The sequence below is a fragment of the Athene noctua genome, chromosome 20 (genome assembly GCF_965140245.1).
Source record: "Athene noctua chromosome 20, bAthNoc1.hap1.1, whole genome shotgun sequence".
NCBI classification, from domain to species: Eukaryota; Metazoa; Chordata; class Aves; order Strigiformes; family Strigidae; genus Athene; species Athene noctua.
In genome coordinates, this window is record NC_134056.1 from 11,702,071 (window position 1) to 11,842,494 (window position 140,424).

Consider the following 140,424-nt stretch of genomic DNA (forward strand, 5'->3'; position numbering starts at 1 on the left):
CACAGAATAATTCAAAGACATGGTAACTTTAAATTGAGCTGACGCACGTTGTTAACCAGTGAGGGACAAAGCGATAAGAAACTCCCCAATGGTCATTACAGTAAATGTGCATTCATGTGGTTTGAAGTATATAAATATGTCACCTGCCCGTGTGTGTGGTGTGCCAGGTTTGTGGAATTACCAGCTAGCACCCATCTCTGTGTGGCTATGGGTTAAACAAGTACCTCAGCTCTGTGTTTTTCAGCTCACCGCACACCGGGTAAAAGAGCCCAGATTTTGGGACAACACTGTGGGGGCATAGAGCAGGGCTGGGGATGCTGGGAGGGACTGGAGCAGGGCTTTGGGGTGCTGTAGGGCCACACAGCTGGGTTTTGGTGTGCTGCAGGGTGGCCTGGAGCCAGGTTTTGGGGTGATGGGGAAGCTGGAGCAAGGCCTAAGGGTGGTGTGAGGGGTCTGGAGCAGGGCTCTGGGGTGCTAGGGGGCTCAGAGCATGGCTCTGGGGTGTTGGGGTCTCAGAGCATGGCTTTGGGGTGCTGGGGGGCCTAGTGCATGGCTTTGGGGTGCTGGGGGGGCTCAGAGCATGGCTCTGGGGTGCTGCAGGGCCTGCCAGGCCAAGGGAGGCTGGAGCCACACTGCAGACCTGGCAGCACACACGCAGGACACGCTATTTTCTCCATCTCATCAGAGCATGGGAGACGCATGGATCAGGCTTACTAGTCTTTAGAAAGAGCAGTCAAACAATAAAGCATTTTTCCCAGAAAAGGGGCTTATTCCAACAGATACTTTCTCATGGTCTTCTATAGCTCCTACACAACCTCACGTCCTCATCCCACTGCAGTGCAACACTGACCCAGTGTCTCCCCTTTCTCCCCAGCCCAGTGCCTCTCACTGGGAGCGAGGGTGAGCTGAAGGCTCTTTCTCACCAGGGATACAACCACCAGCACCTGACCTCACCTCTCTGGTAACCGGCCCTCTGCTGGTTCTCCAGTTCTCTGTGCTCCCCTCGCTCCTCTACACAACGGCTGGGTTGCAGCAGCCTTCATTCTCCCTTCACTGTCAGCTGCTCCGTGAGCAATTTCATAGCGAGTTCGTTGCTGCCTTCGCTGCACACTCAGATACATACCTAGGCAGTCACAACCTGCTGATTTTATTAATGATAGAAATAAGAGACTCCATTTCTGTAAAAAATCTGGCTTTTATTTAGATATTGTTCCCTTCCAGAATATGAACCCCAGATATGTACTAGAAGAGGAAAAAAAAAAAAAAAAACAACAAAAGGAAGAAGAGCTAGAAGGAAGGCCTTCTTTGTTATTGGAGATCTTGGGAAGACATTGTCAACTCATTTTTTCCATTTGTTGCTCACTGCCTGCCAGTAGAAACCAGACAGCTGAAAATTTTTTGCTGATCAAGTCCTTTCCAGGAGCTGGGCTTCTGTGTGTGAAAATCCATTGTGCCATAAAGGCAGGGTAGCTCTTGTGGGTAGCTCTGCATCAATTTTTTGGTGAAAAGGACATACTGTTCCTCATAAGTGCTATTTTAAAACTGCACGTCAGCAAATCTCGTGGGTTTTACTTAAATGTACCTAAAACTTTCCTCATTTCCTTCACCAGACGTCAGTTAAGTTCAAATACTAGGTTTACTAGTCTTCAAAAAGATCAGTCAAACAATAAAGCATTTTTCCCACAAAGGAGCTTATTCTAATAGTTGCTTTCTCAGAGAAGAGAAAGGAAAGGCATCAAAACTACAATTCAAGTATAAAAGGACAAACCTATATGACTACTAGGAATACAGCTTGTTTCAACCCATCCTTCTTGAAGAAGCCATTTAAAAAAACTCAGGCTGGCCCTCCCAGGCAGGAGCATCGTGCCCTCGCTGCCCTCCTGGAGCCTGTCACACTGGGAGGAGATCACATCTTTGAACGACAGTCGAGGGCTAAGGAGAGATCTCTGATGTAATGAGTCCATTCCAATTGGGAAAAGAAAAAAAACAAACTTAACAAGATCCACCACTCTATTCCACCACATGTAAACTTGCTGCAGTCGCCAACCTGTCTGCAGGAACTGCAGCTCTGCCGAGGGAAGGGCGAGAACCACAGACCCACTGGCGCCCACTGCTGAGCTGCAACAAACATACCACTCGGTACAGTCGCCTTTTTTCATTCTATACACACTTTAGTCGTTCATTTTGCTTCAGTTTGTTAATAAAATTCCTCTTGATCTCCCAGGGTTTAAAGACACAAACCAAGCACTTCTGGTATTTACATCATGAGCGGTGCAAAGTTTTTTGATTTAGGCTGATCTGGGTGAGAGTCAGTTGAGTGGAACACTGATCCCTGTACCGTTATACTGTATTGCTGCATAATCATGTATATAATAATGTAAGGTTGAAAGACACAGTATCACTGTCACAGTTACAGCAGGAAGAAAAGGCACAGCCAGAATGCAAGAAAATGAAAAAAACTAAGTCACTTGAATAAAAAGCTTAAATATTCAGCTTCCAAGCCTCCTGATATCACATAGATTCTAAACCCCAAAGGGTTAATGACCTATTGATTCACCCCGATTTGATTTCACAAGATTATTCAACAGTCTCTCAAGTTCTCCTGGCCAGCTTCTGTTTCTTTTCCCTCTATTTCAGAGTCAACCCCGCACAGAAAGCCTGGTCCCACCGCTGTCTGTTCAGAACCCGGGGAGGGTGCCAAGCCCCCTGTGCGCGGGGAGGAGCGGTCCCTCCCCGAGAAAAGCTTTAGCAGAAGTCCTTTATGTACAAGTTAAAGCCGAAAAGGGACAGGCTGCAGAGGAGCAGGACAAAGCTCTACTGGAAACAAGAGGGCACACAGCAAGGTTGATTTACAGCGTTTATATCCCTCTGAGCAAAACACAGCCCCTGCACGTCTCATCAGCAAGCTCAGTTGTCCACTTCTTCCTCATCATTTTGCTCTTCTTCCTCCATCCTTTCGTCATCATCATCATTTTCTTCCTCTCTACTCTTATCTTGCTCCTCTGAGTCTGCCTTCTTGTCTTTATCTTTTCTTGCTTCTTTCTTTCCTTTCTGTTCACGCCTGTAAACTATAAAAAAAAAAAGAGCACAATGAAAACTTGAAAGCCAGTGTTTCCACGCCATGGACAGTACAGTAGCTGAAGTCCAACGCCCACATGCTCTCCAGGCTTACAAGGGGAGCAGTGAACTCACAGCAGCAACTCACCCTATTATTTGAGCTGTGCTGACCAGCTCCATAGGAAATCAGGTTAAGATTCAGCAGAAAAATGCTGAAAAGGACGCAGGAGTTCACATTTACAGGCAGCACCTAAGACTTTCCTTAGATAAACATAATAGGGGAGTGATAGCAGATGAGACTTTCTCAATCCTCATCAGTTGTGAAATAATGTTATCCCAGTCCTGTTAAGGTGCACATTATTTATTCCCCAGGCAAACTGCAGTGTAGGATGCTGGGCAAAGAGAAGAGAAACAAGACAGGCAAGTAAGTGTTGCTTGTCCAGTGTTTGAGAAAAGCAGGACTTGGTGCTACTTAGACTCCATTGACACGAACTGAGGATGATACCTTCCAGTGATTCTTTCAAAGGAGCTACAAATCGCTGAAACTCCATCTCCTCCATGGCAGAGAGAACATCGCCAGCATTCAGCGTTTTCCTCTTCCCCTTCATGGCAAAGTTATTTGCGCTAGTCAAAAACAAGAAGGAAAATAGAGTCAATTGGTAACTGTCATCAATTTAGTCTTGTTTATTAAAGTCACAAGCAACTTAAAAAAGAAAAAGCTGTCTCCTAAACATTTGGGGGTTTTTTTAATCACTTACTAATAGTAGTTTAAGATACCTTGTTTACACTGGCTGTTTGTGCTTTCATCTAGCTGCACTGCTTTCCCACAACATTCATTTTCTGCTTGCATGGACCTTTTCTACAACCAGGGGGAAGAAGACAGTCTGAACGTTGGCTGTAAGATGACAATTCCATAAAGCCATGTCACTACTTAACACCAAAGAAGTGACTGCCTGCACGGCATATTCTGGGCCACCCCAAAGATGAGACTGTGTCCTCTGTGACCAGCTACAAGGCTGGCTAGCTTGGCTCAAGCTCGCCCATACGCAGTGATATGGTGAGTAGCCTGGGAAGTGAGCAAAGTGCTCTTGCCTTTGCTGGGAAAAGCCGTACTCCAAGGCTAATGGCAGTCTGGGACACCTCTGGGTGCAGAGCCAAACTGCCTTCCCCACGGGTTGTTAAGGGCAGTCCAAACCCAACTAAAGATTGCTTTATTTATATAAACAGACAATACTGAAACAAATATTCCAGGACAGCCAGCAGAGAGGTGCTGGTTTTCAGATGCAACAATCTCTTACCATGATGTTGCATAAAGCACAAACACACTTGCCGCTCGAGATATTGCACTCCGAGCTTCTTTGGAAATGTTTACTCCATCAGGAAGCTGAAAAATAGATTCAACATTTATCAGCAGCTGCTGTAAATGACTTAAACTTGCAAAACTCACATGTCAGTTCTGTTAAGGCATTCAGAGTTCACCCCTCGCTGATCTCGGATGCTATCACAGAAACGTTGATGTCAGCTGAAAGCCAACCCGAATTTGACTGAGCTCTCAAACGCAAGAAGCTGCACAGAAGTAAAGTAACTTCTGGGTCAGTGGTGGGTCCGGCCACTATCTCCGGGGCAGTTCATCTAACTACCCAGCTCCTGACACAGACCCATCATGTCCAGATCCATTCAGCAATGACTTGTGGCTCAAGACCAAGAGTACCATTAAATTAATGACTGGAAATTATTCTAGATTTTTGTACAGACAAGGAAACACTTCTGCTCATTGTTCGTGGACCCGGTTCAGTTAGCCCCACCGCGAGAGCTCCCCGCCTTTGAACTTTACTTTTAAGCACTACTTGGACCATTACTGCGGGGTTTTGCAGTCTTGGACCGTCGCCCCTGGCGCCTGAGGGCCACAGCGGGAGCACAGGAGGCCTCGGGGACGCAGCACGGGCACCCGGCCCCGCCGGGGGAGGCTCCTCCCGGGGCCCGGGCACGTTCTGAGCAGCGAAACCGCGGAACAAACGAAGGCTCAGCGGGGGCTCTCCGGGGAGAGCTGGCCCGCCCGCAGCCGCCCCCCCGCCCGCAGGGGCCGCGGGCCCGGCACCCGGCACCCACCGCCTCCTTGATGATGCGGGTGATGACGGCGTTGGGCAGGTTCAGATCCTCCGGTCTCTCCGCCATCCTGGGCCTCCTGCAAGGCAAACGAAGCGTCACCGGGCGCGGCCAGCGACGGAGGACCGGGAGGACCGGGGGGTCCGGGGAGCGCGGGGGAGCCCGGCCCGGCCGTACCTCGCCCTCAGCGGCCGCGCCGCAGCCCGCGCTCCGCCGCCCGCCCAGCTCCGGCCCGTCCCGGCGTGCACCGCGGCCTTCCCGCCCCGCCCCGCCCCGCGTCGCCTGGAGACGGGAGCGCGCGGGGGTGGGGCGGGAAGGGGAGCCGGGGGGGGGAATGGGAGGAATGGGGGCCTGGGGGGTGTGGGGGGGCGGGTGCAGGCAGGGGTATAAAGGGGAGACTGGGGAGTCAGCAGGAGCCTGAGGGACTGTAGGGGCTGAGAGCAGGAGCTAGGGCAGAGGCTGAGAGCCTGGGGGGCCAAGGGAGCCGTGGGGGCAGGGGCTTTGCCCCCTCCTAATGTTTTCTGGCCTTTCCCTGCAGTGTTGTGTGAGGGCTCGCGGCGTCTGTGCCCCTTCAGCCAGGTCATTGCTGCTCTACAGCACTGCACCTGGCCTAAACTTCCATTAATTTCGTGAGACTTTATCCCTATTGATAACCTGACAAGGTAATAAAGTAAGCTCAGAGTGCGAGAAGGGAGGAGATTAATCTGATGGCACTTTGTTGGGGTGATAATTGAAATTGAGAATAGTGTTTGTCAGTGCAGCTTTTTTGCACAGAAAGTGTGTATTTTCCAGTAGCAAGGGCAGTATCATTGTAATGGGGATAGTTTTCAGACATTTGTGAGACAAGCTTATCGGTAGAGGTCATTGTATCAGACATCACAGCATGCCGAGGATCAGCATTTTGAGTACACAAAGGTCAGACCTGAAGAAAGGCTTGTGTGTGAGAGAGCTTCATGACTTTTCCAGTTATAGTGATTGGATTAATAAAAACCGTCATTATGTGTACAAATCATGTCTCTCGAGTCTCATTTCTAGCTCGTGTTAATGTATTCTGTTGTTAACTCTGTGGTGGCCCCGTGGCTCCCGGAGGTGAGATGCTGCAGCGCGTCTGGCGTTACTTTGTCCCGAGGGCAGTGACTGACTGTGGCCGTTCCCGACGGCGCTAACGTCGGCTGGGTGCTGTCAGAGCCCTCTGAGGCCGCAGCAGCTTGTTTTGTTTTCTGTTTTGCCAGAGGGTGAGGTTGGTTTGTACATGACTTGAGAACAAAGCGAGGCAGTGTTGGGTTACTGTCTGGTGAGGGGGGGAGGATGGAGCAGAAATGGGGATGATGCTGGCCCCCAGCCGGGGTATGGCCCAAAGCTCCCCTGCTCCCCAGCAAAGACTGGGACCCTGCTATCAAGTTGTGTGCACCTTCCTGATACAGCAGGCTCTCTTCTTTCTTTGATGCTTTGGTCACTGGTGTGTGCATATATTTGTTTTTAATTACCATATCTGGAGGGTTGAAATACATCTATTAAAGTATTTTGTGTTTTCATGAGCTACAGAAGAAAAATACTGTTTTCATGAGGTACAGAAGGACAATATTGTCTCATGCTTTTTGCTTTTCCACTCAGACTGGTTTATCCAAGCCGCTGCTCATGTGTCACTGTATTTATTTATTTATACATGTGCCACAAACAGCAACTTTTTTTGTATCAGTGTGAAATGTGACTCGCCATAGTAAGCTCGACTACTTCAAGTCACGTTTAACAAGTTTCATGTTTTACACATGACAGCTAAATGAGACTAGAAAGCTGTTTTAAGATGAAAGCTCTGGAGCTACAGGATATAAGACCAGGTTATCAGCCTAGGATGACCTAGTATGTACCCATACCTGAGGACAACCTGATTCCTCCGTGATTTTGTTCTGTTAACTTTATTTCACACTATATACATCCTCAGTGTTTTGGGTTTTCTTTCTGCCAAGTTAATTTGCTCAGATTTTCTGTTTTGCAGAGTGTTTGAATAGATGATACCATCTTCCTGCTGCAGTGGTTGCAAAGATGATGACTGTAGATAGGAGCCAGTGGGGTGGAACTACTTGCGGTATGGTTACTTGTCAACATCCACAGTGCTGGGATACACTAAACAGAACTGAGGGACATCATTGTCTCTGTTTAGGAAAGTCTGATTCAATTTTTAGAGCCTTTTTTTCAGAAAGGGAAGGGAAAGTTATGGTTAAATTTTGATTTTCACTAAATAAGGGAAAAGAGCGTTCTTAGTCTTAAGATAACTAACTTGGAGTGCTAGTGAAGTTAAGGCAGGTTTTAGTTTTCACATGAAGTAGCTAGTCAAGTTGAACACTTCACAGATTTTTAAAGCTGGAAGTGATCAATAGGTTGCCCAGTCTGACCTGTATAATGGGTGACTTCACCACAATTCACAATTCAGTAGCTTGTTCAAATAAAGCCTCTCTCCTGTAAGTAACTCAGCTTGCATGGCTGACATCAAGAAGAGAGAATGTGTTACTTTTCTTGGCCGAGAAGTATTTCCTATGGCAGGAAATGGCTTGTTGAATTTTAGTGCTCAATTTCCAACATGATTTTTTCCTCATGTATATACATGCATATAACCTCACTCACTAATGATTTTATTCCACCTGTGGACCTCAGCAACTTTCTCTAGTTAAGACCTTGTAAGTGAGGTTTGTATATCAGCTGCCTGGAGCTCACTTTATATACTCACTGATCACTTCTTGCTAGTGTGTGCCTGTAGGTGTGATCTCCTGTTTAACCAAATGATTCATCAATATTAGACAAATCTTGCACTCCTATTCTTAAAGGGTTTTCTTGCTGTCAGCAAGAGCTGGATAACTATGGAGTGATGATTAAGAAGAAAGAAGGGTTATACTTCCCTTACTAGAATGTCTCAGGATACACAGCAGTCTGCCCACGTACACTCCTCTTCTGTAGCTGGATAAAGCCCTTTAATGGTGATTGTGAGCAGCAAAGTGGCCATTGTGTTTGTGGTGAGATGCATTTTTGGCAGTTAGGCCCTGGGAATGTGGTCTGCATATTGGAAAAATTGGCTATAAGGTAAAATCTTGTGGTTTGCTTAGCTAGAAATTCTGGTTATTGTTAAATGGAGGCATTGTGGCACTGCACTCTATAGTTTGTAGTTATCAGATCCTCAGTGTTCATCTTGCATTTGCTTTACTTTTGTTAGATGAAATTCCAACATTGAAAATAGTAAATATCCCCCCCAGCCATACTTCGGGGAGGTAAATTAGATGTTCTGAGTGTCACAGGACTCCTTCCATCTCTGCCACACCCTTTCTTCTCCGTTCTCTTAATCAAGAATGCTCAGAAGAAGCTACTGGCGTCAGGAGAATTACACTGAAGGCCTATCTGTGAGTTTTAAGCCTGCAGTGACAGTGGGCACTGCGATGATAGCCTGCTTATTTTTTTCAGAATTTCACAGAAATGTTACATTTATGGTCCAGCTGCAGTAGACACAGAGCTTGCAAAGTAGTGTTTGTACTGCTCAGAACACACTGTTTGTACAGACGAGTTTCAATCTTGATTAACTTGACTTCTGTGAAAATAATACTTCAGTATCATCATGACCAAATGAATAATAATAATAATTTTTAAAAGTACAGATTATTCCTGTATAGAGCAGTCATCATGGAACACCTATATTGTTTCCATCATTTTTGCAGCTGTATTATTATAGGTGTGATATTATACAAGTCCTGTAATAAATAGGCTCTTACTGCAATAGATTCACCTCTTCCTCTTCTACAAATGGGGAAATAAGCATGCCAGAAGGTAGTCCACATGCAAGCTGATGATCTGATCTGCAAGACCTTCACTCTGGGCACTGAAAACAACCCTGTTGGGTTTGCTGGGAGTGCTCAGGTTGCAAAATTAAACATAGGTATAAGGTTCTGCGAGGTCTCAAGCCTGAGAATCATTAAGTGTGTAGGGGAGTCAGAGGGGACAGCAGAGTGCTCAAGGCCAGAGTCAAGTGCATGGCCTGTTGGGTGTCAGTGTTTGTAATAAAACAGCAAGAGGCTGAATGTTCACAAAGCTGAAGGCAGGGGCACAGCTACCCAACTTAAACTGGAGTGGCTTCAGTGGTGTGGGATGTTGTTATGGGATTTGCATTTACTCGTTTTAATTTGTCTAGGAGACTGTCCATGGCTGCTCTGCTGGTTTTTTTTTTCTTTTTGTTATAGAAGAAGAATGAATTTTAAACACGTGACACTACCCTTTTTAAAAGGAAGTTATTACTTTGTTCTAAATTTTCAAGTGCATCTGTCCTCAAACATAGCTGTAATGTCTGGAATCATTCCAGCTTTCCCTAAAGACAAAACAACAGGGAGCCCAGTTCCCAGGGGAGTGTGCTGCCATGCAGGTGTCACTCACACACTTCTACTTCAGGTCTTCTCAGTTTAGATCATCTCTGACTAAGGCCTCCAAATACAGCAGTTTCATCCTCAGAATATCTTTCGGGATCCTGTTTTACCATAAACTAATTCAGCAGTTTTGACTATCAAAAACTTGCCAGCCTTATATTCTACTGATTGAGTGGACTTTCCGATCTGACCTAAGAAAGATATTCAGACAAATTACGTGTACCAGTTAAGAAGCTATTTTCAGCTGCATGGACCAACTATTAAATTAATGCTAACTTTGTTAATTCATTTTGGGAAGTGCTTTGAAAAGGAAACCTGTAGGGTAACCTCTGGTTTGCCTTTCATACTGTTAATTTGAATGTGTTTCACCATGAATCTTGCTTCTGTTTGTATTGCAGTTCAGAAAGATCTGTTTTTCCAGGCCTGAACTCTGCAGCAGGGTCAGACTTTATCTCACCTGGACAGATGAACCTCATGCTCTTGAATAACATTGCGAAAGTGAGTGCTTTCAGTTTGGAGGGAGAGGAATTCTTTTGACTACAGATAATATAATCATTGTGAAACAATAACCAGGCTATGCTCTGCTAGTCTGAGTGCTGCACTTCGGCCACAACAACCCCCAGCAGCGCTACAGGCCTGGGGAGGAGTGGCTGGAGAGCTGCCAGTCAGAGAGGGACCTGGGGGGGTTGATCGACAGCTGGATGAACGTGAGCCAGCAGTGTGCCCAGGTGGCCACGAAGGCCAATGGCATCCTGGCTTGTGTCAGCCATTGCGTGGCCAGCAGGGACAGGGAAGGGATCTGAGCCCTGTGCTCGGCACTGGGGAGGCCGCCCCTCGATGAGTGGGTTCAGTTTTGGGCCCCTCACCCCAAAAAGGCCATTGAATGACTCGAGCGTGGCCAGAGAAGGGCAACGGAGCTGGGGCAGGGTCTGGAGCACAGGTCTGCTGGGGAGCGGCTGGGGGAACTGGGGGGGTTCAGTCTGGAGAAGAGGAGGCTGAGAGGAGACCTCCTGGCCCTCTACAGCTCCCTGCCAGGAGGGTGCAGAGAGGGGGGATGAGTCTCTTGAGCCAAGGAACCAGCACCAGGACAAGAGGGAATGGCCTCAAGCTGCCCAGGGCAGGGTCAGGCTGGCTCTGAGGAAGGATTTCTGTGCAGAAGGGGCTGTTGGGCATTGGAATGGACTGCCCAGGGCAGGGGGGGAGTCCCCGGGATCCCTGGAGGGGTTGAAGAGTCGGGCTGAGCCAGCGCTGAGGGATCTGGGGGAGTTGGGAACGGTCAGGGTGAGGGTCATGGTTGGGCTGGAGGAGCTTCAAGGGCTTTTCCAACCTAGATGATTCTGTGATTCTGTAATCAATTCAGAATTGAAATTAATTCACAGAGGTGGCTTAAAGTGGCCACATTAAGGCTGAACTAATGGTGTGCCACCACCTAAGTGGGATGTAACTCCTTTGGCAGCAAAATGTACACTAAAGTCAAGTTGACCCTATTGTAGTGGGAAGTCCTTGAATTGAAAATTGTTAGGGGCTGGGCAACTATTTTGGGAAAATGTCTCATGTGCCTGCACTATTGTGTTCAACCCTAGGCATCACCTTATGACTGCTGTCAGAATACTGAACTACACAGACCTTTGTCTGACCCGGTAGGTCTGCTTTTATTTTCTTAAATATTCTTGAATTCTGTTAGGAAAAGGCTCTTCACTTGAAAGGGTCGTCAGTCACATAGTTATGGCGAGAGAAAGGCAGCATCTACCCTTTTCAACTAAATTAGCTTAATCTGAACACAATTGTGTAGGAGAACCTTAGTAAATTTTATTTTATTTTGTGCAGTCTAGAAGTGGGGCTTCACCAGATGACCAAGGAGATCTCTGCCAACAAAAGGGCATTTCTGGCATTTGATCTCTGTCTCCCTGCATCGTATGCCCTGGCCAAATCCGTTTGCTATAGCAATGCTAGAAGTAGTTAATTTTCTGTGAAATTTATGAGCTGAGCTGGCTCACTGAGAGGTTGAATAGTGCCAGACCCTGGGGGAATCCCTGCAAAGCAGCACCCAGGTGCATGGTGACAGCTAGTGGGTAGAGCAGCTCAACGATTTCATGTCGTTTCAGACAGCACACAATTCAGCTCAGGTGACAGGCAGTAACTTTTAAAGCTGTTTTAACTTAATTACTTTGATCCATGTGACCATATTAAGGCCAAAAGCATATTTCCCAAGAGGTCTTTTGCTATGCTGAAACCTGTCTCTTTTATGAGAAGTGTCACTAAAATTTTTGAAGACCCAGCCTGATTATTATATTATTTTTATTGCATTAAGATAAATCAGCAACGGATTAATACTTAGCATTTGTCAAAATACAGTAATCCACAGCAGCACTGCTGGCTCAGAAAAGCATACCTCTTCCAGTAATTGTACCCTATCTGTATGCCAGCTTTGAGTGTTTCATTTTCCTGAGATAGCTGCTTTTAGGCAGGGTTACTGTTCAGATAGTGGAAATCTGGTTGTTCAGCTGGTCCCAAATAAACATCAAAAATATCAAAAGCCTGAACCAAAGCAGTGTCAGAGTGAGTAACGCATAGAGAGGTTAACAGCTGCTCCAAGAGCAGGGTGCTGGGTCCCAGCTCTACACAGGGCAGCCGGGGCTGAGGGCAGAGACTCAGCATCACAGACCCAGGAACCAGGTAGCCCCAGTGTTTAAGTGGCAGCAGCTGCTCCAGTGACCTGTGGGACTAGATAATCCTTGTCCAGGATTGCCGTAACCCACCGCTTGCTGGTGAAGTTTTTGCTGCATTTCCACTGTATTTATTTTTTTTGCATATGTTCCTGTTCGATCTAGGCTGCCTTCTTGATCAGATGTTATGGGCCCTAGGGCTGCTGCAGAAGAACTGGATGTTCAGATCAGACATCCTCTAAGAGACATGGAATGTCTCATGGTGCTACTCTTCAGAGTGCATGGGGAAAAATGGTGCTGTGAGTTTATGTAGTGCCGTAATTAGCTGTGTTTTTATTTGGGTGGGACAGGGATGTGTTAAACACCTTGCCTGTAAAAGTCCCACTGCCTTTAAGAAATGCAAAGCCAAGGACAAAGCCTTGACATGGTAAGACTGTGAGGTGTTTGTGTAATGCTCCTAAATTAGGTGTGTGCCCAGCCTACTGTTATGCTACAGGCTAGAAATAGCAAAAAGAAAAAACGAAAAAAAATAATAATAAAAAAAGTTTATTGTGACCCATTGGTGCAATGGGGTCTGTATTTCCTCTCAGCATCTGAGAGAGAATCAGACTGTGCCGTGTTTCTGAGGATAACCCATAGTTGCTCTGATGCCAGTATCCTCTACAGCTGCTGGTTCCTCACTGTAAAGGGTGACAGTGGGAGGCTCTGCCAGCCCCTGTAGGAGACATTTTGTACAGGACATTTCTGGAGTGACCAGGAAGCATTGCTGTGCTTCAAAGGGATCTCTTCCAAATTAGCCAAGGATGTTTCTCTTGCCAGCCAAAGGGCAGGCAAGGGACGCAGCCAGGTAGTTTCTGCAGCCTCAGAGTGTTCAAGACAGGTGAAAATCTTCAAGAACATAAAGCAGATCTTCTTGCTCTCCCACCTGTTTCTCTGCCATGTACTGTCTCGTGGGGAGGGGCTGATTTATGGAGTAGCTCTAATACAAACCACAGCCTAGTTGTAGCTGCCTTAGTCTGAACAGTGTCAGCTAGTTTAGCCTTAGCAGCAGAAAGGGGTGAGAGACAAGATGTTCAGAGTTGTTTCTGAGTTCAGCAAGCTTGGCCCTGCTCAAAGATGGGCACAGGAATGAGTAGCTGTGCATGGAGGCTGTTCTGTGCTCTGCATTCCTTGTGAGTAGCCGAGGAGGTTTGCAACAGCTCCTGCTCATGTGGAATTTGTTGCAGATCCTTTGTCTGCTCTAGAAGTACTTGCTATGCTTTCAGCCACAGGCATCCTGAGTTCTTATAGCAATGCCTCACCAGTGCAGAGCCCAAGAATTTCTGTGGGTTAGTCCCTTTGCATGTTCAAATTGTTAATCTTTTGGGGAAGGGCCAGAGAGAGAGATTTAGAAAAGGGATCAGCCAAAGAAGTTTGTTACCCAAAGCTATGGGTCAAAAATGCCAAACATGTCAAGTCCTATGAACATTCCTGTAAAACTCTGGACATTGCAGAGACTGGTCCCTCAGCAGAGCAGCAGTGCTGAGCCCAGTGCTGTGTTGGGATCCCGTGCTGGCTGACAGCTTTGTGCAGTGGGCAGGAGCAGCTCACAAGGCATTTGCTAACTTTGGGCCAATGCTAGATTAACCCCCAGTGCAGCATTCGCTCCCTGCTGGGAGGTGCAATTTTGCAGGAGTGTGGAGTCCACGTGCATCTGCTCTGAAAGTCTGCCTGTGGTGTGAGCTGAGGGAGCTGCCCTTTGGCAAAGGCAGCAGCAAGGACCGTGCTGGGGCACAGTGTGGGCTCTGCTGTGGGCGCTGCTGTGGGCTCTGCTGTGGGCGCTGCTGTGGGTGTTGCTGTGGGCGCTGCTGTGGGCGCTGCTGTGGGCGCTGCTGTGGGCGCTGCGGCTGGCTCGCAGAGTTGGGCTCCAAGAGGATGTGCAGACTGGGATGTGAGCCGAGAAGGTGCAGAGTTTCTAAGATAACCTTGCAGCTGGGGAAGCCTTTCTTGGGTCCCAGATTGGAAAAGGATTTAGTGATCATCCAGCATACATCTCTCTTGGGTTCCTCACTGGCATTTTTCAGGGGATGATTCAGCTGGGCTTGCTGCAGAGGTGCTGTTGGGGACAGGAGCTCCCCAGCTGTGCCCTGTACTTGCTGTAGCCCCTGGGGGAGAGGGGGCTGCAGCAATCCTACCACTGGGAAAGTGCTGAGGTCTGTGTGTCCACCCTGTATGGCAGACTTTGCTAGTCCCAGAAATCTGCCCTCAGGATTGCCCAGAAATAATCCAAACTCTTTCTGTTCCATTCTCTTTCCATCTGGGAAGTCAGGTAACTTTTCCCAGTCTCATTTAGCTTCTTCAGTTTCAAAGCCAGCTTCAACCCTTTGGGTTTTCTCTGTGTGTATGTTACCCTTTTGCCTGGAATAACTCTCTAAGCACGTGTTTGGATTTGAATATCCAGCCAAAGGCAGATCCTGGTGCTGGCAAACTGAAATTTGTGATGGAGAACTGTGTTAAATTTTAAAAGAAAGTCATTAACTCCCAAGCCAACCAGCTGAATGTGCAGTTTGCTGGAGACTCTAATAGAAAAGCAGGTTAAGGTCAGTCTCCTGGGGTTTGAATGTGAAGAGGAAAGTTCGAAGGAGTCAGTGCCTCGGTGCTGGGAGCCAGTAGAGGAAGGGGCCGTTGCATGCGCCACTGCCACCATCTCTTCCCGGCGTGCAGTTTAGTTTGTAACTTCCTAGTCCTGGAGGTCTGCACACTTGGGACATTTATTACTGTTTATTCCCCCGTCCTTTTCAGTGGTGCCAAGGTCAAAGGCTCCTGGCAGCTAAATTACAGCTTCAGTGCAGGACGTTGCTGGAGAGAGTGAGGGTCTGGCGTGGGAGTGATGGAGCAACTGGGAGAGCCAGGACTCACGCGTCAGTGCTCAGGTGATTTCTTTGCTTACTTTGCAGTGCTGCTCTGTCTCCTGGTGAAGGATGGATTATGACTCTGCAGGTGCCTGGTTATCACCACTGAACCAGATGCTGGCTCTTGGGGGAGATGAGGGACTGTTATCTCCCACATGCCCTCTGTGGGGTGTTGGAGATGCCCAGCTTCTTGCAGGATCGTGTTTGATCTTGGAGCTCTCTGCTAGTGCCTTGCGCTGCAGGATGGAGCAGACTTGAATCTGCTGGGTTTGAGAGTTAGCAGTGATTTTTGCAGACAGTGAGCCTCAAGTCCTCTGGGAGGATGGTGTGGGGGACTCCCATGGCCATAGACTCCTGAAGTCCCACAGAGACTCTTCTTTACCTTTACTATTATTTTTTATTTATTTTGAAAAACCCTATCTCATGGGATTCTTTTACCAAAACTTGTGAGACTGCCTACTTTAGATCTTTTACTGTTTGTTATTGCCTTTTGTTACTGTCCTGTTCATCTTTCCTTTTGCGTCTTAAAAGCATTTTGCAATAATGACATGGAGAGGGGAGGTTTTGTGTGAGCCTGGGGAGCTCCTAGCAGACAGGGTGGCATGTAAAAAACCTCTCACCACTTGCTGCATATGCTGGGGAGAGCTGCAGGCTTGCAAGTGCTGGAGAGCAGCAACACAAGCTGTAGTCTCAATGCTGTTGTGAGGATCTGCAGTGGAGGAGACGAGAGCACGGCAAGGCTGTGCTGGTACACACTGCTTGTTTGGGGTACCTGGGACTGATGGGTGGATCATTTGCTTGGTGTGGCATGTCCTGTGGGTTGAGATGTGCTGTGCTGGTCACTGGGAGCTGGGTATGTGCACTGAAACATGCAATCCCAGACTATTTTTTTCCAGGGGCAAGTAAATTTGCCAGGATAAAGTTTTAATTTTGATGGGTGGCAGATGAGATCACTGAGACTGTCAGCAAATGGATTCAACTGAACAAATAAGAGGAAGAGTTTCTGATAAGCCTGAAGGGAGGAACATTCTGAAGTGCCTTAGAAATTACCCTGTATCCCTGAGCAGTGCCCATCCCACTTGTGTGTTGGTTCCTCGTTGTCCAGGACAGTGCTTTGACACCATTTACGTGTGTCTGTGGTGCTCAGGCATCAACAGAGCTTCTGGAGGATGTGGCAAGGGATACGTGGGTGTTGGGAACAGTATCAGGGTTCTTCAACCCTCCTGTCCAGGAATTGACAACAGCACTGACTGTGACCCCAGGCAGTTGGGGGCCTCTCTCCTGGGACCCTCATCTGCGATCTTGCTGTTAGACACAGCTATAAGAGAGGGGTTTTGAGCCTTTGTGAGGCTTCTCTGCAGACCCCAGGGCTGGGATAATGAGGGGTCCCCAGACCCTCCCTGTGGGGAGGAAGGGAGGGCTCTTGTAATATTCTATAATACTGTGACTCAATTCCTCTCCCAGGCTCAGTGCCAGTGCTGCCTGCAGGGACAGGGGATGAAGGTGAGGATGGGATGAAGGTGTTCATCCCCTTCCCAGCTCTCTGTCCAGAGCTATCTTGCATGCCAGCAGATGTGGTACAGGGTGTGACACCTCCAGTTTCAGGTTGTTACAGTTTGGGTGAGCTCGGATGTTGGTGAGCTCTGCTGAAGCTGAAATCCAGACCTGCTCCGCTGGCTGTACCCGTGCCTATGAGAGAGCACAGAGCAGGCCATGAGGACGTGTTTGTAAATGCCAGGGTGAAAATATCTCCTTGGGCAGCCGGGACAGGGAACTGCAGGATGTTGTGGCATAGGCTGCGTGCTTGGCCAGGTTGTCTCTTCACTGGAGAGCCTGCATGTGGTGTGTGGGTGTACTCCTGGCTGCTGGCAAAGGACCCGCTTCCTCTCTGGGACACTCCATGTTCCCCTCCTGGTGTTTGTGGGTTTTGCTGACTGCATTAGTTCCTACCTCACACAAAGCCAGGTACTTGTTATGGGCAGACATTCTTTTATCACAGAGCCCCAAGAGCTGGAGCAGCCTTTTCCCTCCTGTGTCCCCCATGTTCCACCAGAATTGCTTGAGCTTGCGGCTTCGAGACCCAGTTGAAGAGGCCAGAGCCAACAGCACTGGCTTCCCCAGCTGCCTGTGGGTTACTGGATCCTGAAGGATTCAGGTGCTCTGAAGGCTCCTGGGAGCTCTGGGGCCACCAGGCAGCCAAGAGTTTAGTTGGTGGCTCAGGCTTGCAGGGTTTGGACCACTGTCACCAGGATGCATCTTCTGCTTGCCTCCCACACCTCTGACATTGTCAGCCTTGCTGGGAAACTGGGATCCATCTTTCCCCTGTACTCAAATCCAGCAGTACTGTGAGACAAGACAGATGTGCTGGAGCTGCAGCTGAGCTGTGTGCCAGGGGTGACTCCCTCTGAACACGGGTCTGTGTTCTGCTGTGACACTGCATCTAGTGTGTTGCCATCACTCCTCTCCTTTCTGTGCACAGGCAGGGCTGCCCCGGGGGGTGATGGTGTGGGACAGATGTGCCAGGCTGCCAGCATGTGCCACGTTTGTACAGGGCTGGCCAGGGGAAGCTCAGTGCAAGAGACCTGGCAGTGGGGTATTCTCAGGAAGGCTGGGGCAAGGTGGAGACATACCCCTGTGGCAGGTAAAACCAAGGGTACTGCAGAGCCTGTGATGTCTCCTGTGTCCCAGCTCCCCACCCTGTCATGTCCTGTTCTCATCTCCTCCTTTTTCCGGCAGGGACAGGGCAGAGTCCCCAGCTGCTGGATCTGGAGTGTCTGCCAGTGCTGGTGAAGGGGCGATGCGGGGCTGTACGATCCTCCCTGCGGAAGCAGAGGGGACCATTGGGGAGCAGAAGGAAGATCAGCCATACACAAGTGAAGGGGAAAGGTAAGTGATGGGCATGTGAGAGGGGCTGTGGGCCAGCCAGGGGCTCGGCCCTGGTCAGGCCCATGTGGAAGGGTGACCATGGCGAGGAGTGGCAGGGGTGTGTGTCCAGCACCCTGGACTCTACAGGAGATCTTGTCCTTTTCCATCACAGGGAGGTCACTATATTCAGTATTACTTCAGCTGGATGCAGGCTGGGAAATGGAGGTCTGTGCAGAGCCTGTGCTGGGCTGCACCCTTGTCTCTCCCGACCTTCACTTGTCAGGGCTGAGCTCCCCCATTGCCCACCTCTGCCTGGGCCCAGGCCAGCAGGGACATGTCAGTCAGCCACTTTCACCCTGCGGGGCTGACCCAGGTTCACCACAGGCCCCCAGGTTGTTTTGGATCCTGTAGCCTCACAGCAGTGCCACAAGGAACAGAACTCATTGAGTGGGGCATTCCCTGCAGCATGGGGTGGTGTGGGAGCAGGTCCACTCTGCTGGAGATCAGTCCCCCATGGCGCCCTGTGCCATGGGGAGCAGGGCTGCACAGATTTGTGGATGGGAAGCAGAGAGTTCTGGGACAGCCCAGCATTTGGGGAGTTTTTTTTTTTTTCAAAGACACCGTCTCCATCATTCCTCCACAGTCTGCAGAAATGGTGCTCGGCTCTGGGTGTCTCCTGGTAAACTGGCACAACGTCTGGAGCTGGTGGGTGCATCACCAGCTCCCAGGTGATGGAAGGTGCTGTTCTGGGGTCTTGCAGAGTGACTCCATGAGCCTGGGGGGCTGCACGCCTCTTTCCTTGTTACATGAGAGCCAAGCATGTAACCCCTGCCCTGCCATCCCTCCCTTTCTTAGCTCACCTCCACAGACCAATTCTCCTGCACCCTTTCCTTGCCTGCAATAATTTCCCCTCAGTGCTCTGAATGCTGCTGTCCCTTGTTGCTCCGGTGGGACAGTTCCCTGAGCAGCTGAGTACGTGCCAGCAAACCCGATGGCACTCACGGTCACGGGGATTCACTCACAGTCACGGGAATTACTTACAGCCTGGTGCACTGTGGAGAAGAGGAAATGTTGCAAGGTTTTCCCTTTTTCCCAGAAGCTCATTCCTGGTGCATCAGCCGTGGGACTGGTGCGGGTCTTGGGCCCGCAGGTGAGGGCAGAGGGCTGCCTGCATCCCTGCACGTGGCTGTGGCGTAGCGCTCAGGCCTGTTTACTCAGGCAGGTGCAGTCCCTGTTCAAATCTGCGGGGCCAATGGGAGCTGAGCCGTTCAAACATGCAACGGTTGGACGCGTGTCCCATGGAAACCCGGCTGCACGGCTGTCTGTCACTCCCTGCTTAAACGGCTGCTTGGCTCTCCCGGACTAGGCAGGGAGGGCTCCAATTACTGCCTAATTAGAGGTGTCCTGCCATGGAGCCCGGCAGTGTCCACAGAGTCTTGCTCTGCACCCACCAGGCTGCCCCCCTGAGAGCTTCTTTCTGCCTCACCACATTCGGTAAGCGTTGAGCCTGCAGCTCCGGGGAGCAGGGGGTGAACGCCGTGCCCAGGGGATGTGGCCGTGGTGGCCACCGGCAGCTGCAGAGGGTCATAGCCAAAGCCCGGTGCGGTAGGAATGGGCTAGAGAGCTGCTTCCCGAAGGCATTAACACTGAGCGGCAGCCTGCCTGCTTCTGCCTCACTGAGCCAGAATAATATGTGGCTTCATTGAGCTGGAGGGCTGGGGAGCACCCTGAAGCCAAGCTGTGGCCGCTGTGGTGTGCTGCAGCAGTCAGCTGGATGCCCAATACCCAGGTCCTTTTGCCCCCTGGATGGGCACAAGCTGGGATGCTGCGTAGGGCTGGCTGGAGCTGTGGCCCCCATTACAGCAGAGCCCCAATTTCCTCCTTTGCTCCTTGTGGGTCTTTCTGTGGCTGCCTCAGTTTTGCCACATGGACCTGAAGAAGCCCATGGGCAGTGGTGGCTCGGATCTGTGAGCTGGAGCCAGCCCAGCGATGGCTATGAACCCTGTCCACCTGCCCTGCGAGCAGGGGAATTTGGCAGCAAATGTCATGGCCATCGCTTGTGGTGTGTGATGGCTTGTCTTATGCAGAGGGAAGCTGGGTGCCTCTCCTGGTTGCCACTTTTTAAGCAGCAGTTTTCTTTCAAAGCTTCTGCTCATTCTAGTGATCAGGGCAGGCAGTCATGCAGTGTGCTGTTAAAGAGGCTGCAGGGAAGCAGAGAGCGTTACATGAGTGGAGAAGGACATCCCTTTCCTGGGCAGTCAGGGATGCTGCTCCTTCCCCCCTTAGATTTGTAACCATCAAACTGCTGAGGACAGTCTGGAACTGTCTGAAAACCTCCTGGGTTTTGTCTGTAGGACTTATGCATGCCAAATAATGTGAGTTTTGCGGTGCCTCTTGGCTCTGTAACCAAGCCTGGGCCAAGCATCATCTCTGAAGCCACAGTTCCCTTCATGGGCTGGCGAGATGTGACGCTGTGGGCTCTGAGCAGGAGAGCAGTGGCAGGACGGGGTCAGCACTACCCTTTCCATGTGGGTGACGAAGGAGAGGGTCTTCAGAAGGGCTGGTGCCAGGGCCCGAGGTTGCAGATGGTGATCTCGGGGTGCTCTGCCTTGTGCATGAGGACCTTCTGCCCAGGCAGTTATCTGACACTGCTTTCTGCTGTAGGAAACCCACTGGTGTGTGCACTGATGGCTCTTGGCTGTGCCAGCCAGGGCAAAACCTGCATTTTTCCTATAATAAAACAGAAAAGCATTTAAAGAGCAGAAACCCAAATTTTCCATTTGTCAGAGATCATCAGTAAGAAACAGATTTTCCTGCCTGCTAGGTCTGCTCCCAAAGGACAACATTCACATATCCCCTCCCTTAGCCTGGCAAACTTCTCTCATGGGTGGGAACCTGTTTGATTACCATCTTGTGCTTGTTCATGCCCTGCTCATCTTGTGCCAGCTTTGTTCATCAGCTTGAACTGCCTCTCCTGGCCCTGTGGGGTCCAGATGGATGGGGCCTGGGCACCCTCCCTGCAGCAGCCCTGCGAGCCTGGCTGAGCCCTGCTCTTTGTGATGGGGTGTGCATCCAGGAGCTGCATGTGGGTCCTGTTGTGAGATGAGCTGTCTGCTTTTTTCTCTCTCTCTGGCCTTTCTCTACACCTATTTCCATTCATATTAACATTTATTGAACATATGTGACCTGGACAAGCTGTGTCGGGGCCTCTCTGCTGAAGCTGTTTCCCTTAGTTCATGCTAGGGATGTATCAAAAAAGATAAACCCAAGGGATAATGTTTCTCTGACCCTTTGCTCTTGGAGTGAGGTGGAAATGCAGCCCAAGAACTTGTCTTGACAGGGGTTGTGTTTCTGCCTACCCAGGTCTGGAGAAGGTTACTGCTCCGTGCACCTGAGAAAATGCTCATGCTGCCGCTGAGCCGGTCTGTCCAAGTGCAGATGGTGGTACAGCAAATCCCTTCTACCAGCTCAGGCTGGATCGGCTCTTTCCAACAGCAGCTTCCCTCTCTGATCGTGGCCCTGTACAAGCGCTGGAATTGCTACAGAGCCAACGAATGCTTCCCCGGCATGAGCAGGCTGGGACCCCTGTGGGGTCAGACAGGCTGGCTGGGTGTGCTGGGGTCTGCGACTTGTCCCTTCATGTGCTTTGGAGACGCTTGGGATGCATTAAGAGAGAAATGACATCTGTTCCTCATGGGAAAGAAAGGACCTTTCCCACTGACACTCCCAAACACTTTCTACTAGGGGCCAATTTATAGTACTTCTGAGAAAGGCAAAACTGCCCCTCTTCTCCCTGCTCTCCTCTCTCTGGTGCAGCCTGTGACACAGGGGCCATGGGCACTGTCCCTGCACCAGGAGCAGCACTAATTCACATTATGCAGGAGGCTGCGGTCCTGTCTGACCCCATCCCTCATTGTGCAGAAGCCTTGGCCCCATGTGCTGCCTTGGGAGCTGAGCAGCCCCAGCCGTCCCCAGGCCAGGGCTGGGCGTAGAGCTTCCTCCCCCCGCTGAATTACCCAGCACAAAAGCTTCCTTTCTCCTCCCCAGGGCCCATTCATTCCTGGGCTGACTCCTCGTCATGCTTGGTTAGACAGGCGCAGTTTGCTTTCGTGTTGTAACAGTTGTGACATACTGACAGTGGAACAGCAAGTGGGTTCCCACAGGCTCAGAGATCTGGAGATAGCAGAAGGGTTAAAGCCTTGGTGCAAAAGGCTGGGGTGGCATGATGAAACTGGGGGACAATATTCTCGCTGTTGTAAATCACTATTACCTTTAATAGAGCTGTCCTGATTTACCCCACCTGGCTTTTGTCTTTACTTTCTCACCTTGCTCTCACTTGCACAGGTATAAGTGCACGTAAAGCCATGTGTTTCCACATGTGCACAGATTTGTGCTCTCAAACATGCAGATGCACACACAGACACCTGTGAGCTGGAGAGGGATTCGAAAAGTTTCTGTTTTCGAATGAATATTGAGTCCTTTTGACTTGCTTCAGGTTAAAAAATCCTGTAATATATCCCCACCCCAGCAAGCCTAAGCCCTTGGGTGTGTCTTTTGCAAAATGAAATGTTGGGTTTTAGTTTGAAAGATGTTCAGAAGTTTGTAAATCATATTTACTGTTAATTTTGGTTGTTGTGTTTTGTAAGCTGGAAAACAAGTGAAAATGGTATATTTTGCTTTGGACTAAATGAAACATTAGGCTAATGATGCTTTCAGTCTTTTGATTCTTGAGGAGGATTGAGAAATATTTAGTTCTGGGTTGGTCCAGAATGATTACACAGATTTCAGACCCTGCTTCACCCTTAAAATCTGCACATCCTATCCAGGCTGGCAGGCAGCAGCTCCCAGGGAACCTCTTGGGGTGTTCCGTGGGGCAGACACCTTTGCCTGAGTGGGGCCAGCGAGCCAGGGGCTGGCAGCCTGCTCCCCCTGACCCTGACAAATGCTGTCGGCAGAGTCTTTGTGCCAGTCTGAGTACTGTGGATAGATTTTTTTAGAGTCACTAACTCATGGGAAAGCGAGTGCGTAACTAAGTAAGCTGGCAGAGCCGAGCTGCTGCCCCGGACCCGTGTCCTTGCTCAGCAGAGGTCTACACGTGTGGCTCTCCCAGGCGCTGGCCTCCTGCATGCAGTCTATGACCAGTTGGGTTTTCAGTGCCAGGAATCAGTTGCTGGCAGACAGGTCCAGGCAGTGCTGAACATCACATCCAGAGAAGACCTGGGAGCTCAGGGATCTGGCACAGGCATTTTGAAAAGCAGTGGGAACTGCAGGTTGGATTTGTAGCTGTGAAGGAGATGAGTTTTATTCTTGTCTCTGTTTCAGAGCGGGCTCCGAGCAGTGTATTCTGCAGTTGTGGATGCTGTGTTTGCAGGTGGTGACTTTGACTGCCACCAGCCAAAGACATGTTTGGGATGCTCCTTCCTTCATTCTTTCTTTAGAAATAATCCTCCCATCTTGTTCTTGCACCTCTGCAGAGGGGTTTCTGGATTTAGAGGCCTGCCTGAGCGCCCCCGGCCTTTGTACTCAGGTTTCAGCTGATCCTGCCCCAAGTAGACGAACTCCTCATGAGCACAGAGGTTGGACCTGCCCACATAGTCCACACTGAGAGCAGTTCTCCAGGAGGATATTCCGGCTGAGCTGAGTTACTCTGGTCTGCTCCCTGTGGAGCCCTGGTCTGACACTTCCCTGGCTTCATCCCTCCCACCTCTCCTCTCTCTCACCTTAGGTAACTTAAAAGGCACTGATGGATAGAAGCATTGCTTGCTGGGCTGCTGTCTTGTACTGGGGGGTGCTGCAGCACCCATGAGGGACTGCCAGGTCCCACAGTGAGCTCTTGCTGTGCTGTGCTGTGCCAATCTACATGGGGAGAATTCTCCTGAAGGGCTGCCTGTGGAGCGGGTTAGGTCCTGGGTCCTCCTGTAACTAGTCAGATCAATTTCCTGATTCAAGTAAAATCCCATAATTTGCTTCAGGCACCAAATCTTGGCACTTTGAGCTCTCTTTCTCTTTTATGTTATTCTCTGCCCCACTGAAGGGAGAAGTGGATGCCCCTGTGCTCTCATTAAGATTTGCTCTTTTGGCCTCTTGATGACTGTTGGAGCCATCCTGCCTTTGATCTCCTGACTCTGCTCCTTGCTCTGATCATGATGATGATGGACAGCAGGTCCCCTGCAAGGCTTGGCAGGCCTGGCAGCCAAGAGCCAGGCACCCCAGGCAGACAGGCCCTGCTTCCTGGCTTGGTGGGTGACCCCTAGGTCAACTCACATACCTACATATTCCCTGTATGACGAGGGGTAAGGTGTTTCATGGGATGATGTAATTAACATAATTATATTAGTCTTTGTTAGTGTATTGAGAGGTGTTAACTTTAATATGCATTTCATGGATAATGAAGCAAAGGTCATTCACCGGACAGATGCCCCTTGAAATTTGGCCAGGTGCACCAGAGCAGAGCCGTCTCCACAGGGCTCCATCCTCCAGCTGAATCTTGTGGTGTTGGGGCAGTCTTATCAGCTTCAACATCCACACTATCCACCCCATGACTATAGTTTCATCTTGCAAGTGTTTGAGGCATTCCTTAACTTGGAGGGCCTCAGCTTTTATCTCTCTCTCAGGCTGTTTTTCTCAGTCTGTGTTTCTCGCAGGCCTGGTTTTTCAGCTCACAGGGAGCAAGGGGGATCTCCATCCAAACCTGATCCAAAGTAACATTACTTTCATGTAGCTCCTCAAGGCTCTCCCTTATCACCACCTCCTCAATCAAAAGCTCTGGGTGCTGTTGTGCAGGGAGCCAGGCATTTCCCCAGCAGTGCTGTGTCACTGGGAACCAGGGGTCCTGCTTGGTCCAAGCCCCCCTGGGCTCTGTGGCAGAGGGATTGCAGGATGGTGGAGCATTGCTCTTCCCTGGGGCTTGGCTGCTCCTGGCCTCGTTGGCCACCTGACAATTGTTCAGTGTCAAAACACATGACTGAAACCATTCTTGTTTAATCCTAGATTAAAGCAAGTATTGACCCCTGGTTTTAGGAGATTACCTGTCTGCTCACCAGCCCATACTGTCTGGGACTCCCAGGAAGTGCAGGAGCCTGCAATGTGGGTGCTCTTGCCGTGCTTCGGTTCCTGGGGGCTGGGTTTGTGCTGGGAGCAGTGCTGCATTAGTCCTTGTTGCTGCGTCTTCTCTGCTTGATAGTGCTGGTGATAACAAACTGTTGCTGGATGTGACAGTCAGTGAAGACATTTTTAAGGCTTTCTTGTTTCCCCCAAAACCACCCCAGACACATGAGACATGCAGTGGGGGAAGCAAGCAGGAGATGTGCGTGGTGCAAGGTCCTGCAGCAGCGGGTGGATGAAAGCAGGGTAGTGCCATGGCCCAGGGTCCCCTGGTGGGACCAGTCTTGGCTGACCCTGTGCCGGCATGTTCCTGCCTCCAAAGGCCCCAGTTGTCCTTGGCATTCGTCCAGGCTGCCTGCTGCTTGGCCTGCTGTCACCTTCTGCAGGGGTGACAGCCCTTTGCCCACACAGAAGCTCAGGGGAGAGGCAAAGGGGAAGTTGAATCTGGGCTGGGGGCAGGATTTGAGCATGCTGCATCCCTCTTAAACAAGGGCTAATTCATCCCACAGTAACTGGTGCTTCAGCTTTCCCTCTGCCCTGGGCTCCTGCCTCCTGTCATCAGAGTTTGCTGTGTTCTAAGAAAACAGTACTCAGGTTTTCCTGGAATGTTTTTGCATCTGAAGCTGTAAGACATGGGGCATGTGTGCATGGGCAGCCAACAGGAGGAGCTGGAAGCCATTGTGCAGTAGGAACACTGTGAAATAATTGCCATCATGGAAACATGGTGGGATGACTTGCACAACCGGAGTGCTGCAATGGATAGCTATAAACTCTTCATAAGGGATAGGCAAGGAAGGAGAGGTGGTGGGTAGCCCTGTATGTTAGGGAGTGTTTTGATTTTCTAGAGCTTAATGATGGTGACGGTAAGGTTGAATGTTTATGGGTAGGAATCGGGGGAAGGCCAACAAGGCAGATAATGTGGTGGGAGTCTGTTACAGACCACCCAGCCAGGATGAAGAGGCAAACGAAATATTCTATAAGCAGCTGGGAGAAATCTCAAAATTGCTAGCCCTTGTTTTCATGGGGGACTTCAACTTACCAGATGCCTCGTGGAAATAAAATACAACAGAGAAGAAACAGTCTAGGAGGTTGCTGTAGTGTCTGAAAGAGACCTTCCTGACAGAGCTGGTGAGGGAGCCAACTCGGGAAGGTGTCCTGCTGGACCTATTGTTTGCGAACAGAGAAGGACTTGTGGGTGATGTGATGGTTGGAGGCCGACTTGGGCATAGCAATCATGAAATGATAGAATTTTTGATTCTTGGAGAAGTAAGGATGGAGGTCAGTAGAACTGCTACCTTGAACTTCCAGAGGTAGACTTTGGCCTGTTTAGGAGCCTGGTTGACAGAGTCCCTTGAGAGGGAGTCCTGGAGGGCAGAGAAGTCCAGGAAGGCTGGACATTCTTCGTGAAGACAATCCTAAAGGCACAGGAGCAGGCTGTTCCCATGTGCCAAAAGATGAGCCAGTGAGGAAGAAGTTTGGCTGAACAGAGAGCTTCGACTAGAACTCAGGAAAAGAACAGTTTATGACCTTTGGAATAAGGTCATCTGCTCAGGAGGACTACAGGGATGTTGTGAGGTTATGCAGGGAGAAAATTAGAAGGGCCAAAGCCCAGGTAGAACTTAATCTGGCTACTGCCATAAAATACAATTAAAAAGTATTTCTATAAATATATTCAGAACAAAAGGAAGGCTAAGGAGAATGTCCATCCTTTATTGGATGTGGGGGAAACATAGTGACAGAGAATGAGGAAAAGGCTGAGGTGCTTAATACCTTATTTGCATCAGTCTTTAATAGTAGGACCACTTCTTCCCTGGGTACCCAGCTCCCTGAGATGGAAGACAGGTATGGAGAGCAAGATGAAGCACCCATCATCCCAGGGGAAATGGTTAGTGACCTGCCACACCACCTAGACACGCCAAAGTCTATGGGGCTGGATGGGATCCACCCAACCAAGGGTACTGAGGGAGCTGGCAGAAGTGCTCACTAAGCTGCTTTCCATCATTTATCAACAGTTCTGGCTAACTGGGGAGGACCCAGGTGACTGGGGGTTAGTAAATGTGATGCCCATCTACAAGAAGGGCAGGAGGGAGGATCCAGGGAACTACAGGCCTGTCAGTCTGACTTCAGTGCTGGGGAAGGTTATGGAGCAGATCATCTTGAGTGCCATCATGTGGCACGGACAGGGCAACCCGGTGGTCAGGCCCAGTTTATGGGTTTATGAAAGGCAGGTCCTGCTTGACTAACGTGATCTCCTTCTGTGACAAGGTATGAGGTTCAACAAGGCTAAGTATTGGGTCCTGCACTTGCGTCACACCAAGCCCATAAGACACTACAGGCTTGGGGCAGAGTGCCTGGAAAGCTGCCTGGCAGAAAAGGACCTGGGGGTGTTGGTCGACAGCCAGCTGAACATGAGCCAGCAGTGTGCCCAGGTGGCCAAGAAGGCCAATGGCATCCTGGCTTGTAGCAGCAATAGTGTGGGGAAGTGATCGTGCCCCTGTACCCCGCACAGGTGAGGCCACACCTCAATTACTGTGCTCAGGTCTGGGCCCTTCATTCCAAGGAAGACATTGAGGTGCCAGAGCATATCCAAAGAAGAGCAACAAAGCTGGTGAAGGGTTTGGAGAACAAGCCTTAGCCTGGAGAAAAGGAGGCTCACGGAAGACCTTATTGCTCTCTATAACTGCCTGAAAGGAGGTTGTGGCAAGGTGGGGGTCAATCTCTTCTCCCAAGTAGGAAGGACAAGAGGAAATGGCTTCAAGTTGCACCAGGGGAGGTTTAGATTGGATATTAGGAAAAATTTTTTCACTGTAAGGGTTGTCAAGCATTGGAACAGGCTGCCCAGGAAAGTGATTGAGTCACTATCCCTGGAGGTATTTAAAGACGTGTAGATGTGGCACTTAGGGATGTGGCTTAGCGGTTGCCTTGGCAGTGTGGGGTTTACAGTTGTACTTGATGATCTTAAAGGTCTTTTCAAACCTAAACGATTCTGTGATTCTGTGACTTTCTTGGCAGCAGAAGATGTTTCCTTCCACCTCTTTCCCCTTGGCTCCCTGAGCAATGCCCCCATGCCCAGGGGTGGGGAAGCAGCATGGGTCTGGCCCTTGCAAGCCTCAGAGCTGTGGGGTCCCCGGGCTGCTGAGTGCTGTCGGCAGTGAGTGAGTCCTGCATCCTTCACTCTCTTCTCTTCTCTCCTCTCCTCCAGGCCAGCTGAAGCTGTCCATCGAGGTGCGGGGCCAGATCCTAGTGCTGCACAGTGAGTATCATCTTGGGGCGTATGGTGAGGTGGCCCTTGATGGGGACAGCACTTCTAAGCCTTTTCTTCAAACTCTTTGGAGCTTTGTGGCAGCCATTGGGAACAACTCAGTGGTAGAGTGGTATGATTCAGGGCTCTTAGATTTAGAGGCCAAACTGAAATTTCTGGGTGACCATGGTGTGTTTTGTGTCCACTTGTATACATTTTTTTCTTTAACTCCATGTGAAGAGAAAAAAGGCAAATATAATTTGAAAAAGAAAACTTGAAGTTCTTTGTCTGCTCCAAAATGTCTTTTACATTGGCCAAAACTGTTTGCCAGATTTGCCAGGTTTTCCAAATAGTTCCATTACCTCTGAATGCTGCATTTTTTTAACACCAGCACCATTTCTTCAGCAAAAGTATTTCACCTGGCCCAGGCTGGGGTTGCTGCCTCTTAAGCCATGGCATGTCCCACTGGGAACACAAGATGCTTTTCTTTGGGCACTCAGGCTTGGCCACCACTGCATGGTCTGGGAAACTCTCCATGGCAGCCATGAGGCAGGTCCCAGGGAATTGTGGCACTTCAGCTTTAATGGTGTTCATTAGAAAGGCCAATGAGAGTGTGAAAACTAGCTATTTTCTTTAGAAAAACCTGTCTGAAGACACTTCGGGTGGTCCCTTAGGATTGCTCCTGCAGTGAAGGATGTGTGTGTCCTGGATTCCTGGCACAGAGCTTTCTACCAGAGGCTCATCAGGGCTTCATGATAAGTAAATGGTTAACGAAAAAGTTTGAAATGGTCAGAGCAAGAATTCCCTCCCTGTGAACACATCAGGCTCCTTGCTGCCCTTGGTTTGTGCTCTGTAGGGTGAAAGAAAAACAGGGCCCTGGAACTCGCAGTGCTCTCGGGGGTGGCTACCCTTTGTGGGGAAAGCACCCCCATCCCAGAGACCTGCACAGCAGGGCAGGAGGGATATGAAAGACTCTCTGTGCAACATCCCACCTCACAGCCCAGTCCCATCCTGCCTGGTTATAATGAAATATGTATCATTATATATCTATATATCTATATCATCTGGGGGCAGAGGATGGCCTGGGCCTGGTGAGGCTGTGGGCACCAGCCAAGCCCCACACAGCCCCGTCCTTCTTTGCTCAGCAGCCATGACAGCTTGCTCCCTTTTCCAGCTGCAGGCAAACTTTTTAAAGAAACAACAGCAATAAAATGTGGAGTTTTACTTTTCTTTTTCTTCCTCCAAGCTGTATGTGGTTCTGAGGGTCCGGCACAAGCTTTACCCCAAATCTGTCCAAAGAGCAGCCCCAGCGTGAGCTGGGTGCGAGTCACTGTTTCGTTCTGATGCTGTCTTCAAAGGAGGGTCTGGAAAGAGGGAAATGGTCTGACAAAGTGACAAAGGAAACTCAAGGTCTGGAACTCGACATCCTGCTGCACATACTGAGTGGTCATGGTGCTTGGTGTGGGCAGGAGGAGGCTGGGTGACGTGGGATGATCTGTTTTACTTTTTCATTCTCCACCCCAACATCTTTAAACCCAAAGCAGGTCTGGCTGGAGGAGAAAGCTCTTGGTGCAGCCTGTTCTGGAGGAACCTCACAGACTGCTTTGTGAAGCACTAAAGGGTCTTGCAGAACCCCTTTCCCCTTGTGCACTGGGGTGTCTGTTGGGCAGACCATGTTTATTAGGAGCACATATCTGTCTGATAAAGGCAAAGTCACTGTTGCCTTGCTGGGCTTGTTAGGAGGGAGCTTATCCTCATTCAGGCAGCCCGTCCTGAGTTATCCAGACTCTGCTGCACATCTATTGCCTCCAGGCACATGGCTGGGGAGCGCAGGGTTCCCAGCTGTTGGCAGCAGTGCAGTGCTGAGTCCCTGCTGGTGGGGCTGCCATCGGGATGTGGCCGTTGATATTTAACTTGATGGTGCGTTTGGCTTCGGGGCAGGGAGCCCAGAGTTGTGTGAAGTCAGGCAAATGAAATGCAATTTGCCATCCGGATGCTGAACTGCATCTGCCACCAACCTCACCCACAGACGCTTGTATTTATAGCAAACATGATAAACTCCATCACCTGTTTGTGGGTGCCCGGTGAGAGCAGTCTGCTGGGGAGGTGTGCACAGGATCTTGTTGGGGCAGGAGGAGGGTTTGGCCCCACAAGGAGAGAGCAACCCATGGAGCAGAGTGCTGCAGTGTAGCAGGATGCCTTCCTCGCTGGAGCATCACCGTTTTGTTTCCTTTCCAGTCATGGAAGCAAAAGGTCTGATGGGAAAGGAGTACCGGACTTGTGACTCCTACGTGAAGGTGGGTTCTCCTGGGGCTTTGCTTGGGGAGCTTCATGCTTTCTTGGGATTTTGTGGTTGGGTCCTCCAAGCATCCTCTGGGTTGCCTGTCCCTTCCACATCCACAGCACATTCCCTGCCATCCACAGCATGCAGGGAGGTGGCTGGTCTCTCGCCCAGTGCTGGAGGGCTCACGGACCCCTCTGCATGGAGCTAGAAAAGCAGAGAACAGGACCCCGCTAAGGTCCATGTCAGCCATTCATTGCAGGAGCATCCCACTGGGTGCCCAAGGACTGATGGGGATAAGTGTTTGGCCAGCACAGTGTGGCTCTGGGCTCTCCTGGAGGTCACCTTGGCAGGCTGCTCCCACCATGGTGTGCACAGTGCAGGCAGCATCACTCCTACCAGGGGGCTGCATGTCAAGACACCAGCCAACAACATTTGTATATATCAGTCCTTGATTTTTCTGCTCTTTTACTTCCCTCCCCTGCCCTGAGGAGTTTTGTAACACAATTACTTGACACACATAGTGTAAAGTGATCTAAACCACCTGTTAGCACAGGCTCAGCTGGGTATTTGAGGTTTAGCCATCCATAAAAGTGGCTGTGCGGGTCTCCTGCCACTGTGATGGCAGAGCTACAGCTGTGTGCCAGTGCTTGCTTTGAGAGTGCTAACATGCTGCTTGTTTTCCTCTGTGAAGATGTCGATTGTGCCAGATGCTGACTGGAAATGCAGGCAAAAGACGAAGACTGTGCCAGACAGCAAAAATCCTGTTTTCCACGAGCAGTTTCTTTTGTGAGTATGACAGCACAGAGGTAGCTCTGACCCATCTGCCAGCACTGTGTTCACACTGAGCACGGGGGACCCATGTGGCTGCTGTCCTGGGGTACCCTCTCGAAGCCAGGACCCCGTGTTTGCTTTTGCATTATGGTCTATAATAAGCATGCATCATGCATGAGCAGGTCTGCTGCTGAGATGAGGAGTGACAGGCATTATACTGTTGGTTTTATAGCTGAAATGTCTTGAACTTTTGGGCAGAGCTCTGCAGAGGCTCACAAAGCTGTTAGCACACAGCATGGCAGCGACACTCCTGCACGGTTGGACTTTCTTGCTGGTCAGGAGTTGGGCAAACACACTCCATTTCCTAGACCTTACACCTGCAATAGTATGGGCATCGGTATGAATGAGGAAGGTAAAAGGATTTCCTTATAGCTACAGCATGTATCTCCATGGGAAAAGAGTTGTATGGCTCGTTGTGTTTCAGTAGACCTGGTCACTGCTAGCTAACCAGTATGTGTCAGATGTCTGTCCCCATGCAGCATTTAATCTGGCACAGGATGGTTGTTTCAGAGCATGGACTGTGGCTTGTTCCTTGCATTTACCCTTTGTTGTTGGATGTGTCTTTCTGCAAGATTATTTTTCCCCTTAAACCAGCTGAGCAGTGTCTCCACTAGCTGCCCAGGACAGGTCACGTCCCCTTGCAGTTGTCTGTCAGGAATGAGGGAATTAGTGCAGCAGTGACTTGTTTGAGAAGGTTACCATTTGGGGTGATGCTGCAGTGCTCTCTGCAGAGAATGGAGGAGAAGACCTGACTCTGAGGAGGGCGAGGGGTCTCCAGCTGTGAGGGCAGCCCTTGCTGAGCCCTCCTGGGGAAGGTCAGTGCTCATGGGCTGTCCCCTCTGCTTGTTACAGCCTGGTGCAAGAGGAGCATGAGCAGAAACGTCTCCTGGTCACAGTCTGGAACCGAGACAGAAATTCCAGGTAAGGGGCTGCTAGCCTGCCATGCAATCTCTTTCAAATGGGACTGGTGTGGCAGTGAACCTGCCATCTGCTCTGGCCACCCCACGCAAGCTCATCCAGCACCCCAGGACTCAAGGGCTGGCCCTGCCATCAGGGCTGCCCTGCACAAAGGCTGCAGGTTGGTGAAGTGGGGGGAGCTGAGCAGTGGGGTTTGGATGGCTGGCTGGGTGTCCCAGCCAGGGTCATGCTTGTGGGCAGCTCGTGCTGGTGAGCACCACACCATGTGCAGGCTGGCAGAGAGGAAATCCTGCCCTTGATGCTCTCTGTCGGCATTGCTGTGGCCTGGTAGCCATCAGCTGGACCGGCGTTTGAAACTCCTGAAGCCATTCATGTCTGCACTGCTAGGGCTGGAGCCTGGCTCTGGGCTGGCCTTCCCTAACTGGGGGCAATGCAGTGAGGGGGGAAGCCCAGCAGCAAGAGGTCTGGCATCTCTCAGGCTGTGCTACCTGCTCAGGCAAGTGGCATCTGCCTCCTTAGCCAAGCTCCTGCCAGCATCAGGTAGGCTGGGGTGACCAGGATGCTTCAGCCCAGCTCCTCCTTGACCCTGCTGCAGCTGAGCTGTGTGGTTACCCCATGCTTGCTCAAAGCATGGAGAGGGAGGCATGTCCTGGGCACTGCCTGGCTCCTGGTGTGGGCAGGGATGTTTGTGGGATCCCTTCAAAGGGGTGGATATGCTGGTCCCTGTGGAGTTTTCAGTAAGTGTGTGCTGACAGTTTACATCTCTCCTGCAGACAGAGCGAACTGATCGGCTGCATGAGCTTTGGTGTCAAGTCCCTCCTGTCCCTGAACAAGGTACCTCCGTGCTGGAGCACAGCGCCCGAGGCTGGGGTCTGACTCTTGGGTCGGTGGGGGGGTGTAGTGCACCCGTGGGGCAGGAGAAGGCTTCTCCCACCCTGGGACAAAGATGCTCTGGAGGTGCCCAGGGAGTTCCCTGGTCCCATTCCCAGTAGGGATGGCCACTGGGAGACTGGTGTTGGTGTGATTGCTGGAGGCAGGGACAGGGAGGCTGTTAGAGGAGGGATCCTAGGACAGGGGACTGTCACTCCCTTCTGCAGGGACAGAAAGTGGCGGCAGCTCGGGGTGCAGAGAGGTGGCCCCAGTGAGTGCTGCCTGGGGGATAGGAGCTGGGGCCAGCTTCGCCCAGCCTGGCATGTGTCACATCTGACACGTGGCTGCTGGTGGGTGCGATGGTGGGGAGATGCTCCTCCTCCGAGGAGTCTGCCTGATTCCCTGCGCTCAGCAGCCAGGGCTTCACCCGCTGAGGTGGAGGTGGGCAGGGGGCAAATGCAGAGATCTTGGGCTGTTCCTGGAGGCAGCAGTGCTGCCAGGATCCATGTCCCCCCTGCTGCGGATTTGGTCACAGTGCTGCTGCCCCAGCCTGGCTGCTGCTTGGTAATACAGCTTTCACACCAGCTGGGTTTGCCTTCCTAAAGAAACCTGCAAAGCTACTGCTGCACATGACTCCTGCCGACCCGCTGAAACACGGCACTGTTTCATCCTAGCTATCAGCAGTGAGGGATTTCACCCCTGGACAGCCCTGGTCATCTTCTCTGGACATCAGAGTATGTCAGCAAACTGAAAGTGTTAATACATTACCCGAGGTGTGAAAATTGACTCCCTAGCAAGAGGTTAGAAAGGAGCTACTTGTTGCAATGACCTGATTTTTACCCTCAATGAGAAGAGGGTAAGAGGTAGCTTGAGCATGGCCTCCTCTGAAATTTGGACAAGTGAAATGCACCTTTTTTATAACAGTGAAGATAATTAGGCAAAGCAGCTCTAAACTGCAGCTCTCCCCAGGAGGGGCCTCTGCTCTGGTCATATTTGGCCTTCCCAGAAATGTCCTTTCCTTCTCAGATTTAGGCAGTGAGTTTCCCAAAGTGTCATTGTGTACAGAGAGGATGGAGTGTTCATGTGTGCAGCACCCATGCACAGCACCCTGCTCTCGCAGGGAAGGGAGGAGGATGCATGTAGTCCTCCTGGGACCTCAGTAGGGACTAAGATGAGCTGGCCCTGTCTCCTGGGTACTGCATGATGCTGCTGGATATTGCCCCCTTTCCTCACTTTCCTTGCTGTGGATTTAAAACACACATTTTAAAATAGGATCCTTTCTCTGGCCTTTGGGAGCATGGTTCCTACAACCCCATCTGACTCCTGGACTTGGTCCAGGATGGTTGGTCTCTCTGGTTTCTGCCCGGTGAGCAATGCGAGACAGCAGCAGCTCCCTGGAAGAGAGGTGAGGGATTGCCAAGGTCAGCTCTGACCTCTTGGCTGCCCTGGCCACATGGGTAGGGGACAGGGGCAAAGGCAGCCTACTGCAGAGCACCCAGCACTGGTGAAGGCTGGTTTGGGCATCCTCCTCTGGTGTTAAGGCTGGAGCCGTGTGCTCCCTGTGAGACTGCCGGCTGCTGCAAACACGACATGGACAGTTTTAATGGAGACTGGCTGTTTTTCGGTACCTTGTCTCCCTCTAAAAACTTAGAAGCTTATTACTTCAGTGATGCTTGGTCCCTCCTTGCAGGGGGATGGAATTTTAGCTGTTGCTGCATCCTAAGAGAAGGAGTCCAGGATGTGCCTCTGTGTGCAAACAAGTCTGGGGCAGCTTCTGCAATGGGACCCCTCTGGGGTTAAGCAAGGGTGAGTATCAGCCCCTGCACTGACAGCTTCTTTCCTCCCACCCAGGAGATCAGCGGCTGGTACTATCTCCTCGGGGAGGACCTGGGCAGGACCAAGCACCTGAAGGTGGCCATGCGGCGGCTGAAGCAGAGCAGAGGTGTGTCTCCCTGCTGGGATGTCCTAGGGAGTGCTGCATGGAGCAGTCCCATGGCCCGTGTGCTCCCGTGAGCACTTCTCAGCCCTGTGATGCTCAGTGGGCACCGGGAACCCAAAAGAGCGGTGTGGGGGAGATCCTGGCTGGTTCAGCAGGCTCTGCACAGGCACTCAGCTCTCCCCTTCGACCCTCACTCTGGCTTACCTGTGCCTTGCTGGGGCTCTGTGGGGATCCCAACACTGCAGCCATGTCTCTCCCTCTTGCTTGGCCTTTCATCATGCTGATTCCTGCCTCTCAGACTTGGGGCTGAATCCTGTTGGCTCCTGGGCTCTGTGCAGGAGGGTGGGGAGCTTTTTCTCCTGCCTTGGTCTTGCTGTCCTGCCAGGGTGTGTGGAGGAGGACAGGCTGGCACAGAGTGGGGTGAAACAGCAGTGCCTGTCCCTGATGTGCAACCACCCCACAGCTGCTGCCATGCAGGGCTGCCCGGCCCAGAGGACATGTGCCCATGACATGTAAAAATCTTATATATAGTGTTTAGATGCAGTGTGGAAGAAAAGGGATTGTCAGGAGGTGTGTGCTGTTGGACTGATAGGGCCTTTTTTTTTTTTTTAGAGCCAATGCTGGGAAGTCAGAGTGCAGCGCAGGAGAGCCAGGATGCTGTGACCATGAAGCAGGTGAAGGTAGGTGTGACAGGGCTGTGACCCACCAGGGGCATGAAGATGTGGGGTCAAGAGCTGGCTGGCAGCAGAGCCTGCCTGGAGGGGTTTCAAGTGAGCCAAGGGACAGAGTATTAGTGAAGGTGATGCTGAGGTGAGAGCTGTGTCAGTCTCCCTGTCAACACCATGATTTTTACAGGCAATTCATTAACCTGGTCAAGCAGCAGCTGATGCAGGTGAGTGATGTGAGTAGTAACCCCACACTCGCTCCCCATTGCCATATGGGGACCTTCTGTTTTTCCAGTACATTGCCACAGAGACAAAGCACCAGCCATTGTCTGGGAGCAGTGGGGACTGTGAGCAATGGGGACGGGGCTGGCCGGCTGCCTGCCACACCGCATCAGTCCCTGGCCGGCTCCGTGTCTCCATGGACGGGTGCGTCTGCTCCCCTCCTCCTTTCAGGGCCATTTGCTCTGGGAAGGGAAAGGCCCATGGTGGAGCCTTGGTGATTTATAGGAAAGGCAAGGATGGGAAATGGGAACACAAACACATGGCTTGCATCGGAAATTGGGCTCAGCCGGCCCCGTGATTTATCTGTGCTGAATTCCGCTTTGCTGCTTCCCTCAGCTGCATTTTCAGTTATTTGTTTTAAAGCGTAGGATCGAGCAAGACAAACAAAGCCAGCGCCCCTCTCCTCCCTTCCTCTCCGGCAGTTGCCACTGACTTGAAAGATGGTGGCTGGGAAGGAAGATCGATCCTCCTTCCAGCTCCAGCCCGGCGGCGCGGCGGGCTGGGACAGTGCGCCCGGGCAGCCCTGGGCAGCCTCCAGCGGCCCCACCACGCTGCCGGGGCTCCTCGCGCTCCCTCCCCAGCCTCCCCTGGCCCTGCCACCCCAGCTGCTGTGCCAGGGAGCCAGGGGTTTGAGTTCTCTTGAGCCTCTCCTCTCTTTTCCATCCCCATGTAGGAGTGTGGAAGGTGCTTTCTTCTCCATTACAACCCTGTCTCTAAGGGGTTGTGCTGCAACGCCGGCAGTGGGGGCTGCACCGTGCAGACTCCCTGAGTCCTGCTTTGCACCCTGCTGCTGGCTGTGTTAAGAGTTTCTCTTTGTATTTAATTCCCAAATTACACCATGGGTACAATTCAATTGACCTCTCTGCTTCCCCCCGCCTTGACTCTCTGAGCACAGAGCATCGGGATGTGCATATCCTCTGGGTCTGTGCTTTTAAAAACAAACTCTGCTTTTTCTTTTCTTTTTTTTTTTTTTTAAAAAAAAAATCTCTCTCATCCTTTACGAGTGTAACCAGTGCAAGCCGTCTTTTTAATGAAGTGAAGCAGCACAGCCGGTGCCTGTGAAATGCCGCTTAAACATCCTCAAAGTGTTTGTGAGAACACTGCAATAACAAAGTGCTCCGTGCGGCTGAAGAATGCTGCGGGAACAAAAGCCACATCAACAGAGCAGGGACTAGGGAATACTAAATAGTTGACAGGAATTTTAATATAAAACTCTCTCTCTTCCTTGTCATTTAGGGGTTTCAGGAAGCCCTCTGGCTTATCATAAAGCGGCATACAGCACAGACAGGGGCTGGGGAGGTGAAAGGTGGCTTCCTGCCATTCTTCTCTGGAGCTGGGTTCCCATGGGCGGTCATGCCAGTTTGACTGTGGTTTGTTCCACACTTGTGTGATACAAGGAGATCGGGATCACGGCTGCTTCAGGGGACTGGATTTTCATGGGCTAACGGCGAGTTTAGGGTTTTCCAGCCATGAACCGCTTCAATGGACTCTGCAAGGTGTGCTCGGAGCGGAGATACAGACAGGTCTGTAGCTCCTGTGGGAAAAAATCCCTGTGCCAGCATGTGTGTGCGCGTTGCTGCAAGTCTCAGTTAAGTTTGAGTGTTTGTGGGCTTTCTTACCATTTCTGGGCTCTGTGTTTGCTCTTTCTAGGGTGTTGATTTGCTATCATTAATAAATGATAATACTGGGAATACAAGGAAAGCATCTTCAGATAGGTGTCTAGCTGATCTGCCTGTTGCTGCAGTGTGTAAATGGGGATCGAGGGGGAGCATTTGCTGGGTAATTTGAGGATAGCATGCTGACCATGAAGGTGCTAAGCTGTGAGGAGTTATCTCAATTTACCACTCATTAGAGGAGATGCAGGCATAGCAGGCAGCTAAGGCTCTGCCAGGCTGCTGCTATCTCTTTTCAAAATTGTTTTAATGTGATGGTATTTAGGAATCAAGTGTTGCTTGAAGCTGCTTACAGCCAACAGTGACTTGCTTTATGAGAAGTAGATTGCTGTGCTCCACAAAAGCTGGTGCAAGTTCTCTTGGACCCGCTCAGTGTGCAACGCTGGGTGCTGGTTTTACTTGTGCAGGTCCCAGTCTCCTGCATTTTTGAACATAATTTTCATCCCCGTGGTCTGTGTTGGGGCTCCCAGCTTATGGTCAGCTTTTCTCTGTGCTCCTGTGCTAATCCTTTATGTCACGCTAAAGCTGTGGTGGGGGACAGTGTACATGGGGAATTGTACAAAGAACCATCTTAACTAAAAATACCCACTTCTTGTCAGGGCTATCGTGACTGTCTCATGTAGGAATGCTGCTTTGCTTTGTATTAATGACAACACACTGTGATTTGTTTCTTAGACCTCCTCAATTCCATATTCCAACAATTTCTTCTGCATTTTTGGACAAAGTTATGGGTACAGTGAGCCTCTGTGGTGCTGGAGTCTCTCACCATCTTACCATCCACATTCCAGCTTATGTCAGATGCTCATATTTCTTAGTTCTGTGCACAGCAGCAAAAATGGATGTTTGACTCCTGTAATGGCTGTGATGGTGGAAGCTGAGGAAAGTGAACCATCAGCAGTGAGAAACTGCTATTTAGTGGCACGGGGAAGGTGTCTCCATTGGTGGTGGACAAGAGCCAGCCAGGTCAGGGAGAAGGAGTGGGAGACCTCTCGGCACGGGGGAGCTTTGGGCTGGGAAGTGACCATGGAGTGTCCATGGTGGGAGGGATGCTGGACTGGCTCCTGAGGTGCCAGTGGTAACACTTCTGCATGACTCAGATCCCCACATGCTGAATGTTTGAAATGTGAGGTTGATTTGAAGGTGCAGAGCCCCAAGCAGTCTCCTCCCCTGTTTGAGGATCCAACAAACTCCAGAGAGAAAAATACTCAAGGTAGTGGGACTGGACCTACTTTTTGATCCTGCCAGGGAAAGACAGTTTCTCTTTTGAAGCCTGATTTTATGCTGAGCAATCAAGCAGGGATGAGGTGCAGAGAAATGAAAGCTCACTGTGTTTGCCTTCCCGTTGTAAAGGAGCAAGGAACCAGTTCCCCTTCTTGGCAGCTTCTGCTGAATTTCTTGTCTTCTCTCTGGCTGTTTGTTCTCAAAATAATACAGGTCAGATGTTGGATTTTTTCTTTTCTTTTCTCTGCCAGTAAAACAAGTATCTTGACAAATGTCTTGGGGGGATAATCAGGTATTTACAGGAACTGTCATGCTGCGCTGCTGCTGGAAGCCAACATCAAAAAATAAATATCATTTTATTAATAAGCTCAGTGCTTCTGGAATCAGGAGGAGAAATGAGCCTCAATTAACACTGCATCCATCCTCTCCAAACTCAGCAAGAGAAAACATACTCACCCCAGCTAATGGGGTGATGCAGACAGAGCCTGCTCCAGCACAGCTGCCTTGCAGACAGGAGCGTGCTGATCCTCACAGTTTCCTCTGGAGCAGGGGAGTGCTGCTATTTCTGTATTACCCAACTGGAAATGAAATGTTTAAGTGACTTGCTTAGAGAAGTCATGTGAGAAATCAGTGTCAGAGCCAGACTGCCACATTTTCCTTTCTAATGGCTTTTCAGATCTCTCCTTACACTTACAAGAATCATGAGTGGAGACTTGTGTACGCTCCACAAACACTTGTTTTGTGGCATTCCTCTCTGCTGATCCGTGGCCTCGATTTTGCATTGCTTTTTAGCACCCTTTGCACCCCTCTTTGGCTGCAGCAGGGGAGAGACCCATTGTCCACGGGTTTCACAGAGTGACAGCATTCACACAGTTGCTTTGGGCTCTGTGACCACTGCTAGAAATGCCGTGTGCCTGCATTTCCGAGGGCTGTGGGGCAGTGTGGGGGTAGAAGGGGGGATGCTCGCTGATCACATGCAGCAGCTGCTTTCACACTTAACAGGGTGACTCCGGTGTCTCTCTTCAGATTACGATCCCTCGAGGAAGTGATGGGTTTGGCTTCACAATCTGCTGTGACTCCCCAGTCCGTGTGCAGGCAGTGGACTCCGGTAAGAAAACAGATCATTTTTATCCCTCTTGATTTGAATGAATGACTCTGCTCCTTTTTTTGCTTTCCAGAGCATGTTGTGATTCAGAAGGTCCCATGCCTTGCAGGACTCTGGTCACCTCCAAGAAACTTCACTTAATGAATTCTCTGTTGCCTCTAATGAGGTCAGAGGCCACTGTGTCACTATTTTGGCAGTGTGTTACATTAATTTGCAGAGATTTTGTTCCCTTCCCTCTCCAACCCGAGGAGCTGTCTGGCTGGTTGGGAGACCTATGGAAAGCATCCAGGGGGGTGTTTCAGACAGGGACACAGAGGGCAGCAGGATCACAGGAGCGCTCAGTTGCCTGACTAGATCCTCTTGGGATCAAGTCCAACCTGCAGGATGGACTTGGTGTCTCCATTGTACCCTGGTGCTCTCCACTGCCCATGTGAAGGTCATGCAATAGCTCTGAGAGAGCTTCTATTACTTTGTCCCAGGTGCTCTGTGTGTGTGCTTGTTGGAAGGTGAAGCTCCAGGCTCTGCTAGCCCCACTTCATTTTCAGGTGTGGATGTGAGGGGAAACAGACTGGCTTTAGAGGAGTGAGTGGTGCAAGCTGTGAAGCTGTGCTATTTGGGGGTTCACTAGCCCTAGCGCTTCTCCTCCCTCTCATACTCTCAGCTCTCTGTCTCTTCTCTCTGCAGGCGGCCCAGCAGAAAAGGCTGGTCTGCAGCAGCTTGACACGGTGCTGCAGCTGAACGAGCAGCCTGTGGAGCACTGGAAATGCGTGGAGCTGGCACACGAAATCCGGTGAGTGTTCACCCAAAGCAAGAGTGCAGGGCTCTGGGAGAGATTGTCTGAGGGAGCCCAGGGCAGGGGAGCAGAAGCTTTGAGTGGCTACAGGAACGGGAAGGCTTTGAGGGGTGCAGGAGGCTGGGAAGGGACTCTGGAGTGGAAGAACAGAGGATACAGGGGTAGAGGCGTTCGAGGGGGGAAGGACCGCAGGGCTCATGATTGTTTGAAGATGTGGGGTGCCTCACTCCCTGCTGCTCCATCTCTGACCTGCCCTGTGCCATCTCTTTCAGGAACTGTCCCACCGAGATCATACTGCTGGTCTGGAGGCTCGTCCCACAAGTCAAGCCAGGACACGAGGGCATGATCCGCAGGTCATCCTGCAAGTCTGCCTATGACCTCCAGTCACCGCCCAACAAACGGGAAAAGAACAGCACCATGCCTCCACGGCCTGAGCAGCGCCGGAGCTGCCACATACTGTATGACGGGACTGATGGGCTGGTGCTGAACAGCTGGGAGAGGTACACGGAGATCGGCAAGCGGAGCCAGAACACCATGCCTCCCCTGTCCCGGGTCCCCTCCACGGCAGACCAGAACTACATCATCTTGGCGCCTTTGAACCCGGGGAGCCAGGTAGAGCTGCTTTCCAGCCCCACGCTCAAGTTACTTCATGTGGCTGTTGGCTGTGCGTGCTGGATCCTCTCTTGGCCTGTGCTTCAGCCTTATCGAGCATCACCTCTAAATGTTTGCTAGAGCGCATGTCACTTTTATAAACCAGACCCGTGTCCCTTAGAGGAGCTTTCACTAATTTCCTAAAACATTTACCACGAGGACTGTAGATCTGGGGTGAACAACATGCTGCCTCAGGGCTCACTCAAGGAGTAATGATATGGGAAGTGTTCCCACCACGTAGACCACAGTGCAAGTCATTGCTCTTATTTTCTGCTGGCAATAGGGCAAAAATGATTTTCACCTGTCTGGAATGCTTTGGCTTTTTGAGTTTGGCATGCTAAAATTTACAGTTGGTTGTTGCACAGTCTACCTCAAGCCTACTTCAGGTGACTGTGTCTTTTCTGGGTTGTTTTACAGCTGCTGAGGCCTGTCTATCAAGAGAACAACACTACTGCGGGTAAGTTGCTAATGTGCCGCAAACACTGCTCAGAGGAGCTAGACATGGTCTTTCTACAACTATCAAACCCTTGCCCTTAGTCCTGCAACAGAGTCCCTCATATTTTGAGGACAGTGGCAGAAGCGTAGGGCTTCTGGGTACCATAAACTTCCTAGTCTCTGTGTCAAACAAGAACCCTACCCCCAGGCCCAGAGAACACAGCTTCTACTGCCAGCAGGTGAACCTCACAGTGAGAAGGTCTCTGTGGGAGCTTGCAGAGCTGCTGAAGGGAGGCTGGTGGCAGGGACTTTCCATCAGGGGCATGATGAAAACATGAAGTGTGAAAGTGCTAAGCGCTGTTGTTGTGGCAGTTCCCCAGATGTGTCTGTGGGCCTGTCCGTGATGTGTTTCCCTTCTCGTGCATGATGGCAAGCTAGGGGAGTGCTGATACTGTGACCCCTGCTTTGAGGTTCATTTTATTACTAAGGGAGTGAGGATGGCTGTGACTGGAATTTGTACAAACAGTAGTGCAGGTTGATGTGCCAGATTTGGGGAATACTCATTTCCAGGGCTGCTGAAAGGTCTCTGACAGTCTCTGGACCAGCTCTTCTCAAAAACCCTTGGAAGCGTAAACTCATTTTCTGTGATGGGTATGCTGGGGTCTTCCTGAAGAACCAGGTATGGTTGGGCTTGCAGGAAGAGTGGGATGAGGTGTGTGGCAGAGCTGGGCACAGCATGAATCGAGGTCCACGCAGAAACGCCTGCTCATTGGTTTGGGAGCTTTGGGAGGCTGCGCTTGCACCCTGGTCTGTTAGGATTTCCTTAGGATGAGCTGCATGGCTGTAGCAGAGCTGAGATCTTGCAGGAGTGTCTTGAACTCAGCAGTCCCTCCCTGGTGCAGGCACAACCATCAGCAGCATTTCCAGCTAGAAAATATTGCACTGCCTGTAAAGGTGGGGCAACGTCCATAGAAGGTGAAGTGTGGGGCTGGCAACACTGTGGTGGGGATGCCGGGGGGCAGGGGGGAGCGGCGTATGTCTGTGGCCCCTGGCCTCTGCAGCCAGAAGAATTTTCCACAGCTCAGCTGCAGGGGATGTTTTGTACCATGGATAATTGCAACTCTTTCCTGCTGCTTGTGGATCCTGTGAAAAGATGAGCTGGACCGTGGGGACTTGTTCTTACAGCAGGGTGGAATTTGAAAGACTCAGGCTTCTTCCCATAGCAAATTTTAGTGATTATTTTCAGTTTATTTAATGTTAGGCCTTCAGAGGGAGGAATGCATTAGTTAACCTGAGCAAGCGTGGCAGTGCAGAGCTGGTCACCAGTCACACCGTGACAGGAGCTGATGCTTCAGGCAGGCTGGATATGTTTCTGTGCCAGTGTGCAGAAAACAGGACTTGTGCAGGTGATGAATTTCTCTGATAAAATGAGGTTATTTAGGGATAAGAGGAAAAGCAGATCAAGAACAGCCTAGACAGATTGTATCTGTCCTGTGTTGAGCTGTCTCTCCTGCTTTGATTTTATCTGGCAGTGCAACCATGAAAAAGTGAAAAGAAAAAATGTCAGGATTATTGCACTTAGAGGTGGAAATAACCTTTTAGGTCATGAGGGCCACCCCCTGCAAAGGCAGGCTGTTAAAGCAAGCAGTAAACAGCAGGTCTGGATTGCCAACAGAGCACAGTCTGGCTCTGCTGGTGTTTATCTGAAGTAAATGCATCATTTCCTGATACTTAATGGAATATGTAATGTTGGGTAGATTCGTATATTTGCTTTGGACGAGACCTTATCTGCTCCAAGCCACGTTCAGAAGTGTTTTGGCTCATTTCTGCTTGGGAAGGCTATGGGTATCCGTTACAGCGCGAAGGCAGAAGCCACTGTGCAGAAACCTGCTGTGGTGGGAGCAGAAACCCCTGGGGCTGGGTGGCTGGAGGGAAGGATGCTGGGGAGTCTCTGCTGGGACACCCCTCTAGCAGGGAGCTGCAGGAGGGTTTGTTCATGCATGTTCCTGAGACATCGCTGTGGGGGAGAATGGGCTAATGCTCCAACTTCTCCCCGGGATATATTAAAATCCAAGTGGAGAGGTCTGCCTGCGGGACCCGAGCTGGCTTGGTTCATCAGCTTCGGGAGGGAGAGGGGAAGGAAATACTTTGGTTTTTCAGTGGGGCTTCTTTTGAAGAAGGCATGTGATTTTGGTTAAAGAGACATTCAGTTCCTGCTGGAGTTGTTTCCTGAGAGTTTTGGGACAGAGCACAGGTTGCAGGACATGCCTGGGGTTAAGGGCTCTTGGAGAACACGGACCTGTCCCACCTTCTCTCCCCAGTGTGGCAGGTCCTGTTGATGCTGTGATGGGAATTTGTGTGTGGCAGGAGAGACATGCACTGTGGGCCTGGGGACATCAGGGATGGCCAAAACTGTATGCTGGGGTCACCAGAGAGTGCCGAATCCCTTGGGCTTAATAGATTAATATAATTAATGGGAAATATTTCATAGCTGCTCCTCACTCAGCAGCCGTGCTGTCCCAGCACCCTGAGAGGAGAGCAGCCCAGTGGGCAGCAGCTTGGCAGCTCCTTGATGGTTCAGGTCCTGTGTGTTGGTCTCATCCCAGCTCCATGTGATGGGTCTGGGGAGGAGGACGCATAAATCTGTCCTTAGCACTGCTGCCTCCAACAGATCTCCCGCCAAACCATCTCGCTGCTCACAGTGAGTTGTGTGCACAGGCAGCGGCTCCCAGCAGTCTGTGATACTCTCACCTCGTTGCGCTGGTGCTGGGAAAATGGTACTAACTTCTATCCAGGCAGAGCATCTTCAGAGAACCCCACGTCCTGTGCCTGCACTTGTGAGACAAAATGCTGGTGGGAGCTTGCTGGATGTGTTCAGAGACATTCTTCTGGGCTGGGAGGAAAGGGCTTGGAAATCCTATATAGCAGCAATTGCCCAGCAAAAAGGGAAGGAAGGACTCACTCATGCAGCAGCTAGCAGGGAACAGTGATACTTGTTTATAATTATCAATAATGCTTTTAATGTCAGGATTATCAATTACATTAAAGATTCTGGGACTGGTTTGACATACAACCTAATGTCTCCTGGCCTCTAGTGATGCAGGTGTGGAGTGGCCACAGTAGCTGGTTTTGGCTTGTTGGGAAAAGTCACAGCTCTGCTTGACCAGCTGAGATGGGAGGCTGCAAAGGAAAGCTTCTGTGTAATCCCTCCTTTGAATGAAGATAATGGCTTTCTGCGATAAAGGACAGAGTGAAAAAACAGTCAGACTGCTCAGACTTTTTCCAGCACTGAAATGTAATGCTGAAAAACAGTGGATGATGTTGTGCCAGCCTCAAGCAAAATGAGATCATCCTTTATAAATACACCCCCAAGTCTGAGTAACCTGGGAGCGATTTGGAAAGGCCTGGATTGATCCCATGTGCATGAATGTGTTATCACTTCTGTCCCTTTCTCTGACACCTCCAATCTTAGTATCTTCTAAAAATTGTGATTAACCTGCCACCCAGTGCCCCATGACATGAAATTCCCACACTTTGCTAACTTCCATGCCCAGAATCCAGGGCAGGCAGGACTTAGGTGGATAAAAATGTCCCAAGGTTTAAATTTCCAGTGTTGTTTTTTTTTTCCTTCACCCTGAGTCGGTCACAGATGATTTTCCCCTCCCTGGAAAGGGAAGGGTTATATTTCAGTGGTGCAGGCAGGTATTCCCTGATGGTGGGAACCTCCTTGGTGCTTCTGTGATTCAAGAATGATAATTTAAAGTCATGTTTGGGATTGTTCTGTATTTCTTATTTTGTACTTTCAGTACTGCATAGGGAGTTGCATATAATAGTACCACTCTCTTCCTTCAAAGTGCTGTATTCATAAATTGTGCAGAAGGTGGCATACACCCATACAGAGGCAGATGTGCTGGCTTGCAGCTGAGCTTGCTGTGACTTCTGTGACTTCCTTGGATGTTGCTTTGTACATACATAGATGTGTTTGTGCTGCTGGTGTGATCCAGTTAAATTCTTGGTCCAGCAAGCGAGTAGCTCTTGAGCAGAAATGTCAAGGGACATCTTATTTTGCATTAGGAAAAATGAAGTCAGTGCTGTTATCTCATGAATCCCTGGGAAACTTTGATAGCAGAGTGACGAATGTCCCTGCAACTCTCGGCTCCAGCTATTCCCCTTAGGCTTTGTGTGTCCTCCTCCAGCCTGTGAGAGCAGGAACCGAGCTGGCAGCGTGCAGCAGCTCTGTGGGAACTCTCTTCTGATTCTGTGTTTCTTTCTGCTTCCTCTGTCGCTCCAGGAAATGCAAGTAAAGGGAAATTGCACATGGGGTCTGGGAGAAAATCCAGGCTGATGAAGACTGTGCAGACGATGAAAAGCTATGGGAACTACCAGAACTATACCATAGTGAGGCCACACGTCCCGCACTCCAGCTACGGCACGTATGTGACGCTGGCTCCCAAAGTGCTGGTATTCCCTGTCTTTGTGCAGGTAAGTGCAGCTGGAAGCGAGGTGTTATGGATCTGATGCAATCAGGGCCCAGCCCAGCAGGCTGTATCAGAGCTTGCTGCTGCAGGTTGGGTCCAGGCTGTCACAGATCTATTTCCCAGCAGTATACACCATGAATGTATGGATCCCCTGTCATCCTCAGGTCTCTCCTCTGGAGCTGGTTGTACTCAGCACAGTGCTGGGTGCTTTCTTAAAGGGAATTGTGTCCTGTCAAGATGATTCTCTGTTGGAGTTTTTTCCCTTTTCAGCTTTCAAATCTGGTCCTCAGGTGCTTGCTTGTCAGGAGAAGGTGTCCCAGCTTCTGGGCTTCAGCAACCAACTCTGCATAACTGAAGATCAATATGGTTTCTTCCTGTGGGTTCTTTGTGCTGCTAATTATAGTGTGCAAACAGAAGTTTTTTAGTTTAGCTTGTGGCCAGCGCTAAAATCGTGGATGAGGGTCCAGAGCAGTAATGGCTTGACAGAGGATGTTCTCGCTCCTCAGTTCTATAGATGGCTTTCTTAAAACTTATCCCTGAATTTGGTGGTAGTAGCTCTAACTACCTCTGTGTCTTCCATTTTGTCCTTCATATGGCCAGATCCCCAGAAAACCTCATCTGATCCTCTATGTTTAAGTGCGTTGCTGATGAATACCTTCATCTCTGAGTCCGTGGGGAACCATCCGTCCTCCCCCGCTAGCAGCAATGGCACTGTTGCGTCAGCTCAGACTGGAGATGTCCTTTGGGCTGAGACCCATGATCTGTGTTGTCTGTCACTCCAGCCTGAGCCAGCAGACTGCTTGGGGCACATGTGGGGCTGGGCTGGTGCTGGGGAGCAGCCTTATGCTCACCTCCATCCTCCCTGATCGCAGCAGGTGGCTGTTCATGTTAGCACCAGTGCATTCCCCAGCCCTGGCTGCGTGCAGTTTGCCTTTTGGTAAGGACACAGCTGGCACTTCTGCCTCTGCACTCCTCAGACTTGTGTATTGGATTGAGTCTGGGGTGTTTCAGCCTCTTAAGGAACTGTTTTTTATGCTTTACTCCTGCTGCCAGTCAGAGAGGGACCTGGGGGGGTTGATTGACAGCCGGCTGGACAGGAGCCAGCAGTGTGCCCAGGTGGCCACGAAGGCCAATGGCATCCTGGCTTGTGTCAGCCATTGCGTGGCCAGCAGGGACAGGGAAGGGATCTGAGCCCTGTGCTCGGCACTGGTGAGGCCGCCCCTTGATGGGTGGGTTCAGTTTTGGGCCCCTCACCCCAAAAAGGCCATTGAATGACTCGAGCGTGGCCAGAGAAGGGCAACGGAGCTGGGGCAGGGTCTGGAGCACAGGTCTGCTGGGGAGCGGCTGGGGGAACTGGGGGGTTTAGTCTGGAGAAGAGGAGGCTGAGGGGAGACCTCCTGGCCCTCTGCAACTCCCTGCCAGGAGGGTGCAGAGAGGGGGGATGAGTCTCTTGAGCCAAGGAACCAGCACCAGGACAAGAGGGAATGGCCTCAAGCTGCCCAGGGCAGGGTCAGGCTGGCTCTGAGGAAGGATTTCTGTGCAGAAGGGGCTGTTGGGCGTTGGAATGGGCTGCCCAGGGCAGGGGGGGAGTCCCCGGGATCCCTGGAGGGGTTGAAGAGTCGGGCTGAGCCAGCGCTGAGGGATCTGGGGGAGTTGGGAACGGTCAGGATGAGGGTCATGGTTGGACTGGAGGAGCTTCAAGGGCTTTTCCAACCCGGATGATTCTGGGATTCTGTGATTGTCCTGGGCTGGTTTTGCAGTGTTTGTTCTGCAGCTGGGACAACTGAACCCATTCTGTCCTTCTCCAGTGTTAAACAGAGGAGGTACTGACTGGGGAGCTGAATATGCAGTGTGGCATGAGAAAGGGCAGCCCCCTTAAAGTTGCTTTAACTTACTCAAGTAATCCATAAAATCTTGTAGCAAATCTTCTTGCCTGAGGGACATGAGAACCTAACCTGCCACTGTTGTGGGTGTGTTTCCTGCTAAAAAGCACCCATAACCAAGCCTGCACTGTGTAGAACAGTTAACGTACACAGAGGCAAGTGGCTGATTGTCTTTTTATAGATGGGTCTGACGTAGGTGTTAAGTGTAAAGCTTTCTTTTTATCGTGTAGCTGGACTGCAGACTTTCTGTCCTTTTGAGCACAGTGTGGGGTGACTTCTCCCTGAACAAGTTACAGCTTAAAGTGAAGACAAAGTGGGTTTGGTGGGCGGAAAATTTTTCTGACAAACCACACTTCCAGTGGAAGGTTTGACTGTTTCTTTTTTTTTTTTTTTTTTTTTTTTTCATATGTAGCCCCTAGATCTTTGCAACCCAGCCCGAACTCTGCTTCTGTCAGAGGAGCTGCTTCTTCATGAGAGCAGAAGCAGGACTATACAGGTAAGACTCTTTCCATGCTGTCTGAGCTTTCTAAATGTGCTCTTCTGCAGTCTTATATAGTAGATTGAGAAGGGAAATATTGTGCACTACTTATGATATTTGGAAAAACGTGTAGTTTCATCATGGATGGGATGAACTAAATATCAAAACTCTTCTCTGCTAGAAATCAACTTTTTTTCTCGTCTTCCTTCACGCTCACAAAGAAGAAACTGCACATGGCAAATGCGTGCCAGTCAGAGCCCAGCAGTTGAGGCCACTGCTAGACTCAGAAAGAGGGAGTTTAAGATTATTTTGTACAAAATTAGAGAACTAGACAGAGAACTTGTTACAGGGGTTTTCAGAAATTTAGTTCCTGAAACAGGTCACATGTCTTGTCCAAATTCTTCTCTTCCTTCTTCAGCTTCTTTTCTGCAATCTTATTGGAGGGCTGTTAAAAATCTGGGGAAACAACTAAGCTTTGGCTGCATGCTGAACCTGTGCATGTGACAACTTTCAACATCCAAACTGGCAGTTTGGACATGTCAATATTTGCTGCTGGCTTCACTTGCATCCAACTGTAAAGTCTGCAAAGCCCTGGAATTTGGGACAGAGGAAGCAGCAGCTGGGAGAGCCCACTCATGCATTGCTCACTAGTGCTGGAGGAAACTGCAATTTCTTTTGGGGCATTTTCAGATAATCTCACCACTGTACAGAAAAATTTTGTTTTGAATTTAGGTGCAGTGAACCATGTGTCATCTTCACAGAACCATAAAGAAATTTTTACTTGACTAATCTTAGTTTCTGGGTAACATCTTCTGGGTGGCTGACAGCAGAATCCCAGAGACACGTCATCCCGCTGGCCTGTACCAAACAGTACAAGATTGTGTTATGTTAAGTGGCTCCTCTCTCTTCCTGGTTTTCAACGTGTAATTTATCCCTTGCTTTGACTTGAATCACTTTTTTTTTTTTTTCCCCAAAGTACATGAAAAATTGCATGATCCATTTGGAAACTTAGCACTGGTCTGTAAATAAAACTCCTCCCCTGTCTGTCCTGCTGTTCTTTACTGCTCAGGGTCTTCTGGGCACCTGCATGAATGAAAATCAGGTAAACACATGGCTGTGTAGCACAGCTGTGCGGGGATGGCTTGGAAATATGGTGGCCAGCCTGAGGTCAGGATGCCTCTCTTGGGTGGTTTGGAGTTGTTTGCTTTCAGGTCAGAACAGAGGTCTGTAGTAGCAGCCAAATGGGGAATAATTATGAACAACTAATGCTGTTTGCAGCCTGCGGGGAGCATGTGTGAGTATGGGGGTGTTCATATTTAGACAATGGAGAGCCTCAGGACAAGCATGTTTGGAAGAGGTGTGCTTCTGTCTCTCCAAATGGCCACATTAGCCATTTCAGAGACCCAGCTGTGGGCAGGATCGGAAGGATCTCTCAGGGAAAGGACTCTGCTTATGATGCCCTAAGGATGAGCATGAGGCTGGAAGAGGATTTCTCACTTGGAGCTGCTGCCAGGAAAGAGCAGGATCCTGTGGGCTGGCCAGGAACCTGAGACAGTGTTTGATGGTGCCTCGAGGCTGTGGTGCTGTGTAAGCTTGGCAGAGGGGCAAGGCAAGAGGTTGTGACTAAGCATAGTGCAAAAATAGAAGCAGTGAATGGGAACAAGCATGTGGCAGCATCTGCTTTGGAAGGCAGGAGTCTTTCCCTCGGTGTGAACCCAGGCATGGTGCTGAGCCCTGTACTGCTGGGAGCTGACTATTGTAGGTAGCAACACTGGGACAGAGCCATATCCCTGGAGAAGGGCTTTCTCTTGTCTGCAGTGTGTCACAGGGTCATGGCAGGCTTTGCAGAGCTTCAAGGAATCAGTGCAGGTCTGCTTTGGTCCTGATGGGCTCTGGGACAGGAGAACCCAAACTTCTGAGGCCAGCAAGACCTAAAATGGCCTAGACACAATGAAGCTTTCACTGGTAAAGAAGGGCCTTGACTTCTCTTTATGCTGAACTTGAGCTCGCTCCCTCTCCAGCCTTCTCTGCTGCCTGAACAGAGGCTGCCTTGTTTCTGGTTGGTCCTTTCTTCCTTGCTCCATGTGGTTTTCCATTTTCCCACGGCTCTTCCCCCTCAGCCTCTCTCAGACTGAACTGCTGCTCCTGTGCTTTGCAGGACTGTTTTCTGTATGTTATTCTGCTTTGGCTAAGTGGCTTGAGAGAGGAGGGTGCAGGTGCAGGGGCTGGAGATGGAGGTCCCATTTCATTTTTTTCTCAGAAGTACAGATTTTTTTTCCCCTTGGCTGTTTCCATGTCAGGCACTGCATCCTCATCACTGAGCAAACTCTTCCATCTCCTGAAGGAGTCAACCTATCTCTCTGGAGGCTTGCCAGGATCTGTCCTTTCCCTGACCTTACCTCTGGGGTAATCCTTATTCAGGCCTTAATCACATCCTGTCTAGACTTTGTTGCAATTCTCGCTTTTAAGGTCTTCTGAAATCCATCCCTCCAGCCTGCAAAGTGCTAGAGGAACCAGTGTGATGCTGGCAATTGCACACAAGGTGTCTAACATGGGCTTAGTCCTTATTGGTCCATCTCTAATGTGCCTGGGGGAAACTTTCTAAAGCCCTGAGGTTCCTTCACAGCATGGGCCATGCTCAGCCCCTTCTCAGCTCTCTTTTCTGCCATCCTGGCAGGGTCTACAGGTCAGGACGGTTCTCCCTTGAACTCTGAAAGCCCCCAGCTCTATCAGGAGTCTGGAGGACATGGACTGACATGCCCAGGTTTTATGTTCTTCTCTGCAGAGCAAGAGGCTTTTCTTTCTCATCCCAGCTGTTGCCCTGCAAATTCCTGGCACTCCTGGCCTGGGATGGGGTTACCAGCTCCCTGTTTCAGTGGGTGGCTGAGTTTGGCCAACACATTGGGTTGACCAGAACCCTACTCCCTGGCATTATGTTTCAAGTCTTGTTTTCAGCCTTTTTTAGACATTTTCATTTGGGTGAGAATATCAGAAAACTGTACTTACCTTCTCCTTCCACCACACTAGTCTCACTTACTCTGTCCCTTCTTCTTTACTGCTCTTAATATCCTTCTCTTCCTCATTTTTTTATACCATTTCCCCATCTGCACAGCCACTGCTTATGCTAGCTTCCCCCTTGAGGTCTTCAGTGCCTGCTCTCCCCTGATGCTGATGGTAGAAGAATGTTTGACTTGGGTAAGCCAAGGTGAGGTTCAAGGTTTACAGCTAAAGCCTTCACTACGGATCTCCTTTTGGCAAGCGTGGTGGTTTATCTTCATCAAACTCTAGCTGAGCATTATTAACTCCTTCCTGAGTGTATAAATTCCTTGCCAGAAATCCTGGCAGAAAAAAAATGTGTGAGGTGGTAAAGGAGGGTAAATGCATTGTGGGCTAAAAGACTGCTGAGAAGCCTTGGAGAACATGTGTTTAATATGGATACATGCAGAAGTAGAAATCCAGGAGCAAAGGAGCAGGTCATGCTTAGAGAGTTAGGGCTGTAGCATGGAAAGCAATGACTCAAAGGCTTCAGTGTATCACTGAAGGGTGGGAAAGTTTCCCTGATCTGGGAAGTTCATGCCCATCGTGGAAGTTCCATGCCTCTGTGTGTGCACCTACTCCACCTGCAAAGCCTAGACTGCTTCTCTTTTTAGACGGGGGCTCAACTGTCTGAGATGCTAATGTACGAAGCTGTGGTAACTTGATTACTTGTAATCATGTTCTCCTACTGCTCTGGTCTCTGTGAAAACTGAGTAACTGCCAGTGCAAAGCTGTAGCCAAAAAAGTCACCACTTTGAAGCATACGATCAGGAGAGCACTGAATAGAAGTGACTGGGTGATACCACCCTGTATGTGGGGAGCTGCATCATTCTTGGTCTGAGTCCAACAGTGATGTCTGCTTCGTAGAGGATGCTGAGAATTCAGATGGCCTCACAAGAGGGCTACAAGGATAAAGCAAGATCTGAAAAATTTGAGGAAGATTAAGAAAGCTTCATCCATTTAACTCAACTGAATGAATGGGGACACATGAGCTCTGCAGGTACAACCCTCATACTGGTATCCCTGGAGTTTCTCTTTGGGGTTGCACCCAATTCTTCTGGAGAAGAATCCAGTACTGGGAAATAAAAAATGTGTGTGGCTCAGTCCTAGGGGTGGGTACCTGCCATAAGAGCTCCCAGTCAATGATTACAGGACTTCTGTAGCCAGGTGCAGGCAGCGTTCTCTGGCCAGCCATGCAGGTGATCATCACCATGTTCTCCTTTTGTCATCTGACAGCTCTATCATGAAAGATCTTCCTCGGCTTCACTCTGCTTCCTCAGCTCCCTCTGTTTTGCTGGGCACAGGTATGAGACTATTGCTAGAGAGAGAGAGGGGGCGATGTCTCGGAAAGCATCCACTGGCTCAGGCTTTTCCTCCCGGCCGCTGGGACAAGCAGGCAGGGTTTGCTCTGATCCCTTTTGCTGGTGTCTCTGCTGATGTGCTGCTGCACTTGCAACTCCTCCCTGCTGTAACCCAAGTGGTGGTGGCTCTCTGCATAGGTCAGCAGAAAAGGATGGGGTTAGGAAGACAGTTAACTATTCTTAAGCTTGAATGTGAAGGTACTTTGGCTGCAAGGCTTAATTTCTGAGCACTTTTTCATAATGTTTTTGTTACCATATTGCTTTACAAAGCATGGTTATTGCTTCCTCCTTCCTGTGGTGGGGCTTGGTAGCAGTCCCAGTGTTGATCTGTTCTCATCTTGGGGAAGCACACTAACCTACTGCTTTCCACCTTCCCTCCTGGATTTCATTTTCTCTTGTTTTCTTTTAGGAAACACTTTAAATGTGCCCCTTCCTTCTGTAACAGTGCTTTGCCAGTTATATTCTGTAGTTAGTCAAGTCTATCAGAGAACAGGTTTTGCTGTTTGCCACGGTGCAGAGCACAGGCAGATGAACACGTTCAAGACACCAGTGTCAGCCTCTATGAATATTTTTTGTGTCCCTGTAAAATCTATTCACATTCCTCTAAAAGGTTTGTGTGACAACTGTCATTTGGCCTTGATCGTTCTAGCAATAACACAGGTGGGCCTATCTCTGTCTTCAGAGGAGTGTTTTCATCGTGTCAGTTGTTTTATTTTTGATTTTGGGGTAGGAAATTAGTTCTCGGAAATGCACAAAGATACTCTGACTCTCCAAGGAGCAACTCTGATGGATTCTGTGTCTTGCCTGGATGAATTCAGGTGCTATGTTCCTTTTTTGTTTGCTCTTTTGCTGTTATGAGCCCCGTGATTTGTCATGGTAGATACCAGATCTGTTTGCAGAGGGCTGTTAGAGACATGTTACAGCTTGTCAGCGGTGTGATGACAGCTCTAGGCAGAGCTCCAGGTTACTCACTCCAGCCTTCCCCTCTTATACCTGCTGGCTGTGCCATAGGGTCATCCATGATTCGAGTTTCCTGTGCTCAGCTCTGCAGGTGAGGTCCCTCTGTGAGCAGGGTCTGCTGGAGCCCTGGGCCTCAGATGGTGCTGGGATGCTCTTGGCAGGCACTGGCTGTCTGGGTGGAAGGGACATCCTCAGTTTTTTCCTCCAGCAACTTGGAGGAGCAGAGGGACCTCTGTAAACTGTTTTGTGTGGAGCTGTTCTAAAATCAAGTGTCTTTCTGGAAGCAGCATCTAATAGAGATGCTCTTACATAACCCATGCTGCCTGTGCTTTTATTTCTCTACATCCTGAATTCAGTCAGTCCCGTCTTCCCATAAAAGCACAATGTTACCTGTAAATAATTTTTGTGTATTTCAATTTCCATGATTCCCTATTTAAATCCGCTTGGTTTTGAAGTGATTTTTTTCTCCTGCTGCTCCTTCTAATCTTTTTCTACCCTTTAAATTTCCTTGTGTATTAGGTCTTAATTTTCTTTCCTTCATTTCCAACATGACCACTTGATGATCATGCTTTTATCTCCTTCACTTTGCTGAGCTGCTCTTCTCAAAATCCCTGAACATCTTGTCTCTGAGGCTGAGGGACCTGGAATCTCACCAGTTATGTCCCAGAAAAGTTACCTTTTGGAACAAGATGGACATGGGAGAAAGTTTATAGTGCAGTTTGTACTTTGTTATTCCTTCTATTAATAATCAGCTCAGAAGTAATGAAGAGGGTGAATGTGGGCACTAGGCCAACTGTATGTTGAGAGCAGATGAAGGGATTTTCCAAATAATACAGAGAAAAACAGACACTCCCTGTTTTCATTGTCAATTAAAGTTACGCCAGTAGCTTTGTGCTTATTAAGAATCCCGCAAAAATTAATTTGCCCAGCAAGGAGAAATCTTGTGGCAAGGACTTGATTTTGGTTTCAAAGCCAGATGCTGCTGCTGTGATGTGAGACTCGCCACCATGTGATAAACTGTTACCCAGCTTGTCATCCTCCTGATGTGTGTCTGTCATGGGCATGGAGACAAATTGTACTGGCAGTGTCCCTGTAAACAGTGACTCAGTCCCTCTCCAGAGCAAAGTCACCTTTCAAAGGTGGCTTGGTGGTGTCAGTGGTGCCAGCTCCCAGTAAGGCTCTGGGATTCTGAGTTGTTTGCTGCTTTTGCAAAAGGTTTGCTAAAAGGCCACAAAACCTTCGTTGCTGTTGCTCAGTAATGCAAAGCAGATTTCCTTTTGCTGTGAGAGGTTTTGGGGAGCATGTCTAGGAGCAGCTAAAAGCAGCCACATGCTCATATGCTGCATCCTGTGCTGAGAGCAGTGCGTGGTTTGGCAGTCCAGCATCCAGTATGCCCATGGGCATATTGCAGACACTTCCTGGAATCTTTGAAGTTTTGCTGCATGCCCCCAACTTCTGCTGGAGAGCAGGACAGGCTCAAACCTCGACTACCAGCATAGTGATTGCACCAAGCTACTCATCCCCCAGTAGGCTTCTGGCTCAAGGATCTCCAGTATGGTGGAGAAGCTCATGCTTCTTATTTTAAAGGTGACGCTAATTTGTACTGATTGAGCTCAAGACCTCAGGCAGAAGCAAAACAAAATCTACTTTCTGAGTTGTGAGCACTTACCACTGCTCCAGAGTAGCTCCCAGCTTCTAGGGCATTTGAGTCGCTGCTCAAGCAGTGAGCTGGGCAGACACTTGGTTCAGTGTTTGCTTTCCACCCGTCAGCATGGTTTAAAGGTGTCAAGTTCTCTGCAGCTGCTCTCATGGGTTCTGCTGCTGTAAAAGCCAAACTGTTATTTTCTCAAACGGAGTGAAATGGGGCATGCAAAGACTGAGAACAGTGAGAAGCTCCTTTGTGAGTGTGTTCAGGGAGATCATGTTTGCTTTTAAGTTGCAACTTCTGTAGTGTGTTGGGATTAGTTGGGAGCTTATTCCCTCCTCCTGGTCCTCTGATTTATAACTTATGTAAATGGGAAGTGACACGAGAGCAGAGAGGGTGTGTTTGTGTGGTGTTAGACTGTTGGGCAGGTTTATCCCTCTTGTCACGGGACTCCACAAGCCTCGGTAGGTGGCTGCCAAGCCGGGGGAGCCTCATCCAAAGCTTGCTGGGAGCACCCCGAGGGGTGTAGCAGGAATCAGCCCCTTAGGGAAGGGGTGCCTGGGCTGACTGTCATGGCTGGTGTGTCTCCCCAGGGTAGAGGACCTTTCCAGGGCACTGTCTCAGTGCCAAGAGATAAATTCCTTATAGCTTCTTCTTTGCTGCTCTTGTGCTTCCAGGTGACCCTCTTTGTCTACTCTGACCTGCTGCTCTTCACCAAGGAGGATGAGCCTGGGCGCTGCAATGTGCTGAGGAACCCTCTCTACCTGCAGAGTGTCAAGCTCCAGGAGGGTGAGTGTCTGCAGCAGCAGTTGGAGACATTTGGGGCATTTTCTGGGCCACTAGCTATAAGGGTTTCTGGCCAGCAGCAGGACAGCACCCCACTAACAGTAGCATCAGCACAGTAGCAACAGTAACAGTGCCGTTCAACTGGTGCTGGCAGATCATCCTTCCTTGGGCTGCGGGGCCAGCATCATCCTTCCCATCCCTGCATTAACCCAGTCCCTGGGAGCTCCATCCCCTGGGACACCTCAGGGCACTCAGGTAGTGCCAATTTCCAGGACTTTTTGGGTGCGTGTCTCAGGGATTTGGGGCTGGCATTCCTCAAGCTCTTGCTGTGCTGTGCTTTTTCCCTTGCTGGTGTTATACTGCCTACAGCGGGGGCTTACCAAGGCTGAGAAAGGGAAGTGAAGTCTTGAGGTTTCCCCCATGGTGCCTTGAGAGAGTTCAGAGGTTGTCTCCAAGGGAGTCTGGCTAAGCCCTACTGACCTTTACTTTGCTACTTCTCCCTTCAACCACCCACGGTTTTCCTCTGCACTAGCATCCCTCCCCCACGCACACCCCACTGGTGAGGAGAGACCAAACCCTGGCCTTGGTGGGAGGCTGCAGACCATGCCCTTACTGTCTTCACCTTGGCTGGGCTTTCACATCCAGCTGAGGGCTCAGGGAGTGCTTCTAAGGCAGGGGGGTGACTTGGAATCAGTTACTTCAGTTGAAATGCTGAGACTGTATAAAAGATGGCCTTTAGCTTCTCAGGGTCAAAAGAGGAACAAACCAATTGCTCTACCACATCCTTTTTGCTATGGTGGCACCACTTCTTGGCCCCAGGCCCAGACCCACCGTGTTCCTTTTATGGTGCAGTTGCTTTTTGTGTATGGGCTTGTTTACTGTTGCTCGACTGCCTCAGCGTGGGCTGATGCCCTGGCTTTTCCTCGAGCCCCGGCAGTACCTGTCGCTGGACCAGGACCCCACATGGGAAGTGGTGGCTAGATATAAGGAAAAACTTTTCTGTGGTGAAGTTGGTCAAATATTAAGTTGCCCAGAGAGGTTGTGGGACCTCCATCCCTGGAGGTGCTCAGGATGCAGCTGGTCACAGCCCTAAGCACCCTGATCTGGGTGCTTTGGGCAGGGGCTTGGACTAGAGACCACCAGAGGGGCCCCTTCTAACCTGAATTACTCTGTAACTGTATGAGCTGATATCTTTATGCAGTCTCATGGCCCTGACCAAAAGGGATTAATCCATATCTGGGCTGCTTCTCCAAAGGGATCATTTTCTGGATGAATTTTGCCACTTCCCATGACTTTCCCCAGAGGAGCTGTGAGCTCTGTGGATGAGCTGTGTCTCTCCACGTGCCCCACATTGTTGTGAGCCTCCGTGCTGGGGATTTGTAGTGCTGTGCCAGACACCATGGGATGCCTGTCAGTTGTTATTTCCTATTTTCAACAATGTTTTTGCTTCGAGATTTATTCACTGACCCATTTGGTGGGGGCAGAAACACAGTGAGGGAGACGGGGCACCACGGTGTGAGCCATTTAGAAAAGCCATTGAAGCTTCCCTGGGGTTTGTTGAGTTTGTTCTCAGCGCTGCTTATTTCTAAGAAATGGACAAAAGGAATTGTTCCTTGTTGAAGTGCTCATTGGTCAGCGTCTGCTCCTGGAGCACACGCGCGTGCTGCCCCCGGCTGCTCTCAAAGGCTGTTGAATAACCCTGCTCTCGTCCACCTCCTTGAAGAAACCAGCTTCCCTGGTGCTGGTCCCAGCTCCGTGCACGAAGATCTGTTTGCAGCTTGGCACAGGCTCGGTGCCTCCTAACTTCAGGCAGAGCGGTTGGATTTCGGGAGTGGTTTTCTGCCACTTATTTCCTTGTTGCCATAATAACTTGTCTGGATCACATCTGGAATAGCTTAACAAGCCTCTCCGAAGGGGATGTTTGTCTCTGCAGCGCTGAACCACCCCCTGTACGCTGGGAATCCAGCACAGTTGGTTTTCAGGCAGCTCACCCTCCTGGTTTGGGCAGGGCTGCTTCAAAGACGGGTGGAAGGAGCAAAAAGATGTCCGTCCCTTTTGGCAGGGATTTTCTGTTGGTCTCCTAAATAACTGAATGGCACATTAATAGGAACAGGCGTATTGCTGAGTATAACAATTGAGACATCTCCGGTACACTGAAGACCATTGTGATGTTTCCTGTTTCTGCCGCTCGCTGCACTGTGCGAAAGCAAATCAGTATAATCTGCTTTACAATGCTCTGTCTTCCTGCTTTAGAAGCCGAGCATGGCTGATGAGCACCACACCAGCCCATGTTTCCAGTGTGACAGGGCTGGCTTCCTCACTAGATACAGTGGGAATTTCCACGTGAAGGTCGCCGCCTCGCTGGGATCCTGGCTCCCCTGGGCGGGTGCACTCGGCTTTGGGACAGAGAAGAGCCACTCCTGTTTTGCAGCCAGAGTAAGGACCCCCAGGCTATGAGCCCCATCCCCAGCCAGGATCCTGCAAACAGGGACTTTTCATGTGCTGCTTTGCTGTCCCTGACATCCCAACCCACCATATTTTACAGCAAACAGCTCCAAGATAGTCAGACATTAATTAAAGTGTGATTTATGAGCCTTTTGCCCTACCGTGGCTTATCCCTTCTGTCAGGGATGCTGGGAAGCACCCAGGGACATGTGCCACAGAGGGTGACAAACTCGCCCCATCTTGGCAGCCAGGTTTGGATATGCACAAGAACCATCCTCTTGCAGCCAGGGTCCCGCAGCACCCTGCCCTGTGAGCATCTCTTTGGGTGCTGGATGCAGTCCCGTCCTCACTGAGCATATGCGAGGGAGCAGGATACCTGCCCTTGCCATGGGCATTGCCACAGTCCTCTGGGCCGTGCAAGGAGCAGGGACCATCTTCCCTCTTTTCCCATCTTTTTGACCCAGCACCCAGCATGCACCACCCAAATCCTGCAAGCAGCGGGTGTTTTTCTTGGGTTGCAGAGGGAGGTGGGCAGAGCCAGGGCGGCGCTGACAGCTGCTGCTCTGCTGGGAGCTGTGTAAGTGCCTGCCCCACGCGTCAGCATGGGTGTGCAGGATGAGGCTTAGTCGGGTGGGGGATGTGTCCCCACAAAACCTGCACCCTCCTCTTGTCTGTGCTGAGTGTACACAGCAGCCCAGCCCTGGGGCAGGGATGGTCCAACTTACTCTGAAAGACAAGCCAGTCCCCGTCACAACACATCAGGAAGAAACTGAAATATTTTGAAGTGAGTTTCTTTTATTCCTGCTTATTTTCTTTTAACGTTTCACTGAATTTGGCTGAGAGTATGCGTTGTTAAGCCGTTGAAAAAGGCATGGACGTAGTGCTGCACAGAGAATGGAGCCCCAGGTCAGCCTGGGCAGCCGGCTGCTATTTCCCTCGTGCGAGGCTGTGCCTCTCCCCTTCTCTTTCGTGGCCCCTGTGATCTGTGGTGCAGGAGGTGAGCAGAGCACGTCGCATGGCTCCGGGGCACAGCAGGCTCTGGCACTCCAGCCTGACCCTCCAGAGACTGGAAAAAGCTCCAGTGAAAGCAATCCTGGCAAACCTGGTTTGTGCGAAATCTGCTCTCGGCTTTGCCTTTTCTGGCTCTGCCATTGCTCTTCTGCCTCCCCTTGTGCCTCACCGGGGATTGGCACTGGCTCAAGCCCAGCTGCTGGGCTGGGCAGACAGTCTCTTACCTCCCATTTGTTTTCTCTGTGAAGGCAATGACTGGTAGAAAGCGGGATTTAAGCAGTTCCTTAGCTTAGGCTGGCTCCCTGCTTTGTGTGTCCCATAGGCGCTGGGCTGCTTGGCCATGTGTAACAGTGAGACTCTGAGGGACAGGGGACAGGACCTGCTGGTGGTGGAGGTTGCTAATGCCAAGATTCATAGCTCAACAGAGAGGAATTTGGAAGGGAACTTAATTTTGATGGTTTTGGGCTTTGTCAGGATCACTTGTTGTTGCAGAAGGAATATAACAGAGGCCCAAGAGAAGTGGGGTCATTCCCGGGGCCGTTACACTCTGACGTCACCTGTCTTTGCTGAGGGTGCGAGTCTCTAGAGGGTGACTTGTTCCTCACATCAGCCAGGAAAGCCTGGTTAAAGGTCCTGAGGGAAAGTGGATGGAACATGTTGGTCTTCTGCAATCTTCTTTGCAAGGCAGCCCAAGCTTTGGTCATGGCGCAGGGAGGGGCAGAGAGTCTGGCTGAGACGATGGGGTGGTTTTTGTACTGCTGACCACATGGGAAGCAGAAGCAGCAGAAGGGGATGGTGGACTCATGGTGTGCCAGCAGCAGACTTGGATCCTACCTCCAAACCTCCCACAAAGGGAAAAGCACTGGCTGAGGGGCTCCCATCAGAGGCTTTGGCTTTGCAAGGAAAATGCTACCTGATGGTCCTGCTAGGATTTACGGAAGAGCATGCTGGGAGAGCTTGGGCACTCCGTAGGGAGTGATGAATGGTTTTTCTGTGGTACAGGGGTGAGACATGGGCTCCCAGTGAGGCCCATTCAGCGTGTGCTTTCAGGGTCCAGCATCACTCCCCTACTGTAAGTGCAGATTTGGAGGGGCAGTGCTGGAGCCCTCTGGCTGGCAGCCCTGGGGCAAGGCTGTTTCCCTGACCCTCGCATTGCCCAGGGTGGAGCAGAGTGAAGGTTATGAAAACACAACAGGGCTCCTCATCCAAGGTGTGCAGCTGTGCTCCCGGCGGTGCTGGGCTCCGGCAGCTGATGTGGCACAGTGTTCTGGTGTCCCCGTAGTGATGTTCCATATCCTGCAATGTGCATTAAACGTGAAGCTGGCAGCAGCGGCAGGCCTGCGATCCCCAAAGGGCAGCTGGAAGAGACATCCAGCAAATGTCTCCACGCACTGCACTTCTTCATTGCTTTCACATTGCCCATGGAGTGACTCAGGAGGCATCTGAGTCCGTCAATGGATCACAGCTCTTATCTTGACATTTGGGCTGCTGCCTGCAGCAGAAGAATTGCTTTCCTCTAGGGAACAGGGTGTTTCCACCACTGTACAGAGCCTGTTCCCATCGTTAGTGCAGCTCAGGCTGTTGAAATGAAGCAGAGCTTGTGCTGACACTGCTTTGAATAGGATCTGCAGCCATGCCCAGGCTGCGGATCTGATCTCATGGCTGGGATAATGTCATTAAAAGGCTTATGAAAGCTGCACTCCAGCGGTGCTGCATGCTGCCAAGGGCAGAGCTGGTGCAGGGCACGCTGGTGTGAAGGAGCAAGCTGGCTCCAGGAGATGGGATGTCCTGCTTCAGAGTTGAGGTGACGCTGTCCTGTGGCAGCTTTGTGTCCTCCTGCGAGGCTGATGTATGCCAGGAGCTGGCTTCCTTGGGGCTCTGGCATGTGTCTCACCAGCTGGGATTGAAGACCAGGGCAATTCTTCCATTTGTTGGGTACAGGGAAGGCTAGTCCTGCAGGAACCAGCCTGGTGGAGCAGCTGGAGTGTACCACATCCCCTGGGATAGCTGGCAGCAGGATGAGGAGCTGTACTGGGCTGCTCCATGGTTTAGCAAGATGCGGATCACAAGGTTGGTGATTGCATTGCCTCCAGCACCAACTCCTTTCCTGAAGTTGTGGAAGTGCACATCCCTTGGCCAGGTCTCCTGAGTGGCACCACTCTGGCGGGACCTTGGGGAATTTGCCCTCAGCCCGATGGAGCAGGATGAGATCTCTCCCCTGCCCCATGTCAGCTGCTTCCCATTGCCCTGGGATTCAGCTCCACCTCCTTGGAGAGGCACCAAGCCCAACCACTGGCACTGATGGAGGCTGGGACAGACAGAACTAGACAGCTGTCAGCAAGGGCTTGGGGCAAGAAGCTGGGAATAAGCAAAGACATAGAAATAGTAGCTGCTCTGGTTAGTCCTCCTGGGAAGCATCCACAGAGGTAAGATGGGAGAGACCTGACCCCAGTGCCCAGGATGGCTGTGTGGGCACTAGCAGGGCCTCTGCAGCTCCCAGGAAGGAATTAGGCAGCACGTGGCCTCTGAATGAAACAAACCTTTTTCCAAAAGGACAAACCCAAAGGAGAATCTATGACAGTGCAGTAAGTCCATGCAAAATACCATGCAGTGCAGCCTGCCCAGCGCATGGCCCCTGCAGATGCAGCATACATCACTCCCAGATCACAGCCTGGTACTGTAGGATGACAACAATAAATATTCATTAAATGCTGTCTCTTAGCCAATTCCTCTGCCGGTGGCTCTGCTTGCAGAAATGAAGTTGTAGCTTAATTATGATCCTGTTTTTTCTTCTTCATAGGTTCAGAAGATCGGAAATTCTGCATCCTTTACCTTGCAGAGGTGAGTAGTGCTGTTTTCTGAATTAACTTTCTAGTGGGAGCTAAACACATACTAACAACTCTGATCCTTTCTACTGGGGCAAGGAGCACTGAACGGGCTGATTTTAACTTGCTTTTAAACTAATTTGTCAGAGGTCTGAAAAGGAAACGTAATGACTGTAACCAGAATAAATTAGTGAGAAGCTGCTAAAAGGAATCTCTGAATGGGGAGGCTGGGCAGCACTGAGACAGGTTTGCTTTTCCCCTTCCCCTTGTACACAGTATGTGGATCTTCCTTGCAGCATCTCACTTTCATTTTATCTTGAGATTCTTTCACCTGGGGGCAGATTTCCTTGCCAATTGTTTTGTCTCTATTTTTTAGGCATCTTGCTTTTCTTGTCTTTAAGCACACAGATTTGAAGTCCTCAAATAAAATAAGGAAGCTCAATCTAAAAGATAATTATAGCTCTAAAACGTGTGGCTGGTACATGGCTAAATGCTCTAACCAGATTTGGAATCACTCAGACATTGGCACTGTTACATTTGTGTCGTGAAGCAGCCAAGGAGACTGAAAAATTGGTTCACAATGGCTGGGCCTATTTATTCATTGAATATTGCAGCTTTTTTTCCTTTTCAAGTGACTTTACTGAGTTCCTGGTTTCAAGGCCTTGTATTTTCAGAGGTGGAAATTTGGATCTGGGAAAGATCCCCAGGGCACAGAGGAGAAAGGCAAACATTGCTCAGCAGCACCACGAAATAATAAGCTATTGTGAAAGTTGGATGAAAACGTTCAGAATGAAAGTTGTTCACCTTGAGTGGTTGGGATTTGGGCCAAAGCACGCCTTGCTGTGTAACCATCGGCTGATGAGTTCTGTCTTACATTTCCCTCTTGTTTCTTCCTTGCCTCCTCTATTTCTTCCTGGGGCGGTCGGGCAGGAGCTGCCTCTTCAGGGTTTGCTCAGTGCGTGTCCCAGTGTGACGTCAGACTTGCGTGATGTCTCCCTATCCAGCTAATCCTGTGCTGTGACTCAGAAAGGCTGAGATGGGTGTTTGTTAGTGACATCCTGACAGTGGGATGAGGCACTCCTGCATTTTCTCATGCATTTGGAAAAATGCTTTTGGAGCCTGACATTTAATTTAAAAGTTTTGGGCCCCTAAGTAGAAGTGACTGAAAGAGAGTTGGCTGTGTTTTATGAGATCTTGAGACGTGAAGCCTCATCTTTGTCAAGATGTAGTCAAGTGCTTATCTCACTTCTAAGGGGCTTAAATGGCTCTAATAGCTCAGGTGATTGAGATCTGTGACATCCATTGCGGTTGGACTGTGGTAGCTTCATGGAAAATATGACACATTTGCTTTCCTACATGCATGCTCGCCCACAGAGTATAGTAGGTCTGGACCGGCCACGCTTACGGATTCTGCAAACCCCCTCTTGTTCGTCAGGGTGTTTTGGAGCTGGTCACAAGTGTAGCGGGCACTTCCCGTCTGCCACATGCCCATACCCCAGGAGTGGCTGCTCTCATCCTGCTCTGTGCCAGCCCACAGCTTTCAGGTGACATCGGGGCAGCCCCTGGCTCAAAGGTGGCACCCTGCCAAGCAGGACATCCTTCCCTCTCAGAGCCCACGGGCTGGTGGTCTGCACCGAGCTGGGAGATCAGGCTGATGTGAGATCCTGGCTGTGGGGAGGTGATTCTCCAGCTGCGTGGTTTGGTTGGGTCGTTGCTGCAAGGATGGGAGAAGGCTTTTTTTGTGTGTGTGCTGTGGGTACATAGCACAGAGAGAAACAGACGGCTTCAAGGTTAAGGGGACAGTGCACTTCCAGCTGTAGTCTCATCAGACTCGCCAGCAATGGGCAATTTTGGTTCAGAAGGGGAAGCTGAGATGCAGAGAGGGGACGTGCCTGTGAGTCAGCAGCGAGCCAGAGCAGGACGGTGTGGCTTCCCGACTTCCCTGCGGCTGTTCTGGGAAACAGTGACATGCCAGTCACAGCCCCGAGAGCCACGTGGAATGCGTGACGAGGCTGCAAGGACACGGGCTGGTCGTTAAAGCATGAGAGCAGAAACCCCTTGCTTTTGCAGTGTGGGGGGATTGTGTGACTCATTGAATTGTCCTCAGTGGAGGCAGACCTCAGCGAACAAAGATGGGCTCTTCTTAAATGATGGGATGCTGTTGTGGGAGCCAGCCTGGGGGTATTTAAGCATCTTCTTCCTACAGGGAAGCTAAGAAGAGAGTCACCTTCAGGTCAACTCTCTTCTTTGCATTCACTTTTCAGGTGCAAGGTTTTAACTGAAGGGTTGTGGGAGTGTCACCAGGAGGCTTTAAGTCTTGGCAGCCCGTGGGAGGGAGGGGATGGTCCCCCTCAAAGGCATTCCTGCAGGCTGGCTGCACGAAGAGGCATTGCAGGCAGCTTGGATACCTCGCTGGGCTGGTGCAAGCACCAGTTTGTAGTGTTAAGGTTATTTTTGCAGCGAGGGGGATTCAAGGCGTGGCCTGCTGTCAAACAAAAGCTTGGATTTGGGCCCAGTGAAGTGGCACTCTCCTGTGGGGCTGTTGTGGGGATCCCCGGTCCAGCCCAGTGTGGCTCTCCCCATTGCCTGATGGCTGCAGTGTCCACTGGGTGCCATGCTCCTGGCTGCCTGACCTCCTTTTGCCCTGGTGCAAGGCTCAGCCTCCTTCCCAGCTTTGGGAATGAGACGGTTTTCCTCTGCAAGGATGGCTTCCCACGGTGAGGGGCTGGCTCCGCTTTGGGGCTGCGCTCAGGCTGCCAGGAGTCAGGACAGGGGGAGGCTCGGGAGGGCATCCCTGGCAGGGTGCTGTTGCTGGCACAGTCCTGGCACCCCGAGGGTCCCAGCGATGTGGTGCAGCAGTGCCCTGTGGCTGGGTCCTGCTGGTGGGCACAGCTGTCCTGCTGCCCACCCCTGCAACTGCTTGGGGCAGCTAGAGAGCTCTGTATAAGGATGGGTAAGGGCAGGATGCTTGTGTGGACAGGGCTTTTTTGTCCCATGTCACCCTGAGGGGTCTCTCCCTGTCCTGATCTGCTCCTGTCCTGCTCTTTGCAGCAAGTGCTCCATCCCTGGGCTTGCCACCAGCGCTTTACCCTGCCGGGAGCCTTTTGCTGGCTCAGCTCTGCTGCTGGTCCTCTCTGGGATGGAGGTGATGGGTCCGGGGGCTTTGGTGATCATCATTACCTGAGCTCTTCTGTCGCCGTGATCTGGGCAGACGCATCCATTGTGCTGTCATGATGGGGCCTGGGAGGTTGATGGAAGTTCTCGTTCTGCTGTTTCTTACCCACAAATCATCTGCAATGAGCAGTAATGTATTTAGTCTGCTGTGAGTTGAAAGGGAGCCCAAGGGCCAGGCTGACTTTGCGTTTGCTGTGGGAATAGCTCTCTGCCAAGGCTTTGTGCTGCGGTCTCCTGATCCTTCTCATTTGGAAGGTTTGTGAGTAATGTTCTGACCTATAAAGTTGCATTTTTGCATTCGGATCTGTTGTGATCCAAAATAAAAGTATGTTTCCATGTCTGTGAGTTGTTTAATTTATTTTAAACAAGAAAGAAAATTCCAACGTTCAGGGAAACTGGAGTGTCATAAAAAAGCTGCTCCTAGTCATCCTGTCTAATCACATGTAAATACATTGCTCCACTGAGTTTAAGTCCTATGCATTCTGGATATTTACAGTCAGATAGCAAACGGTAATCTTTATAACCTGGTGTAGGTTACTGCATTAAGGGTGTTTATTTGACAGGCTCTTCAGCATGTGAATTGCAATGTTTGAAGGTCCTGAGTGCAGGTGACCCTGATCCTGGTGGGGCACGTGGCCTTCTGGAAGGAAAGGGCTAAATATAGGTTGGTGTTGGAAAGAATGCAGAAACAGAGGAAGGTTCTCCCCCGAGCTGTCCATTCTTAGTGGTTTTGTTCCTTGTAGTGGTCGTGGGGTAGCTGCAATAGTCCCGGCACATAAGCAAGCCAGCAGTTTGGAAGTGAAGGTGATCTGAGGAATAGTGTGTATACCTGGAAGCTTGCCTAATTTTTCTATTTGCAAACTGGTATGTGAATTAAGTACTACTAATGCATGCAAACCTGGTCTAGTGTATGTTTCATTTCAGTTTTTGGGGCTGATTCAGTGTGGGCCCATGTTTCTGCACCCGAGTGAATCTGGAGTGTGGGGGTTTGGCCCCATTTGGCCCCTGCCTGCATGCCATTCCTTGCAGAGCACATATACCTTCTGTGATGCCATGTGTAAATCCTGTCAGAAGAAAACATTTGCTGCATGGTGGGACGTGGTAGACTCACAGGGAGCCAGTCCAGAGATGTGAATGTGGTCTGGGGCTGTATTCACACCCTTCCCTGCTCTGGAAATATCCTACTGATAGGAAACTGCAGATCAGTGTTTTATTGCATCGTTAGAAGTTTTTTATTTGAACCCAATGTATTCAGACCAAATTGGCTTAAAACCAAATTACTCAGTAAGTTTTTCATTTGAAAAACACTAGCAAAATTGATCTTTTTCCTGGAAGTTTTCATGTGCAGACACCGGAGTTTCTCTTGGGGAACTGCTCCAACAGAAAATGTTTCCAGTTGCAACTTCTTGGCCTGATGCAATGAGCACACTTACAGACCTGAGCAAATTAATGCGGTAAATCTATGCTGATCTTGTTTAGCCTTGGAGATGTGCATCCTAACTCCGCACAGGAGATGCTCTAGACAAATGTCAGAGAAATAACACTATCCCCCTCTTTGGCTCCCTCCCCCCCCGCCATGCCCTGGCTCTGTGTGGACACATCCCTGCACCCCTAGGGTCCTCCGTGGGCACCGTTCCTGTTTGCATCTTTGAGCTGATCCCGGCTGCTGGCAAGGGCATGTTTTGAGCAAATGCTCTTTAAACTGGACCACAACTTCAGTGAGAGTCAATATTGTAGCTTGTGTCAATGTGCTTAACTCCATAGTCTTCGCTGGAGATGTCCCAGATTACTCCATAGGAGAGTTAATTTCCCAATGTGTTCTCCTAATTTAATGCCCTTAGGGATGTGGCATTTCCATTTCTGTCCTGCAGGGAAAGAGCTGGGATAACAGGGGCTCCGGTCTCCATACAGCAAATCTGAATGCTGGAAAAACAATTTACTGATGGTACTTTAAGTCTCAGGGACATGCTGTACCATGGCAGATATTATACACCTGCGTAATTTTGAAGTCAGCTGGTCTGGACGTGTCATCAGAAAAGTTTGCAAGGAGCTTTTTTGGGCAGTGTCCTGGCAGATCTAGACAGCAGATGGTTTGGTGATAGGGAAAAGGGCAAAAGGACTGGCCAGGGGTGACATCAAACCTACACAACTAACTGAACAGCTAAGGTGAATTTGGTTAGTAAGTAATTTAAAAAGTAATTCTTAATGAAAGATAGATAAAGAGTACAGATGGAGCACAACTAGAGCAGACATCCTCACGGGCACTTGGCTTGATATGACACAACACTGGGCCTGAAAACCTGGAAAGACATGAGATTGCTGTGGTGCCTAATAAATAGTTAAAAACTCTGGTCTGAAATCTCAACATCATCTTCCGTGAGCATTGCTCTGCCAGGGAGGGCTTGGGAAGCCTGGCTTTTGCTTAATTGCAGACAGTCATTATTGACATGGTAGTAAACAGCAAATCGTGCCTGATAAAGTGTGCATATGACTTGAAATTTGGGGAAGTAGGAGATGATAAGGAGGATAGTTCAGTGACAGAGCAGTGGGGGTTAGTTGTTAAGGTGGGTGAAAGCTGATCATGTGTTTTTGTGTGATCGTGGGGAAAAGAGAACTGTACACACAGGTCTGTGAGGGTCAGAAGTGACTGAGAAAGGCTTGTTGGGGGAAGCAGCCATGAGCTCCTGCAGCGGAAAGACAGCATCAGTAATGATAAAAGTTTGGGATTCAGTCAGCTTTCCCATTCCTCTGTTCTCTGACCTCAAAGTGATAGATTTGCATTTTGGATTGAATTTGTTTCCAACCAAAATGGGATGGTTTTGGCAGGAGGCCAAAACGAAGGAAGTTGTTCCCCTTCTCCTTTTTCCCAGCATTAAGGAGGACCTGGTGCCCTGGGCTGGGCTCTGCTGTTGTGGTTTCCCCCCATCCTGGTTACTCTGCTTCTTAGTGGGGCCTGAGTAGCCTGAAAGATGTTTTGATCCCTCCTTTTCAAACTCTCCAGCTATACTTTTGGTGCTTAAATACAAGAAAGTACCCACAAAATGCAATGACAAAAAGGTGAGTTTAGAGACATGAGCTCAGAAAACCTTGAGGCTGTGAATGAGACATGGAGCCAAGAACTGTGCCCAGCTCTGCTCCCAAAGCAGCGCTGGCCAAAGGACACGGTCTGCGAGCCCCCAACACAACTCACTGCAGGAGGGGTTTAACCACAGCCACTTTACAAGAAAGAACAGTGATTTAGTAGTCACTCAGCCTGGCCAGAACACGAAATCCTGAATTTTGTGCTGTGATGGTCACCCTGCAGATGCCAGAGCACCACAGGGTGGAAGTGTAGCTGGGATTTAAATTCCTGGTGAGAGAAAATCAGGTGTCAGCTGGCATTGGGTGCTGTGTTCAGGATGGGAGAAGGTAGGAGAGATGAGTGTTTGTCTGTGAAGTGGACTATGTGCTCTGTTGAAATTGTATCTCAATTTTCTCTAATTTGTGATATGAAAAGAGATAATTGTCACATTTATGGACTGTTTTTGTCAGATGGGCTTGTTGTACTGCAGTAAGGTGAAAGACTCTCTGGGCTGTGGTGGAGTGGGCAGTGCAGACGAGGCTAGAAGTGTTGGGATCAGTCATACCAAAGGACTCCAAGTAGAGAAAATCTAGATACACTCCATGCTGCCTGCTCTTGCCAGTGTTATTACATGAATTTGAAGCACACTGAGAGAACACGAAGTGTACTCCTCTGCATTCCTCCTCCTGTACCCAGTACTATTCGTCATAAGAGGGGACTCCCTTCCTCCAGCCGCTCTGCTGGCGGTGGTCAGGAGATGTTACCAGATGCCCTCTGACATTTACTTTGCTGCTTCCGTGTCTGGCAAGCAGTGGCTCGTTTCTAGGATGCGGGAGAGGTTCACCAAGTGGAGCTGTGTCCTGTGCTGCAGCACACTGGCACGCGTTGCTTTGAGTCACCCAGCTCACGTGAAAACAGGACACACAATCTGCACACGCTGAATCCCCCTGCCATGTCACACCTACAGCAACAGTTTAAGACTTTCCTGAATAGAGATTTCCATTTTCCTCTGTCCAAAGGATGGCAGGTCCCAGCTACTGGATTCCTCTGTGTGTGAGGCTGAGAAGTCCAAGCTGCAGCCTGGAGGCGCAGTGAGATAACATTAGACCAAGACCACCAACATTCTGAAACGTGCTCCTGAAGGATGTGACATGAACCCATGTGCAGATTACCCCAAATGCGAAGGCATTCCTGAAATACAGCCCTACCCAGCAGCCCCATGACATGCCCCCAATTCCAACTGCAACTGAAATGTTCATCTGGTTCAAGCCAGTGCTCTCGTGGCGCGTGCCTGGAGCCAGAGCATGCAAAACGATGGCTCTGGAGCTGGTGGCCAAGCTGCTCTGTGCAGACAAGCCCTTGGGCTCTGTCTCCTCTGCCAGCACGCATTTACCCAGGTTGGGTGATGTGGAATGACCCCAGTAGCAGAAGCCCTGGGTTAGCATAACCCGTAGCCTGGGGACAGGGCAACTCCTGGGCGCTGACAGCTCCCAGTTCAGGTCTCTTCGGGCAGAGCAGAGTGCTCGTGTCCCACTTAGAGAAACAGGTACAGAGGGGCACTGCTTCCCTGGTTTTGTGAATCTTTACACAGTTCAACCTGAATCTGAGTTTTGAGATGACCACAAAATGTGCTTCGCAGAAGATCTTAATTTTTTTTCTCCCGCTTTAATTCTGTGGTCATATTTCCCAGACATTGGCAAAAATAAGAGCAGATATGATGCGGTTTACAGTACTAGAGAGATTTTTCAAAGGCCCAGGCACCAGAGGGTGATTTTGGAGGGGAACTTCTGTTCCCTGGGGCTGGCTGCACAGGCTGGAGCTTGCTCTCTTTGGGGGTGTGCTGGGGGAAGAGGCAGGGACAGCTCTGGGGCTGTTTCCAGTGGGTGGGTAAGCTTAGTGTTACTGTTGCTGGGGCTGCTCAGCTCTGAGGCCTTTTGCCTGAGAGGAAAGCATGTTTGCAGTGTGGAAGGTGGTGGACCTGCTCTCTGTTTGCCAGAGTGATGTTTGCAGTGGGAGCTCCACGCCTGGCTAGTCTCAGGGCTGGGGATTCCTGTGAAGGCTGTTATCTGATGAGCCACTTAAGGACAACCCGCCGGCCTGTGAAAACAGGCCAAGCCCCGTGACCTTGTTGGCTGCTCCAAAATGGGTGGGAAAGGTTATTCAGGCTGGCTTTTTCTCCTGGAGGTTTAGCATCCTCCTGGGTGTGCCATGAAACAGTGCTCCCGTGGCATTACTTCTCCATCTTCCCCCTCCTTAACAGCGGCATCTAAGTGCAACAGGGTCTGTCTGGCCTGGAGTGAGTTGGAACTGCTGGTGGCTCCACACCGTGATGTAGCAGGTCCACTTTGCTATCTTGGTGCCTCTCCAGATCCATGGGTGTCTGTAGGACAATGAAAACCCATTTCCTAAGAGCCAGCCCTTGGTGTCAAGAGGAAGGATGGGGATGTCTATCATTCACCCTCACCTATAGAGTGTCCCTGGCCCAAAACCAAGCCACAGAGCGGTGAGCCATGCTTCTCTGCCGAGATTGCTGTGCCCTGCAAACGGCAGCTCCATGCACATCATCTGCTCAAGCACCTGTGAGATCCTGTCACCTTTTGGTCACCCCAGCTTTCAATAGGGCCCCGGCTGTTACTGCCAGTGTTTGTGTTTTGGGCAACTCCAGCGTGCCCAGCAGTTCAAAAACCACAGGAAGAAACATGGTCCCTTGCACCCCCCAGCACAACTTAGCACAGGAGCAAACTGAACTTTCTTATCAGACCTAGCTCTGTGCGTCTTGAAATAACCAGCCAGCAGTTGCCCATGTTTTGTGCACAGGATATTCCCAGGGCTTGCTGTTTCGCTGGTAGAAGGTTTGCTCTGCGATTTAAAAGCTATTGTAGTCTGGAGCCCGTTTCCGAGGAACTTCCCCTCTGGGATCTCTGCTGGGTTTGGCCACGGACCAATGCTCTGAATGTTCGAGGCCGGGGGCTGGGCAAAGCTGAGCTGGGCTGCAAGCCCTGTCCCTGAACCACTTTTCCATAAGCCCTGCAGAGGAGAGGAGCCTGGGGAAAGGAGCAGAAGTGCATCCCCCTTATCTGTGGGGGATCATCCACCCAAGGACCATCCCCTAGGAGCAGGTCTGCTAGCAAAGCTGGGGGAGGCAGCCCTGAGATGAGCACATCCCCAGGGCTAGGCTGGTCACCGAGTTCAAGGCATTGGAGGTGTCAGGCTGAGTCTGGCTCATTGTTGTTAATCTTAGCTTTGCAGTGTCATGTAGAGCCACACTTGTGTACCAGCTGCTGTTGTGCTGGGTCCTGCACAGAGGGGAATGTTTGCAGTGTAGTGTCTTGCTATGTAGGGTCTGGAGGCCTCTCCTGTGGTGTGGGGCCGTTCTGTGCGAGGTCCTTGGCTCATCTATGGGCTACAGAGCCGACAGTCCCTCTTTGGTTGGTGTCTGCTGGGGTACCCAGGAGCTCTGCTTGGCCAGACCCCTTGCCTGTTCCCTCCCTGTGCTCCTGGATGCAGTGGGGCTGGGTCTCAGCCTGGGGGAGCGTCCGCAAGGGTGAGCTTTTCCCATGGACCAAAAGGACTATTTTCCTGCAGATAATCCCTGGCTGTAGCAGGGCCTGTTTGGGGCTTGTGTTGGCTAGTCTGCGTCCTCCTCTGCGATACATGCCCTGTGTTTTCCTCCTCCTCTCCTATGGGCAGCACTGGTACTGGGTTTTGTGCTGGCGCAGGGTCTGGCACTGCCCCGGAGCCAGGAGCTTGCCAGAGGCTCTCATGTCAGTCGGCACGCAACACCTGCAATAACATGTTTTTCAGAACGCTGGAGTGAAGGCAGGCAGAAAGCAACTGGCAGCCACTTCAGTCGTTCGCTTTATCTAGTCGCAAACGCCCCCTTCACGCCATCTGCATCCTACTTTCCCAGCACTGTGAGATTAAACCCTGTTTTCTCTTTGTAAATATTGGCAGGCAAAGCGGCAGCCTCCCTGAATGAAAACAATAGTGGGGAGGCTGGTTCCCAGAGCGATCCCTGAGCGAGGCAGCGTGCGCGGGACACAGTGCATCCCCGGTGTTAGCCACCCTCCCTGCTCCAGCCTCCCCGGCACGCCGGCGTGCTGGGCTGAGCAGGGGATGGGCTCCCGGGACACATGCCATCGGTAGAGCTTTATCCTGTGGAACCATCAGTCCTTCACATGTCTGCCCTCCGTCTGGCTGGATCCCAAAGGACTTTGCAAGCAGGAGCCTGTGCTTTAGAGGCAGCTGGGAGGTGCTCAGCCCCTGTGGGTTGGGCTGCCTCTCTCCCCAGCACAGCTGAATGTTACTGGGGGGAGCAGATTGATAGATGAGAGAAAAACAGAGCTCTTCCCTCGGGAAATGTGTGTTGGAGAGGTTAAATATCACTATGAAAGCATAAAGTGCTGAGGTCTCACTGCTGTAGCACAGAAATGGTAGTAAAATATGTACAGATTGAATAAATGCAATTTTGGCTGTTCATGTTCCTCCTCAGCCTTGCCCAGGACACACGTTGGGCTAGCTGACTTACTCTGACTTTTGGCCAGAGGGCAATCTCCTCTGCTAGCTCTAATATTCTGAGGCCATTGGGGCCAGGGAGTCTCTCTGGCTGGCTGAGGCTGAACCAGGGGGAGAGAGGCACTTTGCTCTCAACAGCCAGTGCAGGCTGAGCACCGCTTTATGCTAAATTCAATCAAAGAGATGGGGACTGTAATTGAATCAGCATGGGGCTGCAGAGCAGGGGTAGGTGAGCTGTGCATCCGTTACAAGCAAGGGGATATGAGATGTCCTTGGAATTGCTTTAAGTCTCACACAGGGGGAAATTGTAGAAGTTCAGTAGGGACAGGAGTGTGCAGTAGTTAGAGCATCAGTGTGGATACTGGACTCCTTGCAGCTGTACTGATGTCTTTTAGGCTCTGCAAAGACCTTACTGCCATACACTTCAAGCCCCAAGTGCGGGACGGGGAAATGCCAGCCTGGATTTCCTCTGAAAGCAGGAATGATGAGGGACCTTCCTAGGGACAAGTGGATATTACAGTGGTACAGCCTGGTACTGAGAGAGACTGAGACACCTGGAATGGGAAAGAGCACTGTGATGCTCTGGGCGACTGCAGCTCAGGAGCTGGGGGGCAAGGGGCAGCCCCACCACCTTGTGTCCCTGAATCACAAACCTCTCTATTCCATTTAGATAGTGCTCAGTAAGCCTGAGCATGCATCTTCTGTGTTTAAGAGTGTTTCGGCTGTAGGAATAGATGTGGTGATGTCCAGACTGAGAAAGATCAAATCTTTTTCCTGGAAGTCTCCTTGCAGGGAAAAAGGACTGACTTGGAGGGAAAAGGAGATCTCTTTTTCTTGAGGTAACATGGGAGGTTGCTTTATTTACTGCTTTAGTAGGGCTTTTGGATTAAATGTGAACGAATTAGCATCCAATAAAAACAGTGTTTTAAATGGTGTGACTAAAAGGCATTTCCCCTTTTGCTTGTGTTGTGTCTTTGGAGTCACAAAGCTGTAAGTTCCTTAGTTCTCTCTGACCTTTCTGGGAAAAACAGGCTACTGGAGACCTGCCCTTCTGGAAGGAAATCCTAGGGGGAAATGAAAGACCTTTTTCATGCCCCTTTAGTGGAAGACTCTTTTCTCTTTCTTTGCAGTTCTGTACTAAAATTCTGTGCTTTTTTTTTCTTTTTTCTTTTTTTTTTTTTCATATCTGGCCACAGAAGGAGATGATCCAGCCATGGAAATTTCTGGACCCTTTTTAAAGCAAAACTTGCAAAATTCCAGTGGGCAGCAAATGTTACTAATGCATAATTTTTAGCACAAGAAATGGGTGATATAAGGGCTGGGAGACACTTGCTGAGAGAACTTGGTCAGAAAGTTTCTTAAATGAGTGGGATTTGGCCCAGAGAAAACTGTCCAAGAGGATCAGGTCCATATCAAAAAGGGTGTGTGCAGGGAAGGGGCTAGAGCATGAGGGAGGTGGGCTCAGCTGGGATGAATTCCCATAATTTCTATTAATTCCTTCCTCAACTGCACGTTGCTCACAGACAGTGCGTGACCAGAGCTGGAGTATCATCCTCAAAACAACCCCTGATGTGTGCTCTAAGGAGGGAGCAGAACAGGCGAGGCTGGTCTGGAGCATCTCCTGAGGTCTGCTTTCCTCCCAGCCCCACCCAGCCCAAAGGCGCTTGTTTTCATCAGTTCATGCTAAGGCGCCTCGTTACTGTTTGTGTACAGCATGGAGCAATTTCCATGCTCTAAATTAGCTTAATAGACACGATTCCACTGTGGTGGCAGAGGGTGCAGAATTGCTGGTGCTCTGCCCGTGCCTTACCACTCTGCTCCTGCTTATTAAAGCAGAGGTCTGCTGCTCTGCACCACAGCAGCTTTCTACCCTCTCTCTGGAGGAGATGCCACCGTGAAGCTGATTTCCCATCTATTTTGCATTCTCGTGCCTAGAGCACAGGACACTAGTGTGAGCTCTCCCATTATACTTACATTCATCTGATACAGTGTGTTGGAAGCAAGTAGTTTGCAAACAAAGCCAGGCCCTGCGACACATAGCTAATGACCTTCTCTCTGCCTGTGTTTCCTTTACGTCAGAAGTCGGAGTGCTTATTAAGTTTGGAGGCTTACTCCCAGGAGCAGAAGAAGAGGATCTGCTGGTGTCTGGCTGAGAACATCACCAAGCAGCAACATCCGGCATCAGCTCCTACAGAGAACAAGGTAAGAGACCCATGCGGGAGCTTGAAAACCCCACTCAGAGCATTGCGGGGCTCTGCCTGTGGCTGGGGCTTTGCTCCAGTGATGCTCCGGCCAGCCAGGCTGCTCTAGGGCTGTTTTTTTGCCGGGTGAGAAGCGAGTTTGTACTCATGCACTGCTGCGTCTGCAGCTTCCTGCCCTGCTCAGGGAAGCAGATACTGTGTTTGCATCCGCTGACCTGAGTGGAGGCAGACTTCAGTGAGCAGGCTGCTTCTGACGCCTCCCAGCATCTGTATTTGGACAGCTGAGGCTGTGCAACCCTGCGTACGGCCTTCCCCCAGAGCTCAGCTCTAGGGCAGGACTGAAGGCAGAGGAAGAGCTTCAGGCCGTGATCTCTGGGTCTTGATTAAAAGGCTGAGGTCATGGGAGTAGCAGTGCAGAGACTTGCCCCTTCTGTGCACTCAGATGTGCTCGAGCTTTTGATCTGGACCCCACAGACAGCCTCAAAGCACAGAAAGGTCATTTGATGATTGCTGTTTTTCATACCTAGCAAGACAGCACCAGCACTTTTCCCACACTGAAGAGCTTCAGCCTGGCCCAAGAGCTGCACACGCGTAAGAAATGTGTGTGTGGAGCAGGTTTGAAGCACTGTCGGGCACACCTGCCCTGTGTGGATGTAGTTAACACCTCCCATCTCCCTGGCTTTGGGACTGGGGCTGCCACCACAGAGTTGTCTGGGACAGTGGCAATCTCTGATGGAGTCATCTCGTCCCCCAGGGATTGGGTTCAGACTGTTGGTGGGTGACCCTCTGCTCTGGGAGAAGAGAAACACCCTGTGCTGAGTGTTTAAAGAGCATTAAGTGAGGCAGATGGGGATCTCGGGGGTAAAAGCAGCCAGATACGTCCCCTTGGCTGATGCATGGTGGTGAAACAGTTCCTGCCCCATGTCGATGGGTGGGTGCAGCCTTGGTGCATGGTCTGGGTTGAAGGCAGGTGGCTCACTCTCACTGTACCTGCGGGCAAAAGCAGGAGCAGGCGACTGTTGCTGCACAGGTCTGGAGGCTTTGGCTCTGCAGCGTCCCAAACTGGGTCAGCACAAACATCTCCGCAGGAGACAGAGCCTCCAGATTCCTTTTCTTGCATGTTCCAGACATACTAAAATAGTAACAACATACAAAGCCTGAGAACCTCCTTACCAACCAAACCTCTAGAAATGCAAATAGCCCAGGGCAGCTAATTCAACGAGGTGACAAGACTCTGCCACGTCTCTTATTTTCCTGTGATGCGTCTTGCTGCCATGACACACTGCCCGGGCGGGGGGTTCCAGGTGGCTCAGCACTGGGGGGTTGGCATGGCTCTGCTCTTGGCTGGATGTGATCCCGCCATGGGCTGGGGGATCCTCCGGGATGAAGCTGTGCAGGGACATGTTCAGATCTGAGCATCTCAAATAGATCCTAAACTGGGGGGATCTTGGCGACTCTCCGTCACGACACATGCTCTGGGACCATTTGGGTTTTTGGGTGATATTGCTGTTTGCTCTCCCCACCCCAGATCTGTGTTCATGGCAGGGTGTGGGATTTGGCACTCTGCTAGACTGACAAGCCCTGTGGCTCACAGCAAAGCCCTGGAGAGTGTCTGCTCCCCACATTATGGAGGGATCCTGGCTAATGAACAGATGCCAAAGTACTCTAGAAGACAACACAAACCTTTCTAAGGCTTTTTTGTGCCTCAGTAGTCAAGAGGGTGCTCCTTGAGTGCAGTGGAGAGCTGGTGTGAGCCCTCTGAGGTTGTGACAAGGAGGTTTTGTCTCAGCTTGCCAAAGCTGATGGAAATCACAGTGGTGGGACATGGGGCCAGGAGGGAGAAAAGGAACATGAGAGCAACCACCAGGCACTTAATTGAGTTTGTAGCATCTTTTCCCATCCCACCAAGGTATAAAGTGCCCAGGATGCAATTTTAAAGCAGACCTGATCCTGAAATGCAGGAAGGAACAGTGTGGGGAGGAAAGAACAGCCCTGTGTGAGGCTGCAGCTCCTGAGTGGACAGGCGAGGATGCTTGGTGGGTGTGCAAGCTTGGAGCAGGGTGGGTGACTGCTCACAAGGTCAGGCTGCAGACAGAAGCCTGACATGGGTGAGCTGCAGCTGGGGCTGCTGTGACCAGGCTGCACTGCCGCTGGTTTGTCAGGGCAGATAATCTTTGGGGATGCTGGTGCAGTGGAAGGCAAGAGCTGGGAAAATCAGTCACTTTTTGCAAGGGAGAAGTGGTCCATTAGCTTTGCTTGTTGCTTACAAGTCATTTGATACTAGGTCTATTTAAGGAAACAGAGCAGTGTCTGTGCTCTGTGAACAGACAAATTAAGCTGGAAATACCAGCCTCAGCATGGCTGATTTCTGCTCCAAACAGGAATCTGATTTGCAAAGCCTTCAAAGCTGCTCCAACGGCGAGAAGCAGCTCATCTCCCCGCAGCTAGAGCCCAGCTGAGGGTACGTGGGCTTTGCTGTGCGATGGGAGCGAAGGGCTGGCGCAGCCTCAGTGCCAGGCAGAGATGTGCCATGTGCCAGCTGTGCGCTGGAGCCAGAGAAAGGGACTCTGTCTGAGCAGAGAGCAGCTCCTCAGCAGCCTCAGGAACTGCTGCGCCAGTGTGAGAGGTGGGAACGTCTCTGCCTTCAGCATGTTAAGGCTGCTGTTCATGGTGTCCCTCTGTCCTTCGCAGAGCAGATAGCTGCAGTGGGGCAGAGGAGCCCCAGCAGGATGGGCACAGCTGGAGAGGAGGGTCTGGACTGGCCAAACTGAGGGAGGAAAGTTGCATGGTGCTGACTTCTTGGAACTGTGAGAAATCAGACAAATTTTGGGCTTTAGGATGGTACCTGTTGCTTTTCAAGGCCCCCTGAGCCATGCCCAGTTAGGGCAGTGCTAAGGGCAGGAAGGTCCTTCTGGCTCCAGGACATGGCTCTGCAGAGCTGTCACTGCCTCCAGCAACATCTCTCGGGAGGATGGTGACAAACCTGGAGGATGCACCCTGCATAGGACCCGTGTTGGCACGGCTGCTACTTTCAGAGCAGCTGGTTTTAGAGCAAAGCTGACAGTTTCTGGGAGACACAAGCATACGGTGAATGTAGAAGACACTTCTGGAGACGTAGTAAGAGAAAACCATGAGGGGCACAGCTGTGACGGTCCAGCCATGCTCCCATTGGGCTTTTCCTGGCAGAGTCAGTGCAGGAGGAACCCTGGGAATAACCGTGGCTCTTGGTGTGGTCCTGCTCTCTAGCCCTGGTGTTCAGGAGACGTGGTGCAAGTGGGGCTCTAGTGGCTTCTCTGCTGCCCCTGTAAGACTTGGCTGAACTTCACGGAGTGATGAACTCATTCTGCCAGCTGCAGCAGGTCACAGCTCTTCTGTGGACATTTTCTCCCTTTGCAGAGCCTTCCCCACTCTCATCCACGGGTCTGGGTCTGCCCTGGAAGGCTACTCCCTGCTCCTTGGCTGTGCTGAGCAAGGATCTGTAAAACGCATCACCAGGGTGACCCAACTTGGTGACAAATGTCCCCAAATAGGGAGGCATGGAGCCTGGAGGTGGGCTGGGGCTGGTGAGGAACCACAGCGGTGGCAATGTGATTATAGTGAAAGCAACTTTATAAATTAATCGAGTTAACGAGGCTGCCTCCTTGGGCCAAATAATGACTATCTGTGCAGAGCATGGTGCTTTTTTTTAAACTTGCACCACTGCACTGGTTCTGTTTCCAGCCTGGCCCCGTGATGAATTGCATTAGCACGATTGAAGAGATGGCAAACTGCAGAACAGGGGCAAGGATGAGATGCCGGGGATTGGAGCTGCTCCAGCTGGTTTGGCTGCCAGGGAAAAGATCAGTGCCACAACACCCTGCTTATAACAAACCTGCTACAACCATCTGATTCTCACTGCTTGTTTCTTTGTGTCTTCCACACTCAGAACGGCTGATTACTCTTCCTTCTGACTCCGTGACCTGAGATTACCTCGGAGATGATGGCTGGCTCTATCTCAAAGATATAGATTATCCCTAAACTAAATAATTACGGACGCTTTGTGCTGTGGACTTTGGGCCGTGGGAGTCCAGGACGGGCGCTTCCCTTGTTTCCCATGGGAGGTGGTGGATCCTCAGTACTTTTCAAAGCCTGGCTGCCCATCTCTCTCCCATGGCTGCTGACGGTGCGAGCAGGCGTGGACTGATCCTGCGCCCCGGCCCTTCCTGGCAGTGCTGGCTCCGGTGCTGGGAATGAGCTGCTGGCGGGTGTGCGGCCAGGAGGGACTGGCTGGCCCCTTCCTGGCTGTTCCTCTGGTCAGGAAGGGCAGAGCTGTTTCTCTCACTATTTACAGTGTGCTTGACAAGTGCAAGTAAATGTGCTGTCAACAAGAGCAAACAGCGTGTAATCGAGGGATGATTGAAACCAGGGCCCGCGCGGTGGTGCGGGGGGGCTCTGCGAGGGCAGCCGTGGTGAGCGCAGGCGGAGGAGTGGCTGCGCTCCCCCAGGTGCTGGCCCCAGCTCCTGCAGCGTGGGGAAGGGGGAGTGTGGGTGACCCCTCTCCTCTCCCGTGTCCTGCCTCCTCTTCCTCACCCTGAGCACCCTGGTGTGTCCCAGGCACCCACCTCGCTATGCACCCATGTCCCTCTGCAATCCCTGTTCCCCAACACCTCGCTGCCTTCACAACACCCTTTCTCTTTACACTGGGTCATTTCCCATTGTACACCCTTGAGCTGGCACAGACAGGGGACCACTGGCATTGGGGTGTCTGTGACAAGCACTTGGGCTGCGGACAAGTGGGGTGAACCTCTCTCTGATCCAGCATTCACAGGGTGCTGTGCTCAGCAGGAGCGTATTCAGAGCGCGATTGGCTGTTTGATGGGGAAGGAGGGAAGGAATTTGCACCTTCTCACTTTGGTTTTGGCCCAAAGCCCTTCCATTTTGGGCTAGGAACCTGCTGCCCTGTCTGTGCCAGCTCTGCTCCAGATAGTCCTGCTCACCTGCTGCTGAGGCAGACCAGGCAGGGCACGGCCAAGGCTGCAGGAAACACGAAGCTTCCTCAGAGCCTGCTTATGTTCTACAGTGACAATGTGAGAGGCTGGGCAGGGCTAAGCACATCACAACAGCACCTGGAGGGCCAGCCTGACCCAGGACATACACCCTCACAGCACCTCGCTTATGCTGTCAGGGTGCCCCAAGAAGGGTTAAAGCATCAGCTGGCAGTACTTATGAACCAGGTTACAAAACTAAAGCAAATAAGTGTGTTGTTCCATGCCAGAGAGCACAGCCCAGTTCTCGCCCTGGGCTGAAAAATCTTATAACCGAGGACAGCCAAAGGCTGCTTCAGTAACACTGTGAATTCAGGAGGGTGAGGGACCAGAGACACTGTCCCCCTGTGAGTCAGACTCCAGTTCAGCTCTGTCCACTTAAATATCTGGAGGAAACTGTCCATGCCAGAGATCCCCCTGCCATCAGAGTGAACAGGACCCTTGAATCCACGTTGGTGACCTCGATGCATGGTGGCATGTAGATCTCACCCTCGGCACCCGATGAGCCAAGAGAAGGACAATGTATTGACTTTAATTCAGCTGGGACAGGAGTTGAAGAGGTAGCAGTAGGTGTGAAGTAGGATACAAACATAAAAGAAGTAAATGCAGTTTGAGCTACTGCGGATCAACCCATATTCATGCTGCTTTGTAGTGCTCTTTCATGGGAACAAGCCCCAGATGCAACCACAGCATTGAAGGCTGTGTGTGTGTGATTTTACAGCTCCCAGAGAGGCTTCAAAGCACGTCTCAGATGTCCTTTTATGAATTTAAAGACTGTCTTTATGCAGTAGCCTGACTGTTAATTCCCTGCAGTGCAGGTGAGCCTGGGTGAGTGTTGAGGGGTCCTGGGGCTGATCTTTCATGTCGTCATTCCCTTCTTGCACATCAGTTGTCTGCCAGTAATAAGTGCAGAGACACAGCACAAAGACCCATGAGGCTGGGATTCGCCTGGCCCTTTGTGTGGGGCTGGATGGAATGTTGGGTTGGGGTACTGGGCTTTTTAACATCTCCCCCAGCACCAAGCCCTGGCTCCATCAAGCTTAGTTTCCAGCCCTGCCAGCTCTTGGTGCTGGCCCAGGTGGCACAGAGGTGCTGGGAGCTGCTAGCCCAGGACAGCCACTTGCTCGGCCCCAGTGCCGCTGGCTTGTGGATTCCCGAGGCACGTGTGTGCCAGGAGCCAGCAGGAGGGGTGATGGAACAGATGGGCCAGCTGAGAGCCCGCAGCTCCAGCTTTATTTGTTCATTTGCTTAGCTGGGCTCTAAAGCTGTTAGGAAAGCAGACCTCTCCCCTCCAGCAAACACCGGCTCCCGTTTCTCTGGAACTGTGCAATGTTCTCCCGGCCATGTCCAGTGTCACCAGTGATCCTTCCCACATCCCCCCTGAGCAGGAAGGTGCAGTGGTGTAGCAGGGTGTGAGCAGCCGCCGGCACTTTCATCACGGCCAGAGACATTTTTGCCCATGAAGACCCTCGAAGGTCTGTTTCTCACGAATCCCCAGAAGGGCTGGTAAGAGCGAGAGTGTTGGCAGGAGCGGCGCCGGCAGCCCGGGGGGGTTGGGTGGTGTGGAGATCGTTTGTACAGGGTGGTCAAAGGCACAGACTAAGTGATTTAAGCCAGTGCTGCTGTGATTTAATGAAGGCACTGGAAGTGCTTTGATGCAGTGCTGCCTGCGAAGGGGGGATGCCACCTGTGCCAGGCAGGGCTGGCACTGTCCCTCAGATGGAGCGCTCCTCTCCGGTCTTGTTTTGCGTAGTTGCTGATGCTCTTCCCTTCTACTGTGGTAGGGGACTGTGAGCATGTGGTTAGGCAGACTCCGAAGCCAAGCTCAGGTAACTCCTTGCAAAAGTCACTCAAACTCTGATATCTTTGCAAAACCAAAGGATATGTTTGAAATGCCAGGGGGCTCTGGATGGTGATACCCAGAGTGGTGTGGGACTGGGAGGTATGGCTTCATCCTGCCCTCGTGGGGTCCCCTGGCCCTCCATGAGGCTTGGTGTCCTGCCCTGTAACAAACACCTTCCTGGTGGAGTGGCAGGACAAGGCTTGACAGCACAATTGCAGAAGGGTTGCGTTTGGCCTTGGAGCCACCAGTGTTGGTTTTGGACTATATGGGATTCCTCTGTTCTGTCTGTGGCTCATGGCGCTGTTGGTGCCAGTCACAGGCAGAGCTGCTCTGCCAGGTCCTCTTCTTTCGGTGGTTGTTTCCTCACTGTGATCTGTGCTGGCAGCAATGGCTTCCAGTGCCGACCTCGTGGTTCTGTTGTAAGTGATGTTGGGATGAGTCCTTCACTCTGCAGTGGCCAAATGCATCAACTCAGGCTCCTGCTGTCACCTCCCTCATTCAGCACAGGGGACGACACTCTGCCCCTGCACAGAACACTGCAGAGAGGTTCTACTGCTGATCAGCACCATGTCTCCCCTGGCAGGGAAAAGATGCTGAGGGTTGTGGGCTGAATGCCAATGGCAGGACCTGCTTCTTCCCCATCCCTCTGCTTTTTTATTGCCAGGGATAGTTATGACCCAGAGGTCATTTCACTAGCCTCCAGCACTAGGTCCTGCCATGCTCACCCTGCAGAGGCAGGTTACCTGGGCTGATGAGGCTGCAGGCAGTAGCTAGTGCCCAGCTTGGCAAAACTGGAGCTGAATCACCAAAACGATGGACAGAGTGTGGTGGGTGTGTGCAGGTCTGGATGGTGTCAGGGTTCTCTCAGCTCCATGGGCAGTGAGAGCGGGTGAGGGAGCTTTTACATTTCCTGTACCACAGCAAAGCTGCAAGGAAGAGGACGCAGCACATTTCCCCTGCTCCATCTCAGGAGCATCCCTCAGCCTGAAGCTGCGTGAGAGTAGGGGGACATATGTGTGCCTGAAGTCCATGCTGGGGGACAGCTGAGCACAGCTTGTCACCATGGCAGTGAGGACCCATCAGCAAATGGTGCAGATAACCACCAGCAAATAGATGTGACAGTGGCTGTGCATACCCCCCCCCCCCCCCCCCCCCCCCCCCCCCCCCCCCCCCCGGCCCCTGTGCTCTCCCTCTATAGCCATCAGGGCAACTTGTCTGTCTCAGTCAATAAAATGTAATACCAGGAGGAGAAATGTCCAGCCAAGGCAGTCTGGTTCCCGACCCAGTGTGTATGGGGATGTCACAAGAGGGCACTGGCCCTTGGAGGGGAAGAGAAGGGGCAGATGGAGACTGCACACCCTCCTCTCCCTGCCCCTTTGGGTAGAGCCGCTTGTAGAGGAATGCAGTGCAGAGGGCAAAGTCACCACGGTGCAGAGCATCTCCCACTTCAGAGCTCTCCCTTCTCCATAGAAAGTAGTTTGGGAAAAAACCCAACTGGGAACTTGCGGCAGGGTTTCATTTAGCAGGAAGCACCGAAATTGGTCTGTGGCTTGGTGTCGCTTGGGGGCAGGACTGGGCAGGAGAAGGGGAGCTGCAAAAACAAATTCAGGGTGATACATAGCTCTTCCTCAAGGCAGAGCGTCCATCCACTTTTATCAGCAGGTAATAGTACCTCCAGGGATTGCTAGCAGAGCTGTAAATAGCACAAGGGGCACGAGGGAGCGGTGTCTGGGAGAGGCTGGGGCGGCTTCAGCTGCCACTTGACACGAACATTAATAACCGCAGAGGCAGAGCCAAGCACTGCGCTAGCATCTGCCGAGCCGCGGCTGCGGGCACATGGTGGGGCCGGGGCTGCCGGAGGGAGATGCCGCTCGCTCGGCCCGTGCTGCTGGGATGCAACTGAGAGCCCGGATTTGGTAGGTTTTGCTTTTAAAGATTGCAACCTAGGGGCTGTACCCTTTGCTGGGCAGGGTCCGGCCGCAGGTTGAGGAAGCAGCACAGTGCCGTCGGGAGTGCTGATGTCCTTTTAGATCAAAGACATCTACTCCGTTCCCCATGCTGGTCCCCTGCACCCCTGTGCTGGGCTGGTCCCTGCCGTCTCCTGGGGAACCTGTTGCTCCTGACTGGCTTCATTTGCCACCAGGCTGGGCGTGAATGGTTGGTAACGAGCAGCATCTGGGGGGATCAAAGGGGTCTTTGTAGCAACGGGGGCTTTTTGAGGGGTTCTCTTGCAAATATGGGCTGTGTCTGACTGTGCCATCTGCATCGGCTGGCTCTCACTGTGGGAGCAGCCTTGCAGTGTGCTGGCAATGTGAGCTTTCTGCTCCAGGACTTATACAGCCCTTTGGATACCCCCATTTACTGGCACTGGGGACCAACCAGCAATTTCAGCCCTTACCACTGAAATCAGAGCGGTGGGCACGCTCGCAGCCTCGGTGGGATGGAGGGCACTGGCCAGCGGACAGGCAGGGGTCAGGTGCTGGGACTGCTGGGGCAGCTGCGGTTCGGGGCCGGCAGCTCGGCGCTGTGGCGGTGGTGAGGCTGTTAACTCCAGCTGCTCGGCTGAAGTACGTGGCGTGGCGTGGGGAGGCTTTACCTCAGGTTGTATCCTGACACCTTCAGCAGGTGGTCACACCGAAACGCGGGGCGCAAGCTACGCCTGCAGACCGGGCTCCTTCCTGTGTGCCCTCTTCTATGGGCAAGGCTGTTGCCCCCATTAAGTGCTGGCTCCTGCTTGCCGCCGTGCTGCCGGGAGCAGGGCGGCTCTGGGGAGAGGCGCAGAGTGTGGCCACTGCCACAGTGGGGCTGGGCCATGCCCCGGTTGGGGATGACAGTACTGGGGTAATGGGATTAGCGCAGGCTGCTGACAGGGGATTGTTTCTTCCCACAGAGGAGGACTTCAGCTTCCAGGGCTCTGAGACATTTCAAGCCCAGGGTTTTTGTGTGGTGTGAACATTCACACCCCCACAGGTGTCTCATCAGAGGCCGCCCTGCCCAAGTGCACTGTTGGATCCTGCTGTTCGGGTTTATACATCTGAACTTGCTTTTGCTGTTACACTAATTGCTCTGTATCAATTATTCATTGATTCAATAATGAAGCAGGGAATGGGTAGAAAACCCTGCTGTGCAATAAGCCCCGAGCTCCAGCCAGCCTCGCAAAGCTGCTGTGGCTCAAGGAGGGCAAGGAGCAGAGCTGCTGGGGGTATGCTCCTTGTGAGCACTTTCAAAATGACTCCCATGAAAATGTTCTCAAGTTTTGGTAGTTCTGCTTTGCGTTTCTGGTTTAATTTTCTTCCTCTCAGCCCCATGCTGTGTACTTGGTTCTTAGTGGTCACTTTTTAAGTCTCAGGGTGCTCATCATCAACAGTTTTGGTAGCATTTCACAGGGCCAATTAGAAGTTTCTGATCTGATGGATCTGGACACAGTTTGTCCCATGCTAAGAACTAAAATTGTAATTTTTTTATTCCACTTTAAAAAAAACCCTACTTTGGAAATGTTGATATTTCCCTGGGTGATGTAGGTGGTGTTTTCCTCTCATCTTATCTGCCCTATGGAGTGATGTTACCTCCTCATAGGGAATGCACTGCCAGTAGTGAACCTGGCTGCATCCTCCCTGAAATCCCCCTGGGGAGGGACTTGGTCTCATTCCCCTGGAGTTAAATCCTTTTGGGGACAGGTGAGGCACCTTTGAGCAAAGGTTGATTTAAGAGCAGTAGGACCCAGAGAGGTTCCTCCGTGGGACACATGGAGGATGGGGCTGCCATGGTCAGGGGACAGCGCATGAGAGCAGCTCTTCCAGCAGTATCTCGGGAGGTCCATTAACTCCTTCTGGGCTGAGAGCACAGTTGAGCGGCATATCCTGTTCATCTTGATGTCCAACAGTCTGTTACGTGCAGGGATTTTCCTGCTTTACCCAATCTCTGATCTTGGCTGAGGATCTGGGTGAGGGCAGTTCTCCCAGGGGTGTTTAGCCTCCTCTTCCCCAGCATCACTGCAAGAGAAAGACGTGCATCACAAAACCCGAGCATCCACATTAGGAGCCAGGAAAGGCTGAATTCAATTTTCTTGTGTCCAGGCCTTACTTGAGCCACAGTGGCTCCATGACTGTAAGGAGCAGAGGTTTTGAAATAAGAAGCTTCAGAAAAATCCCTGACCTCCCAGAACTGGGGATTTAAGGGAATGCCACATATCACAGTGCTTCTGGCAGCATGAGAGCTGGCAGCACCAGGGGAAGGCCAGTGCAGGCGTCAGCTCACAGCTGTGCTATCTCTGTGGCTGGTGTTTTCCCAGCTGGAAGTCCTGGTTGTGGGCCACCAGAAAGGGCACATTATTTAAAGAAATACTGGAGAAGTTGGGGCTGCACTGACAAATCTACGTCTGTTAGCTGAAATTTGCTCAGCTGGCAAACTACAGCAGCTCAAGTTGCTAGCAGCAACTGAAGAGCAGAGGGTTTGCAGTACTATGCCACTGTCTTGGTTTCAAGAAAACTTGTGAGTCAGTGAGTAATGCCCAAAGGCAGAGGGAGTCCAGGCAGTGGGTTACAGGTGCAGAGATTGAAGATGCTGGAGCAGGCAGGGCAATGTTTGGCCTTTTTGGCGTATGCTGAGGCTTGTTCAATGGCGAAATCAATATTAGGGGCTCTATTGCTGTTGCTCTGATCTCAGACCTATCATCCTCCTTCCCTAAAATTACCCTTGATAGTCATCTTGAGGCTCGGAGGCATTGCTTTCTTGTACTTTCTCTTCCTATTCTTGGGACATGGTGCCTTGGCCACTCAGTCTGAGATAGAAACTGAAAACAGTGAAGTGTGAGGTCCTCCAGGGAGGGTGTAGCAAAGCTCTGAGGCCTTTCTGGCTCAAGACAGGGAAACCCAGATGTTGAGGATGGGAAGATGCAGATGCTGAGAACAGGGAAACCCTCATACTGAGGATTGGGATACCCAGATGTTGAGAGCAAGGAGCCCCAGGTGTTGAGAGCAGTGAGACCAAGATGCTGAGGATGCAGAGATCCAGATACTGGCTGCTGGCTCCTGAGCTACTGCTGCTGGCCAAGGGAGAGGGACCCGTGCTGCAGCGGGACCATGGGATGTTTTGGATGAGCCCTTGAGGTGGAAGGACAGCAGCTCCCTGCTCAGACAGCATCAGCACTGCCTCCATTTGCTGCCTCCTCCATCAGCCCCTTGGCCACAATGATGGTGAGAAGGAAATCTAGTCACATCCCCGTCCTTGCTGGCCCAAATCAGCTTTGCGCAGCAGGTGGCCCTGGGCTCCCTGATGAAGTCCCTGGTGCCTCCAGCCAAGATCAGTCTTGTTGGCTGGCTGCGATGGCCTCACTGCTGCTTTCCTTCCCTGTCTTTCCTCCCCCACCATCAGGTGATGTTTAGCAGAGCATAGCCATGGCCCTTTCTGTGAGGACAGGATTTCACAGCCCTGGTGATGCTTTTAACCAGAGATGGAAACCTCGCTTGGTGGTGAGGCTCCTGCTCATATCCTCTGTGCCACTGAAGAGCAGCAGAGTCTCTGATTGAATTAGTGCAGGGATTTAATTTAATCCTCAAATGTCTCTCATTTTAAAGGAGCCTGTTCATTTCCTTCTAGCCTATGGGCAACCAGTAATATTAAGCAGAAGGACTGGACAGATAGGGAGCTGCTGGGGAGGGGGAGGGCTTTGCGGGGAGTGAACTGAGGGCTGGTGGGTTTTTCCTCTAATTATTTCATGAAATAATGATGACAGTGATTGCAATACAAATAAGACATAAACAGCATCATTAAAACACATGCTGGTGCAAATAGCATCCTTGCATGGCAAATCTGGAAACATTCCCTTTTTACAAAAAATTACCAGGGTGGGAGGGAAACAGCCCCAAGGACAGAGTAAACTGAGCATTTGCTTTGTGCCTCCCACCAAATCCCGCAGTTTTGGGGACAGGGCAGACGCTGCAGATTCGACTGAGAACACGATGGTCACTTTAGTCTTCGGACTCACTGGGGCAGTTCAGGTGATGCTAAATTGCTGTCTGAGGCGAGTCAGGCTGGAAGGGGACAGAACGGGTCCTCTCCATGCTCACGGGTGTAAAGGAGGCCCTTTTGGCATGATAAAAAAAAGAAGGCACGGGCAGACATGGGTGAGCTCCAATGCATGCTGCCCAGGAGGGAGCTGGCCGTGGCACTCAACTCAAGCATCCTTTTGGAGACCTGGCCCACTTTTTGGACCCGTTAGCTCAGACACGTGCCGGCAGATTCTGGGGCTTAAACATCTCCAGGGTATTTCCTGGGGATGACAGCAGCTTTTGCAGCCCAACACCTGCATACAGCTCCCCAATGATATGCAGTGGCGGGTCATGATCCGCGTGTGCTGGCTCTGCAGGGTGAGGTGTTTCGCAGCAGGCTGGCTGCCCCAGGGGATGGCTTGCAGGGGTCTGCTGCCATGAGCTGGGAGCACTGCGGGGATAGACCCTCTGTCCACACCCATGAGTGCCTCTTCCCAATGGGATGTGAGGCTGATTCCTGGGGCTGCTGCCGAAGCCAACCTAACTTAGACAGGGTTGGTAGCTTTGTTAAATTCAGCTTTCTGGTTGGCACTGGGCTCATGAAAATGCTTGGATCTTAAATGGGGATACAGAGACATTTTTTCTGCGTGACTTGTTACCTGGGACTGATCCTGTGTCATAACCCCTGCCCCAGGCCTACACGGTCTGCATAGGTGGGAGCTGCTTCCTGAGGGAGGATTTTTCTCTGCTTTGGTCTTTCTCCCCTGCTGAGCTGGTTTTGCCCCTTTGCCTTAGACAGGCCCTGTGCAAAGGGAAAATCACACAGAAAAGAGTACCCAGGTCTGACAGGGGGGCGCTCATCACAGGCTCCCTCTGCTCATGAAAAAAACTTGGGAGGTTTTTTCCCTTGGGCTGCTCCTGGCTTTTCCCTTTGGAAGGGCAGAGCTTGCTCAGGCCTTTCCCAGCTGCACAGAAAAGGTGGCACAAAACAGCCCTGAAGGCTTAGAAAACTGAAAGGGGCTGGTAGGAGTGGTTGTGGTTTTGCAGGGCCACATCTGTGCAGGGCACCCGGTCAAGGAGCCTGAGCCAGTCGTGGCTGCGGCTGGGCCGAGCTTGGGCAATCTGCAGATGAGCAGAGCCCAGCACTTCCCTTCTGCATTTAATAATGTGGTGCAGGAGGGGCTGGAGCTGCTGGATGAGAGCTGCTGGTTTTCTCTGTCACACTCGGGGAAGATCTCTGCAGGGCTGAGCTGCCCCCAGCTCCCTGGAGGGCAGTGGAGCCGTCGGGGTAAGGATGATGTTACCGGCTCTGCCTCTGTGGCTGGAACCCAGCCTGGCTGCACGCACTGCGCTGCCGGGCTGAGCCACCCGCCATCGGCCCCCCGGTTTCCTCCAAACCTGCCGCTGCTGCCAGGTACTGGGGGGGGTGAAAACTGGGTGGCCCCGTCGAGCTCCTGCCCCGTAGTCAGCAGCTTGCTCCTGGTGGAGGAACCCGGTGCTCCAGGGATCAGGACCAGGACTGGGTGCTGTGGGAGCGGTGGGCAACGTGTCAGCACCTGGGGACGTGGGGGACGATGCTGTCCCACCCCACCAGAGCACCGTTAGGGCTGTACCAATTGGTGCCAGCCTTGTGGTTGGGGTGTTTGGAACAGAAAGACTCCCCGGGAAGGTGACCAGTGAGAGATTTGGAGTGCTTCTGCCATCATACTTCTTTATCTTCTCTTTTGGGCAGATGCTGGAGACGGACGCTGAGAAGCCGGGGCAGATGCACTCGGAGGACAAGAAGGTGGCAGTGGATGATGCTCCTCCAGCCACAGAGGCACCAGCTCTGGCTGAGCCCTGGGAGGCTCTGGGAGCCACCCAGGGTCCTCTCCTGGCAGAAAAGCAGCCGGTGGCCCCTGAGAAGAGAGAGGAGCAGCTCAGCTCCCTGCCAGCCTTCGTCATCCCCGAGCTGCGGCTCGACAGCACTTTCAGCCAGAGTGCGGCAGGTGTGGCGGCCGGCACCACGGATGGCGAGGATGAGGAGGAGGAGGAGGAGGAAGAGGAAGATGAGGAAGAGGAGGAGGAGGAGGACAGCGACGAGCAATACTTGGAGAGGAATGAGGCAAAGCGCAGCAGCATGATCGAGACCTCAGGCTGTCAGCCTGTCTACACGCTGAGCGTGCAGAGCTCCCTGCGGCGCCGGACCCACAGCGAGGGCAGCCTGCTGCAGGAGGCCAAGAGCCACTGCTTCACCTCTGACACCACCCTCAACTGCTCGGACAGCCAGGGCACCAAGGGACACTGGGCCCTGCCCTCCCCCAGGACCCTCAAGAAAGAGCTTGCCAAAAATGGCGGCTCCATCCACCAGCTCACCCTGCTGTTTTCGGGCCACAGGAAGGTACGTGAGCTGGCGCTGGCTCCGCGGGGCAATGGTGGTGGGGAGCTCCTGGGGTGGAGATGTCCTGCCATGTGGCCCCTCTCTCCATGGCCATGGCAAAGCTGGCATCTGAGGGTCTAGGAAGGTCCCTGCCACTGGCAGTCAGCTCTGGGAGAGGTTTAGCACCCAGGGGATTGTCACCCAGAGCCAATGTGCTGGTGCTGTGGGTGGCATCTCTCCCCAGTGTGATCCTGCAGGGTCTTATGTCCTGGAGAGTGGCTGTCTCAGTGTCTGCTGAGACCAGTGGAGGTAGAGGTGCACCCAGGTGTCTGCACTTGCAAAGAGCTGCTCATAACAGCAGGGACAGGAGAAAACCAGGCTCCAGAGAGCCTCCGGTGAGAGTCCCCAGTGTGCTCAAGTATGCAAGGAACAGTGTGGCTTTCTGCCCTGGCTAGCCTCTTGCAGGGCTTTGACCGGTGTGGAGGGCCCATCTCAAAAAAAGGTTGACATCAGCAGTGATTCCTGACCCTGATGTGCAGAAAGGAGGAGCAGTGGAGGGCTGTGCCACAGGAGCTTTGCACGGGGATGGCCTGTGCTCACAAGCCTGGCAGTCTGGGGTGCTCCCCGTGCCCCTTGGAGCAGAGCTTGCCTTGGCTGTACTTTTGCAGGGAATAATGTGCTATTGCAGAGATTGTGCGTGAGAAGTGCTGCTTGCCACATTCTCCCCAGATGAAGCCTGGCTGGGTGCTGAGAGTGGCTACCTGCCTTCCTGCGGTGCTGGCCCAGCACCCTGCTCTGCCCAGCCAAGCTCTGGCAGGGGCTGTGGGTACTGCTTTACCTGGGGCTGTATTGCTTGGCTCAGGACCATGTTGCACTGCTCAGGGTCGTGTTGTATGGCTCAGGACCATGCCATGCTCCTCAGGGCCACCCTGCAGAGCGCAGGATCACATTGCATGTGGCTGGCTCCTTGACAGGAGAGGCTGGTGCAGAGCCCTGCATGCCACCAAGCATGTTAAACTCGTGATGGGGTTAACCCTCCTCCTGCCAGGCTCATGCTGCTTGAAAAGCCATCTCTGATGCTGTTTCTGGGAGCACTCTTTGGTCTCAGAGTCCCGGGCCAGCTAGTGAGAGCCTTTACAAGTCTGACAGGCCAGTTAGATGGGGCTGCTCTGCAAAAGGGGAGCCCAAGCTCTCTTGGAGGCTGATGCCAGCAACTGTGGGATGGGGGGGTTCAGACCTCCTCCCAGATCCTATTGAGAAAGGACACCTTTGTGGCAGGGACACCTGTGCTGCCCTGTGCAGATGCAAGGGAGCTGGTGGCAGTGTCAGTTCCTGCTGAGTGTCCCATTAGGGCTGTCAGTGACGAGTCTCCTGGAAAGAGGTTTCACAGTGCCACTGTGCGTGCAGCCTGGGAGCGCACAGCTCTGCACCCAGAGGCTGCTGCAGCACTGGCTGAGACTGAGTGGGCTGCGTGCCTGCTGCCAGGGGGAGACCTGGGGAATGTATCCCACTCCTGTCCTGGAGAGCCTCCAGCTGTGCTTTCTGGGCTCATCTGGGTGGATGTTTTTCCGAGCTCCTCCTGGATTAAACTGCTCTGGTGCAGATGAGACTGGGTTTTTTTTGAGTAGGGACTAGGGCAGCCCGTGCTGGCAGTGAGGGCAGTGTGGCTGTTGGACCTCCTGGTGCTCCTGCTTCCAGTCCTACAGCAGCTCTGTCTGTCTGGTGCCATCATCCCCTGCCCATATGCCCTCCTGCCCCCCCACCCCAGCCTGCTCCCGTTGCCCTGCCTCTCCAGCTGCCTGCCCAGGGACTGAGGCTGCCTGGGGGCTGTAGCGGGCAGGGGAGCTGGGCCACCTTGTGCATGGGGTTTTGGGCTACTGCCATCCCCTTAACTACACTTCGGAGGGACTTTTGTTGGGCTGTGCCTTTTGATTAGTTCAAGGAAACCCTCTGAGGTTTCTGGAGCAGGACACTGATGTACAATTCCCCCACGGATCCTCTCCAGTGACAGCACCAAGCTGCCAAGCACCAGCCGTACCTGCAGACGGTGGCCTCTGTGGTAGGGCCACAGCATCCATCAAGGTGTTGGTTTTTTTTTCCCTCAGGGAATGTTTCAGAGGGGATCATTTTGTTGGTCCTTTTAATGCCCACCATTTCCCCTCCTTCCTGCAGTTGGGGCTGGGAGGTGGTTGTTTTAAGAGCGTATTGTGGCTGGGAGCGCTGGGACTCCTCGGGCGAGCTCTGCTGCTGCCTTTTGTCCCCGAGCGCGGTGGAGCCTCTCTGGACAATGGCAGGAAACGTGCTCCGGCTGCGTGTCGCCCCAGCCAGCCCGCCTGCCGGGGCCCTATCTGGTTGGGGAAGGTGCTTTGCAAGGGCTGCATTGTTTGGGGCTGATAAACTCCGGAAACCCGGGTGCAGAATGGAAGGAAGTGTCAAAAGCCTCGAGTCCGGGGCTGTGGGGCTGCGCAGCGGGTTCCCACGGCACAGCCGCAGGGCGGCGATCCTGGAAAGCACCCTGCAGCCCCCAGCAGCGCGGGGCTGAGCTGAGTGTGGAGTCGAGCTGGATGCAGGGCCAGCTGCAAGCATCTTCCAGTCTCATGCAGTAATGGATGAATTACTAAAGCCCCTGACCTATGGTAGTCCCAGGGGTCCCCATGCCTGGCCCCAGGCTTCATGGCTCAGAGGCTGCATGGTGCTGCCCCAAGCTCACAGTGCATCCGAGGTCCCTTTGGTTTGCTCAGATTGCCCCAGGATGGTGGTCAGGGAGTGGAGCTCTCTGGGGACTACCATGATATGATTCAATTATGGCTGAATTGCTCTGATTTTTCCTGCCTGGGGACTGCTGGGCAACTCCTGATTGATTTTGAGTGCCCAGCCTGGTTCTGCAGGCACAAGGTACTCAGTGGGCTGGGGAGGGGTCCCTGTGGCCACTCCGGACAGCAGGAATAGGAGCATCAGGAAAGGGGATGCGGGTGTCCTCCCCATAGGAGGTACCACTGTCAGCTTCTTGAACCTGGAGGGGTACCTGGGCCACCAGCCATGGCATCTCCTCAGATGTTCTGGGGACACCATGGACTGGAGGTGGCATAGGATGGGCAGGAGGAGGCAGGTTCCTGTGCTGGAGCGGGGAGAATCTTGTCCCATTGCACTGGGGCTGCCAGCCGTGGCTGTGGGGAGGGGGCCCTGTGGATGCTGTGGGTGTGTGCTGTGTGGGTGCGGGGACCATGCTGGCAGGTCTTGTTGGTGACAGAGTGCCACTGTGGGCATGCACTGGCATGGTGATGCAGATGCTGTTTTTCTGTTCCCCCCAGCTGAGTGGAGCTGACCCCGAATGCAGCTGTGATGAAGGGGAAGAGACCTCTCGCAAGAAAAGGAGCAGGAACCTGTAAGTGTCACACTGTGGTGGCATCAGAGTGTGCCAGGGCTGTTTGCCGTGGTCAAACACCTCAGCTCAGCCCCACTAGTCCAGGCAGACCTTAGAGTCTCCCTGTCTTGTTTCTCCAGGCTTTTCTGGGAAGAAAGCATCAAAGACTTGCATGAATGAAGGGCACATTCAGACAGGGAGTTGTGATTTTCAGGGAGGAGGGTGGCAAGCGCACGGGGGGCATTGCACAGCTGGCTGGGAGCAGCCCCTGTTCGTCTTGCTTTGGCAGATGGGGCGAAGGAGCCAGCCCTTGCTGGTGGTGTGGGGAAAAGATCTTCCCTGGTGCTGGCAGAGCTCTGCTCCGGTGGCCGCGTGTGCAGGGAGAGGACATGCAAGGGGTGAAACATGAGCTGGGGGCTCCTTCCCACTGGCCCCATGCTGGGAGGAGGAATAGGGAGTTTTCCCACGGTGGGATGGGCTCCAGCCCTTGCAGCACATCACAGCGCGTGGGCAGTGTGACTGGAGCACCGGGCACAGGGACCGCTGAGGGACACTCTCAGCCCCTCTGCCTCTTCTGGTAAGGCTTTGGGGGTGCCAAAAAGTGGGTCTAGGCAAGGACAAGGCATCTGTGGCCCTTGCTTCCCATGAGCACAGCTGCAGCTGGTGGGGGCTGGTGCACCACCAGTGACCAGCAAAGATGTTTTGGAATGAACCGCCTTTGGTTTTGTGACATGGGATCCGGCCGGGTGTCAGTGCTGCAGGGATGCTCGGGGCTGGGTCCTTCCCTGCTCCGTGTGGCTCGGGGCAGGCGGAGAAGCTGCACGTGGTTTGAGCAGCTCAGGGGGTGCGAGGGGGCCGAGGGCACCAGCTGTGTGCGCAGGCTCGACGGCTTCGCCGCATGTGCTGCTTGCCAGAGAGCGGCACTGTTGTCCTGCGCGCTTCCTAGCCGCAGCTGGCTATTTTTAGCTCTTTTTATTATTTCCACCCTCCCCCCCTAACACTTGAAATTAAAATGAATCCCTCACAGTCTGCAGCGGGGACGTCCCCTCATCCACATGTCCCTGCTGCAGTGCTGAGCCGGGGGAATCGGGCTGGCAGGGGGAGGCTCAGCCACCCCCAGCTTAGTGGGGTCAGGGGCGGTTGCAGAGAAGGTTTTCTCCTCACCTTGAGACAGCAGCGGATGCGCTGGGGAGCCTCTTGGCATCGCACTGGCTGGCTATTGGCTGCGCAGCCCGGTTGCCAGCTGTCTGCGGGGAGTATTTATGGTGCAAGTGGCTGGGCTTTGGCACTCGCCTCCCCTCCCGGCACCGGCACGCTCTGCCGGCCACGCTCGCCTGCTGGCGCTCCCCAATGTACCACGCGATGGTGGACTTTTCTGAAAAATACCTGGAAAGGTAGGACTTCAGCATCCTGTGAAGAAGGGGATGTGCTTTGCAGGGGATGGTTTGGAAACAGCACAGGGCAATGGTGCTGGATGGTGCCTCATGGCCGTGCTGGGACACTGGGGGCAGACCACTTTATAGGGGCAACTCCAGACAGAAACCAGCAATTTTTTATGAAGCATTATTTTTGCTGTGGCATTTTATACTGCAGATTGGCCTCAGCTGGAGGCTGTGCATGCCCATGGCTGCTGCAGCCTGGTTTTGTGCCTCTTGCTATTTATTTGCAAACGTGTGTGAAGGAAGCAGCGGGTTTTAAGTTTGGGAACTTCCTCATGTGGTGCTTGCTGGCCTATTACAGTTGGCAAATCTGCCCACGAGCCACGATCACCTGCGAGTCCCGAGCCTGGTGTGGGGCAGGGCTACCTGCTGCTGCTGGCTGGCATGCAGAGAGGGCTGTGCAGGTGGAGGTGGCCCACGTGTGCTGGAGACGCACACAAGGGCTTTTCAGTGCTTTGAAAGCCCCGCTGGGTGCCGAGCTGTGGTGGCTGCCTTGCTAAACTGGGAACACTGCTAAAATTGTTGCTCAGAGCTGTGTGGGATGGCTTGTCCTGTGTGGTGGCTGGTGCTCAGCTGCCAGTGTTGCTGGCAGCACGGTAATGGGAGGCAGATGGTGTTTGGAGTGTGAGGCTTCGTGTTTGGATCCGCTTTTCCCACATTAGCACTGAGCTGGTTCCTGGCAGCTGGCAGCAGTGGGATGCGTCTCCTGCTGGGACTGCAGCCCAGGTGATGCAAAAGCAGTGACACCGTCTGTGCCCCCCATAAGGGCACGGATGGCACCAGGGACTGGGGGGGAAACTGCCCTCTAAAATCCTTCCATGGCTCAGGGTGCTCAGCACCTTGCAGGACTGAGCCCTGGGGTTGTTGCAGCTACTTTTATTCCCCTGTGGATTTCTGTATTTTGCCCTCCTGGGACTGGAGAGAGCTGTGGGTTTAGATAGCATCACCTGAGGTGGGTACACCCTTGCCTTGAATCCCACTGCCCCTCGTGTCCCTAGCCCCTAGGAGCCAGAGGTGGCTCCTCTGAGCATCCTTGCATAGACCGGCTGATGTGGGACCTGCGGGGGGTTGCGGGGTGGCCTGGCCATATCACCCTGGTGGCACGGTCAGCCTTGGTGCAGGATGAGCATCCCCTGCAGCCCCCCTCGTCCCATGGTGTCATGCAGGTGCTGTGCCACGAGGGGACAGCATCGTCCGCGCCTGCCCTCGCCCGTCACCTCTTCCACCTCCTGCTCCCCTGCCTCGGCCCCTGGGAAGCCCTCGCAGAGCCAGGCTGGGGCTGGGCTGGGGGGGTCTCATTTTCCCATGACACTTGCCAAAAATCTTTGTCCTGCGTGGTCCTGGTGGCAGTTTCCTGGGGGAACTGGAGCCCCGTGCCCGTGTGTACGTCAGTCTGTCTGTCCAGGGAGTGGGGACCCGTGCAGGTGGCAGCCTGGGGTGTCTGTGCCCCAGCACCCCTTGGTGCCAGGCCCAACCACCCCTTTATGGAGGTGTCCCCGCGGCCATGCCCCCCCCCCCCCCCCCCCCCGACTGGCACCGGCGAAGGGCAAACACCAGTGGGTCACGGGTGGGCTCCCGGCTCTGTCCCCGCAGGGGGGAAAGGGAGAAGCGCCGCTGTTCCCGCTCTGCTCCTAACGCCCCTCAGCCCCGCCGCCGGCCCCGCTGCCTTCCCCGGGATGCCTGTGCTCTATAAATAGCCCTCGTAAATCCCCGCCGTGATTATTTTCCCTGCCGTCTCTTGAAAGGCCCCACTATCCACCCTCGGTGATGATTTTTCCACCTTTCCTCGAGTTTCCCCAGCAACGGCGGAGCCGTCTGCAACAGCAGCGGGGCTGACACAGCCCTCACTCACACGGGCCTCGTTCCCCCCACGCTGCATTTAAAGCTCCTCGGGCCGAGCCCTCCCACTTCCGCGCTGGCCGCACCGGGCGGGAGCGCGGCACGGAGCTGGCGTCACAGCACCCGAGCGTCTGCCCGCGCTGGGAGCCGCTGCACCGGCCGTCCCAACAGCCATGCCCTTTTTCCGCGACCTTTCCAAGCCCCAGCCGCTGGAGTTTCACGCAGAGATGCTGCTGGGCGTGCAGAGACCCCACAACGGCAGCCTGCAGCGCCGGCACACCATGAAGGAGTAGGTGGTGGGCACGGGGCAGTGGGTGACGCGCAGGACGAGGCTGCTGGCGGGTCTCCTGGGTGTCCCCCCAAACCCTCGCCTGCCTGCTAAAACTTGCTCTTCCCCCTAGAGCCAAGGACATGAAGAACCGGCTAGGGATTTTTCGGCGGCGAAACGAGTCCCCAGGGGCCAACCCCTCCGGCAAGCTGGACAAAGTGCTCAAATCACTCAAGTAGGTGCTGTGAGCGGGTGGCGTGGGGCTCAGGGGCTGTGGGGGCTCGGGGATGAGCTGTGGCTGGGCTGAGGATCACCACCAGGGAGGCTGGGGTCACCCTGTTTGGGGCAGCTGTGGACAAACTGTGTTTGTATCTGGAGGAGCATCAAAAACATTTGTTGGCTGAAAATTCCCCCTCAGACGGGTGGGAGGTCTGTGCTCGGGAGGCAGCACAATGGCAGCTTGGGCTGGAAGTTTCCCTGATGACTGCTTTCTCCTAGTCCCTGTACGTGAAACTTTTAACTGGCCAGAGGACGGTTTGAAAACCCACTTTGCTCTGGAGATGCTCCAGCAGCCGGAGATGAGCCCTCCCTGCTCTTGTGCCCAGCTACTTATCCGACTGCTTAAATGGTGTGGCTGAAATCCCTGCTGTCTCGCAGCCTCCTGAGCTTTGTCTGGGGCTTTTCCAATTCTTGCTCAGACACCCCAAGTGGCGCGGCTACCCCGCACAGACCTCCTTAAATCAGATTTTCTTCCTGCCAGTTTCAAGGCAGAGGTTTTCTTCCATTAGAGCCACCGTGGTGCTGCCTGGCTCTGCCTGCCGATGCTCTGGCAGCGCTGCTGCCAGCGTGGGAGCCAGGGCCAGCCCTACTGGGGCATACAGCATTGCTTTATAAGCTGAAAATGTTTTGCTCGAGCTGTGTCGCAGCAGGCAATGAATACAGCTTTCACAGCTTCACTTTGCCAACGTGCTGTCCTTCTTCTGCAGGCCCACTCCTGAGGAAGCTCTCAAGTGGGGGGACTCCCTGGAGAAGCTGCTGTTGCACAAATGTAAGTGTTTGCCCATCTCTTCCACCTTTGTTTGCTGCCGGGAGACTATTCAGACACCTGCATGGATAAAGCTGGGATTTCCTCTTCATCCCTGCTGGTGTTTGGGGGTAGACAAAGAGGAATGAGGCTGCCCCTTGCCTGCACCCCTTATGCTCTTGCCCAGCCCAGGGGGGGATTTTGTGATAGGGGCTGGGGAGAGCCATGGCTTGGCTGCAACCCTGCTCCAGCTTGGGGGGGGAAAGGCAGTGATGTGTGTCTGTGCTCGATTCGGAGTGGGATTCGGATTCTGTGCAGTGGGTCCATGAAGGAGGAGCTGCTTTAGACCATCCCCCTTCTCGTGTACCACAGCTGAGGCATCCCACATCGTGAGCCTGTCCTACACCCGGCCCCCGTAGGGGTGGCCAGGGGGTCCTCTCCCCTTTGCTGTCCCTGCTCCAAGCCCAGCCTCCCTCTTGTCTCTCCATGCATGCAGTCAGGCTGAGGACTGCAGACTCAGCACACAGATGGCTTGTGTTGCCATGCTTGGCCTGGCAGCGTCATTGCTGCCTGCTTTGCACAAGGGCTCTCGAGGGATTTTTAGGGGACACTGTGGGGAGGTAGTTTAAATTGCACCTTTCAAGGCTGCTGGGCTGAGAGTCTCATGGGGCTGTTCCCTGCCTGCGAGCTGGCAGTAGAGACGTGTCCCTGTCCCCACAGATGGGCTCGCTGCCTTCAGGGCCTTCCTGCGCACCGAGTTCAGCGAGGAGAACCTGGAGTTCTGGCTGGCCTGTGAGGAGTTCAAGAAGATCAAATCCCAGTCCAAGATGGTCTCCAAGGCCAAGAAGATCTTCGCTGAGTACATCGCCATTCAGTCCTGCAAGGAGGTGAGGGCTGGCTGCCACGCTGGCGCGCGGCTCCACGGCACAGCGGCTGCCTGGGGAGCTGCTCACCAGCGCTGGTCTCTCTGCCTGCAGGTCAACCTGGACTCCTACACACGAGAGCACACCAAGGAGAACCTGCAGAACATCACCCGCAGCTGCTTTGACCTCGCGCAGAAGAGGATTTATGGGCTTATGGAGAAGGACTCGTACCCCCGCTTCCTCCGCTCTGACTTGTACTTAGACATAATTAACCAGAAGAAAGGCAGCTCCCCACTGTAGACCCAAGGACTCTCTCGGGGCAGGCTGGGAGCTGTGTGTTTACATGAAATCGGGTGGCAGAGGCCTTCCCGGGGGACGGCGGGAGCGTGCCTTCCTGCTGCCGTTTGTGCCCCCAAGCCATATTCCTGCAGCAGACGGGTGTGGGGCGGCTGAAGTCACCGAGCATGAGGCTGAGGGGACCAACAAGCCAAGCAGTCTGGTACTGCTCCATCTCCCCATCTCACCATAGCTGGTACGACGCCTTTGGGGTGACTTCGGCATGGATACTAGCCAGGAGGGAAGCTCCCACAAGACTACTGTGAAGCATGTGCCCGAGCTGCGAGTGTTGCTGGAAGGTGACAAGTGATCCCGACTTGGTGAGGAGGAGGAGGACTTGTGCAGGGCTCTGGCAAGGGGACAACAGCACCGACGTGAACATCGTCCCTGGATAAAAGACTTCTGAACTGGACCAGCCCCGTGATGCTGCTGTGCTTCCCTGTGCCGGTGATGCCTCCCGGCTCCCCCAAAGCAGCTATCTTGCAGGAGCCCGGCGCTTCCTTTGCTCGTGGCAGGTCCCCCCGGGAGCAGCGAAAGCCGGGTCCTTCCCCTGCTCTGGAGGTGTGCAAGCCAACCGCCTCTTGCTCCCACCCCTGGTTTATTTATTGACCTCCTATAGCTGGACGCGTTGCTGTGTAATAGGAAATCCTTGTTTCCTTTCCTGTTCTGAAATTACAAGTGCAATATTTGTGTGTGTCGCGGCGGAGTTCTCCAGTGGAGTGGATGCCTTTTTTTTTTCTGAGTGCGTACATTTTCTGAGTTAGCAGGTTTTATCTGACAAAACACGTTCCCTAGCAGCGGGCCGCTGGGGGAGCCTGGGTGTATATATCATGCCCTGACGACGGAGGGTTTGGTGATGGAGAAAAGCAGCTCTGTGAATCAGATGCTCTCCTTACTCTGGATAACAATATTGTTTTGAGAAGCGGGGGTTATTGCTGAACCTGGCAGAGCTGGACGGACTGCCTGCCTCCAAGTGCCCAGTTTACAGTGCGAAGCATCTCTGCAGCTAGCAAAAATACCTTGTCATGGTCATAGGTAAATAAAAGGAGAATATAATTTCTTGTAGCTGCCTTTTCTTCGTGGCATGTTTCTCAGCACTGGCAGAACTGGGTGAATCTGGCTTCACCGAGGAGCATAAAATCCTGTTACTGCATGGCTAAAGATGGGAAAATCTGATTCCATGAATTTCTGAGCTGTTTTTTATGATGGAGCAGCTGCCAGATGTTCCTGAGGCCAGCCCTGGGTGTAGCCCCGCAGGAACACAGAAAGTTTTGCCCAAAACGAGTCTGTTCCCAGGGACTGTGTTAGCTGTTTAAACACAGCAAGGCATGAGCCTCTGGACGTGGAAATGCCCAGAAATATAAGTGACCTAGTGTAGCTCCAGGTCCCTCTGGGGACACACCAAAAGAAGCAACAAAAAGCCCAACAGTGCTATTTCAGGTCCCAGCTGCACAGCTTGGCAGGGCTGCTCCTCCCCTGGCAAAGGCAGCGCTTCAACAGCTCTGGTGTTATGATGAAAGCATTTTGTAAAGGCTGTTCATGGTGTATTTGGAAGCTGAAATGTCTTGTGCCAGTCACCTGCTTGTGGTCAGCCTCAGATAGCTCAGAGATGTCTCTGGGCTCGGGTGTCACCGGGCCATGGTGGGCGGTGGGGCGGCGTGGCACAGAGGTGCTGCTGGTGATGCCCAGGGATGGAGGTGTGAGGCTGCCCCAGCAATCCTGTCTGGGCACAGCTCTCCCCAGTAGATACAATCTCTTCTGGGAAACTGTCTGTATTTCCCTGTTTAAACAGCCAGCAGGTTATGGCTAGGTGGGGAAACTGAGGCAGAGCTGAGGGGACCCCTTGGGGGTTGGCTGGAGGCAGCAGGGTTTGTGGGGCGCCTGCCTGGCTGTCCTGGGGATCCTTTTGGCACCCCGGGTCAAGGCCCGTGGTGTCCCAGCTGTGACCTGGTCACCAACTCCAGAGCTGCTGGGACCCAGTGGGTCAGTGCAGCCTCCCTGCGAGTGCTGCCACTGTCCTTCAGGCCAGCCCCTCCCCTTTCTCCCAGCATTGCTGAGAGCCTTCATCTCCTTTTTCCCAGCTGGGAGGCTTTCCCTTCATATCTGGCCTCAGCACAGGTTTTCTTGCCCTTTCCTCACATCTTTCCATCACCCACATACTCTTGGCCTCCCCTCACTCAGTCCCAAGCCATCAGTGTTAGGAAACTGTTACTACAGGATGACTTTGTTGGCCCCCCCTACTTCTCCATGCCCCTGGGCTTGCAGAGGGAGCGCGCAGGGAACTCGTCTCGGGGGCTTTGTGAGTACCGGACAGCTCGGTACCTGCCGTTACCTTCTCTCTGCCCTAAACACCCGGTGCAGCAAGCTCTCCTGTGGCTGTTGGTGATGCCCAGGAGCACCCAACCTGCATAACCAGGCCTGGTTTCAAGCCCATAAGCTGTCTTGCTTACGTGAATTATCCGAGCCCACATGTCAGGGCAGGCAGCAAGGGCTGGAGCTCCTGCGGGACATGCAGCGCGGGAGGCTGGTGCGCAGCTTTGAATAAACACCACCGACCTGTCTGCAGACACTCCCTGCAGGGGACAGAGGCACTGGTGCACGCAAAAGGCGGAGAAATGGGGACCTGGGGTGAATTCCTGGAGAAAATGGAAATAGCCGTGCGTGAGCAGCATAAATTTCGTTATTGCTGTAACAGAATTTATTGCCGACCTGCCAGGTTGGCATGAGTCACTGCAAGCACCATCCCCACGTGCTTGGGAGGCGCTTGATTTCTAGGGGAGGCAGGGCTGGGCTGGGAGGTGGAGATGGCATTCCAGGTGCTTGTCCCATGTTTTCCTGGGACAACCAGTGCCCTCTGCAGCAGGACAGGTCTTACCATGACTCTGCAGTGACACCACATCCACAGCTTTGTCCCCTCTGTGCTGCAGGAGGGCAGCTGTGCCTCTGAGTCTCGGAGACTTTGTGCCTCAGACTGAAGTGTGTGAGAAACTTGGAGCATCTGGATGGGAACTGGATGGGGGGACATCAGCTCACAGAGGGGATTTGTTCAGGGAGAGCGGTGGTTGGGAGCTCCACTGCTCCAAGCAGCTCCTTCCTTTTGCAGGGGGAATTAGGGGATGAGGACTGTTACGGGGTCACTGAGCTTACAACACAAGCAGAAAGGAGACAGAAATGTCCTTGTTTAGCACAAAATAAGATGGCCAGGAAAAAATCCAATCCGGCTGCAAGGGATGCAAAGAAGAAATTACTGAGTTGTTGATGCCAATGAAACAAGTCTGAGCAATGAAAATGGAAATTAGGTATTCCTGATTCCTAATTTGAGACACAACCTCAAACCAACCAGAATTGCTGACAGCTGGGGGGATGTTCCCATGGCAGCAATGCTGAAATCACAGGGGGGTCGCCTGGGTGGGGATGGCCCTGAGGAGGGACAAGTGGTCTTTTGCAGAGAAAAAGCCATTACCTGCACCCAAGCCAGCCACCACCGAAGCCATGAAGGTGGTGGGTGGCACAGGGTGGTGACAGCGAGAGTCACTGCTGTCTTGAGCTCATCCCGAAGCTCAGGTGTGTGTTCAGGCAGCTGCCTGTGGACATCACTGCTGCCACGCTGCCGTTTCACACAGCGACCAAAGGCAACTTCCCAATGCGGAAACCGGTGCCTTCCGAAATGGGAGGCTGCTGTAGCGGACCTTATCTCAGCAGATAACTAGGATTTATCTCGGGGCTTAAAATTAGTGGTTGCTCAGTTGCAAGTAGTCACAACTCAGCTGTGTTTGTCATGTGCAAACAGGATAAAGTCCACTGAGGCGCGGATGCTCTCGGTTCATTTGTGGGACGAAGCTCACCAGGCTGAAGACAGCCATGAGGCAAAGCACCCCATGGGAAAGAAATTGAAAGGGAAAATGAGAATAATCACCAGAAAGTGCTGAATGCTTTGTTAGGTTCAAAAAATGCTGTGACCCCACTGGGAAAAACATCCTAAGGTTCTGGGTTTAACTTCATGGTTTCCTCACAAACCCCAAATAAACAGGACATGGGGAGGTTGGTAAATCAGTCTTACCTGTCCCAGGTGATGGGCCCTGACCCTTCAAATGTCTCTCACATCAGTATTTCATCAGCTTCCTAACACAGCAGCCAGAGACAGTTGCTGGGGTCACCTATGATTTACAAAAGCAAATGAAGTTCTGAAAATAGCTGCTATGTGAAAACACAGTTCAAGCTGCCGGGCACCTCTTGGATGAAGAGTTATTGGGAGTGGTTAATGAGCAGCGTGGGCATCCCCTGCTGGGGTTGTGCCTGTGAGGCCATCCTTGGCCAGCACCGGTCCTCACTTGCGTGCAGGTGAGCATCTGCAGTGTCAGGGGAAGTACAACTCTTCACAGCAAGCTGCACTCAGGTTGCAACGGGGCCTCATTTCAGAGCTGGCTAGAAGCCGTGAGTGTAAAGCCTTTCTCTTGTTTCTGCAAAAATAAAAAGTTTGTGCTTTTTACAGGTGTGCACCATGCCCTGAGACACTCTGGCAATGCACAGCCTTTACTGGGCTTTTCCAAGGCATCCATCCTGGAGTATAAACTTATCCAAATAAACATAACTTTCTACTGAGCAAATAATTCCTTGGACTCCTGATTAGACAAATATTCTCAGAATAGAAACAAGGCTACTTTGTAGCCATAGACTAAACATAGCTCAACAGCTAGATACTGAAACTGCAGACACAAGAATTCCCCTGCCCTGGTGAAACAGCTGACTTGCTGTGCGAGTCACTTAATCCCGCTCAGAAACTTACTAAGGCTTATCAGGAGCACACTGAACTCTTATTTGGGTAGCCGAGATGATCAGAAGCTGACCAGAGACCTGCCACGGGAACACCCAGTCTTCGATCGTCTGCACAGCGGGGATGGAAATCGCGGTTAGTCTGGGTTTGTTTGGGGACTTTTGCTTCCACTGGGTTTGATAAGGGCCAGGGGGTACAGAGATGTATTTGAGGACTCTTGTCCTTCCAGATGGTGACCGTGGGGCTGAGCTCAGAAAAGCCATATGGGGCAGTTCTGCAGTGCGATGGGGAGACCCAGCTCAGCACTGCACTGTGTGGGGTGTCATCCCGCCCACGGCAGCTACAAACAATGATGTCCTTCAGACTGTAAGGACAAGTGCCACCAACCCCTGTGGCTGGCATTAGCAATGTCATTCCTAAACAATCCAAGGGAGCAAAGAAGGAGAAAATAAAACACTTCTGAAGTAAAAATAAAAATAGGCAGACTCACATGCTGTCTGTCAAGGAAATAAAATATGCTCAGCTAGGTTGCTGCCAGGACAGGAAATCCAGCGGTGCTAAGAGTCCCCTGGGTGCCGCTAACTCATTCGGGAAGCATTGTTATGACCCTCTCATTCCTCATTTTCTGATTCTTCTCTGCATTAGGTCATTTTCACTCAGCTCATACAGCTCACACATTCCCTGGTGCTGGGGAAGGAAGGCAAATAATGCCAGCTCTCGGTCAGACTTGAGGCGCTGGGAAAGGCTGAAGAAAAGGTTGCTGAGCAGACCTGCAGGGCAGTGACACAGGGTGAGGATGAGGAGGACCTTGTCCCCAGAGTGACCCACCAGCATCACCCCCCAGCCTGCTTTGGGTACCACTGAGCTGTGCACAGGGCACAGGCAGAGACAGGGGTAATGAAGTGGATTCTCACCTTGGAAAAATCTGGGACCCCCCTCATCCTTTGCCTTCATCCCTTGGCAGAGAGCGAAGATGTGGGGGAGAGGGAGAAGAGCCAGGCAGGATCAGGTGGGGACTGGGGATGGGGTGTTGGAATAGGAGCCATTTGCAAGTAATTTCTTGTCCTTTCCTGAACTAATGGGGCAATTATTTCAGACACGTGTTTCTCATGGAAAGTTCCACCAAGCCCGTGCGTCAATTCAATTCATCGGTGTAGCAGTCCTGTTTTCCTTAATATGATCACAGTGTTTCTAGACAAAGACAAGTGGGTGAAACCTCCTGCTCCTGGGACTGGGGACAGCAGTGACCGGTCACAGAGTGCCAGACAAACCTCCTGGTCCAGGGCAAATCAAGAGCTTGGCAGCGAATGGACTCACATGCTGAAAGCCAATCTGCAAAGCTGAACAAACACCACTCTGCTCTTTGATGTAGCTCCCAGGCTTGATGCTAGATATTTGGATGAGTGCATCTGATTTCGTACCTTGTTCCTTCCAACCAGCTCAAGGATGTGGAGAAATTGGAGGGAGTCCTGCAGAGGCTCCTGAGGTGGTCATGGACCTCAGGCACAGGATCATGAAGATGGATGGAGTTCTAACAGCATCCTACAGCTTTGGGAAGGACAGCTACAAAGATGATGGAGCCAAACTCTTCTTGGTAGCACCAGTGACAAAATAAGGGGCAACAGCCACAATATGTGACAACTTTCAGACCTTCAGCCTGGACAACAGGAAAAATATTTTCCTTGTAAGGCTGATACAGTAGAAAAACAGGCCCCTAGAAAAGTAGAGGGTCTCCATTGTTGGAAGTGGTCAAGACTTGGTCAGACAAAGTCACAACTGACCTAATCAGGTGCTGGTGATATTCCTGGTCTGAGGGAGGGTTGGACTGGAGACCCCCAGGGATGCACCCCTGGCACACCGAGGAGTCTGCCCCTTGTTTGGCTGGTGGACGTGGGCAACGTCTTCCAGGACACAGGCACTGAGCCCATGGGAGATGTGGAGCAGAGGTGCAGCAGATTAAAGTCCTCACAGGAGCAGTGGAGATGAGTCCAGTGTTTTTGTACAAGAAAAAAATTAATTTCCGTGGCTTGGGGATGGGCCTATTGTGTCAGTGTTTGAGCTGCAAGAAGAGCTCCTTCCTTTTGCCCTCTGTCCAGCTCTGAATCTGTTTTATTCTGGGTAAAAGAGACCCGAGTGCCAGAAATTGGGCTGGGTTGGGCTGCGGGGTGATGACGTAGAGCTCAGGGTGACATCTCTGCTGTCTGCATCTGCCCTGTCCCCTGATTGGGCAAGCTCATCTCCCTAAATGATGTGACTATACAATTTTCATCTCCAGATTACTGGGTTTTCCAGAACTAATTTTTAGAATTTTTTTTGGTGCCACAAACGTGCCAACCACCCAATGTCTGAGCAGCAACCTGATAACTGTGCACGGATCAGACATGTGATGGGGCTACTGGATGACTCTTGCAGCTATTGCTCAACATGTTTCATTTAAACTGTCATTTGAATGCAAACAATTGACTTAATTAACTAGATGATTTTTCAGGTAAACAAAGTGTTGTTACGGGTAGGAAGTCTGATAAGTTAATACAGACAATCATTCATTTTCTAAAACAAGTAGAGAGGAAGGAAGTAGGATGGGAGTCCTTGCAAATCACGTTTTAACATAGTGTCAACTTTTATGGCTAAACCATAAAATAGTAGTCTCAAAGCACTGGCACAGCATTAATTAGATGAGAATTATGGACACACTCATTACTGCAGCTTCATTACAGCCCAGGAATTGACTCCGGCAGTGAGCGTAGTGGTTTCTGCTGTGCCTGCACTCATTTGCTGCCAGGTGCCCACATGTCAGGGAAATTATTTCCTAGGAGTGCTCACCACCCCTCTGCATGTGCTTTCCACCAGCCGAGATGCAGCCAGGCTGTTCACAGCAGATTGGACAATGTTCTGGGTCCATGTGGGTGGTTTTGGGATGCACGGTCTCACAGACCCCCCTCACATGGGGGCTCTGAGTGCAGCTGCAGACTGATCTCACAGGAGGAAATCCTTTCTGTCCTCTTTCTCTCTTACCAGAGAGGAGCCTGAGGAGCAGCTTTAGGGCCACCACTTGAAGATTCAGAGGAGTCTCAGCTTGGACCTGCTGGTCCATCACTGCAGCTGAAAAGGCTTCAAGGGCACTGGCCCCTCTGCAGAGGAGCGTTTTAGAGGGATGGAAGTTTGCTGGGAAATGTAGAAGCCCTTGCTGGCTCCTCATTCAGACATGCAGGTCTCCATCTGAGCTGGTCAACCAGAGACCTCTGTGACCTGCTGAGAGACACAGACCCCACGAGAGTTATTTACTCTCCTCCACAGGCACCCGTGTAAGAAGAAGAGACTGGTGTCTTGGCATGCTGCTTTGTCCCCACAAACCAGGACAAGAACTTCCAGTTCTCCTGGGTCTGGAGAGGCAGAGTCTTCCATGGAAGGTGGGAAGATACTTTTCTGCCTCTGTTATTGGCCACACAGGTCTGTGGAGGTGATCATGCTGCCGGTCAGCCAGCCTGAACGCTGCAGCGGGGGTCAGACACTGTAGATATTTTCCAAGCTCTAGTTTGGTTGGTCTGTTTTCTGGGTCTGTCCTCTTGTGCTGTTCTGTTTCTGGGGAAGGCTGAGAAAAGACAGGTTTAGGAGAATCAGATGGTTTTTTACCCTCAGGGTCCTATGTCCCCCACATGCTTTTGTTTAAAAAAAAAAACCAAAAAAAAAAAAAACCCCACCAAAAACAAACCCTGGATTTTTGAACCCATTGAATATGGCTCTTACTTCTTGGCTTGAAATCCTCTGTGCTCTGTGCTGTGTTTCTCAGGCTGAGGTTCTCTGCATGGGCCTTCTCACACCTGGGCTTAGCCTGCCTGTGCAAATAATTTTCAGGACTGCCCTGAGGAGATGCATGGGACCAACTCTTGCCGTAGCATCTCACTGGAAGTGATGCTGCAGGAGGCAGTGGGACCCAGTGGTGGGGACAGGGCTGGGTGAGGTTCAAGCCTGGATTGCAGCAGGCAGATGTGGGCTGGTGACCATAGACAGAGGGAAAGGGCCAAAGATGTGCTTCCTCTTAGCCATAGAGGTGAAAATGAGAAGGAAATACTGTTGCAGTATTATATACCAGTATATTAAATAATAATATATACTGTTAATGTATACTGTAAATAATAATAATAAATACTGTTGCAGTATTATATACCTCCAAGCAGTATATACCTCTGCTTGGAGGTGTTTGGTTGAGCTGGGAATCACACCACTGCACCCACCCCGGAGCAGGCTGGGCTCTGAGGCTGTTCTTTCCCCCGTGGATTGAGAAGCAATGCAATTCCTGTGACTCCTTCCATGGCTGTCATAGCCACAGAAACATGGCTGCTCAGGTGTGGTATGGAGGAGTGTGGAAATTGTTCATCGGGTCACTGTTTCCTACTGGTGTGGCTTGGCCAGTCCTGCTGCTTCATACTCAAGCACCTAGGAGATGGAAACAGGAGCTTCGGTGGATGCTTATGTAGTCATGACTAGGTAGGTGGACAGGGGTTGAAGCAAACATGCTGGTGATGCAGACCTCCATAGGACATGCCCAGTCCTTGGCATGACTGCTCCATCCCCAGGCATCAGGGCAGAGGTTGATCAAACTCATCCCATGTGGGGCCCTCCAGCATCCATTGCGTGGAGCAGCTCCTGGTCTTTCCTGGGTGAGACGGGTCCCTGTTGCCTGATGCTGTTCTGCAGCATCTGTCTGCACAACTCCTCCTCCAAACCTATTGCTCATATGTGGGTGAGTGCTGAGCCCGGGGGCTGAACTGTGGTCAGATGCTGGGCAGAGGGCTAAGCACTGAGGAGCTTCCCCCCCTGGTTTAGAGGCAGGGAGCTGAGACACAGAGAGCTGAAAGTCAAAGGTTTTCCTGCTCAGTGTCCAGGGTTTGGCTGTACACACACCAAGCACGAGGTTCCCCCAGCTTATGTCCCCATGGAAGGTGCTCCATGCCAGGAGTTGCCTTGCTTACCCTGGGTCCACCAACTGACTCAGTCCCCAGGGAGCTGATCCCAAAGGGGTCCTCTGAAAAATAATCCTTTCCCACATCATGCACCCAGCTGAGACAGTCCCCACCTCAGAGCTGGACTGGGACCAGATAGACGATCTTTATTCTGCAGCTTTGTAATTGCTCCCTGCCTGACATCGCATTCCCGAGGAGTCATTTTAAAGCACTTTTTTTCTCCCCCCAGCAATATCCTTGCTGTTGGTTTTCAAGGGCATGTGGGCAGTTGTCCATGTGGCATCACGTGGGCCTCCCCATGTTTAAGCCTCCAGACTAGGGGGCAGAAAGGCGCTGTTCCCCCTGTGTTAGTGGCATGTGCAGAAGAGATGCTCTGCTGGCGGGGTGTCGACGTGTAGAGGTGGGCCCAAAACACATGGCAGTGGGGCAGACTTGGCCAGGAGGCTTTGAGACAGCCTTGATCTCCTTGTCCAGATCCTTATTCTTGTCCTCTGTTCTGGTCTGCTCCCAGTTCTTTCTTTCCACTCCTCATCTTTGTGGCTTCTCCCCACAGCCCGGCTCTGCAGTGTCTTCATCCTTGTCTGTCTCTGGCTACTCTGCAGAAAGGCTCTGGCTGCCATATGGTCCCTGGCATTTCTCCTCCTCTTCCTCCTCCCTGGTCCTCCTCACCCTGACCAGCACATCCTGTTGCCCCTGCCCTCCTCCTCTTCCATCTCTGCCCACACACATGGGCTCTGAGCCTCTAAGCTACCCATGATAAAAGAGTTGGTGAAGGTCTCACCATGTGAGATGTGGGAATTCTCATGCTGGCAATGCTGCAAGCCCTCCCAACATGGCCTTGCATCTGGCAGCCACATCCAGACTGGCCAGGGACGCTGCTGGGCATATGCCACAAACTGCAGAGGTTTGCCTTTGATGATGGCTTAGTGGGGCTCAGCAAAAAACAAGTGCCTGCATCCTGGTCTGAAGCCAATCTCCATCCCCAGCACTTCCCCCAAGCACCCTAAATTTGAAGCCCTCTGTTGTTAGGCACCCCATTTGTTCTGCTCTGAGACCATCCTCCTCCTGTTCCCCACTTTTCCATGGCTGCACAGAGTCATTAATAAATGTCAGACTCCTCCAGTGTGAGGACACAGCAATGGAAACCCCTGGGTTGGAGAAGGCAGAGCTCCACTCGGCTTCCCGTGCTCTTTTCTGTGGCGCTGCACTCGGGTATTTCCAGCTGTGGCTTTTGGAAACCTTTGGTGCTTCTGCCACTTTTAGCTCTGGCGGCTCACTAACTGCTCCTGGCAGAGCTGCTGCTCCTCATTTTCTGGAAAAACCTTAAAATGCTCCAGAGTGTCAGAAGAATGGCCAGCTAAGGAAAAACAAAAAAACAGAAAAACAAAACCCAGCCTTTTTCCAATCAAGCTACAGCATTGTTGTATTTTTTTAAAAGAAAAATATATCTACTTTTTTCCTGGACCAGACTAGCCCCTGCAAATTCACTCCCCATTGTGCCGAGCTCCTAAAATAACTGCAGTTGTTAATGGAAATAAAGCCCTGGGAGAATCACTCATTCCCATCTCACCATCCAGCCTGCCTGATGTGCTGCAGATCCCTGTGCTGGGTTGCAAATCTTCACTGTGGCAGTTCTTGTGAGGGGCCACCCCAGGACGGTTATCTTCAAAGGCTGGCATAAATCAAACGCAGCACAAGGATGGCAAACGCTGGCTGGCTGGGCTTGTCAGTGTAACCCAGCAGCTTTTAACTTCTTTGTCTGTGGGGCTGGCAGCAGGACATGGCAGTGCCTGAGCCTTGGCCAGGGTGTTAAGCATCCTGGGGGCTGCACTTGGGCGTGGGCTATTTTGTGGGCTCCAACCCGTTTTACCACATACAGCCCTTGGCCAAGCCAGCTATTCCCAGACTAATTTGTTTGGACACAGGAGTGCTGAAGATCTGCATGTTCAAGATCAGGAAAACAAACAGTCACAGCACTCATTCATCTGAAATCCCTCAAATAGTTGTTTGTTGCTTTTTAAAAAACATTTTTCACAATTCTTTTCCTAACGTCCTTCCTCTGCAAAGAATTGACCTGCAAGCCCAAGGGCTGCAAGGCTGGGAGGGGGCATGCACCCACCTCCGGGCGTTGGATCAGGGGGCAGAGCCGAGGTGGGTGGCTCCAAAGGTCCTCTCTGCAGTGGGGTTACCAGGATTTGTGTCGAGATACCCCCCCCGAGAGAGGAGGGAAGAGGACAGAGAGGGTTGTCCCGCTGATGGATGGTGAAAGTGCCCTTCTGCCTTCCACTGAACCTCTGGGAAACGCCCTTTTCACAGTGGCACAGGTCTGCAGTCTTCTGGAGATGTGCCTGGTGGGCAGAGCTTTCTTCTGCTTTGCTGCTCCATCCGAGTACTGCTCCGAGCATGTCTTGCTGCACGGATCCACTGTGAAGGGCTGGGGGAGCCCTGCCTGCAGCTGCCTGTAGCATTTCAGGGGCTTTGGGGGGCTTTCCCATGGACCTGTAGCCTCATCCCAGAGTAGCAGCAAATGTGTCCGGGCTCTGCTCTCACCCCACTCCTGACCTCTCTGCGTGGGACACCCACATACTGAGCAGGAGATGGCTCAAGCCTTGACCCTCTCCTCCGGGGCTGGCCCTGCTGCCTGCTCTTGCACAGGTACAGGTACATTTATGGGGGGCTATTTTAGACTCATTTTTCATTAAACTACAGAAATCCTCCAAAAATGCAGAATCAAGACTGGCCTCTGCCGAACTCCCTGGAGACGATGCCCTGGTTTGGGGTCGCAGCTGCTCCAGGGCATGGCTTTGATTTCCCATGAAAGGAGTGAGCTCTGCCAGCCCTTTTGCAACCAGATGTGGCTGTTATCAGCAGCGCTGGGGGTCAGGGCCAGTCCAGGCTGACATCAATCACAGAGTGCTGGCGCATTTCACCGCGTTGCTGCCTCCTGCTTCCGCAGCACTATTGGCACTCACTCTCCATCCCATCTCAGCTCGTCCTGTCCTCCATCCCACAGACTCTCGTGAGATGGAAGGGCAGCTTGGCACAGTGCAACCTTTGGGGGAGGCATGGTCCATGGGTGGAGGAGTTAGGGCCAAGTGTTGTCCCCCCCAGGCCTTCAAAATGAAGTGTGCAGCTCCCCAGAGAATGAAATTGCTGAGTTTTCTGCAGGTGCTGGTTTCATTTAATTTTGAGGGTTTATACGCCCCCTTTTCCACCACTTTCTGCTAACCCAGGTGATTGGGGACCCATCATGTGGGCAGGAATGGACATACCTGCTCCAAATGCTGGGGAAACTTGCAAAATTGCTGGGAGGTGGTATGGAGAGATGTGGCTTTGTCCCAGGCTGACCAAGGTACTTATGGGTGTGATGTGTTGTCATGGTGGGTTTTGAGGTGAAAGCAAAGGACAGACCTGCCTGCGGGCTGTGTTGTGTCACGTGCCACTATCCTGCTCCATGGGAACCAGCAGGGTTTTGCACCTGGCCCTTTCCTGGTGGACCAGTGTGATGAGTTTGGAAATTCTCAAGCCTGCGTCATACAAACCCAGAGGTCTCATCACAGCCAGTGCTGAGGCCTTGAACACATGTCCTCTGCGAGCAGGTTTTGTGCGGGCCACCCATGCCTTGTCCTCCAGCCAAGGTCTTTGGGAGAACGTGGGCTGGAGCTGCTCCTGGGGTGCACCGTGGCCAAGGTCTGGAGGGCTCGCTGAGGGCCTGTAGGAGCAGATTCTGGTGATTTCACTTCTCTGACGGTTGTATTTCTCTATGTAAGGGGTAGAAGCCAGCTGTGGAGAGAGTAGGGGCGGTTGTTTTCAGCACAGCTGCCTCCCTTTTGAGGGTGGCCGTGGGGACAAGGAGATCTGGGTGGCTCTGTTGGCCACACAAACTCAGCTGGCGTGAGGACATGGTTCCTCTACCCCTCCATTCATGCCCTGATCCTTCTGAAGCAGCCATGGTCCTCCTGGGAGCAGTTTCTAGTTTGGGACTGGATCCAGTCCATTGCAGCGTGTTTCTTAGAAATCGCCCCAGCTTCTCTTTTAGTCATTTCCCTGTCTGCATCGCTCCTGCCTTCCAGCCCATCTCCTGCCACCAGGGCTGTGTTCATTTTACACAATCTCATTTTTGCAGTCCTGGGTTGCTTCTGCTCCTGCAATGGCACCGCCGCAGGCTGCTGTGTGGGTGGGGAAAAACAGCAGTGACAGGAATGCGTGAGGGTGAAGGGCTGAACCTGCTGAAACAACTCTTGCCCTCCTGTCCCCAGGTGATGAGGCTTCTCCTGGACATGATTAAGGGTGACAACACTCTAAACGCCCAAACCCTTCCCATCCTTTGACTGTGTCCTTGGGGTGGCTGGCCTGTAGCAGGATTCTGCCAAAAGTGGAAAAAAGCACAGGTCAGTATTGGCATGAGGCATAGCTGATATCACCCAGAGCTAGGTGGGGAAGGGAGTGGCAGTCCTATCAGGTCCTACCTGGTGACACTGTGAGATGAGTCACAAGTGGTGTGGCATGCCCAGGTTCATGGGGGTTTGGTGATTCAGCACCAGAAGCCTCTATTGCGCTGCATCCCGCCACATGGCCGGGTGCTGGGGCAGGACATAGAAGTGTCCTTTGACCTGCAGAAGACCTTCAGCAAAACCACGGCCAGACCAATGTGGTGGTGCCTGCAGGGTGCACATCAGCCAGGACTGAGGACAAGGACTTGCACCAGGCTTCCAGCGAGGATGCTGATAAGTCCCAAGTGAATCTTACTGGAGGTCATCTCCTGACCACTCCTCAATGGAAAAGCACTGTTTTTTCTCCTTAAAATGACAGGCTATAAATTGGGGTGATGCCTGGGCTGGTGCAGGGTCTGAGGTCAAGGTCAGTGGTCTTGAGTGATTCTCAGCTCTTGAGCTTGCTTATAGCCTACAGGAGGACACAGTGTCCTGGTGAGTGCATCCTGAAGGAGGGTTTGCTATGCTGATGGCAGCACCTCCTCCCAGGGCATGGCTGAGGGGAGCATCTTCCGATCAGCACATGGGGGCACTTGGTGGGATTTGGAAGACCAGGTCCTCAACAGATCAAGGAAGCTTTGTGGACCATGCACAGAACAGCACCTTGGCTGGTAGGTTGGAAGAAAAGGGAATGAGGCTTTCTCAGCTCAAACTGCCGAGAGTCTGAGGCAGCCTCATGGTTAGAGCAAGGAGAGGTGAATTCTGGTCCCTGCTCCAGGGACTTCCAGCATTTTGGGTGCAGCCCTCACTGGGAAGGTTTTGCAGTGTGCTGGCCCAGCTCTGTGCAAGGAGATGCACTGTATGTCCTCCTTATGTACCCGTGCTCCAGGAGGAGCAGCTGGAAGGGACCCTCCAAACACGGGTGACTCTCAGCCATTTGATGCAGCAGCGTGGGCAGGAGACGTGTGCTGTGGATGCCCCCCATGTTGGACCTGTACTGGACTGGGATCCAAACGTGGTGTCATCCCAGAGGTCCCTTTCCAAACATCAGTGAAGCAGCAGGACATGGCAATGCTGTAAGCTGTGCCGTGGTGCAGACATGGCTCCAGAGCCATTTCCACTTAGATCCATTAGCCCAAGTGAGACCTGAGCCCATGTCTGGTAATAGCCTGCTCCTACCACCATACCTCCATCTGTTCTCTCTTCCACCTTCCACTTGCTGCTGGGGGTGCTGCTGTCTCTGTTCTCCCTCATACCACTACTGCAGTCCATGGACTTCTTGTCCCGGGGCTGTTCCTGCAGCCTGCTCCTGCCTCGCTCAGTTTCTTGGGTTTTTCTGGAAATGCAAGCCAGGGTGGTGCTTCCAGGGGGTTTCTGCAGGGTGGAGACTTCATCACATCGTTTTCTCATATTCTGCTGATGGCAAGTCTCAAAGCCTTTGGAGGTGAGGTTTGTGTTTGAATGTTACCAGAGCAACCCCCGGCAGGCTGAGGAGCCTTGCCTGTCTGCAGCCACATCTGTCTGACATCTGTTTCCAGGCAGTCTGTACCTGTGGGCTTGGTGTCTGCCGAAGCACGGGGCTCTGGTCTGCAGGGTCCTCTTCAGAGCGGGAAGCCAACAAATGGCCCTTGCATTTGATTCCCTGCCTGCCTCAAGGATTGGACCAGGCTCTGGAAAGTGAATTTACAGAAAAAGGCTGAACTCAGTGTAACTAACTGAGGTACAGGCAAAGTGAGTGGGATAGTGCTGGCCTTCTGCGGCCAGATTCAAACACTGTCCCCAGCAGAGCTGCTGCCCAGAAATTACATTCAGTCAGCTCAGTGACTTTTACCAGACTTTTGGGTTCCCTTGTCAATCGTTTCTTGGGACCTTGAAGCTCCCTTTGCAGCACTTTCCAAAAGCAATAACCTTGAGCTTTGCAGCTAAGATCCAGCTAGGCACAAAATGAAAATGATGCTTGGGCAAGAGGCCAGCACAAGGCTCCAGAGCATCCTCTGATGCTAACCCAGCACATGCAGGGGAGATGACTGGGAAATTGCCCTGGGAGTTTGGGCCTGTTTGTGGCTAGGACCTTGTGGGAAAGTTCCCTGTAGTTGCTTGACTCACAGCAGTTTTCCAAAAAAGCTTGCAAGCAGCACATGCCATTGTGCACATGCAGGAACCAAATAAAGCCTGGTCCTGTGTCTGCAGGGGAGAAAACAGCCCTGTTCCCCTGGCTGCTTTAGTTCCCAACAATATGGAAGTGATTTAAAGCACATGCCACGGCTGCCGGGGCTGGCTGCTGTGGAAGCTGGGGCTTGCCTTACTCCTGCATCCAGGCAGGGCTGCCTGTGCCTCCTTGGGTGCCCATGCAAGCTAGCAGGCAGTCCTGGTGTGTGGGGCAAGGTGGCCACCTTTGCCCCATGGCAGGGCCTGCAAGTGAGGTGCCAGTGTAGGACTGGCCTTGCCAAGCTTTGCCTCTCTCGTGCAAATAGAGTCCTCTCCAGCGGCCCCACTGCTCTGGGCTGTCTTCTCAGGGCTGCAGCAGCCAGGATGGTTGTACTGTGAGATACACCTCCACCATGGGAGGTGGAGCTGGTTCCTGGCTTGCAGGAAAGAGGTGAGAAAGTTGCTCTGGGCTGGATCTCTCTGTGCTTCATAACCCAGCAGGGCTGCAGGCAGGAGAGGGCTGAGCTGCCTGTCCTGCCTGCCCTATCCTACCTCGCTGGGGCTGCTCCAGAGGAAAGCGCTGCTTGGCCAGGTTGGTTTCCTGGGATGCTGGCTTTGAAAGAGCAACATTTCTGGTGGAGAACAGGTCCTCAGCTATGTCAACGTGGACTGGAAATCGGATTTACTGCAAGGGGTGCAGAGGAAAAGACTTCTAACAATATCTTCTGGGAAGGAAGAAACATTATTCACAGTCACTTTCAGATACACAGCTCATTTCAAAGAGGTGTTTATACATGATGTGAGCCTGTGTTTGACCTGGAGCAGGAGATCCACTGTAAAGGAACAATTATAAATTTTTAACACAGGAAACTCAGGGGATGGAAAAAAAATACCCTCAGTTTCTTTGGGCTCCATCCCAGCTCATGAGGATTCACTGGAACTAGCCAGGACAATTAATTCTGCATTTCTCCTGAACACACTGGATGTTCCCTTCTTCTGCAGAGACTGCAGAAGATAAGAGCCGTGACCTGGCACCAACTCTGGGAGCTGAGGAATTTTTAACCTCATTTTCTGATAACAGCTGTGACAAAGCCTTCCCTGGTATGGTTTGAAACAGTCTATTTTCATGGATACTATGCAAGGTCAAGTCATTTAGCAAGGACCACCCCACACTTATGCTGAACAGACTGAAATAATGATGGGAAACAAGGCTATGGCACTGCAGACCCTGCAGTTCATGGCAGGGAATGGGCTCCCCCTGGCAGTTTAAGCAATATGGAGGTCGTCCTCACCCAGGAGAAGCAGAGGGAAAGAAGAGAGTTTGGAGATGTAAAACTGGTGAATGAAACGTGCACATTGTTCCTCTTCAGGGGGAATGGACCACTACACCATGGGTTGGTGACACCTGTCCTGGCCAGCAGAAATTGGCTCCCATGTGTCTGGAGCAGAGCAATATTTGCTGTCTTTAGGCTTGATTAGAACCTGGAAACTGCAGAGTAATGGTCCCTTCCCCCAGAATTTTGTAAACAAATACAACATTTTCATCTTCATGAGGGGAACAAGTCAGCTTCCCTGAGCAGGGTGAGGAATGCGGAGTTATCTGGCTGGGCAGAGCTGGTGTGTGCCATCTGCTGCAGACTGGTACCCCCATTTCCAGCTCCAGCCTCCCATGTGTGCTGCATCAGTGCTAGCATGATTCAGCTCAGGCCAGCAAACTGACTCAATTACTTATTCCTTAAAACAGCATCTTCAGAGATGCCCTCTCTGCCCACAGCTCTGTTGTAGACCCGAGCTGGCTGCTCTGTTCTCTCTCTGTTTTCTTGGGGCAGATAGCTCGTGCAGAGCAGTGCAGTGATCCCGGCATTAGGACAAGTCCTGCAGGCATACACTGAGTAGCAAAAGATGCCTGGGCTGGATGTCAGGGGAAAATCCTCCTTGTTGCAAGATGCAGAAGGGAGAAGCCAGAGCAGGCAAGAACAGCAGGACACGCCAGGGTCATGCGTTGCTCCCTGTGCTGTGGTACCATTGAAAGGCGTTGGAAAAATACCACCAGCTGATAACTGTTCAGCAGCTAGGCCTGTTGCATCCTGGAAAGCATGGTTTCCAAGCATTTGTACCTGTCTACCCAGTTGAAAAAGGTGTTTGTATCTCCAGAGGACTGGCCATTTGGTGGAAACATGCAGAGGAGAACATAGTCACCCCCCCTTCCAAAGCTCTTAGTGTGTTTGTTAAAGGGGCAAGAAGAGGACATATGTGCCTTCACTTGCTAAACGAACAGGCACCCACATGAGAGGATACAACGACTGGGTCCCACCCTGCTGTGCGCTGGCTGATGACAACTGCAAGGAGCAAAATGCAGCAGAACACCTGGATCCCCAGGAGCGGTCCTGTGAGGGTTGCAAAAGGGGCTTTGGCACTGGCACTGCTTTCTGCTGCACACAGGCTGCTTACTTAGGAGCTGATCCAGTAAAACACTTGAACACAGAGGTATCATTGAGTTCAGAGGGACTGTGCACCTCCTTAAAGGAGGTACTTGTGTATTTGAGGCTACAGACACATGTAAGTTTGCTGGATTGGGGGTTTAGGGTGTAACACAGACTGCAGGATACTGAAATGCTTCAGGGTTGAGATCACTCTTGGCCCTGTGAAATGACTGCAGAAGATTTATTGACGTTTATCTTCATTGCTGCAGAAAAATGAGTGGTGTGTTTGGGCCAGAAAGCAAAAATCAGGCTCTTGGAAAAGGAACATAAAGTGTTTCCAAAGCTGCCGTGTACTTTAACAAAGAGTTTCCCCCACCCTGGCCCATGCAATGCTCCTGCAGTAAAGTCCCAGCTGCGCAGCTGGGAGTGGGTGGGCAGGACCACGGGAGCCGTGTCTGGAGTCAGGGCTGCCCAAAGGGGCTGAGGCTGCCTCTGATGTGCCACTTCCCTGGGGGCTGCTGTGTCACATGGAGGCTCAGTCAGACCCTTTCCCTGCAGAGCAGAGGTCGGGAGACCCATCAAAGGCTGCCCTGGCAAGGGGGAGTCACACTTGGCTTCCCAGATTGCTATGAAGAGTTCATGTCTTGCTCATCTGGGGGATGGACCTGGGCAGAACATCACCAGCACCATGCCCTGAACAACCTCTGCCCTCTAATGCCAGGGTTCAGAGCAGCTCAGAGGCTTTTGGCCACGTGAAGTGATGACCTCAAATTATAGACAGTTAAATAGTGTAAAGGACCTGCTGGGAAAAGGTGGGGGAAGTGGTTCACAGGACTTTAGTTGATGGGAGGTCACAATGGTCATGTGCCCTATTTGTATGATGCTCCCTGGACTTGGAGAAGGGGTGACGGGCACATCTGAGACTTTCTTGGGCATGTCTGATGCTGACCTGGTTCCTTGTTCTCCCTCCTGCCAGGAATGGAGCATGTCAGTGGAGCAGGGCTGGCACACTCCACCCCCCCCAACCACTGGTGCTGGGAGGGCTGAGGGCTGCTGGTAAGGAAATGCTGGTCCTCATGCCAGGACGCTCTGTGGGTAGTGGAGAGGTCCCCAAGATTGGGGTGCTGTGGTGGAAGGAGGAGGTGGTTACAAGGAGAGTGTCTGTGTGTCCTACATGGCCACTTTGGCCTCCAAGGGCCCATCCTGCATCTGAGCAGAAAAAACCCCATTTGGGTTATTTGGAAGGCACAAACGTTTTGTCTGAGAGCCCTGGGATAGCCATCCAAACCAAAGTGCTGCAGCCTGCCTGGCTGGAGCCTGCCCTTACCATGTACCTTGCTTTACTTTGGCTGTCCTCCCCATCTGAGGGGACTCTGAACAAACCCTGAAACATGAGACCCCGCCCCAGAGACAGATAACACCAGGCTCTGGGGGAGCCCACGCTGATCCCAGCCCCTCTTGGTGACACCCTGGTAGAGAGCCTTGTGGTGCCTGTCCATGCCCACCCTCCGCTCTGTGCCCTCCACGGCGTTCACAAGGGAGACGTTTGGTGGCCACCCTCAGTGGATCAGAAATGTGCTACCTGGGGGGGGTGTCTGTCCCCCAGATCAAAGGGGGCAAAGGGGGTTTTTCTCCATAGACACACCACCCTGGGCCTGACATCTATAGCAAACATCTGGAGATGCTCTTGAAGTGTGGTCTGTTGCTTCTGCATGTCTGAGCACTTTGCTAATGCCCTTTGCTGCTCTTGTGACGTCTCATTGCTGCTTGCTCCAAGGCATATTTTTAGCACGGAGCTGCATCTGGTCCGGCTGCAGCTCTCCTTGTGAGTCCTCCAGCGCAGATAAGGAAGCACAGAGGAAACAATTGTGGCCTCAGTTATTTTTGGCTATGAGAAGATCCTTATTAACAGCATGACTTTTTAATAAACAAAATACCCCTTCATTCAAGGCAAAGGGGAAACAATCGATCCATTTATCCCCTGCACTAATGAGGCTGCATAAAAGGAGCTAATGGGAGCTCAGTTGATGAAGCAGACAAGGGGCTGCAGAACAACAGAGCTATTCTGGGAAGGGCAGGAAAGGCTGCCAGGACAGGAGGCTGAGTTTCCTCTCTCTCCCGGGGTCCTGTTCCTGTCTGCTGGTGCTGCCTCCCTGGCTAGCTGGGAGAGGGCAGAGCCATGGACGCCTGCAGGTTGGAGCCCACCCACCCTACACGGCCTGATTTGTTGCTCTGAGTGGTTTGGGGGACGGACAGCCCCTCTGGGTCCCTTCCCCACCCTGGCACAATGTGGGCTGGGGCCAGCAGCACTGTGGATGATGGCTGTTTGGGCCTGCAGGGATGTCCCTGCACCGGAAGGTCTCAGACATCCCATGCTTCATTCAGGGATGGCTGTTGGCATGGAGGGACCCTTGGAGCCTCCTGCCTGTGCTCACAGACACAGCATCCCCAGTACACCCCACAGACTGGGAATGACTGACCTGCCCATGGGGTCAACCAGGGCTTGCCTCTGACCTCTGCAGCTCTTCCCTGGCTTGGCTGGACCTCACTCACTAACCCTGTGTCTAGACACTTGCCCCTTGGGATGTCTTGCAGCAACCTGTGGTGGGAAGCAAAAGGACACAAAATGAAGGAAAGGCCCAACTCCCAAGCCTGATGCTGAGCCAGAAGTGAGGGAACGGTGTGTTTTTGGAGACTGCAGAGCACAAACAGCCCCTCTGCTGTCCTGCAAGTGCAGGCAGGTTGTTTCAGGAGGTGCAGGCACCCTGGACCTGACTGGTGGGACCTGTCAAGGTTTTCTTGGCCCCTCTAAACCAAGGGTCCCACCATGTCTGTGCTGGAGGGCTGGAATTTGCCGCCCCTTTAGCTTTCCCTCTTTCCCTTTCTTGCCAGTGATCCCCTGAGATGCACTGAGATCCACTGCAGGTGGTGCACAGGGCATGGTGGCATGGGTGCTGACAAAGGGAGCTGGGGGTGCCCTCTGGTGACAACACACCATTTCGGGGACCTGCATCTGGAACAAGGTATGGAAGCAGTGGCTGCAATGCTGACCAGAGGCAACAAGATGACTGGAGGCGGTGGGGGGCAGGTTGGTTCTCTGCAGCTTGCTGCTGCCTGGGACTTGATCTGTGATTTCAGACAAATATGCATGCACTGGTTTGAACCCTGTGGACTGGCACAGGTGGGGAAAGAAGCAGCTGGCATGTCTCCCAAAGGGCTTAGAGGACAGACCCACTGCTTCCCTGAGCCCTTCTGCCAGGTGGGACTGCACCATCTACAGCTGGCTGATGTAGACTTCCCACTGGGCAGCAGAAACCTGCCTCTTGTGCAGCACTGCAGAAGTGATAAGATCTGTGGAGATTTAGGCTCTGCAGTAAGAGGAGCCAAAGGAAGCTGGGTGACTGCTGTGGGTGGCACAGGTACATCGGCCAGGAAAGGGCTGGCTGAGGACAGGACCTCCTACACCACTGCTTTCCACAGGCAGGCGGCTGTTCAGCTCCCACACTTGTCATGCCTGTAAACGCTGGGGCATCTAAAACTTATTTTCTGGCACTTCTGTTGAAGCAGGCTGGATTCTGGAAAGCAAGAGTGCAGCCAGGCTCAGGGCAGGCCAAATTACTGAATCATTGTGCTTTCTTGCCTTGGTTATCTGGTGATTTTAAGATACCCTGTGGTTTTCTTTTCTGTGCTCCACAAGGGAATGGATCATGAAGGAAACACAAAAAGGGGAGCTCTGATAAGCATGTTTAATGGTGAAGAACTCCAGTTCTGGAACTAGGTAGTGTGGTCCTTGCGAAAGTCCTCAGGAGATGCCCTTTTTGTCAGTTCTGATGTCATGGGGCTTTGGCTTTTTGCCCCAGGAGCCAGAGCAGCAAGAGATGGGGTCTCTGCTCCCAGCATCAAACTCAGATCTCTGCAAGTTTCTCTACTCTTTCCTGTGCAGTTGGCCAGTGTTAAAAGAGGAATAAAGTCTCCTCTGAAGAGATGTGGAAGGCTTATTTATAAACGTTTTCAAATGCTCTGAGCTCTGCAGATGAATGAGGCTATTAAGGTGCAAAGCATAGTCTTCTTGTAGATGCATTAACTATTTTTTCTGATATATGGCTCAATTTACCCTGCCTTCCACTCATTTCGATTGTTCTGGCAGCTGATGATTGCAGTTGGAAGGATGTACAATCTTCTTCAGCAGTAACAATCCACTGCAACAACCCTTGTGATCTCAGTTCAATGGCGGCCTCCAGAGATGGCTGTGTTTCCTGGGAAACGGTGTACCTTGGAACAAGAAAGGCAGCCAGCCAGAATGATAAAAAGAGGTTTTACTTGTATTTACATGTCAAAAATGGTACAGTTGGGTTTTTGGGATGCAGGTGGTCATGGTCAAATTGTTTGATTTGACATAGACTTGGCATCTTTTCTAGAGGAACAGACAGACCCCAGATTCACAGATGGGACTCATGACAGTGCAGGACCACCTCTCAGGACAGTCTCCGGCATTTTTGCCCAACTTGTCCAGTCATTCTCCATGTGTTGGTAAAGCTGCTCCTGCCATGAGCTGTTTGGGTAGTGACAGCTCTTCCATCAGTGACCTCCTTCCATGTAACATCTGTGTGATGTCTCCAGTGAAAGCTGGGGTCTGCCACAGTGGCTGGAGGAACAGAGAGCAATGGCGAATTCAAGTAGGGCCTGAATTGTTATCTGTTTGCATCTGCTTAGCCCTGTGCTATTCTGGGAGTCTTAGATGTGGCTAGGGCTCTGGAGGAGGTGGGGAGACCTGGCAGGCAGACAAGAATGACTGGAGCTCTGGGGATGTAATTTCCAATCAAGTGATCCCCCACAAGCTGGGTAAACATCCTTTGATTTGAGCAATGCTCCAGCAGACAAAAAGATCCTGTCATTGTGCTGTACCGGCTCAGCAGGTCTCAACACCATCACACTGTTGTTCAAGTTTGAGCTCAACCCAAATCCAACCCTCCCAGTACAATCCACAAAAATAATCCTGTCGGACTCAAAGCTGCTAGGTTAGCTGTAGAGGAAAGGGAGGTTTTTCTTGTTTTTCTCCCAAAGGGGTAATGAATGGGGCAATGGTGTTCAGAAATGTGGCTGGTGGTGCGAGGGGGCTGAGCCCAAGGGGCTGTGAGTCCACAGCCCCATGGCACACGTCTCATGGCCACTCATCCCTGGAAGAACAGATGTTTCCCATCAGACAGTTGGGATGGTGGCTCGGGTGCTCCTGTGCTTCTCCAGGGCAGTCTTTTCTCCTGGTCCTGGCTCCAGTGTCACCTGTCTGAAGCCTCTCAGGGTGCTGGGTGGGAGCTGGGGGAAGCCTGATGTGCCCCACTCCGGGGCCCTGATTTTGACGGGCTGAGCCCCTGCCCTGGGTCAGTCCTGATGGCCAGGCTGTCAGTGCTACCTCCTGGCTTTTGTAAGGTGACCCATGGCCATGAGGATAAGGACAACTTATATTTGCTGCATTTTGCCTTCAGCTGGGGATATTTGTGCTTGAACATGCCCTTGTACCAGACTGTTTCACCCTGTGGATGTTTCTGTTCCTTCTCTGTCAGCTCCCGCTGTGCTGGATGACCTTCACCCCCAGCTGAGGAGGAAGCTGTGCAGTGCAATGCAAAATACCAGGTGGGAAATAAGACCGGGATAGGAAAAATACCACTGCTCTGTCCTTGGGGAGCAGAGAAACATACTCCTTCCTCTGAGACCCTGGCAAGAGGCCACCTCTGCAGAAGGAAAAATGTACTGTACATCCATGTCCAGGGTGAGACCTGGGGTGATGATACAGCTACTGGAGATCCTGCAGTTAGGGAAAATAGCTCAGGCATCACTCCCCATGTGTGAGGTGAATACCCTTACAGGATGGGGTCTGTAGGGTATCAGCAAGGTTTCTTGATCCCTCCACTTTGTCCTGCCTCAGACAGCAGAGGAATGGCTCTCCTGGAATGAATGAGCAATAAACTTAAAATAAAGGAGAGGAAATATTTCTTCATTCAGCATGTGCACAGCCTGAGGAATATGCTGCAGAGGTGGCTGGTGATGGATGCTGTCTTTGGATTGGAAAGTAGGTTGGAGCCTTTAACACTGTATTTCTGGTCCCACAAACTCCCAGAGCATTAATGCATCTCCTGGCCATGACCAGGGAAGAGGGTGTCACTGGGAGCCCCACAGAGAGAAGCATCATTTCTCCACAGAGTGATGCATCAGCTGGTGTCACAGCATCCTTCCAAGGTCTGGTTCAGGGTCAGAGGCTCTCACCCCAGTGTCTCCAGAGAGTGGGCGATGCCTGTCACAGCTGGCCTCAGGACAGCGTTGTAGGAGCCATCTGGATTAGTCGCATGTGCAAGAGTGCACAAAGCGCAGTTGCTGAATGATGTTTTTTTTTATGAAAGGGAGGGGGCTAAGTGGGGAAGGGTCTGAGGTGCAGCATGAACGTGGTCACTCAGGTGGAGAGAGACATTTCCAATTGGCTTGTTGGTATGTCTAGTGAAGCGTGAGGGCAGTTGATAGCCAGATGTGTGGAGGTAGGGAGCAGCACTAGAAGCATCTCCTAATTCATAGAGAGAAAAAGGTATCCCTTGGGGAAGTGGGTAGATGTTTCCTGGGTTTTCATTCAGACTCATCTCAGAGAAGGGAATTTATATAAAGGCAAGGGAGCAATCTTAACCCTGGGTCCTGCTTAGAGACTTAGAGCAGAAAGCCTGTGCAGACTTGGCCATGTGCCCTGGCCAAGCACTCATGCACTGCATGTCCAGTGGGTAGCAGAGAATGAGAGAAGCCTTTGGCTTATCTTCATAGAGTCAAGCCTGATTTAATTTAATTTCTGTCTCTATACCATTTGTGAATGTGTGGCTCCTATTTGACTCTTGAGAATAGATATTTGCTTGCACCATGAACCTGGCTTATTCTAATGGTAACTTCCCAGCTGGCTGCCAGACTGTGAGTCATTCCATCCCTCCTGGCACAGAAATCCATAAAATCAGGGACTGGGCCTCTCTGCAGGCCAACGCTGTCTACTGTGGAGAGGCACAAACTGTGCCCAACCTCTGCTTTGGGAACTCAGATGCTGGTGCTGCGCAGAAAAGGTGCTGGGATGGGAGATCTTGACATGTAGCAGCTGAGCTGCAGTGCAGAGATAGGGCATCAGGGTGTTTTGGGCTTGCTCAGGACCTTAGATTCCTCTGTGAGAGCCTTTTGGAAGGTTTCTAGCTCAGGTGTGAACCAGTGGGTGCCAGGAACAAGGCAAGCTGGGCTGAGACTACCACCACCATCCCTGTGAGTCACTGCTGCAGTGCACAGCTGCCTTTGCTCACCCTGCCTGGCACTGGGAACATTTCCAGGGGCTGCCCAGAGGTGGAGGAATGAGAAGAGATAAAGCCCAGCACTTTCCAGAGGAGATGGAGGTCTTGGCAGCTGTGGGAGAGCTGGTCACAACAGGGCTGAGCCGTGAGTGACCATTGAGGAACAGTGCTATGGGACTGGAGGTGCAAAGGGGGGTGCGGATGGAGAGGGGCAGCGTCTCCAGCACAGCCCGGGCCTCTCGCTCCCATGTCACTGCTTCCAACTGAGAATCTTACACATTTCAGAGGTATGTGTTCCCATTTCTGGGTAGCCTGGGGATGTCTCAGGGCAGCACTCAGCACCGTGGCCATAGGTCTGGGAGGAAATAGGGTCAGAGAGGAGGATGTGACAAATATCCAGCCAATTTCTCGCAGCTCTGTTTCCTGAAGTGTTGTCCCGTTGGGACTGGAAGCAGTGAGCCCGGAGAGGAGTCCCAGGAGCGTGTGATACAGCAGTGCAAAGGCAGCCGGGCCTTGGCAGGATCCTGGTTTGGGGTGTTTTGTGCCACTTCAGCACGGGCATAGGCAAAGAGATAAAATGCAAACTTTCCAATAGCTTGCACCAATACACCTTTCTTCTGTGAGCAAGGAGACAATTTTAGCAGTGATACGCTTCTGCCTGCTCATGTTTTTTTCGTGGATCCCATGTGTCATGAGGGCAAGTCTTTCTCTGCCATCACAAACCAAAAAATGGCATCTCTGATGAGAGGTCAAGCTGAGACTGACATGCAACAACCTGTACTCACACTGGTGCTGCCTTATCCACTTAAAAATGAAGGCATAATGCAAGTAAAGGCATGAGTGCCAAGAATTCCCCCAGATACTTTAATATCCATAAAACATTAAGACTATTGTGCCGAGAAAAAAGTATGAATGTTGTATATCATAAGGCACCAATTGTGAGCGTCATAATGACAACCAGTGCTTTTTCATTTGGCTTTCTGGATGCAATATGGCAGACACAAACAGCTCAGCAGTGCCACGGCAGGGTTACAGAGCCAGCTACTGCAAGGGCTGAGTTAAAGGAAGGGATTTCACTGTGTCCCTGTGCAGGCCTAGAGGTTTGTAAAGGATTTGCAGTTAAAAACTGTGTGTTTCTTACCATGCAGCAGCTGGTATGTCTCAGGGATGCCACATATCATCCGTTTGTTATGTAGTTTGTTAGCTTGTACAGCAGTCCCAGGCTTTAAACTATCATATAAACCTGATTTCCTCATCAGGGTATTTTGGATCCAGGTTTGCTCAGCTCTGAATGTGTGGGACTCTTGACCATGCTCAGAGCTGAATTTCCGAGCATATAACTTCTAATGAGTGGAGAAAGCCCCTTTCGTATGTCTCCCTTCATTTACTGCTTCTCTGCCAGTTAAAACTAAATGAAAACCATAATGCCATAAAATCTGGGAAATATCCAGAAGAGGAATTATGAAATCATTTCCTTTTGATTTAAGTAAGTCATCAATCTCAGTGAAACTGCTTGTAATTTTTGTATAATTACACTGCTTTTCATGATGCTAACTAATGATCCACAGTGTATTTCCTGCCATGACTCTGACTTAATATTGTTTTTGATGTGGGAATCTTTTCTATTTCTTTTGAAAATGAATAATTCTATGGTTGGTTTGATACACAGATTCTAAATGTTTATGTATTTCAACAGCAGTACTTTGTTTTTCCTAAACTTTATATCATTGCAAATTATGATTCCCCTCATATACAGCCCCTCACTCTGCTTTCTGCACAGAGATGGGCACTTCTGTCTTATTTGTCCCCTGGTGACTGGTCCAGAACATGTCTAGCAGCTACTGATAAAGCTGAAATAATAAACACCTAAGTTAGTTATTATAGTGCCAAGGAAGGTTGCATAAGGTCAGCAGTAACACATCAGGACTCTGAATTCAGTTCCTGCCTCTGGGGGATTATATTCTCAAAAATACTGGGTAGCAAGTTGTAGAGGAAAGGACGAGTGTCTCAGAGATGAGAGTCTCTCATGCTGGAGTGCAGGAAGCTGGATGGGCTGGGATGTGTCTGCTGATGCACTGAAAATGCAGGGTGTGAGCTAGATGCTTTCTACTTGGTGCTTTCTAAACTCAGAGCTCAATTCAAGAGCTAAGGCAGGGCACTGCACGGAAATTTAGTCGTGACTTTGTATGGTGTTCAGAAAGGTGATGTCCCACACTGCTGGTTTTACTTCCAATCAATACATGCAGATTTTTATGCTCTTTGCTTCGTGGTGTGTCTCTCACCCTGGACTTCCTGGGTGTAATTTCTGTCTTTTTTCCACAGCTTTAGTTTCAGTCTCTTTTCTCTGCTGAGATCAGCTGGAGGCTGAGATGAAGGAGAAAAGGAGAGCTGGGGACAGAAGAAAGAGGGCAAATGGTTGAAATTATAATTTATGTCTCTAGAGTAGAGGCACAGGGGCAGCTCTGAGGTCTGGGATTTGGGAAAAGAAGAACCTGACCAGAAATCATAATGGTTGATAAACAACAGGAGCCAAAATAAAGGTAGTATTATTGTTATTGTTATGGCTATTGCTATTGTTATTGTTGTTGTTAGCGTTATTTCCAATCTAATCCTGCCAGTCTTAGCTACAAGCACTCTGGCTCCACATCTGTGATTGACTCTGTTGTGGCAAATCTCTACACGATGCTCTTGAATGACCCTTGAGATCAGCCTTTTTCTGGCTTCTAGGTGTGGGGATGGTCCCTCTGCTCTGCCAGCAACTTCAGCTCTGAGGCTGCATCTCAGCACCACAGGTCATCTCACACGTGAGTGCTTAGCCCTCTGGGAAGCCTGGGACCCCACTGGCATTTCTGGGTCCATTTGCGGTACCTTCCCCCTCTTCAAAGTGTTGGTAGCCTGGCTCTGTTCTTCCTCCAAATGACTCTTACTCTTCATCGTTTTTGCAATTTATTCCAAAAGATTGGTCTGTGGTTTCGGTTTCTTGTTGCCTTACATGTCATGCAAGTTCACAAAAGCTGCTCTGCTCCAAGCTGGGGAGTGAGTAGATGCTGGTGTCCCTAGTGTCTATGTTTTTCAGGCCAAGATATGATTTTAACTCATAATGATTTTGATTCAAAAGATGTGATAATTACTCTGTATTTAGTATTGGTGTAGTGTCACCCTGAGTACTGTGTGCAGTGTTGGGCTCCACCATTTAAAAAGGATGTTTTGGTTCTTGAACATGTCCAGAGGAGGTCAACAAAGCTGGTGAAAGGACTAGAAGGCCAGTGCTATGAGGAACAGCTGAGGACGTGCCTTCCAGCCCTGTTTGTCTAGTTTGGAGAAAAGCTTCATCAGACTTGACATGACGAAGTATTTCTTTAATGTGAGAGTGGTCAAACACTGGAACAGCCTCCCCAGAGAGGTGGTCAGTGCCCCATGCCTGTCTGTTTAAGAGGCATTTGGACGGTGGCCTTAATAATATGCTTTAACTTTTGGTCAACCCTGAGGTGGTCAGGCAGTTGAACGAGATGTACGTCCCTTCCAACTGGACTATTCTATTCTATGACTCAGTGAAGTTATAAACCCAAAGGAAAACACAAAATGTTGACATTTACCCCAGAACAGGTATGATAACGGATTTCCACTCAGTAACACTGAGTTGTTTCTTTCTGTTAACGTCAGAACATAAACATTAATGAAATCTCAAGTCTATTTAGCATATACCTGGAGCATCAAATTTAATATGCTGTATTACTGTTGAATTAGGACATTATTATGAAACTATTAATTTAAAACACTGAAATGCATAGACCATAAACTCAGAATGAAACTGCCCTGCCACAAATGAGAAATTAGAAATCAGTAATTTTATTTTGGCCTGCTCTTAAGAAAAGTTTTTGGTTCCAGCGTGACCACACACTCCAGTGGGAAACTTTATCCCGGAACAACTTGACTGCTCTGTGGTGAATTTTTATCCTGAAACCATTTTCCCATGTTCTCCTTTTCTCACTTTGTGGCTCCACCTGAATCTCAGGGAGGTCTCAGGATGGGGGTTGGTTCACTCTCTAGTCCTGCAGCTATTTCTGCCAGTGGTGATCAAAGTCCTCAACCCCAATTGGCTTTGCTGCACTTGGAAGACTTTGTGCATTTCTTTAACACTTGGCTAAACACCACGCACCTCTGCAGAGCCTGGCATGTCTTCGGGGTTTAGTCAATATTGTAGTCACCTTTCACTGTCCATTGCTTTTCAAGGGTACAACCTGAAAAATTAAGTTTTTCCTTGTGACTGTGATGTGTGGAAGAACAACCTTTGCAGTAAAGATATAAAGCAGTTGCCTGCCACTCCTAGATGACAACCATGCTTATCAGGTACCAAGCTTGGAGGAGTGCTTTATTTCTGTTCCAGTTGTAAGGAGCAGCCTTTTCTTCTGTCTGAAGACGTCAGGAATATCTCCCCATGCTTTCACCATCCTTCCCAGCAGTTTGGGGCCAAGATGTGGCAATTCAGCCGTGTGGGCTGGCAGCAGGAGCCATTGCTACTATGTTCACCGTGGAGCAGACCAAGCAAGTGTGGACACTGTAGACCTGCCTTTTCTCTGTTCTGCAAGGGTAGATTAAGGTTGAGTCCCAGGGAAGACAGGGATTGAAGAAACTGTTTTTGTAGCAGTTCTGGTCATGAGAAGAAAGATCCTGGACTCAGTGCTTGCCTTTGGCAGTAGCGTTTACCAGCTGCTTTGCCAAAGGGCTTGGCTGGTGTGCTGTAAATAACTCCTGGAGCCTGACTGTTGTGTCCAAGCCTGTAATGGCAAAAGATGGTAATTGACTTCTAAGCACATGATCTCACTGGCTCCTGTCCATTGCAAAAATACCTCATGAGGTCAAAGGACCCATTGATCAAGAACTGTCCTGTATAGTTGAGTCACTTACAATCTCTAACAACATACATATGAGAGCAGCCAGGCATTATCTGTCCACAACACACGGCTGCTGAGGGATATTTGGAGTCCAGAAGAAACCAGATGACCAGGGATATTGAGAACTGAGGCTGGAAGCCTGGCTTCTGCTTCAGTCCCAAGAAGCATCCCAAAGACATGAATTTCAGAGCCTGATGCCAGGCAGAGAGCATTAGCCAAGGGTCACCTTTCCTTGCACTCTATGCCTCAAGATCTTTTCTACCTGTTGTAGATTCTTCCTGCCAAGAGGCCTCTAATTCCTTCCCTCTTCCCATGGTGCTCTTACATCTCACAGCAGTTGTCAGCAGCACTCCTGACTCTGCTCTGTGAGGACTGGTGATAGAGGGATGTTGTTCTGGTCACTGCTTGTGCTGGTTCTGCCCTCTCTGATCATTTCCATTCTTCATTGTCCCATAGGTTGCTCTCTGGAAATGAGTTGCTGGACAGGCTTGCCAACTACTGCCCTTACCAGTACATGCTCGACAGGCAACCTTCTCTCCTAACTCTTCCAGGTAGCAGAAAACCATCAAAATACTCTACCAAATCCACATTCAACTCACTTTATAGGGGCTCAGTGGGAGGTCATCTGGGGTGTGCCCCTTTCCTGAGTGAAGGAATGAGAAGGACTAGAGGAAGGACCTTTCTTCTGAATCAACCTTGTCTTATCTCCCCAGGGATTAATATGAGGTTCCTTGCTCTGGTTTTTGTCAGTATAGAGGGAAGCAGTTCTTGAACAGGATCTTAGGGGTGCCTGTGGGAAGGGGCAACCAGATTTGGAGGATCAGGAGAGTTGTCCTGTTCCCTGCCTCCCTTTGGTTGCTGAACTTCACAAATGCTAGAAAAGTCCACTTGTCTGCAAAGAAGAGCTTGAAAAAGTCTGGAAGTCCTTCATAGGAACTGACATGTCAGAGATACATGGATTGGGGGTCTGGAGGAGGAGAAGGATTGATGTACATGGCAGGGGAGGAAGGTAAGGCAAAAATAGCAGATGGTGCCCAGGGCAGAGTTAAAAGATGCTGATGACTGAGAGGGAATTTCCACGGCACAGTCTTCCACTGCAGACTGCCTGTACCCAGACTGCAATATTAATCACTTGCTTTCACCAACATCAGAAGAAATAGATCCCTCCTCCCCATTATATAATAATCAGAAAATTCAACAGCTCCAGTTTATCCAGAGCCAAAAACCTCATTCTGAAAATGCTGCTCCATTTTTCAAAGTCCTTACGCCTTTGAAACCAGCTCTTGATTTTATTGGGATGACTCTTCCTTCCCAAAGAGCACTTCAGCAGTCTCTGTAGCCCTTCTCCCAAACTGTATGAATCACTCTGGCCTCGGGGAACTGCCACAAGTCACTTGAGTGGCTAAAAATATCTCAGAGGAAGCAGGACAAAAATACACATATTCGCTGCCGTAATACTAGGCTAGCAGGGCACGCAATGAATTGACATGTTCTCTTTTCTGCTGTTTTGTTCCCTGCAGGTTTATTCATTAGTGAAAGCAGATCTGAACAAACATAGAAGTTTGTAGGAGACATTTTTTGGAAATTGCTTTTTAGGGGAAGAGAGGTGGTGGAAAAAACACTTGTGTATTTCAAAGGTGACCCGCAGCTCTGATTTCCAGTGTCTGTAGTATGGGGGTTTCTTACAGAGTGATGAGTGGAGCCTTGCTAAGCAACGGGAGCTCAGTATCTTCTGAGGACTCATCCTGGTGGCTGATGGTACTCTTGGTGGTCTGCCTTGGTCTTTAGGGTTGGGTGTTATGAAGTGGCAGCTGTGATTCACCTCCACCGTAGCTGCCTTCCAGGAGTGTATGTGTTGATCTGAACCATTTCTGCCTGGAAGATTTTGTCACAACAGTTTTTAAGTGAGAAGCTACTGGCAACAAGAGGACAGAAGGGGCATGCACAGCTGTCCTGGTTCAACTAGGATAGGGTTAGGTTTCCCCAGCAGAGAGAGAGGGGCAAGGGGTCTCCAGCCGGGTTATTCATACCATGCTGGCGTCAGGTCCAGGGGCGGAACCTTTTTACTCTTTGGTGGGCTCGGTGGCGGGAACCTGTTTCTGTGACCATTTAGTGGTATTTCTCTGTATATCGTTTGTCCTGTTCACTATTATTGCCGTTTATTGTTGTTATCATTGCTGCTGTTGTTGTTCAGATTGTTTTATCACTCTGTTGTATTAAATTTCTTCTTGTTTTAACCCGGGGTTTGTGCCTCACTGCCAGCCTGACCGGCTGAGGGTGGGGGAGGGACAACGGCAACGTGCTCTCCGGTCCCGGCAGGGCCTAAACCAGCACAACAGCCATGCCTCTAGCTGTTGTGTGGGATGTGCTGCCTTGCAGGTACTTTACTCATTTGCTGGCACAAGGGCCCTACAATAAGTTTCTTTGTGTGTCTTGGGGCTGATGATGGGTCTGCACAGAGAAGCAGCTGTGGTGATCTCCCAGGCTGCCCTATGCAGTATGGCCAGGAGAGGAGTCCAGCCTCCCACATGTCTCCGCAGGTCCAAACCACCCGGAAATGAATCAATCTATCTAGAAAATATGCTCTTCCTTTCCTGCAATGTTAAATTTCCTTCCCCAGACCATACCCAACCAGGTCCAGCAACATCCAGTCTTGGAGCAAGAGGCACCTTCAGAGTTGTCAAAGGCTGTAAGCACTTGAGGATTTTTAAGAGCCATCACACTCTGGCACAGGGTGCACTAGCTCACCCAATGTCCACAGACAGCCTCCAGCTGAAGGCAGATTTCTCCTGCAATCACTTCTATTTCATCTTATACCTTGAATTTACAGCATAGTGATGGTTTCCTCTCCACTGTCTTTAAAAGGATCCTGGATGCATAGCTCAGATGGAGACGTCTGTATGGGAGATGTTTACAGTCAGACTGATGAGTCTGTCCCTGCACGTCCTCAAGGGAGTCTATGCTGTCAAAAGACAATATGCTGTCACTCCCAGCAATACCCCGTCAGCACTGGGAGGCTGCCTGTAGGGTGAGTAATCAAGTCTATAGAATCCAACTGTCCTACATGCTCTGAGAATTGTCACCTAAGCAATGAAAGGTCAACCAGACTCTGAAGTCTGATGCTGCATGTGCAAACACATTTGAGAAAATGTTTCCAGCAGAGGATGGACGTGGGTTGTTGTTGCAGTGGCTATAATGTGTGACTACCAATGCCAACCATAACACATGCTCTCAGTGCTGGTTGCTGTATATAGAATACATACTTAGGCTTTATGAAAATTTGGAATAATGTCATGTTCTAAATGGAAACTAGTTACAGTGAAGTAGGTTGGCTGTTTCTCAACTTCTGAAGCAAGAGATGTTGAAATGATAGGGGAAAGACATTTAGGTTGGGAAAAGTATAAAAAAAATTAGACTGCAAACAAACCAAAGAATAAAAAAAAAATTGGAAACAGTCAAATAAACATCCTCTGTGATCGAATTTCCAGACACTAGACCTATGGTTCAAAGCTGCCCTGGATTTGTTTATGCTGGAAACAGTCATATCCGAGTTGGGGATTATTGCATACACTTCCAGAAATAGCTAGAGAATACAACCACCAAACATTGTCTCTTGTACAAAGGTTATATCTGCCAGACAAGGCATACCAGAGATCCCCAGACAGCTAATGTCCATGGACTGATGTCATGAACATTACTGCTTGACATTGCAGGAATATATCCTTGAGTGCAGGATACCTGGTATCTACTTAACTTACAGAAGTTTGGGCAAATTATTAAAATAAAGCTTGTTTCACTGTAATTTTTAGCTGATTCCACACATCCTCCCTCTTAGTTGCTGGAGTTATTAATTCTTTCCCCAAGTCCCTTGTAATGAGGCGAGGCCTGAGTACACTGGAGCAGACTGCTCCAGGCTGCTGCATCCTTGTTTTTTCCAAGAAAACACCACCAAAACAGAAAGTAAAGCAGAACAACCCATTTAAGCCCTTTTAACCAATTAGCATTTGCTTTATTTAGATATTTCTTGATTCCCCTCCCCAAAAGCAGGCAGGAGAGGGGCCAGAGATGCACATCACACTGGTGCTCGCCGGCACACGGCCAAGGAGCCCAGGCACCAGGCTGAGTAAGAAGAAACAAGACATGCATGTCCAATCTGTTTGCCCCATGCTGGCCCATGGGAGAGAAGGTTTTTTTCCTCTGGAAGAACTCATTGGGATCAGGAAAGTTATTAATAAGTCAAACGGAGACTGTTTCACTCCGCTGTGCTGCTTGGCTCCCTTCCAGCCCAGGCTGTTATTAAATTACCCAGAAAACAAGAGGAAAGAGCCCCACATGCCAGCTTTCCTAGCAGCCCTTGTCTCTGATTTGTGCCAATCAGTCCTGAAACAAGAGCCAGGCAGCGGGACACCTCTGTCGAGCCATAATGTCTCATGCGGGGATCTCGCTTCGCTGCTCCCCACGGACCCTGCTCCACAGCACGATGCGAAACCAGATGGCAGCCGCAGATCCGGCTCTCTGTCCAAGGCTCCGCAGGCCCCTGTGGGCCATGGCACTGCCAGAGCTTTGACACCAGGAGCATAAAGGGGACAATTTGGTGCAAATGGGAGTGGAGAGTATTGGTTGTGTCAAATTCGGGTTTATTTTCCATGGTGCAGCCAAGGTGGTCTCCAGCTCATGCACTTAATGTGCCTTGGCTGTCTCTGCTGGTGGCAGCTGCTTAGACCAGGGACAGGGCATTGGGGTCCCCCCCCACCTCACTTAGGTTACTGCTCCCTCTGCAAAATGATCTGGGGTAGAAAAAGCAGTTTGGAGATAATGAGTTTGTTTAATGAACAACTGCAATGGGCACATGGAGGAGGAGGTATCTGGAAGGGTTCACTGGTGACAGCAGGCATCTTAAGAGGCCTATTCCCCATCATTACCTTATTAAAAAAGTTCATGAGCAGGATGAGAATGAGTCTTTCATTCAACTGTTCTTTATTTTTCTTTTTTTTTTATCAAACCATAAAACACTTTATATGGATAAATGATGTTAATTTGAGACTTGTCCTCTAGCAGAATCAGTATTTAGCAGGTTGTTGCAGTCTATCCAGATCTGCTTATACACAGCACACACAGAGACATACACAATGGTGCAGGAGACCTCTGAAGTTTTGTGTAACAGAGAGAACTGGGAATGGCAGTTTCATAATTATACCCTTCCATAATTCAAGACTCCTAAAACATGTGCATACTCACTTGTGACACATAGAAGTCCCCAGCAAGCCTGCTCTAAAATTTCAACACTTCTGTGATGTTTCTGATTTCAAAAAAAGTCAGCATGTTTTTCAGAGAAAATGATTGAAACAGGTTAAGTGAATTTCATTTGCTGAAATCATTGTGAAGTCAGGTGTTTGAAAGATAGTTTATACAGCCAAACAAAATCCTTTTCTACTTACTCTGCTCTGCAGTGTTGTTGCTTTTCTTATAGAGAAGGCCAGGATTTATGGCCAAGGAATTTGTTGTCAGGCCTTGGCTGTAATTTACACTTCAGTGAATGCATGTTATAAATCTTAGCATGGAAAGATTGATGTAGTCTCATTTTAAAAGTATTATTATGCATTTTAAAATTAACATTGAAAACCTTCAGCACTTGCATACCAAGCACTTTCCATCTCTCTTGACATCTGTATTGTATTAAAGAATATAAAGAGTTCAGCTGTGCTATTCCTGCTGAACACACTGGGATAACTTTATCCTCTTAAGAGTGGGTTGCCTCAACATTTCTTTGTATTTAATATGAAAAAGATCCCCAATTGTCTGCAGTTCTTTAGTGCTTTAATGGGGGAAGGAATTCATAAACTTCTGTAACTCAACCTTGAAGATCACCCAGTGAATTTGCACCATATTTTGCTATTTTGCATATGTGAGTTGAGCACTTAGAAGCAAATAGTAAAATAGTAAGACACACACACACACACACACACACACACACACCCTTTAAATTTCTGGACCAAATGGTGTCTTTGAAAATTAAAATTTTGGTGGCAAATGATGAATCATCATCAGAATTCAAACCATATGATTGAAGTACTTTTAACATTTTCAAATATTCCTAGTGCTGTTTCATCCTTGAAGATAATTAGACAATAGATTGTTCCCCACTTAGCTAAATTGTAATGACCTATGTGAAATGCTTTGAAATCCTCATGGTTTGAGACTTCAGCAACCACAAAGAAAAGTATGAATATTTTAGCCAAGTCTTCAAATATTTTCTCCAAAGAGTACTTAATATATTATTGGTAATACATGAAGCTTTTGTCCTACCACAAAGTATCATTTTAGCCATGGAAAACAACTGTGTTTAATTTGCTGTCACAGTTGAGTATCTCCATGAATGATTATGAACAGCACTGTAGTACACTTCTGTGTCTTCTGCAGTGGTCATTTGCTTATTTTTATGTTTTCTTATTTCTTAGCAACAAAAAGAAGTTTGAAGTGCTTTTCTTCTTAGAAATTGCGCTAGAATTGTTTTTACGATCCATTTTTTTGCTTGACAGTGTACCACGAGCATCTGAGAAATTTCCTTTGCTCATACTGCAAAATACCTTTTGACTTCTACCACCGTCTGTACTCACCCTTGTGCAATCCTTTATCCATGGACATGGAAAATGCAGGACCACTTTCAAAACCTTAATTTGTAGATTGAAAATTGCTGTTGTGGCCGGTCACAGTCTAAATCATAATATATACAACATCTCTTTGCCAGTTACAGGTGCCCAGTCAGTATTTAATGCAGCCTTTGACTGTGCCCTGCAAGAAGAGCTGACTCACACTTCTACTCTGCCTGAAGAAAATGCTGGGTAAAAGGTTTCATGCTGTGACAGGTTCTGTTGCCATTCTTCTGGTCAGGCTTGTAGCTCAGATGTCTGAGGTGGGACTGAGCAGTTGATGTGCATCTACTGGACGTTTCTAGTTTTCTGAGCTAGTCTGGGCCTTTGGCTCAGTATAAGAAACAGAAGTTTTTGACAAAACATTTAGAAACTGATTTTTTTCTTTACCCAAAACATCTAAGTGTTGATTTAGAAGTGCTGTCCTTGGGACAGTCCCCTGGCTCAGAGCTGTGGGGGCACACATGGAGCAGGCCCAGAGAGGACAGTGAGATGTGGGGGCACTCTCCATCTCCCCACTGTGCTGTGGCAGGCTTTGCTTGTGAGATAATCATATTTTCAGTTAAGAATATCTGCAATTTGAGGGTTTGTTTGGTGTTTGTTTTTGTTTTTTTTTTTTAAAGTATACCCTTTCCATGGTAATGTCAGAGCAAAAAAGGAGGTTTTCTGGGAAAAAAAGCTGTTCTGAGAGTTTTTTCTACCCCCCTGTCTCTGACGACCCTTGAAACACCTGCTGTGCTCTCACCAGTGTGCCTGCCTGTTGTTTTCCCCAGAAATGTGTAAAAGCTGCTCTGGGGCTTCCATGCATGGCTGGAAAACTGTTTTCTCAGTAAGTCTCCCGCATTCCACCTCATGAAGGTCACAGCAAGTCTCTTTCCAGAGACATCCTTCCTGTACACAGACTGATGCACAGACCCTGTCTCACAGGTCCTCATCCAGACCCGTAGCGCTCTACCGAGGTGTCCCTTGGCAGAGCATTGGCCTTCCAGGGGTGATTCCTCTGCTCATGGATTTTGGGGCAGAGGAGCTGGCAAGAGGTGGCTCCGCTCCATTGCCTCAGATGCTGCTTTATGTCAGCTTTATGTCAACAGAGACAGAATCCCTTTGTTTCCATCCTGACTCCTCCCTTCCTGCCTTTCCAGGCTAAATGTTCCCAAAATATCCCCCATTCCTTCATCAGAGAGAGTGAAGGTAGCCCTGCTTCTGATCTGTTTTGCAGACAGTGGCTGCTCCTCCTCATGGCCTCAGAAAGTCTCTATAAACAACTGTTGAGCAAAGACATCACACCAAGATAGTGATTTTAATTTTTTTTTTTTTTTCAAAGAGAAGATTTGGGATTTCCTCTGCTGGGTTTGCATCTAGTGAAAGAAGGATCATGACCATCCCTTGCGTGCGTCTCTCCCCGACCAGAGCCAGCCTTGCACCAGACGGGTGTAGGGGCCGTGCTGCACCAAGAGCTGCTGTAAATCAACCTGGCAGCAGCAATAACATTTGACAGCTCTGAAAAAGCTCCTCATTGGCTCTGCAGACTGGAAATATCTGGCCCATGGCAGGTTTGCATTTATGCTTCTTGATAATTTGTCCATACATCAGTTTATTTATTTATTTATATGTTATAAGCAGAGCACTTGCCCAGAAAGAGCTATGTTTTCTTTGGCCACCCTGAGAGTCTCTCTCTGTTTAGTTTCCAAAGCACACACATGGAAAGTGAAGGGGCAAACTGCTGCACCAGGAAGAGTTAGTCATTTGTCAGCTCAGCCTCCAGGATTATTTTTCCAGGTGGATTTTATGAGCCACAAGGCAGGAGGGAGTACTCTGCAACTGAGTTGGTCTCCTGGAGTGCATTCTTGGCCAGTCCTTAAGTTGTGATCCTCTCAAATCTGAGAGCATCACAAATGCAGCAACTGGGTTAAAAAATGAACTTTTGGTTTCTTTCTGGGGGAGAGAGGGTCCAAGGGGCTGCAGGAGATTTTGGGAGTTGGTCTCTGCTGGTTCTCATGGGTCTGACAGTTGGACACGGGGTAGCCAGGACTGTGTGTGACACCTTCTGGTCATGGCCCAGGTCTCCCAGGAGGGCAGTGGTTTGGGAAGGGTGCCTGGTACCTCTGCGGGGAGCAGCGCTGCCCCGAGGCCATGGGGAAGCTCCCTGGGGCAGTTTGCTGTGGGTGGGCAAACATGGCTGTGGCCAATGTGCCGGGAGCGTCATTTGTGAGCTGGGGGGAATCACGGCTCCATGAAAACCGACAGGAATGTTGCTGTGGCTTGCAGCAGAGCCAAAATTTCAGCCTCTCTCTGTGTGACATGGCCATGAGCCAGGGCCTGGCACGTGGCTGTCCAAGTGACTCACTGCAGACCTGAGCTGGGATCTGCTGGTTTCTGAACTGGCAGGTAAGGGGCACTGAACTGGGACTTTCAGTTGCCTAAATGCAGGTGACTTGTGCTCCAGGGTACCTGAAGCATCTGCACGGGGCTGGAAGATCCAGCACAGGACCACAGGATCCCCTTTGGGGTACCCCAGGGCACATCCCAATACCAATAGAGGCTTATGTCTGGGCAACTGTGTCCCTTACAGGGTGTCACCTGGCAAAGCTCATTATCGTGGTCTGGTACCTCTCACATCCACCTTGG

The 140,424-nt window shown here is 51.2% G+C and overlaps 2 protein-coding genes and 1 long non-coding RNA gene across 9 annotated transcripts; 2 read left to right on the forward strand and 1 right to left on the reverse strand.

The window, feature by feature from the left end:
* Positions 1–1,195: 1,195 nt before the first annotated feature.
* POLE3 (DNA polymerase epsilon 3, accessory subunit) lies at positions 1,196–5,417 on the reverse strand. Its single transcript, XM_074924025.1, has 5 exons — positions 5,341–5,417; positions 5,167–5,242; positions 4,356–4,441; positions 3,563–3,681; positions 1,196–3,068 (listed from the first exon to the last, which is right to left on the reverse strand). Exons 2-5 carry the CDS (start codon positions 5,230–5,232, stop codon positions 2,908–2,910), a joined length of 432 nt encoding a protein of 143 aa, XP_074780126.1. The 5' UTR covers positions 5,233–5,242; positions 5,341–5,417; the 3' UTR covers positions 1,196–2,907.
* Positions 5,418–15,098: 9,681 nt separating this feature from the next.
* RGS3 (regulator of G protein signaling 3) lies at positions 15,099–101,272 on the forward strand. Of its 6 annotated transcripts, XM_074923633.1 has the most exons (24): positions 15,099–15,141; positions 17,857–18,006; positions 28,292–28,342; positions 30,569–30,627; positions 31,306–31,400; positions 32,298–32,366; positions 33,137–33,197; positions 35,085–35,175; positions 35,785–35,852; positions 40,040–40,121; positions 40,803–40,908; positions 41,184–41,523; positions 41,980–42,019; positions 46,289–46,479; positions 48,771–48,854; positions 56,516–56,627; positions 62,881–62,921; positions 75,735–75,857; positions 90,446–91,093; positions 94,384–94,457; positions 98,116–98,217; positions 98,969–99,030; positions 99,727–99,893; positions 99,984–101,272. In XM_074923633.1, the coding sequence occupies exons 1-24, from the start codon at positions 15,099–15,101 to the stop codon at positions 100,167–100,169; spliced, it is 3,045 nt and encodes a 1,014-aa protein (XP_074779734.1). In that variant the 3' UTR covers positions 100,170–101,272. The 6 variants fall into 6 exon arrangements, with proteins under 6 accessions (XP_074779734.1, XP_074779735.1, XP_074779736.1 ...); XM_074923634.1 differs by lacking the exons at positions 15,099–15,141; positions 17,857–18,006 and adding an exon at positions 19,395–19,479; XM_074923635.1 differs by lacking the exons at positions 15,099–15,141; positions 17,857–18,006; positions 28,292–28,342; ... (4 more) ...; positions 35,085–35,175; positions 35,785–35,852 and adding an exon at positions 37,502–37,642.
* A 3,680-nt stretch (positions 101,273–104,952) lies between these two features.
* Positions 104,953–106,948, forward strand: LOC141968767 (uncharacterized). Of its 2 annotated transcripts, none has more exons than XR_012634922.1 (3): positions 104,953–105,114; positions 105,625–105,988; positions 106,076–106,948. It is a non-coding gene; the product is annotated as an uncharacterized LOC141968767 (long non-coding RNA). The 2 variants fall into 2 exon arrangements; XR_012634923.1 differs by having other exon boundaries at positions 105,625–105,769.
* Positions 106,949–140,424: the final 33,476 nt, after the last annotated feature.

Bases quoted from the DNA above. Each gene is read 5' to 3' on its own strand.
- POLE3 (XM_074924025.1), bottom strand. From the start codon at position 5,232: ATGGCGGAGAGACCGGAGGATCTGAACCTGCCCAACGCCGTCATCACC. The intron at 4,442-5,166 runs GTGGGTGCCGGG...TCTATTTTTCAG, and splicing joins CCCGCATCATCAAGGAGGCG to CTTCCTGATGGAGTAAACAT. The intron at 3,682-4,355 runs GTAAGAGATTGT...GTTTTTGACTAG, and splicing joins GTGCTTTATGCAACATCATG to CGCAAATAACTTTGCCATGA.
- RGS3 (XM_074923633.1), top strand. From the start codon at position 15,099: ATGGAGCAACTGGGAGAGCCAGGACTCACGCGTCAGTGCTCAG. The intron at 30,628-31,305 runs GTGGGTTCTCCT...TCCTCTGTGAAG, and splicing joins CTTGTGACTCCTACGTGAAG to ATGTCGATTGTGCCAGATGC. The intron at 94,458-98,115 runs GTAAGTGTCACA...TCTTCCCCCTAG, and splicing joins AAGAAAAGGAGCAGGAACCT to AGCCAAGGACATGAAGAACC.